Source organism: Haemaphysalis longicornis, unplaced genomic scaffold (genome assembly GCF_048455015.1).
Source record: "Haemaphysalis longicornis isolate Haplotype H1 unplaced genomic scaffold, Haemaphysalis longicornis Haplotype H1 scaffold_5, whole genome shotgun sequence".
NCBI lineage: Eukaryota > Metazoa > Arthropoda > Arachnida > Ixodida > Ixodidae > Haemaphysalis > Haemaphysalis longicornis.
In genome coordinates this window covers 84,508,580-84,652,758 of record NW_027526385.1, presented here as the reverse complement: position 1 = coordinate 84,652,758, position 144,179 = coordinate 84,508,580, and the positions used below count along the sequence as shown (strand labels likewise).

Sequence of the window (144,179 nt, the reverse complement as noted above, 5' to 3'; positions counted from 1 at the left end):
GCAGTAAACAATGTGACGTGTCCAGGCGAGCGTCGGCGAGTAGAATACTGCGGCATCTATTCTGCGAGAATTTACTTTTTGGCTGTTGACGTTAGATCGAAACGCTCGCCCTATCAAAGGACACTACACGTGCGGCATAAAAATTAAGAATGCAACAAGCGCTTCGTTGGCACTGAGGTAACACAGACCGGCGCAGCCGGGCGGTAAAAAAAACATAAACAAACAAACCCAATGTAAGATTCACGGCAACATGGATACATAAAAACAGCACTGCTAGTTAAATGATGAAATGTTCGTACCGCACTCAACACTGCTGGATGTTTTTCATAGCTGAGGCTTATTAAGTTGGTCAGTGTTTGCTGGCTCTCTCTATTAGAAATGTTACCCATAGCGGGAGTTCCTATATCTCTAAGCAGTTTAATCCAAGCAGTTTATCAATATTTAGCAACCCACGATAAGGCTTCGCCCAGCCTGCATATGGTTCTTTCATTCGCGACAACTGAAGTTTTTTTGTTGGTCCTTGAACTTGGCATGAGCATAGAAGTAACTCCTACTATGCCGACGTTTGAAGCATAGAAAAGCTAGCCTAAATTATAAAGGGAACGAATCCCCGCCTCCATTTGAGGTATTAAAACGAGTGCACTCGCCTGAGATTGTTCTTCGTGCAAACCGACAAACGCATTTTTAAAGTTATCGTTAAAGTTATAGAGATAAAGTTATCAAGAGCAAATTTAGCGTAGGCTAGGTCAAGATGTTTTCCCTTCCTAGGTGAACCACTTCATTAAATTTGTCTGCCGTGAGTTTGAGGTGAAGAATTTTGCTGCTACACCGTTGGAGATTCATGCGACTCTCCGTCTCTCAGCGTTCTCAGACCTGAAGTCCACGAAGTATGCCAAACTTGAGACGACAAAAAGTTTGCTTTTATTATTTTCGTAAGGGGCAGTGCGACCGCTTCGGTTAAAGCCACCGGACGTCTCGTGCACCCAATAATTATTTACCGACAAATTTTCTGCCACTTAAACCTGCCAAATTTACCCGCTTTTTCACGTACGCATCTACTGAAATACTTCACATCCTGAATTGACGTTTCGCTACTCATCCCCACAATAGGTTCTGTCATATTGCCATGTCTCTCACGGGGCTTTTTTTAAAGGGGCCCTGAAAGGCACTTTGAGCACACTAAATGAACTAGCGCAATCGTTAGATTGGGTCGTCAACGCCATCTGTGCCAAGTATTACTCTTTTACGCGCAGTTGAAAGCTCACACTTTTGTTGCAAAGTTTGTCGCTTTTTTGTCACCCTTCCCCTCGTGTTTTTGGACGCCGCCATCTTCACATGTCTGCATCATCGATGTTAGATGTTCGTCATGAGCTAGACATCCTGCTATTGGGCGGCTTTTTCACGCACTTCCGGCAAAGAGATGAGTCGTCTGCACAGCGTCGGCTCGCCGGCTGATCTAGCTGATCTGCCAGCGGAGTGCCGAAGTGCTTGGACATTTTACGACAAACGAAAAAAGTGGAAACAAACGCTTAACCGTTTGTATTGAATGCAACACGGCCATAGCACGACATGAATATTCTCTTACCTGAGTACGTTCCATAAAGAAAGCGTTGAAGCCCCGTGGCCCTTCTATCGTGCAATCGCAGAGAACGCCCTCAGCCGAATGCCCGGGTTTGACGCATACATTTTATTCAAGTTCAAAACAATCCAGAGATGCGTTTCGAAAGGACACAACGTCACAACATGTGCTGCAAGTCTGAACCGCGATTGACAGATGATGGGTTGCCTCCTCCTGCCCGTCGTAAATTCGTCACTCACCTCGCGCGCGGTTTGCGGTGACGAACAGCAAGTCACTTACCTCTGGCGCTCAAGCCGAGATGGCTTCTAGCCACGCACACTGCACATACCCCATGCGAGGTTGAGTCGTAGGTCGCTCGAGAACGATAATCCATACCATAGGAAGCACTATCCACCAGCAGAAGCACAACGTTGCATTTCATCGCGAAACAAAGGCGTCCACAACACACACACCATTGCTTCCTGTAATGCCAAACGCATCTCGCACTTCCCAATGGCAGTGAGTGGTACGGCTGCAGTGCCCACATGTCGCGAGGTGGGTCCCGAAGCTGAACCGGGATCACGCTGAACCGGGATTCTGAATTCGGGATTCGGGATCACGCTGAACCGGGAAGCTGAACCGGGATTCCCTAGCTACTTGGTGCTCTCAAAAGACAAAAGCACTGAAAGAGAAAATAGCAGTCCTGGGCGTCGCAGGCGTGTCTTCAGAAGGCTTGCGCAATTGTTGTTGTCCCTCGTTTAATTTCGCATACACATGGCGGGGACTGTCCAGAAATCGAAAAATTTGAGATGCTATTGCACACGAACCTATTAAAACTTATAAAGAACAACAAACTAAAAAAAAAAGGCACGCACACGGAAACGAAAAAACAAAGCGCACCAAAAACTACGCTGAGAAAAAAAACACAAATAAGCAGAAGACAAACACAAGTTACTGCGAACAGTACACCAAGAAAACATATTTCCCGTTGAGCAAACTGCCACCAGCCCTATACACATTCCAAGCCGCGAGACAAGGTGTAGGAGCGAATTTCAGTTTGGTAAAGTCATTGTGTGACCCTATATGTATTACATAAGCCCATCATGAAGCTTGATAAGAAAAGAATGAATGTACCCACCAGGGAATTTATAGACTCCATTAAAACAATTTGTTGAGAAAGTTCGTGCATTATGATAAAAAATTGGAGCGCGAGTCAGGCAACCACCCACGGAAGAATGATGGGAAAAGCACTCGTTGAGCGCTTGTGCCATCGTTCTTCCGCCTGTCGTTGTATGAGTCGCGCTCTAATTTTTCGTCATTTGTAGACCAGTTGGTTTCCACAAATGGCACAATATCTTTTCTTGATAACAAGCAGCCCGCCTCCTATTAAACTTCGCAGGCCATTTTCATTTGGGTAATATGCAAACTGAATAGGGGACGGGGTGCTTGTCACAAAAAAACATATACCACCATCTGTGGAAATCAGCTCAAATACAGAAGGCTGGCAAGAGCTAAAAAATTCGGGCCCGACGCAGACTAAGATACGCAGAACCACGACGGGAGGAGCGCTCAAGACGTGTCTGTTCAATCGTTCTTCGGTGTGTTGTCTCGGTGGCGCCCGAATTTTTCATCTAATAGAACAACTTGCGGAACAGCTTGTTTATGAAGTGTACAAATGCACCGGTGGGTACATTCATTCTTGTAATATCAAGCGGCATGACAGGCTTACATAATCTAGGGTGCTGCAGACTTTACCCAAAAGAAATTCGACCTACACATGAGTATGTGCGCGGAATCTGCCACAAGCCATTGTGCACCCTCTACAGAGCGTTTCTACAGGACGTTCTCTAAGCCGTAAGTGTCACAGGGAATCGGTGCAGACACAAGCATTTGGGGATTTCTGGATTGGTATTCCGGCTACGCACAAGAGTGAGTCTATGTCATACGAGGTGATCAGCTAGAGCCAGCTTCCATAGCTGACCTATATCCGACTGAACATGAGTAAGATGAAAGAGTACGCAGCATAAAAATAACTAACAGCTTCTACTTTCGTCAGTCCTCTTGTCAGTTCTTCGAGCGGTAGTTTGACACTTACCAATAACTTTACAAATGCTAGCTTCGCTTTTTAACGAGTCGCTACCACCGGCAGCTTCCTGTTCCGGTCCTGTTCCGGCAGCTTCCGGCAACTGTTCTCTCGAAAAGAACAGTTTGAACACCGCCGGTGCGGGTCTGCTTGAAGACAAGCAGCCTCATGACTGCTTCTCATTTATTGCACCAGAAGTCATAAAAGTTTCACAAAGACAGTATTTCAAAGCATTTGCATTCCACGTTTGACACCAAGATGCCTACCTGAATCCGCCAAAAAATTCCAAAACACACATATTAGTAGAACGCAGGCACTGATGTTTATGAGTTGACTGCAGTGTACTTTGAAGGAATGCATGATGCATGTTTTACTTCACGGTCAGATGTGAGGAGAATGCTATATTGTAGAACCACTTAAATTCATTCGGGAAGTCCTTCCGAAGTCAGCGCCTGCCGCAAAACAGTATAATAAACGTGCGTGTGACCAAAGAAGGGACTGACATTGTCTTTCAGTGTGTCCTCCGTGGTTGTGGCGCTATCGACAAATAAGCGCATATGTTCGAAACCTCAAATTGATGAAACTAAAGCTCATGACTTTGCTGCCCTGGAGGCGACAACTTCTAACTTCTCTAACAATTCACCTAAATGTAGCGTTTCAGCGCCTTTGAGACCACCTTTAACGCCCACTTTAACGAAGTCTGCCCCAGAATGGTGCAACACATTTTGTCCGTCTCTGGCTATGCGTCGCATTCACAAATGTAGCCTTGTGTTTGATCTAAATGGCGTCAAGTGACGGGTATGAATCTTCAGTCACTGAGACCACTATTCAGCACCTTTTGTTTTGGTGGTCACGTTTATCATCGGAAGGACAGCTTCTCGAGCCAACACTAGGCCCCAGGCTCTCCGTAAAACAGGTATAACGGCCCCATCAAACAACTTTGGCTATTCTTTGAGTAAATTTTACTCTCAAAAAGCGTCTCTCTCATCTTCCAGTAGCCGAGAAAGGCGCTCAAAAACTAATGGCAAACTGCACACAGTGCACGATGTTATAGCGTGATAGAATCGAGAGGCAACCAGGAAATTGAACCGTCTAGTTCCGATACACTGGGGACACCTTTATGCAGCGTGTTAGATATATCTTCCTTTTTCGGTTCCTCTCTTTGATGCCTAGTTGACCCTTTCCTCCTTGCAGGAAAGCAACCAAGGCCTCAAGCAGAGTAATATTCCCAGCTTTCTTTTGCGTCCACTGTTCCTTTATTCATTCCCAGGTTTTTAGAAACGCAACTTCCGCAGTTTCTCATCTATCATTGGTTTTCAAGGTGGGCTGGAGGTACCTGATTATTTTAAAGCAAATACCTCAAGCACCCCATTCTGCGTAATTGTGCCATCGCTGTTCTCCAGTAATAAAGAAGGTGGCCGCCATGAAGAGCAAACAAATATAAAATACTTTCGCGGTGTAATGGGATTTGCGCACTCGGTGTTCTACTAACATAGCTTCGTCAACATCTTAATGACGACGCTTGCCATTTTGCGTACAACATACCGCAGAGAGTTGAAAACATGGGTGGACGGAAAGTAACAACACCGCCAACACAAATGTAGCTTACATTGTCATTTTAAAATAGTTTTAATGTGGTCAATGGCTCCACACGACTCCCAAAAGGCCGTTCTTCGGCGCACACACACACACTTTGGTAGGCGCCGTCAAATGGTACTAAGGCACAAAGCAAATCACTACCACCAACACCACCAATCCGGCTAAAGAATAAAGCGTCCCGATTTATTAAATCAAATATTTCTCGTGTTAGTTAATCATGAGAAAGTGGGAAATGTCTCTGTCTTAATCTCTGGGGTGCCTTTATTGTAGTCTTTTTTCATGTTTTCTCTGTGTGTGACACAGCCCGCCTGAGCATGAATGCATACTGGGTTTGTTTCATTCCAAATAGTTGTTCATTGTCTGCATTTTTTTCAGTACCTTTACGGAAATGTTACGGGTGTGAAGATCCGACGCTCCGACTTACAGGTGCTTCGGAGTACTTCAAATATACTTTGAGACGCCCTGTTGTGAGTACACACGTGTATAAATTAGGCAATTGTGCTTCATGTAAATATGCTGTAACCTTTTACTCTACGTCGTTATTGCGTTTTATCTAGACATATTTAGATGATGAAGCATTCCAGGAAATTCTGGACCGAGTGGTGCACAAAGTCTCCAGCTCTGACGACTTTGAAGTGTTGCCCTATTTCTTGGGCGGAATGATAGAACGTTTTCAAAATTTGCAAGCATGTCCGGGTGAAGAAGACAATGCAGAGTATATCAAGAAGATTGGCGATACTTTATTCGAAATTGTAGAAAAGACAATGCTGAAGACAAAGATTTTAAAGGGTGTTCCCGAGGTAAGTCTGTGAAAAATATTTTACAAAATTTTTTGTTTTAGTATTAGGATCTGTGTATGGTTATTCTCTTTTGTGCTTTCTTTTTCAAAATTCAGGATCGGCGAGTTCGAACGGCTTCGTGTTTGTTCAGCATTGTCGAAGATTTTGCCCTGCAGAGGAACCTTTCCGCAAGCCGCTAGCAATATTATGCAGGACGGACCAACGAGCCATATATATCACTGGAGGAGGTCATTTGTAGAACATACATGTAAAAATGTGTGCCCAAAGCGAAGCGATATATGGCCAAGATGTAGCGTAGCGGAGTTCTTGCTCTTACAGGACTATGCCTTGATACAACCTCGCATGTTATCGATCTGGGAATAATAAAATGAATATAAATCATTTTGTGTAGCATATTTACCCTTTTTCAAATAGAAGGCCATAAATAAAAACACATTGAACTGGAGTGGCTTTTTGGTCGTGGTTCGGAAGGACAACGTTCGGAAGGACACTTTCTAAATGTATCGCCTTAACTATGATGCGTAGCGAATTCTGGAAACCATGGGAGTGAGCCACGCTGCAACATACTTTACATGATATAGAAAGAGGTAATATAACCTTTAGGTAGCTTAAACTAATCTAATACGAGGCTTTTTATCGTTGGAAGAAAATATTGAAGCACTCATAGAAAGTGAAACGAAGGTGCTCTCGTATGCACCATAGATTGATTGATTGCTAATGATATCCTTTTTGTGAGGCGATGATGACATGTAGCCTTAGCAAAGAAAAAAATCCTCTTTGATTGTTTCTAGGGCTGGTCTTGAAGCAGGCTCAAAATACTTTTTGTTACACGTGGAGGCTGTCCTAGGCGATATTGCCCTCTCTGCTTATCGTGCACCAGCATTCAAACCTGATTTTGGTCGCCTCTACAGCCTTGAAGTAACCTGCCTTTGTGGTATTCTTTGTAGGGGTTCTGGATTCTGAAGATTTCCCTCATGAAGATTTTTATAGATACACTCACATCCAAACACTATGAGCCGCATCATTATTATCATCACCACCCTACTCAAGTCCACTACAGGACAAACGTCTCTCCAATTTCCTTTCAAATGCTCCTGTCCTGAGCTTCTTGAATCCATTATTTACCTAGAATTTCTCTATTTCAGCCCACCGTCGTGTTAATGGCCATCCTTTCTGCTAGACCCATCTCTTGGTACGAAACCTGGTGCCCCAATTCTCAACTGGTTGTCAGTTTGTCTTACTACATTGCCAGCCCAAGTGCATTTCTTTTTATATAATTGAGCAACGATATCTTCTACTCTATTTTTGTTCTCTGATCCAGGTCGCTCCTTCATTGTAGCTTCGTGTTGTTCCTAACCTTATTCGTTTAACGGCCCGTTCAGCCGAGCTATTTTCGCTTGATGGTTGCTTAGTACGGTGCCAAGTTCCGGCTCCATATGTCATCACCAGCCGTTTGCACTACTCGTAGATTTTTTTTTTTCAGTGGCAGAGGAAGTTTATTTTTGAATTTTTGGGAGTGCTTGCCGAGTGCTACATTAAACTCCTCAGATCTAAAAGGAATTTGAAACTCTGGCCAGCTTGTTCTGTTTTTATTGGATTTCTTAGTTATGAAGACTTTCTTTCTTTCTTTCTTGAGATCAAGCGTTAGGTTGCCTCTAACCTGCATAAGATCGCAGCCTTTAATTTTACTTAAAACCTCTACGTCTTTCAAGATACCTCGGTTATTACTTAAAATGAAGTTCATTTGGGTTTTTTGTTGCACCATGTCGGCTTTCTTATGTCCATTTCCTATTCTTCTGTTTTTTGAAATATGTGTTCATCAACCTCAGGTTATTTCTCCTTGGAAATGCCAAAAGATTGTCTCCTGGACTGTTTGGATTGTTTATTCTGCAGTTGCTCACTGACCCTTCTCCTTTTTGCTTCTTACCTACCTTTTCGCAAAGTCTAGCATCACACAAGTGAACTGCATTGTTCCCGTCTTCATTGCTGATTCGACGTCCTCGTAGAAGCTGTCTACGGTTTCGTCATCACAGCTGGTTGTTAGTGCATAAGTCAGAACTATGTTAAACCATTTTCGCCTGTTTAGCTTGATCACAACACCCACGAATCTCTCGCTCAAGATGAAAAACTGTTCCAGGTGTTCTGTTATTTCTTTGTGGAGCAGCATTCCTGTCTAATGCTTTTTCTTACCTTAAGATCCACAGCAGAGAAGAATATGCCCCATAATTAGACCAATGAAGGCTTCTCCGGTCCGTCCAACTTCACTTAGCCATACAATATCCTACTTATTGCCTGAGAGGTCCTCTAGTATTACAGCTATGCTTCCCTCACTAGAGAATATGCATACATTGAACGTTGGCAGGGTTATGTTCCATTAACGGCTGGTCCTGACCCAGAGACATATAGCAAACTCTGCTGTATCGCTGCTCCGTCTGCTGCTGTCGAGAGGTTCTGTTCAGCTAATTTGGACTTAGGGGCAAGTTTAATTAGTTACTTATGTTCATACCTCGGCAAAGTTGGCGCGGCTCACTCAAACTCACTCACAATTTTTTTTCGCACTTTTTTCGAATCACCACTCACTCAAACTCTGACTGAATGTATTCAGAACACAAAATGTACTCAAACTCAAAATAAACTCGAAACTCAAAATGTACTCAGAACTCAAAATGTACTCAAATTCAAAATGTACTCAAAACTCAAAATGTACTCAAACTCAAAATGGACTCAACATGTACTCAGAACTAAAAATGTACTCAAATTCAAAATGTACTCAAAACTCAAAATGTACTCAAACTCAAAATGGACTCAAAACCCAAATGTACTCAAAACTGCAAAGGTACTCAAACTCAAAGTGCACTCAAACTAAAAATGGACTCAAATTGTACTCAAACTCAAAATGTACTCGAACTAAAAATGTACTCAAACTCAAAATGGACTCAAAACTCAAAATGTGCTCAAAACTCAAAACGTACTCAAACTCAAAGTGCACTCAAACTCAAAATGTACTCAAACTCAAAATGTACTCAAACTCAAAATGGACTCGGAACTCAAAATGGACTCCAAACTCAAAATGTCCTCAGAACTCAAAATGGGCTGAGAACTCAAAATGAATTCAGAACTCAAATGGCCTCACAACTCTCTCGTGCTAGGAATTTACTCGAGCTGAGATGGACTCTGATTTCCTTAGCATTCAGTGTTTTCAAGTTCACGCGTGTTAAAAATATTACGATTCCAAATTCGTGAGCTCAAACTATTTTATTCGGCACGACGTGACACCGTAGCTCCTGTGAGGTCGGAAACAATTTTCGCTGGAGATTTAATACAGCTATACATGGCGCCCATGATGACTAGCGCTGGTTGCAAGCAATCGTACGTATATATTAGATAGCGAACTCTTGATGTAGGCTCCGTGTTTGTGTTTATGACAGAGGGGGTCCAGACTCCATGGTGTGCTGGGTCCCTGGGTCGAAACAAGCAAGCTTGGGTGAAGGGACGTGCGCTCACTGCTCCTTTCATTTACGTCGAAGCTGTTAAGGGTTACGGTTCCGTGCATTCTTGCTCTCCATTCTAAAAAAACGCCTTGTGTCAAAGCGAACTGTCCCCGCGGATCTCTGAAGCGAGAGGCGTTCATAGATATGCCTTTGCTTTTTTAATCCGCAGCATTCTTTGCCGAGTACCCCCTCCCCCTTTCCCCGCCAGTATCGTGTAACTCCCTGCATTTACACAAAAATGTAGATGTCACGGAAGTTCAAGCTGTAATAATTATAAAAGCGCTACTGTAGACAATTGATCAAACTAAATGTAAAAAAAACTAAAAAAGAAATAACAAAAAAAATATCGAAAATGGCGAACCGTGTAACACGGGAGTCATGGATCGTCTCAGATTGGGTTAAAATTCAGAGAGATGTGGCGCTAAAGAGTGTGGGGTATCAACTTGAGGGTCTCGAGGAGGGAAATTACGTGGGACAAACAGAAAAGTGTCTGTTGTTTGCCTAGGTACTTGTATTAGTTTTTATTAGCATTTGCTTGGCGGGATGAGCTCTCGTAGCTCGGAAAAGCACCACGCTATCGTTGTAAGCAATTACCGCCACCATACTCAGCTGTTAGCTTCCAGCATGCACCCTTGTGCGTGTGCGAGTGCGAGTGCGTGTGCGCGTGCGTGTGTGCGTTCGTTTGCGTGTGTGTGTGTGTTGCGTTAGTCATCTGTTCTTTTATTGCGTTTGACATGTAGTCGTTGGAGAACTACAGAGCCCGAGTTAATTCTTTTCCTTTATATTGTTATCATATGCTCGTTTTGATATCTTGCCCTGATTTCTTATTGTAATAAAATCAGTTCGAGCACACACATAAACTGCGCTTGCTTAATTTTCTGAAGTGTTTTCCTTCTGTCGCAATGTCTGTTTATGTCTAGGTGGTTCTGTTGCCTCTATATCTCCTACACTCTAGCAAGGAGTTAATGTCTCACATGTAATTGGCCAATTCTGGATTCGAGTGCATGTTGGTGCACTGTGGGAAGGACATTACGCACACAAAACACGGCCGCAAGGTTTATTCATAAACAAATGTGCAATTCGCCTTTCTGATAAGCTCTGATGCCCCCTCTTACATATGGTCGTCAACACTTTCCACGACGCCATATGTGTCGAAGGATTTGCTTGTTTGTTGGGACAAGAAGAAATGGAGGAAGTAACGTTTGAATGGCAGTTAATAGCAGAGAGTTTTTGAGTCTGGTGATTTAAGTTCGAGAGCTTGGCATGGCTTTTGTTTTTACCGCATGCCATCCTGCCTCGATGATTCAGCAACAAGACGCAAATATTTTTATTACTATATACCGCATTGATGGATATCTCTGGACAAGCCCTCGCATGTATATAGCACAACTGCCTTACGTGTTGGCGAGGAATTTTGGTTAAAGGAACACTGAAGTGAATTTGTCAAGCTCCCAGGTTTGCTTGCACTGCGTAGACTGGCTCAAATTACCACACTTTTCATCGTTTATCCGGTTGATAAGTCGGTAATTATTTTATAAAGCGGGAAAGAAACAAGACTACCATGTGCGGTCTGTGGCGGCCGCCCCAACTAAAGGCTGTGACGTCGGGAGGAGGTGGCACCGTGATTGGACGATGTTCGAGGTTTGCATTCAAACAAGTTTTGGTTTCGGTTCTGTAAAACAACATGCTTGACATCCGACGGCAGTGTTGGATGGGCATTCCCGATATTTCAGTAATCGTCGTACTGCGCTTCTGCCATGTTGTCGGCTTTAATATGCCTCAGATAAGTCTCCCAGGGTGGCTTGGCCTCATAGAAATTTCCACGACGCCATATGTGGATGTAGGCCATATGTGGCCTACGCAGTGGATGAACGCCCTCCGCGTCACCGAAGACGCTCAAATGAGATGCGCTTTTCCCGCATATTCGGAGCTTGCCTCACTCATGCCTGTATCGTAAAAAGCGGGTTCGCACCAGGCCAAGGGTGTGCTGATTCTGGCCTGTGCTCACTGCCCGCAAGCATTCGATGCTTGTGGCAACAGCACGCCAACAAGAACTGGCTAGCTAATCAGTGTCAGTCTGCGCGCGTTCTGCGAACTCGCTCGTGGAGCAGTGAACGTTACGGCCGAAAAATCGTAAACTCAGGACAGAAAACATCGGCCGCAAACGAAAAAATCAACTTACAAAAGAAAAGCACGCACCCTCTGGGATTCGAACGTGCGACTCGCAAAGCAAAAACCCTAGCACTTCAGACCACTCGGCCACAAGCCAGCATCGCTGAAGTTGGATATATAAGGTATATAATGTACAACCAGTTTACACTTTTATTTAGTTTTAACATTTCAAGTACTTTAGGGGACTATTTGTTGTATAGCGCTCGTACAGTAAGCGCCACCCAAACTTTCACAATATCTCACGTCTAGCAATTGCATTTCTTAGATGGAAAAGCGTTCGCAGATGAGTGGTCGTGCTGCTGACCGCTGCGCTTGTTCACCCAGCGCAAAAAAGTGCTTCCGGCTCTCTAGTTTTGCGCTGTACGGTAAACGTTTCAGTTGATTTTATTTCCTTAGTACCTATATTGACTTCGCTGACTCTTCAACCCGCTTTCAAGTGGCATTAGATTTTCCTGCTAGCGTAAAGTCAGCCAAGCGTCGCATGTGCACTTGTGAAGCGCTTGGGTGGAGCGACCCGGACTCGGAGCTTGATACAGTGTACAAACTAACAAAGTAAAGAAGGGCACATTCTTGCATTTACAAACGTGTTGTGGCTTGTTTCAATTGAGCGAGCGAATTGCGACGACCCGTCGGCGGTCGGCGGACTAAACGTTGGGCCGACTGACTCGGTCGGAAGGTCGGCGAGCCGTGCAGTAGCGCAGCCAATTGCCAGCTCCTCTCCTGCTGAAGTGACACGAAAACGCCATGGGCGAGGGTGCAGACAGAAGGACAGCATTTTCGAATTGATTTCTCTACTAAATAAATTCGCGTAAACGCGCTCAGAGTGGTCGAAACATGGCGTATGGACTCCGGACTGCAAGTTGCGATAGTAATCCCGCAATGTTTACAAATCACTTCAGCGTGCTTTTAAATCCGACCTAGCAACTAAAGAAAGATACCTTTTGCTATATCCTCATAACTATAGCCAAAAAGCATTTTTATATTTGTTCGACGTGGTCCCCCTCGACGTGACCTTTAATATGATACCCCACACACCCTAGCAGAATAATATGGGATTCATACCAGTCAAACTGACCATGACTCTCATGACTGTAACCAGGACGCATTGTTTAAATGTCCGACGTGATTCCCCTAACTGAAACCTTCAATTTGACACCCCACATGCTTTAGCGGCCTCACCTTGAATTTACCTTAATCTATGACTCATAATGACTATCTCATGATTAGAACCACGAAGCCTGTTTTATTTGTAACATGTTATTCCCCTCGTCAAGACCGTAAGTTTGATACCCTACACGCCGTAGCCGGGTCAGTTCGAATTTTAACCCAATATAACACTCGCTATGATTATCCAATGGTTATAACCAGGAAGCATTTTTGTATTTCTCCCACGTATTTCCGCTCATCAAGACCATGAATTTGATACCCATCACATCCTAACGCAATCAATTTCAATGTTAAACCAATCAATGACTAACCATGAATATCTGATGATATAGCCATACCGCATTTTTCTCCCACGTGATGTCCCTCATCGGAACCATCAATTTGATGCCCCGAACACCCAGTGGCGTCATTGTGAATTTTAACCATATTTATGACCCACCTTGAGTATGTCATGATAATAATCAAGAAGAACGCGATTACCCTCATCGAGATCTTTTATTTGATACGCCACACACCCTAGCGTCATGAACTTGAATTTTAACCGAATATATGACTAACCATAACTACGTCACGATATAACCATAACTATTTTTGTCCCGAATGATTCCCCACATCGAGACCTTGAAGTTGATTACCCACATGACCTCGCATCGTCATTGTGAATTTTAACCCAATCTATGACTCATTATGACTGCCTGATGACTACAATCAGGAAGCATTTTTTTTATTTACCCCGCGTGATTCCGTTAATCGGGACCTTTCATTTGATACCTTACACGTCTGAGCGTCAACAGTTTTACTTTTCACCCAATCTGATGCGGTCATTATTCTGGTAAAGGGGCATTGCGCAGTCAATTCAGCTAATTCATTTGAAACAGCAGACGGGACAGCCCCCTCCCCCTTTTCTCCCCAGCTCTCACCTCTTCCTTTGTGACCCCTAGAATATCAAGCCGTTAACAGTAGCAGGCGAACAACCAGCAAGCAAACACCACAGTGTGCTTTCCCACCACCCTTTCCCACCCTCTGCATCCATCAGGAGGAAAAGTTAAGAGAACCCTTTTTTATGACATCACCAGTCTATTATCACTCACGCGCCCAGCCGCGAAAACGTGGTATACAGCAAGTGCTTAGGGTCATGAAAATTGAACAAGAAACTAAAAAAAAATCAGACACCTCCTTTCTCCCAACCGATCATGCGGACCGTACCCGTAGGTAACCTGAATTCGAGCCCACAGCGACGCATGAAACTTAACAGCCAACGATAGCTGCCTGCTAGGCTGATGCCTGTAATGTCATGGCTGATGCCTGGCTGATAGTCATGTACTCAAACTCAAAATCGACTCAAAACTCATATGTACTCAGAACTCAAAAAGTACTCAGAACTCATATGTACTCAGAACTCAAAAAGTACTCAAAACTCAATATGTACTCAAACTCAAAATGTACTCAAACTCAAAATGTACTCAGAACTCAAAATGGACTGAAACTCAAAATGTGCTCGGAACTAAAAATGGACTCAAACTCAAAATGTACTCAGAACTCAAAATAGACTGAAACTAAAAATGTACCCAGAACTCAAAATGGACTCAAACTCAAAAATTACACAGAACTCAAAATCGATTAAACTCAAATTGCACTCAGAACTCAAAATGGACTCAAACTTAAAATGTACTCAGAACTCAAAAAGGACTCAGAACTGAAGATGGACTCAAACTCGAAATCTACTTAGAACTCATCATCATCATCATCATCACCAGCCTATCTACGCCCACTGCAGGGCAAAGGCCTCTCCCATTATTCTCCAATTATCTCGGTCCTGTGCCAACTGTGACCAATTTATTCCCGCAAACTTCTTGATCTCATCTGCCCATCTAACTTTCTCCCGCCCCCTGCAACGCTTGCCTTCTCTAGGGATCCACTCTGTTACCCTTAATGACCAACGGTTATCTTGCCTTCGCAACATGCCCTGCCCACGTCCATTTCTTCTTCCTAATTTCTACTATGTCTTTAACACCAGTTTGCTCCCTGACCCACTCCGATCTCTTCTTGTCTTTTAATGTTACACCTATCATTTTCCGCTCCATTGCCCGCTGAGTCGTTCTCAATTTAAGTTGAACCCTCTTAGTGAGCCTCCAAGTTTCTGCCCCGTAGGTGAGTACCGGTAAGATGCAGCTGTCATACACTTTCTTCTTCAGTGACAATAGTAGGCTGCTATTCATTATCTGAGAATGTCTGCCATACGCACCCCACCCCATTCTGATCCTTCTAATTATCTCTGCCTCATGGTTGGGATCTGGGGTCACAACTTGGCCTAAGTAGATGTATTCGCTTACCACTTCCACTGCCTCGCCACCTATCTCAAACTGCTGTGCTGTCCCGAGGTTATTGATCATTACTTTAGTTTTTTGCATATTAATTTTCAGGCCCACGGTTCTACTCTGTTCGCCCAGTGCGGAAAGCATGCTTTGCAATTCGTCCCCCGAGTTACTTAGCACGGCAACGTCATCAGCAAATCTAAGGTTATTGAGGTATTCTCCATTAACCCTTACTCCCACCTGTTCCCAATCCAACGTTCTGAATACTTCTTCTAAGCATGCTGTGAATAACATTGGAGAGATTGTGTCTCCTTGTCTGACACCCTTCCTTATAGGTATTTTACTGCTCTCCCTATGGAGATTGATGGTAGCTGTAGACCCATTGTAGATATCCTCTAGTATTCTTACATAATGCTCATCTACCCCCTGGTTTCGTAATGCCTGAATGACTGCTAGGGTTTCGACCGAGTCAAATGCTTTCTCATAATCTATGAAGGCTATATATAGGGGTTCAGTATACTCAGCGCACTTTTCTATCACCTGATTGATCGAGTGAATATGGTCCATGGTTGAATAACCTTTACGGAACCCTGCTTGTTCTTTAGGTTGACTGAAATCTAAGGTTGCAGAGATTCGGTTAGCGATTACCTTGGTAAATACCTTGTAGACGACTGACAGTAAGCTGATCGGCCTATAATTTTTCAAGTCCTTCATGTCGCCTTTCTTACGGATTAGGATGATGTTCGCGTTCTTCCAAGATTCCGGTACCATTGCGGTCATTGCTCAGAACTCAAAATGGACTCAAACTCAAAATGTACTCAGAACTCAAAATGGACTCAAACTCAAAATGTACTCAGTACTCAAAATGTACTCCAACTCAAAATGCACTCAGAACTCGAAATGGACTCAGAATTCACTAGGTCTCAGGCGTACTCAAACTCAATCGGACTCAGACTAAGTCGGGCTCACTCGGCTCAAACTTACTCAAGCTGAAACTCACCATGCCACACTAGCCACGTGCTCACTCAAACTCAAACTCACGCGTGAGTTTGAGTCGAAATGAGTCTGAGTGAGTGGACTCATGAGTCAGTTCGCCGACCTCTGCTTATGTTAGGGAAGGTTTGTTTTTGCGGCGTGGTTTGTCCTGCTCACCCCCACCACTTCGTGTCATGTATACGTCCTATCGAGACTTATTTCTCGAGCATCCTGATCTTGCATGAAAAAAGCAGTGCACTGACCTTTGAATAGTCGTAGAAATTTTTCTATCTGATGTCCGTTTTCCTAAGCCTAGTAGTACACCTCTTACGACATTTTAGCTTCTATCGTTTCTGTCTGTTTATGCGTTTGTATCCTCTTGCTTCTTTTTTGGTTAGGTTGGCTTGCTTTGATTGTCCGCTGCACTTTTCGGATTTCATTGTTAGCATTCTCGTCTTGCTTTGCCACATCGTGTCCACGCTTTCCTTGCAATGGTACCACTAAACTTTAGCTGTACACCTACATGGATTTGTTGTTCGAAACCCTCCCAGAAACACCTTTTACTATGAGCTTCTCAAACTTCGAATGACGGTCAGCCCAGGTCTCCCTGCACTGCTACATTATTGTTTTACCTACCCCTCATAAGGCCAAACGGCTTATTCGTCTCTTATTCACTTCAACACATGATAGAACGTCTGATTTTAAGCGGAGTACTGCATTCGCAAATTGGGGGTGTGTAACAATTATTATTTTATATAACCCTACTACTACCTCGCAATTGTGATATCCTCACAGAGTTAAAGTTTCATTATAATTGCGTTTTGTTTTCCTTCATTCTTAAGTTGCTCCTTGTCAGTTGTTAATTGTCCTCTATGTTTATCAACACTCCCATTTATTTATATTCCTTCAGTTCTCCATGCTGAATTGAGAGTTTGTAAGTGCTAGTGTGATTGACAATCATTAATCCTGATTTTGTAGTGCCAACGTATTACCCGAGGAGTCTGTGTTACTGACCACTAATATTTTTGACCGTTGCATGTCGCTGTACCTGACCATATGTACCTAGAATTTGCAAGCACTTGGCGCGTGTTCTGCACCCCTACAGTGTACAGGTAGCGTACGTGGTAACATAAATTTTCGGTACTCCATTGGGAACGTGAAGGACAAGCTGACAGAGGAGGAAATCGCAGGCGTTATCTGCAGCATTCCCTGCGCAGTCTGCGACCGAATCTATGTCGGCGAGACAAGCAATTTTCAGCAAAGGGTCAAGCAGCACATTTACGACGTAAGAAAGAAAAACGTGTCTTATAACGCTCTCGCCGAACACGCAGAAGCAACTCACCATGAAATAGATTTGGTCGTTCAAAAAATAATTGAAAAAAAGAGGAATTGCAGCTCAAGGCTTTGTGTTGAATCCCTGACAATCCAGATCGCAGAGCACACACTTAATCGCAATGACGGCAACTTCCCAGACGTGTACGTACGTTGCCTACGTCACATCTTGAAGCAAACTTAACCGGATAACTTGCGCCCCCCCTTTTCATTGTGAACAAGGCACCCGTACGGGAGCCGAAACGTCTGTTTTGGATTTTAAACGTTCCTGGTTGGTCCCAGCTTTTATTGTTCTCATGCCGCTCTGGTTATCAGCTAAATAAAAACGTCACCTCCGTATAACAGTCCCTAAATAACCTGTTGTACCACATCGCCTAGCCACAAAAGCGTGGGGCTAAACTGGAAAGCATAAACAGTATTGGGCTCAACGGACACTCCTGTTGCAGTCCGCGATGGTTGTTGACGTGCTGTGTTCATTTTAGCCCTTCCAATGTTGGTACACTTTATTATCTTTATGATTGTTGTAAGGAACTCTATTACTCGTTATCTAAGCCCTGGAGATTCTGCACCCTCTACAGCAGTTCTCTGTTTACGCTCTCACATGCCCCCGTATTGTCCAAAAATGTCATTCATAAAGGTCTATTCTGAACTTTAGCAATTCCAATACAGTGAGTTATCCCGAACAAATTCTCTGTTCAGGTGCGTGTCTTCCCTAAATCGATTATACAGTTCCGCAAGTTTTTCATTTTCTTCAAGCCATGCTTGAATTTTAAGTTTATCGCCCGCATTACGAGTCTGTATCCCACTGACATTACTTTGGGTGGTCTGTATGAATCAATACTGGCTTCGTTGCCAGCGCCTTTATGTAATAAATTCATTCTACTTTCTACATAATTCTTTGGTATTCGTTAGGTTTGTACCACCTTGTCTATTGCGCTAAGAAAAGCTGGCTTACGTCTTCATCCAAGCATGTTATTAGCTGCATTAACATTCCGTCCGGCCCACTGCTCTTTAGGGGAAAACCCTGTGCTTTGATTTTTTCAATAAAGGTTGCTAAAATTTTTTGGCCTTTTCCCAAACTTCTGAGGCGCGGTTATCGGTGTAGGCTTCCCTTCCTCTATTTGAAGAACTTCTCACTAATCAATGTATGATTATCCACCAAATCCTTCTCCACTTTTAAATATCTTCCTTCCTCGTCAATGAAAAAGTTTTGATGTATATTGTTTTTTGAGCTTGGTGATTTTAGCCAGTTCCAAAACTTCTCAGACGCGCTTTTATCCTTTTGCCGTATTTCTGGCGTATACTGCTCACTTTCTTACACCCAAGCTGTATACCTCTACCCCCCACCGGTTTTGTTTCCGTGGGCAAAATGATTTCCGTGGGGAAAAAGGCCAAGACGCCTAGGAATAAGATGCCGAGCGCATGCCTCAGAGTATTCAGGCACATAGCATAGCAATCATTAAAACTGCATCATGAATGATAAAGCGCCCTTGCACAATGCGACCCTTACCACGTGGTCCAGGTTAAGAGTGTGTTTGCAGATTATCTCTGAAGGCTACTCATAACCTAGGTTACGTAAAAGAGCACTTCTTGCCCAAGAAGTGGATAGCATGAAGGCAGGATCCCGAATCTGCTGCCAGAGAAGCCGAGCGTAGTGTGAGAAGGTAACGTATTAAGTACCGCCACTGTGGCGCGCAATTCAGCAACGGAGATCATTGTAGTGTTCATCAGTTTTGCGAGATTAGCGCGTCTGCGGCCTCACCGTTCCATTCACAGGGTCATTCGTTAAGATGCATAAAACGGCAATTTCGGACACACTTACATTGCCTAAGTAATGTTACACGCATTATCTTTGATTCGCAAATGGAACCACGTCATTCGCGCGCTGCCTTTGAGTAAGCAGTAAAAGCTAAGCCTACCAGAGTTTCTGACTGAGGCGGATAAACACAAAATGCCGCCGCGCATGAACCGTAGTAGTGTAAACAATTCTTACCTAATGCGAGCTGGCCGGTGATCGGGGCAGTGGCATGGAACTGTAGAAGAAAAAAATGTGTCGATACCTGCTACATTTATTTGCTGACACTAGCCGATTGCAAACGAGAAGCCTACCATGACGAAAAAAAATATTTCATACCCACCTTCATCACCATTTTTAGGCCTTTACAACAGCTTTGATGGACATAAAATTTCGCAGGGCGAAATGACGACCAATTTTTTTGCTTGTTCTTCGCTTGCGCCTTTTTTTGCTATTCTAGTTTATTTTCCCGGTAGCTGTTAAATTTTTCTTTCAGTAAGTCTGATTGTATACCAGTTCGTTGTCCCTGTGCATGTTCTGTCGATGCATATTTTCGCTGGTTAATAGGGTCTTTCATTTTCTCGGCTTCTTCTTTACGTCGGTTTCGGTGCTTAGCTTCATCCATCGTACGATATATGAACTGGATCATTTCTCCCTAATACCAATATTTGAATGGGTACTTATTGTTTTCATCTTCTATTATATCAGCGATAACCTTTAATGGTTCGCTGTTAAAATAAGTTCCACGGGCTGTAGTGATTTCTAAATTTGTCGGGGTTGCGGCTCCAAAGTGCAATGAAACCGCTTAATGTTGGCTCCTAAGCTGACAGTACCGTTTCGTCTATCCTCTTTTCCTGCAATCTTTCGTATAGTGCCTCATATACAAAACTTGCCTATGCTGTATTGTCTGTTTTCGCTTTCCGACGTTATTTACCCATCGCACTTGTATTAGTTGTTTACTGCCAGTTTTCTTGACATAGATAACTAGAGAACCATTGAGATCAGTGTATCCATCCATATCTTCTATGTGGACATTTATATCGCCAATTAAGCTAATTTCACCTAAATATCATAACTTGTTTGTATCTATTCCCAGAAAGGTCACAATTTTCTCAATTTCCTACCTAGCTCCGCTTGCAGTCTACTGATACACAACTCCTAACCATGTGTTTTTTTCGTTATTATACTCTGAACCCATAGATGCTGTTTACAGTTTTCCTGCGCTCTCCGGAGGTGGGTTTCTTGTTTAATAAGGATGCCTAAGTTTCCCTATTTCCTTTTCCCTCCTGTCCTGTCGCATCCTCCCCAGACATCATTGCCTATGACATGTGGGGCTTTTAGGTATCGAAAGTGAGTCGCTGCTAAGGCGTATGTGTTTTTCACATCTCGTTAAAGTTGTTTTTTTTTTATTTTCACCCACTTTACAGGCTTTTTGCCACCCTGCATATCTATATAGCAGATCATTCATTCACTGTATTTGTTTTTTCCTTTCGCTGTGTACTTATGTAGAAAGTAAATATTTTGGTCTCTTACTAAGATTTTCACTTTATTCTTTCCACTTCAATCACCTTTGTCTAGGTTCTCAACTATTTCTATAGATTCTTCGGTTAGCTCTTAGGCCTGGCTGTCTTCAAGCGTTGAGTGTGCTCATATCCTTCGCTTCCCATTCATCGACAAGTTAGCCTTCCTTCGCTTCGCGACGCCTCTCAAGATGAATACCGCTCTACCGCCTATGCGCCGTCCTGCCTTGTTTTCTTGCCTGGGGTCTAAGCGAATCCTATCCCAATGAAAAGCTTGCTCGTGTCCAATGCTGCCTTATACTCTGTTTTCATCTGTAAGTTAAACCAAATTTTGCTCCCACGCCTCTCAATCTGGCTGCTAGGAGCGACTCCTGCCCGCTCGACGTGCGCGCCCTGCTTTGCAACCTCCGGCACTCTGCAGACTGCAATGTCCCGCTTTTAGATGCTACCTGGTGCCTACTTTTAAAATTCGCACAAAAGGTATAGTAAAATAAATGTAAAATTAAATTTAACGTAAATGTGAAAGTGGAATAAAGTAAAAGTGCGAAAGGAAAATATTTACGTCAATGTATTTGCAAATTCCTTGTGGTTACCCCACTGTATAAAACGCTCTCATTTGTATAAGCTAAAAGTCGTGGACCGAAATTAAGTAGTTGATGGCATAGTAAAGGCGTTATGGATGAGAGTATTTTTGTGGGTTTCGGGAAATGTTGTTTCGAAATATTGTTTCGACGAAATGGTGCATAGTTGCTGACGAAGTCATCTGTTTACACAGAGATTGGAGTGACGTAATAACAACAAAATTTGTTAGTGAAACATATGAGTGAAACATAGTGAAATATTGCGGCCGTCGCGCTGCTCAGGGTGGCTGCGAACACGCACAGATTTGTTGACAGAGACTGGAGCCACAGAGACATGTTAGACTGCTACCTTCTGCGTCATGTTGGAACCATACCGCTCAGGTGGATGACAAATATAAAAGCTGCAAGTTGTTTCTACATAATGTGTGCTGCACATGACCAACTCTAAAACAAAATCAAAAGTAAAAGAGAACAAAATTTATCACCTTTTCAATAAATATGCGACGACTCAGAGAGAGAGAGAGAGACAGACAAATGTTTCTTTCCGTGTTTATGTGTGATGTTTTCCGTCATTCAACAGAGCTTTGACGTGACGTTTCCTCCTCTGACGTAGCTTTTATGACGCAGCTAGCGCTGAAGACAACGGTGGCGCTATTGTGGGGTGGCATATAATGCTGCAGCCAATCAGCGGTTTCGGATTTAGGAGAAGCCACCGGTGGTATGGCAGCTCGGGCGGCGTCACGACAGCGACACTGGCACGGCGTATCTTTGTAGGGACGAATGTCTGTCATCGCCATCCGTCACACGAGCACGGCTGTTTTTGATAGAGCGTGTCGTTCAGGAGATATAATTATTGAATAACCCTGAAAAACACGGAGCGTCCTTTATAGGAAGAAACGCTACTCACGTGACCGCGAAAACCATTTACCTTCAAGTTAGGAATAGACCGTGCACGAATCGGCACACACAGCAGTAGTTAAAACTCGTCGCCACTTTCCACATCCGGGCTATTGCTGCAAATACGTTTACGAATGCGGGCAAGGATATGATAGAGGGGTGAAAGGGTGCTGGACATCGTCGTTGTTGCGGATATATAAAGCGGTGACGAAACTACTGCGACCCGTCTTTTGAGCGGCCCGGCCTCGGAGAGACCTTTTCGCCGCGACAGCACCCAATTGAAAGACGCAAGCGGAACGCTACTAAGTAGAAATCTGCAATTATTATCGTCAGAGAGCATGTTGTTTTTGGAGGCAACCTGTCTGGCGTTTCCCCTATGCTGAACTTACGTGCCATCGCTACCACGGCGGACGCAAAAAGCAGCGTGACGCAGCCAGTAGTAGGTGGAGCATGCATGCCGGCTGCTAAAAATAAAAAGCTGGACGAACCGCTTTGGCGAGGGCAATGGCTTCGCGTACCTCGAAGCACAAGCATCCTGACAAGTGTATCAAGGTTGTATAGCCCGAGCTTATCAGCTCCTAGCATACACAGCGCTTTCAGGAGTGAGGAAAGGGTGAAAGCTCCAGACCCTACAGCTTTCTCAATCCTATTGAGGGTGCCTTTAACGTGGCTTTTGTCAGTGTTTTGTTCGGGCTGTTCATATACTCAATGAAAATTGCCGGTAGCTTATGTATCTGCGTTTCCTCCGTGTGTAGCTGCCATGGTTCGTTCCAATATTGCCGCCGCAGGGATGCAAAGTTGGCGGCACCTGAAAGCATGCTTTGTGTTCCTTCCTTTTGTGTGGCAAAAGACGGGGGTGCTTAGCCAGAGTACTTATATTGTGTTGCTATGATGTCAGCTTGACCACACGGTCTCAAAGAAAGGCGAATGGGTGCACAGGAGTGAAAACAGTCTTGGCGCATTGTTCTCTCTCGGACAGCGCGCAGTCCGCTATTATGGCTTGCCGACGTTGAGAGGTGGTTCTGTCATTCGTCAGGTTGGACTGCTGGCTGTAGGGAAGCGAAAGGATTCCGTCTCTTAGCATAAAAAAGGCGCGAGGTGTAGTCTCTGAGGATTTTACGAAGCCGGCGTAGGAGCTGGTGGTTTATGGGTCATTAGCCTCGAGAATGCTCGCCAGGGTTTCAAAGAGCCTGTCCCGCCAGTCAGGCAGCGGGCAGCGGCATCCCTTAGTTTATTTCAGGGGATAGCTTACGACTCCCTTATTGTGCCAGCGCGCGCGGGGAGGAAAGCGAGGTGGGAAGCTGAGGACGCTTCAGGATGTTAGTCGCGCGAAGACCGCTTAAGCATTCGGCTCTGGGTGTGTGCAGGTTCCGCCCGCTTAACGTAATGATTTTACTATTCCGCGCAATTGATGAGTTTAGATGGCAAATGTCTTGTATTTGTTTACAGGTTGCAATAGCGTGCGTGGGAAATGTACTGTGAACTCCATGAGAAAGTGTGTTTGGTCATGTGACCACGGGGTGGGGACACGTTTAGGATTTGTAAGCTCTTGCGGCCAATCCATGGTCTATATAAATTACGTTGAAAAGAGTTTTTGTTAGTTTTTAAACGCCCCTTTGGAGGCGTGGTTTTTGGGATCGAAACAAGAGAGTTGGGTTTTTGTCTGGGGTCGGTCAAGAGGGATCCTATTCAGTATAGATCAGGCCCGAACAAGATGCTGCGGGCAAAGTAACAACGTAACCGTCCTTCTCTCCAGAAGAAAATACTTGTAAATTAACTTATTGTAAATAGTTAACCTAACCAATCATAAACGGGTCCCCACCCGTGGTCACATGACCAAACCCTCTTTCTCATAAAATTCATAGTACGTTTCCCGTGCACGTTGTTGCCACCGACAATCAAATACAAAACATCTGCCATCTAAAGTCATTCACGAAGCGGAATACACAAACCCTTAGTACGCGTTTAGCAAAAGCTAAAAGCTTAGAGCGGTCTTCGCACGGCTAACATCGTACTGTATCCTCAGCTTTCCCCCTCGCCTTTCTCCCCGCGCGCGCTGGCACAATAAGGGAGTCGTAAGCTAATCCCTGAAATGAACTGAGGGACGCCGCTGCCGCTGCCGCTGCCTGACTTGCGGTATAGGCTACTTGAAACCAAGGCGAGCATTCCCGATGCGAATTAGCATTCAACCAACAGCACCTACGCCGGCCCTCCAAGACCACACCGCGCGCTTTTTTGATGCTAAGAGAGGGCATTCCTTTGCTTCCCATCAGCAGTCAAACCTCACAAAGGACCGAACCACCTCCGAACCAATAGCGGCGTGCGCGCTGTCCGAGAGAGAACAATGCACGAAGACTTTAGACTCCTGTGCACCCATCCGCCCTTCTCTGAGACCGCGTGGTCGAGCTGACCGCATAGCAACACAACCAAACTACTCTGGGCTAAGCACCCCCATCTTTTGCCACACAAAAGGAAGGAACACAAAGCATGCTTTTAGCGGCCGCCGACTTTGCGTCCCTGGGGCTGCACATATGGAACGAACCATGGCAGCTACAAGCGGTGGAAACGCCGATAGTTTAGCTACCAGTGGCTTTGATTATTTAAATGAGGAGTCCGAAAATAAAACTAACTAATGCCAAGTGAAAGGGGCCCTCATTAGGATGGCGAATGCTATAAGGTCCGGGGCTTTCACCCTTTCCGCACGCCTGAGAGGGCTGTGGGTGCTACGGGCTGATGGGCTCGAGCTAAACAATCTAGGTACACTTGTCAGGATGCTTGTGCTCTGAGTACGCGCAACCATGGGCCTCGCGCAAGTGGTTCGTCCAGCTTTTTATTTTTAGAAGCGGCGTGCATGCTCCACCTACAAATCGCTGCGTAGCACTGATTTCGCGTCCGTCAGGCAAGCGATGGCACGAAGGTCTAGCATAGGGGAAACGACCGACAGGTTGACTCCAAAAACAACATGCTCTCTGATGATAGTAATTGATGATTTCCACTTTATTGGCGTTCCGCTTGCGTTTCTTCAATGGGGTGCTGTCACGGCGAATAGGTCTGCTCGAGGCAGGGCCGCTGAAGACTTAGCATTGCCGCAGTAATTCGGTCACCGCTTTATGATACAGCGATAACGACGAAACCCAGCACACTTTCACCCCACTATCATACCCTTTTACGCATTCGTAAACTGATTTTCAGCATTAACCGGGAAGTGGAAAGTGACGACGAGTTTTAACTGCTGCTGTGTGTGCCAATACGTGGACGGCTCATGCGTATCTTGAAGGCAGGTGGTTTTCGCAGGCATGTGAGTAGCGTTTCTTCCTGCAAAAGACGCTTCGGGCTTTTAAGGGTAATTTCTGTTTCATATCTCGTGAACGACACGCAATATCAAAAACCTCAGCAAAATCGTGTGATGGATGGCGATGACCCACATTCGTCCAAACTCAGATACGCCATGCCCGTGTCTCGATTGTGACGCCGCCCGAGCTGCCAATGCCATACATACATACATACATACATACATACATACATACACACATACGTACACACACATACATACATACATACATACACACATTCATACACACACATACATACATACATACACACTCATATACATACATACATACATACATACACATACACACATACATACATACATACATACATACATACATACATACATACATACATACATACATACATACATACATACGTACATACATACATACATACATACATACATACATACATAGATACATACATACACACATACATACATACATACATCATACATACGTACATACGTACATACATACATACATACATACATACATACATAGAACTTTATTTCACGATAAATTTCACTGTACATTTCGCCACCTGCGGCTTCCCCCAATGCCCAAAACGCTGATTGGCTGTAGCATTAGATGCCACCCGACAATAACACCACCGTTGTCTTCAGCGCTAGCTGCGGCACAAAGGCTACGTCAGAGGCATAAACGTTACGTCAAAGATCAGTTGAATTGCGGAAAGACATCACACGTAAACACGGAAAGAAAAGAACGTTTATGTAGGGATTGCGCGCTTCCAATAGCAACCCATTTAGGGCCGATTGAAGGCTAGTGAAGACAACAAGCCTAGAGGTTTCCTCAGTCGTCGCTAATCGCAATTCGAAATTGAGGAGAAAAGAAGCCATCATCGCCCGGGCTGACAAAGTAACCGGGTACCGTCCGCCCTCGGTCACCACCCCTGCCCCGAATAACCTCTTGCGGCTGTAAAATTTTGTCTCTGTCTCTCACTCAGTCGTCGCATCTGAATTGCGAAGGTGCTAAATTTTCTTTTCGTTTTCTTTCGATTTTATTTTAGAGTTGGTCTTGTCCAACACACATTATGCAGAAACGACTTGCATCTTCTGTATTTGTCTTCCACTTGCGCGGTATGGATGCAACATGATGCAGAAGGTAGCCATCCAACATGGCGCTGTGGTTCCAGTCAGTGTCGACAAAGCTGTGCGTGTTCGCCGCCACACGGGCAGCGTGATGACAGCAATATTGATACTGCAAATGTGTTTGACTATTAAATATTATTATTGTTATGTCGATGCAACCTCTGTGTGAACAAATCACTTCGCCAGCAACCATGCACCATTTCGTCTGTTACGACTTCTCGTAACAATATTTTTCTAAACACGCAGCAATACTCTCACCCTTGACGCCTTTAAAATGGCATCAACTACTTTATTTGAGTCCACGGCTTTGAGCTTAGACGAATCAGAGCTTTTTATACAGTGGGGCAACCACAAGGAATTTGCAATGACATTGACGAAAATAGTTTCATTTCGCACTTTCACTTTATTTCACTTACACTTTTACTAAAATTTTGCTTGTGTTTCACTGTTAAGTTTGTGCGAAATCTGAAAGTAGGCGCCAGGTCGCATCTAAATGCGAGACTTTGCAGCCTGAACCGTGCCGCTGGTTACAAAGCAGGACGTGCCCACCCAGCGGGCAGTACTAGCTCCTAACGGCGAGATTGAGAGACGTGGCAGGAAAGTTTTGTTTAAAGTTAAAGATGAAAACAGAGTATAAGGCAGCATTGGACACAAGCAAGCTTTTCACTGGGATGGGTTTCGCTTAGGCCCCAGGCGAGGAAACAAGGCAGGACGGTGCATTGGTGGGAGAGCGGTATTTATCTTGGGAGGCGTCGCGAAACAAAGGAAAACTAACTTGACGATGAATGGGAAGCGAAGGATGTGAGCACACTCAACGATTGAAGGTAGCCAGGCCAAAGATCTAACCGAAGAACGTGTTGAAATAGCTCAGAACCTAGACAAAGGAGATTGAAGTGGAAAGAATAGAGTGAAAATCTTAGTAAGAGACCAAAATATTTACTTTCTACGTAAGTACACAGCGAAAAGAAAAAAACAAATACAGAGAATGAATAATCTGCTACATAGATATGCAGGGTGGCAAAAAGCCTGTAAAGTGGGTGAAAAAAAAAACTTGAACGAGAAGAGAACAACTTGAACAGCGACTCACTTTCGATACCTAAAAGCCCCACCTGTCATAGGCAATGATGTATGGGGAGGATGCGACAGGACCGCAGGAAATAGGAAATAGGGAAGCTTAAGCATGTTTATTAAAGATGGAACCCACTGCAAGAGAGCGCATGAAAACTGTAAACAGCATCTGTGCGTTGAAACCATAATAGCCCAAAAAACACATGGTTAGGAGTTGTGTATCTCTGTACTGGAAGCGGAGCTAGGGTAGAAAATGAGGAAATTGTGAACTGAAATAAGTTAAGATATTTAGGTGAAATAACCCTTATTGGAGATATGAATGCATACATAGAAACAATGGATGGATACACTGATCTCAATGGTTCTCTAGTGATAGATCTATGCCACAAAAAACGGCAGTAAACAAGGAATACAAGTGCGATCGGCCGTGCCAAAAGGAGTGTCCTAAGAAGATTTCCTGAGTGTCGATGACAAAGCTGCCATCCCGGTAAGCACCCCGGACGCGGGCACGTCAGCACCACCGTCGTAATGCTGACTAAAAGCACAGAGGAGGTAGAGGATGTCGCGACTGAAAGCCGTCAGACGCTTAATGAAGTGGTTTCGGCAGTCGATGTCCTCCCCAGTATTTCTTCGATACGGAAGGTCACGGACTCAAACTAGTGCAAACAATATCTCGTGTAAAGAGTGCTGTGCTAGTTGACGCTGCCAAAACAAAAAGAAAAACAAAAATTACCGCTTTTTTAGGTAGTCAGTTAAGGTATTAAGGCAAAAAGTAGCTTTGTTATTTGTAATAGATCGATTGTTTTGTGTATGGTAATGACATACTTTATTTTGTTCCTTTGCGCATGCGGGGATGGCAAGGAAATTCCCGCATACTGCGAACTCGTAACAATAAACTCTTTATAGGTGGGTTCATCTATACCGAACTATTGAATATATCGAACTAATCGTGGCGCTTATTGCAGTTTCCTATAACCGGGTTTGAGTGTAGTCTCGTATATGAGGCACTATACCATCGGCTGCGGGAAAGCAGGAGAGATGAAACGGTACTGACAGCTTAGGAAGCCAACATAAGCGACTGACTTTTGCACTTTGGAGGCGCAACCCCGACAAATTTAGAAATCACTACAGCCAGGAGAACTAATTTTAGCAAAGAACCATCAACGGCTTCGCTGATATAATAGAAGACGAAATCAATAAGTACCCATCCAAATATGGGGAATATAAGAAATGACCAAGTTCATAAATCATGCGATGGATGAAGCCAACCACCAAAACCAATGTAAAAAAAAAGCCGAGCAAATAAAAGAGCCTATTGAACAGCGAAGACATAAAAGCAGCGAAAGGACGGGTAGAAAGAACAGGTATAGAACCACGCGTAGTGAAGGAGAAATGCGACAGCTGCCGGAAAAATAAACTAGAATAGTACAAAAAGGCCCAAGCAAAGATCAAGCAAAAAATTGGTCGTCATTTCGCCCTGCGAAATTCAAAGTCCATCAAAGCTGTTGTAAACCCCTACAAAATGTTATGGACGAGGGTATGAAATGTTACTCGTCGTCATGGTGGGCTTCTCGTTGTCCCTCGGTGAGTGTCACTAGATAAATGTAAACACATTTATGTGGATAAATGTAGATAAACAGTAGGTAAAGACATCTTCTCTCCTACAGTTCCATGCCACTGCCCTCATGACGGGTCAGTTCGGATTAGGTGACAATTGTTTACACTCCTACTGTTCATGCGCGGCGTCATTTTGTGTTTATCCGGCTTAGCCAGAAACTGCTAGGGTTGACTCTTACTCCTTACGCCCCGATCTAAAGGGAAAGCCATCATCATCTTCATCATCATCATCATCATCATTATGAAGAGACGCTCGTCTGGCCGATGGTGCCCGTGCTTCGAGTTGTAAATCAGCCTTCGTTGTCGCGTTTTCATGCCAGAAAACTCTCAATATGTGATATATGTGTTTTGAATCAACCATAAAACTACAAAATTGTTTAACTTGCGTTGTTTGACACCCACGATAGTCTTTGCACGCAGCTTTAGTGGTCGTTTGTTTGAAAGGCGAATGTCATAGCCCCTGGGTTTGGTCATGTCCGGCGGAGTGAATGCCAGCGTGATGAATTCTTTTTTCGTGGTTACAGCATTTTTGCGCGCTATCGCAAGGCGAGAATATCTTTTTTTTTCGCAAAAATATGGTATCCTTTATGTGCGCCCTGGCATGAGAGCGTGAGCGCGGGTGTGTGTGTGTGTGTGTGTGTGTGTGTGTGTGTGTGTGTGTGTGTGTGTGTGTGTGTGTGTGTGTGTGTGTGTGTGTGTGTGTGTGTGTGCTTGCGCACGTGCGTGAAAACAGCGTATTACCGATAGGCTCATGTATTTTTTACCGGCAGGGGACAACGATATTGAAATAATCTGTTAGGCTTCCACGGGTACGAATCAATCATTTTTTTGCCTTTTATTTTAATATGCGTAGGGATCTTGAGTACCCACTGCACGCTCGCTACCAAAGTATTTGCCGTGAGTGAAAAGGTCGCCGTTTTCCGCGATGCGTTTCACACTGCTATCGACTCTACCTGTGTGTTTTTTTGAAAGACTTTTTCGGAATTTCTTAATTCAAGGGGACAATTTTCTGCACATAATTTGTTGCCATGACATATCAAGGATATTATTTTTTTCGGTGAGCAGTTAAGGTGATAACTAATATCTGTATGCAGAACATGAGCCGTAAGCTCTTCGCGATATAAGTTAAAACACATCAAGTAGAGAAATAACAATCGTAACTCGGGTAAAGATTTTTATGACATTACTTAATGAGACCACGTCCATTCATGGTAGACTGGAAGTCTATTTGTATATGCAACCACGGATGCCAATAAACGGCTCCAGCGTGTTTACTTTCCCTACTGTGGAAGAAATACCGACAGTCATTTGGACAATGTACACTTCTGATGCTGAAGTATACCACGTCTCTGTATATAGTATCGCGGTAAAAGTGCCAAACGTTTCAAGTAATGTTGTCACGTTGTCTATTTTATCTGTCAAAGACCGCACGTTTAAAAGGAGAAAAAAGGAAACCACATAGGGGGTATTTTCGTGTTTACGATTGGTTGCATTTCGTTTGGTTGAATTCCCATAATGTACCAGATTTTGAGAAATAAAACCGGACAACGTGTCATTCTAGAACTATGGGTGACTACAAAAAAGAATACTGCTGCGTAACGGATTCACTGACGCGTCAACCCGGGCGTAGTCCACGTCGAAAATTCAAAGGCACCAGTAACTTTACAAATGGCGCCATTAACTACTTCTACCTTTCTCCTGCATTGGTGTGCGGTAACCTATTTTTATTAAGCGGCACACACAGGCTGCGAAGGCCGAGTTTTCGTCCTCTGCGCCCATCCGCGCCAGGGAAAGCTACCTTAGGCTACGGGCGCCGCGGTCCGTTTGAAAACACGGCCAGGTTCTCTTTTCAACTTACACTCTCTTCGGGGGATTGGGACAGCCGGAGCAACGGCGCGCCGCCGGTAGCCAATCGCGGAGACCATGGCGGGGTGACGCATAGGTGCATTCGTTGCACAGCAGTATTCCTTTTTGTAGTCACGAATGCTTCCAAAATAACGCGTTTTCCGGGTTTATTTCTGGAATTTTCGTACATGTTGTTTGGAATCGTTCCGTGCGTTCCGATCAAGAACCAGATTATGGTAATTCAACCGGCCAAACTCCAACCATTAGTAAACACCAAAACACCACCTACGTCATTTTCTTTTATCTCATGTAAGAGTGTGGTCTTTGACAAATAAAGTAAATTACATGGCAATACTACTTGAAACGTTTGGCACAAGTTTTACCGCGATACTATTTACATAAACGGGGTATACTTCAGCATCACAAGTGTATACTGTGCAAATGTCTATCAGTATTTCTTCCGCAATGAGCAGGGTAAACGTGCTGGTGCCGTTTATTGGCGTGCATGCTTGCATATACAAACGCACAAAGATACATCCAGTCCACCATAAATGGACGTGGTCTAAGTAATGTCAAACTATTTTCCCGAGTAACGATTGCGTGTTCTGTCCTTGGTGAGTTTATTACTAATATCCCGAACTACTTACTTACGGCCGATGTTGTGCATGCATAAATTAGTGATAACCTTAACTGCTCACCAAAAAATAATACTCTTGAAATGTCAAGCCAAAAATTATGAGCAGAATATTACGCCAGCAAATCTAGAAATTCAGAAACATTATTTCAAAAAAAAATACACGTGTGGAGACGATAGCGGTGTGAAAGGCATCGCGGAGAACGGTGATCTTTTCTCTCACGGCTAATAATTCAGTAGCGAGATTGCAGTGGGTACATGATACCTCTAAACATATTAAAATAATACGCAAAAAAAATCTCCAACCTCCCCTCGCGGGAACCCCTGTGTAGATGCGACGCATAGGGGGTTCACCTTGCAGCGTTGGACAGCGGACGAACGGCGCTGGAACGATGGAGCGGAGCGGCGCAGGCACCGCGTTTTTTAGCGCGAATAACGGTGAGGGGACGCACAGGCGCCAGTGCGTCTGCCGCGGCTATGACGCAACACAATCCAACACAATCCACTTTAATCCGATCCAATCCAAACGCAATCCAATCCAAGCCAAGCCAAGCCAAGCCAATCCAAGCCAATTCATTCGAATCCAATCCAATGCCCCTCGCGAGAGAGTGTTTGCTATCAGAGAGGACAGGGGGTGAGCGGCGCCGAGCGCAGCTCACGCGGCGAGGAGAATGGGGGAGGGGCGGACGCCGACAACAACGCCGACGCCGGATGCAGGGACAAGGCGAGTGAATGAGATGCAGTCGCATCTAAAAATGATTTATGCCTACTCGCTAAACCCCCTCCCTTTCCAATCCCCTGAGCAGTGGGAGCGCGAGCTGACCAGCTCACGGTGCGTGGAGCACGAACGCCTCATCGCTCGTGCCCTAGCAGCTGCGCTAGCTCGCGACTATCTGGAATAAGAAAGCCACGAACGTTTATGCTCAATACACGCTTTCCAATCCAATGCAATACGGGTGCGCACGCACGCACAAGCACACGCACACACACACGCACGCGCGCACTCACACGCGCATACACAGACGCGCGCACACGCACGCACACACACAACGGATACCCAGAGCGTTCTAAACAAATTAAAGGGCGAAAAAGCATATTTTCGCGCAGCGATAGCGTGCGGCAATGTTGTAACAGTGAAAAAAGGATTCAACGTGCTTGAATTCACTCCGCCCGACATGACAGGACCCTGGGTTATGACATTCGGCTTTCAAACAAACGACCACTAAAGCTGCATGTAAAGGCAATCGTAGATGTTCAAAACGTACGTTCAACAATATTGTTGTATGGCCGAGTCAAAACACACAGACCACATATTGAGAGTTTTCTGGCATGAGAACGCGACGACGAAGGCTGCTTTGCCACTCAAAGCACAGACAGTGTCGGCCGACGAGCGTCTCTTCAGCCTTAGGATCTCCAACCTCTTCTTTTTCCCACCACGCACAAAATAAAGTGGTTCTCTCTCTCTCTTCAGCCTTAGGTTAAGGCCACCACCTCACTGCGGTAATCGGAGTTAACAGAATTGCACCTCTCAGCCTGGCTCCGCGCTGAATGGGACGGCCGTAGGAACGGCGCGCCGCCGGTAGCCGATCGCGGAGGCCACGATGAAAAGTTTAAAGCCAATGGAACATTAATGGGCGTTCCTTAAGTTGGTCGCTGTGCTGTAGAGGTGTTTGGCTTTTATTCTTGAGATGATTTGCTTTCGTCAGGTGTTGTCAGAGGCATTTGTTCCGAGCACTCTCGTCGTACTGTCCCTCTTCCACGGCTCGCGTCACTGCGTGGTCCGACGCCCTATTGGAACCAATAAACCATTCAAAGCGTAAAAATCTTCCATGCACTTTTAACGCCCTCATTCAAGATGGCAACATGTTATAAGACACAACCAATATAGCTAATGATTGTACAGCAGGGCAAATTTCAATACGGCCGCAAAGAGCAAATGAAGAAGCGATGTCTTACCCTCAGGCGCTACACGAACTCAGTTCTGGCTCAATGCTGGCGATTAAAAATAACCTAGTTTTATTCAGCTCAGTTATCATGAGGCAGAGGAAAAAAATTCAACTTCTTGAGATTTCGCTGGCGGTGTTTTAGGTGTATATACTAAACCGTTCTCTTGCACCAAAGGGCAGGCTTTTATAGCTAGGCCGGCGTACCATCGACGGCCAGATTTATCATCCAATTTCAGACACCGGCACCAGCAAGCAAGCGCTTCAGTGTGGCTATATAGCGTGTTTCTGTAGTCTTCGCTGCTCTCAATTAAGTGGCAGGGTTTAAATTACCAATATTTACACTACCCCATATCCACATAGTTGGCTTGCGGAGAACCGTACGGTCAGGCGACATAGCCGCCGCTGTGTGATAAGGTGCAGATGAAGAAGCCCAGTTACCTTTGCGGTGTTACGTGGTTCAGCAGACGAAAATCTTCGATAGAGGAAAGCAACAAGAGCAAAAATCGCTTTTGCGCGCCGACGGCTGGAGGTCAAACCGAATCGATCAATGACCAAGATGTAGCATAGTGGAGTTCTCGCTGTAATGGGACTGCGTCTTTATGCAATCCCTCATGTTATCGATCCGGGTGTAATGAGCATGAAAATAACCCATTTTAGTAGCATATTTCTGCTTTCTCAAATGGAAGGTCATACATTCGAACACATTGAACTGGAGTGGTTTTCTGATGGGACAACACAACGTTCGGAAAGAAACTTTGTAAAGGCATCGGTCTTAACTGTTATGCGTAATGAATTCTGGAAGCAATCACAGTGATCCGTGCGGCAACATACTTTACGTGAGATGGAAAGAGGTATTAAAAATTTTTAGTGTGTAAACAGTAATATTAAGAGGACGTTCTCATAACTCTAAGAAAATATTGAATCACTAATAGAAATTACGAACAGTAGATTGATTGATTGCTAATGGTATCCTCTCTGTAACGGGATGATGACATGTCATCTTACCAAAGAAACTCATATTACTTTTTATGCTCTTTGTTTATTTGTAGCCGTCGTCTCAGGGTAGGATAAAAATACTTTTTTGTTACACGTGGTACCTGTCCTAGGCTATATTCTCTTCTCTGCATTTTGTCCACCAGAATAACAGTCTTATTTTAGTGACCTGGGCCGCCTTTAGGTTGACTGACTTTGTTATATCCTTTGTTCCTAGTCTACAGAGGTCCACTACAGCGCAAAGTATTTTCCCATTAGCTTACAACCGCGCCTGTCCTGAGATTCTCGAGTCTGTACTTTACCCAGAATTTCTCTATTTCAGCCCTCTATCGTCTTAATGGCCATCTCTTCTGCTGGACCCATCTCTTGGTACCAAATCTGTTGCCCTAATTTTTCACTCGTTGTTAATTTGTCTTATTACATCGCTCGCACAAGTGCATTTCTTTTTATTTATTTGAACAATGATATCTTCTTCTCTACTTTTGTTATGTTATCCAAGTATCCCGCTACTGGTAGCTGCGTGTTGTTCCTAACCGACCCGTTCAGCCGAAGTACTTTTGCTCGCTGGTTGTTTTGTAGGTGCCAAGTATCGGCTACGTATGCAATCACCACCAGTTTGCACTACTCGTAGATTTTTCTTTTCAGTGAGAGAGGGAGCCTATTTTGGCTTATTTGGCAGTGCTTGCCGAGTGGTACTTTAAACTCGTGAGATTTAAAATTTATTTCTATCAAACTCTTGCGATGTGGTTATGACTTCGTGGGAGTTCCTTAGTTATCAAGATATTCTGTCTTTCGCCTTTGAGCTTCAGCTTTAGGTTGCATCTCACCATCCTACGATTCCTGCCCGTAATTTCACTTAGCACCTCTACGTCTTACACAATTCCTGAGATGTAACTTAAAATGAAGGTAATTTGGTTTTTTTGTTGCACCATGCGGACTTTTTTATGTCCAATTCTAATTTTCTCGTTTGTAGATGGATGTGTTCATCAACCTCAGGTTATTTCTCTTTCAAAGTCCCAACAGAGTATCTCCTCGACTGTTTCAATTGTCTATTCCGAAGTCGTCGCCCACAGACATGTCTCCTATTCGCTTCTTACCTACCTTTACGTTAAAATCTCGCATCACACTAGTGAACGGCGTTGTTCCCTTCTTCAATGCTGATTCGACGTCCTCGCAGAAGCTGTCAACGATTTCGTCATCACAGCTGGTTTTTGGCGCATCGGCCTTACTATCTTTACCCAGTGTCGCTTGTTTAGCTTGATAGCAACAGCCACGACTCTGTCGCTAAAGCTTAAAACCTCTTCCAGGTTTGCTGCTATTTCTCTGTGGAGTAACATTCCCACCGAACGTTTTTTCTTACCTTAGGATCCACTGTAGCGCAGACTATGCCCATAGTTAGAGCCATGAAGCCTTCTCCTGTCCTTTCATCTTCACTTAGCCATAAAATATCCCACTTATTGCCTGAGAGGTCCTCTAGTAGTACAGCTATGCTACCCTCACTAGACAATGTGTGCGTTGAACATTGGCATCGTGAAGTTCCATTGGCGGCCTGTCCGCTGAATCGCTGTTCAGACCGCTGCCGTGGAGAGGTGCTCCTCAGCTACTGGTGACTTACGGTTGCGTTTACTTGGTTAGTTATGTTAGTCATTGCTTGTTTGCGCCGCATGGTTTGTTCCACACTGTTTCTTTTTTTACGCAGATCACGCGTACCACAATCATTTTATGTATACCTCTCTGCGAAGCTTTTAGTTCGCAAGCATCCTGATCTAGCACGAAAAAGCAGCGCACTATTGGATTATTGTGGAATTTTTTTCTTTCTGATGTCCAATTTTCTTGCCCTTGCAGTACAACTCCAACGACATTGCAGCGTCTATTGTTTTTCTCCGTTTATATGTTTTCATCGCCCTTTTTCATCGCTACTTTTTAAGTTACCCTGGCTTGCTTTCATTGTCCACTGTACTTTCAGTGTTTTATCGTTAGCATTCTCGTCTCCGTTTGCCACATCGTGTCCACGCTTGTCATACAAAGGTGCCGGAAAACTTTACCTCTACACCCACGTGGATCTATTGCGCTAACCCCCCCCCCCCAAACAAAAAAGCTTTTACACTGAGCTTCTTGAACTTCGAATGACGGCCAAGCCACGTCTACCTGCACTGATTCATTATTGTTTTTCCTTGCGCTCCTATTGCCAAACGGCCTATCGGTGTCTTCTTCACTTCAAGACACAGTAGAACGTATGATTTTAGGCGGATTACTGTATCCACAAATTTGGGGTGTGGTACCATTACTAATTTATATAACTAAACTACCACTAGATATTTGTTATACCCCCCGAGAGCTCTGTTTCAATATAGCTGCGTCTCGCTTCCCTATATTCTTAAGTTGTTCCTCGTGAGTTCCTAGTTAATTGTGGTTTACGTTATTACACTCTCCCAATTTTTATATTCCTTGAGTTTTCCATGCTGAATTGCGAGTTCGTCAGAGCTAGTGTGATTCGCAACCATTATTCCTGATTTATCAGCGCCAACTTTCAAACTGAGATTTGTGGGTTCCTACCCAGTAATATTTCTGACTTTTCAATGTCGCTCTGGTTTTCAGCAAAAACAACAACGTCATCTGCGCATAACAGTCCCGGAATATATCGTGTTGTACAACATCGCCTAGCCTGATAAGCGTGAGGCTAAAGTCTAATTGAGATTCAGTTTTTTCTATCACAACCATGTAAAGCATAAACAATATTGGGCTCAAAGGGCCCTCCTATTGCAGTCCTCGATGGATGTTGACCCGTTGTGCTCACTTGTGCCCTTGCCATGTTAGGTACGCTTTATTATCTTTCTAGATTGCTATAAGAAACTGTATTAGTCGTCATCTATGTCGTGCAGATTGAGCACCCTCTACACCAGTTTTCTGTTTACGCTGTCACATGCCCCCTTAATGCCCGAAAACGTAATTGATATAGGTCTATTCTGAGCTTTACCCTTACAAAAATGAATGTTGCGATCCTATTAAGCTTTTATAGAGTTCTTATAGAGTCTAAAGGAACTCATTAGAAACTCATGGCAGACTCATGACCTAACGAGTCATCTCTGTAAGATCTCTAAAGAATTTAAAAAAAGACTTCCCTATAAAAACTCGCTCTCCCCATCTCTATAAGATCTCTATAGAATTTCAGAAGAGACCACCCAATAAAAACTCACTCTCCTCATCTCTATAAGATCTCTTTAGAATTTCAAAAAAGACCTCCCTATAAGAACTCGCTCTCTCCTTCTCTATGAGATCTCTATAAAATTTCAAAAGAGACCTCCCCATAAAAACTCACTCTCCTCATCTCTATAAGATCTCTATAGAATTTCTAAAGAGACCTCCCTATAAAAACTCACTCTACTTATATCTACAAAATCTCTATGGAATTTTCAAAGAGACCTCCCTATAAAAACTCAATCTACTCAGGCTCGATAAAGATTCTATACACATTTTACTGAACTCGTTCAATAGCAGTTCTATAGAGTCTACTCTATGAAAGCTGTTCTGAATTTTTGTAGGGTCTTCACTATAGCAACTAACTTAATATAAGCTCACTAGAAATTCTATTGAAGTTTTAACGTGATAACTCAAGAAAGTTTCTGTTGGCTCACTTTGAAGTTTTTCATCCAAGTTTTTTCGATGGAGGCGGTGCACAGAAAATGAAAATGTCCGTTGCATATGCAGGTTAAAGGATGCATATACCGCGATCACCAAATTTGAATCTTAAAAAAATGATATAATTTGCTTCAATAGTTTGTGGAGGTCACTCCCAGCAATTTAGGCAGCTATATAGAGCGGGGCCGGAGATGCATGCCAAAAATCAATTTTAATTGCTCCGCCACGAGAGCCTGCGGATTGCCACGGCACTAGCAAAAAAGGCGAAAGATATTAATTCTCTGCTGGTTTTGCACGTACGGGTGATGTCAGATCTGAAATGCATTAAAGTGACTATGCTTGTTGGTTTAACATGATAGGGAAGTGCGCTGTAGTGCCCCATCACATCAGATCTAGCTACCCCGTTCCTGAATGGGAAGCGTTCTCAGGAGGTGTTGTTGTAAGTAAACTCGTTTCGCCAGGCTGTTTTGGTCACATATATGGCATCGTCAAATTTTGCAAAGCCAGAAAAAATGAACGCTGTATATACACGCTTTCAAAACCAATTGAAGACAGACATCATGAACAAACAGTGAACTCTGATGTGTTCCAATTAAAACTTAAATCCGGTAAATAACGCCTAATTACACGAATTTACAAAACATTTTTCGAATTATATTCGTATAAATTATATTTATATTCGAATTATATTTATATAAAAATATTTCGCTGCGGTCTCGAAATTATGTTTCGAGACCGCAGCGATAGGTCAGAGGTACAGCACTCGCATCGTATGCGGGAGGTACTGGGTTCGAATCCTGGGACCGCCGGGCACCCACCGGTTTCTTTAATGGGTACAGGCGTCCCTGGTCGAGTGCGGACCCTTGAGAGGGTAATCCACGCCTGGAAAGCTGTCTTTACCTTATCGAGGGGCCCCTGACCCTTGTCCATCTGGCGGAGCCCCCGGCCTTCATGCCGCGTTGCGCCATTGCTGGGGGTGAAAGAGTCTGGCGGCATGTCCTGCCACAGGCGGTTGCGAGTTGAGAGTTCACCGTGGCTGTGGAAGGCACCATGTGCATTCGTGTGCCTTGGTGGCGCCGGGCACCTACCGGTAAAATAGGTACAAGCGACTCCCCGGCCTGGTTCTCGGCCCTTGTGTGGGACTACAACGCTTGGGAAGTTCACCCGGCTTGCACGGGAAATCGCCCCTATGGAAAGGGGCGGCGGCAAAAACGCAGGATATTTTAACCGCAGCGATGGCTCAGAGGTACAACACTCGCCTCGTATGTGGGATATGCTGGGTTCGAATCCTGGTACCGCCGGGCACCCAGCGGTTTCTTTAATATTTGCAGGAGTCCCTGGTCGGGTGCGGACCCTTGGAAGGGGAATCCACGCCTGGAAATCGCCCCTATGGAAAGGGGCAGCTGCAAAAATGCAGCAACTTTTTTTTTTAAGTTTCAATTAGTACTCGATAGAAAAAGTCTTTTGAAACTCAAAAAAAGTTTTATGCATAATCATTTTAAACTCTGTAGGGAGCTTTAATAGAAATTTAATAGATCTAGTCTAGGAAGTCTCAATAAGTACTCGATAAAAAAACTCTATTGAACCTCTTCGTCCCATTTCAATAGGAACGCGGTGGCCAAATAACTTTTGAAACTCTATAGGCAGAGTCAATAGAAACTTAAAAAGAAATCATTAAGTTCTTTCGACAAAACTCAATAAACTTTCAAAACCAAGGCGATAAAAATTTTTGTAAGGGTAGCAATTTCAATACGCTGCTATACGGAACGAATTACTATTCAGGTGCGTGCCTTGCCTAAATCGATTCTGCAGTTCCCTATGTTTTTTATTTTCATTGAGCCATGCTTGAATTTTAATTTTATCTCCCGCAATACGAATCTGTACTCCCCTGACGTTACTTTGAGTGGTTTGTTTGAATCAATACTGGCTTTGTTCCCGTCGCCATTATTGTAATAAATTTATTGTACTTTCTATCCAATCCTTTGGTATTTGTTTGGTTTGTATCACATTATCTATTGCGCTCAGAAACGCTGCTTTACGTCTTCACCCACGCAGGTTTATTAGCTGCGTGGTCATTCCGTCCGGGTCCACTCCTCTTTGGGGAGAAATCCGTTGCTCTGATTTTTTCCAATCAAGGTGGCTCAAATGTATTTCTCTTTCCCCAGGCTTCTGTGGCGCGGTTATCGGTGTAGGCTTCCCTTTCTCTATTTAAAAAAAAAACTTCTCCCTATTGCCTTTACGATTATCCGCCGAATACTGTTCCCCTTCTAGATATTTTACCTCCTCATTAATCAGGAAGTTTTGGTAAATATTGTTTTTGAGCATGGTGATTGTAACCAGTTCCAAAACTTCTCGGCCTCGCTTTTGTCCTTCTTCCGGATTTCTGCATGTACAACTCGCCTTTTTACTCAAAGCTGTATACCTATACCCCCACAATGGTTTCATTGCCGCGGAAAAAACCATTTCCGCTGGCAAAAAGGCCAATACGCCAAGGAATAAGACGCAGAGCGCATGCCTCCGAGTATTTAGGCATACAGCATAGCAATCATTAAAACTGCATGATGAATGATAATGCCCCCTTGAACAATGCGACCCTTACCCTGTTGTCCAGGTTAATATTGTGTTTGAAGATTATCTCTGAAGGCTAAGCGCGACTTTGGTCACTAAAAAGAGCACTTCTTGCACAAGAAGTCGATCGCATGAAGGCAGGATCAAGAATCTGCCGCCAGAGAAGCGGAGCGTAGTGTCAGAAGATAACGTATTAGGTACCGCCACTGTGGCGCGCAAGTAAGCAACGGAGACCATTGTATTGTACATGAGTTTAGCGAGAGAACTGCGTCTGCGGCCTCATCGTTACCTTCGGAGTGTCGTTTGTTAGAATGCCTTCAAACGGCAATTTCGGACACACTTCCATTGCTTAAGTACTGATACATGAATTATATTTGATTCACAATTGGAACCACGTCATTCGCCTTCCATTTGTTTATTGCTTATTTGTATTCCCGCTGCCATAATTTACGAGCACAATTGGTGGTGCACGCGCTGCAAATCCGTGCTACTTTGACTGAGCAGTCCGATACCGTCTGCACATCTTAGGTGGCTGAGACATTCCCCACTAATTATTAACCCCATGTTCACCTAAGGTTTCTGAAAACATTCTCGGCAGGCTGTGAATAATTTCTGGGATATTGTTCTAGCCCATTTCCGGACACCCCTATGTGAAACTTAGAAGTTCTTTGATAGAGCTGCAAAGTTCCCGTGCACCCGCTGTATATGTCTTTGAAGAGCGCAATATACGGCTCGTCTACTTCGAGTTCAAGTAACGCCGTTAGTAGAGCTGCTGTGGTCACTGAGTCGAATGTTTTTTTCATAAACTATGAATGGCTTTAGAGAGTAGCATTATACTGAGAACACTTTGCGATTAGCTGGTTGATAGCGTAGATATGGTCAAATGTTGAGAACATTTCCTGAAACTGGCCTGTTCGCGTGTCGGTTGAAATACCAAAGTGGCAGTTATGCCATTCAGAATTACGTTAGTAAATAATTTCGTGGCAGCCCATGGCAGGCTGATTGACCGGTAAGTTTTAAGATCTTTGGTATCACATTTCTCATCGAGGAGAACCAAGTTCAATTCTTTTCATGCCTTTGGCACCATGTGAGACATCAAGCACTGCGAGAATAGGGCAGCAAGTTTTGATAGCACAACGTGCCCTCCGAGGCGTGATATATCAACCTAATGCCATCGTCTCCTGCAACTGTGCCATTCTTCATTGCTTGGAGCGCCGATGCGACCGTACTGGGAGTTGCTTTAGCAGCCACAAAATACGACCAGGTTCATATGCGAAAAAAAAAGGGGTAACCCATGTTTGGTATTCAGAGACACAGAAACCAATAAGACAATTTTTAGGATAAGTTTTAATATTGATGTTTATTTGCGTACTTGAAAACTTTTTTGTTAATTTCAGTTATTTGTTCTTATTTGCAACAGAAATTGGCATGTAATTTGATTCTAATAGGCCATCTGTTGCATACCACTGTTTGACCTTGGGGTCATTGCCAAAATCTGAGTGCTTCGTAAACGAGGCAACACGACGTGAGCTTCGGATCTGACACAGTGGCAATTTTGAATTCTGCAACAGTTTGAAGTGTATATATTTACACTTCCCATTCTGACAACGCTGCCCCATTTATCTTCTAAGATTCAGGGCTCAAAATTTTGCACGTATGTTCTACAGATGACCTCCTGCAGTGATTAATGGCACCTCTGGCGGTACGGTACAGTACTCGGAGCGGCTTATGGGAAGGTTCTTCCGCAGGGCGAAAGGTTTGAAAATTGGCACCCGGTGCGGTTCTGTAGATTAACGGTAGCGGCTTGAGGAAAGGTTCTTCTGCAGGGCAAAATCTTCGACAATGCTGAACAAGCACGAAGCCGTTCGAACTCGTTGATCCTGTTTTTTGAAACAAAATCATAAAAAGGGCATATAACCATACACAGATCCAAATACTAACAAAACAAAACAATTTTGTAAGAACTTTTTCACTGACTTACCTCGGGAACACCCTGTAATATTCTTGTGTTCAGCATTGTTTTTTCTACAATGTTGGCTAAAGTAGCGCCAATCTTCTGGTCTAGCAGCGTGTTCTCTTGACATGTTTGAAATTTATTATAACTTGCTACTATTCTTGCCAAGAAATATGGAAGTGCTTCAAAGTCGTCATAATTGGAGAGTTTTTCCACAGCTCCATTCAGATCATCCAGGATTGTATCCTCGAAGTAAACGTTCTAGATAAAACGCAGCAATGAAGTGCAAATGAAAGGTTACAGAATATTGAATATCAAGCACAATTTGTATTACTATACACGTTTGTACTCACACGATAATAATGACGAGTATAGCGGAAGTACTCCGACACAGCCGTAAGTCGGAACAACGGATTTTCACACCCGTAACATTTCTGTAAAGTTACTGAAAAAAATGCAGAGAGTGAAATACTATTTGCAATGAACCAACCCTGTATTCATTTGTACTGAGGCGGGCTGTGGCACACAAAAATAAATATAACGAATAAGAGTACACTAAACCAAGCCAAGATATTGAGACACAGATATTTTCCACTTTCTCATAGTAAATAAACAAGAGAATTTTTTGATTTTATAATATACGACGCTTTATTACTGAGCCGGTGTGCTACACGTCTTAGTACTCTTAGACAATGCCAAACAAAGTGTGTGTGTGTGCCCTGAAGAACGGAGAATATTTCTTATACTGTGGAGACGTGTGGAGCCATTCACTGCATAAAAACTATTTTAAAATGACAACGTAAGCTCTGGTTGAGATGGTGCCATTGTTACTTTTGGTCCACGCATGTTTTCAACTCTGTGTGGTATTTTGTATGGAAAATTGCAAGCCTCGTCCTGCAAATGTTGTGGAAGCTTAGATGGTAGAGCATCGATTGCGCGAATCCCATTAAACTGCAAAAGTATTTTATCTTTTTTACACTTCATGGCGGCCGCCGTTTTTTGCAGGAAAACAGAGATGTCACGTTTACACAGAATGAAGTGCTTAAGGTGTTTGCCTAAAAAAATTCGGGTACCTCCAGCCTACCTTGCGAATCAATGATACAACAGAAACCGTGGAAGTGGTATTTATAAAAAATGGGAATCAATGAAGGAAGAGTGGAGGCAAAAGAAAGCTATGATTGCTACTCTGCTTAAGGCCGGGGTTGCTTTCAGGCAAGGGGAAAGGGTCAACTAGGTATGAAAGAGAAGAACAGGAAAGGGAAGATGGAACTAGCACCGTGCATAAAGATATCCCCAGTGCATCGGAAGTATATGCTGGAATTCCTGGTTGCCTCACGCGTCTATCACACTATAACGTCTTGCACTGGTGTGCAGTTTGCCATTAGTTTTGGAGCGCCTTTATTGACTAGGGGAAGATGAGGGAGAAGCTTTTTTATGTAAAATCTACTCAGAGAATACACAACGTGGTTCGAGGGGGCCGTTATAACTGTTGAACGGAGAGCCTGTGCCCCAGTGTTGGCGCGAGAAGCTGTGCTTTCGATGATAAACGTGACCACCCACCTAAAAGGTGCTGAATAGTGTCCTCAGTGGTTGAAGGCTCACACCCGTCAGTCGCAGCCATTTTGATCAAATAGGAGCCTACATTATACAATGCCACACGCAGCCAGGGACAGACAATAATAGTTGCATCATTCTTGGGCCGGGTTTCTTAAAGTGGACATAAAGGTGGTCTCAAAGGCACCAGAACGTTAAATTTTGGTGAACGTTAAATTAAATTCCCCACAGGTTAGCATAGCCTTGTTGGAATTTGTCGTCTCCAGGTCACTATGTCGAGAGCTCTAGCTTCATCAAGTTCAGATTCAGAATTGTGTATAGTCCCGCTTTCTGAATGCCAAAGGAGTTGTAATATATGTGGTTTAATTCCCAATAGCGCCACAACCACCGAGAACACACTGAAAGACAATGTCACATCTTTTTTCGGTCACAAGGATGTAACGTATAGTGTTTTGCGGCTGGCGCTTACTTCGGAGGGACTTCCTAGAGGCATTTAGGCGGTTCTAAAGTGAAAAGTTCTCCCCACATGTAGACCGTGAAGGTTAACGTTATTAAGAAACCAATCAAAATTCACTGCGCCCAACTCATAAACATCAGTGCATAGATTCTACTAATCTGTTGTCTTGAAAGTTTTTAGCGCTTTTAAGTAGGCATCTCGGTCTCAAACGTTGAATGCCAATACGTTTCATTGATGGCTCGGTGAAACTTTTATGACTTATGGGGCATTAAACGGGGAAAAATTATAATGCGGCTTGTCTTCTGGCCGGCCTGCACCGGCGGTGTTCAAACTGTTCTTGTTTGTGGAAGCAGCCAGTGGTATCGACTTGTTAAAAAAGCGAAGCTAGCGTTTGTAAAGGTATTGCAAAGTGCCAAACTACCGTTTGAAGAGCTGGCAGCGGGACCCACCAAAGTAGAAGCCATTGTGAACTTTTATGCTGCGTACTCTTACCTTTTACCCGTCTTGAGTCGGGTATAAGTCTGCTATGGAAGCTGACTCGAGCTGATCTCCTCGTATGACATAGACTCACGCTTGTGTTTAGCCAAACTACCAATCTAGAAAAAGCTTTAAACGCCTGTGTCCGCTCCGATTCCATTTCACCATATCGGCATAGAAAAAGTCCTGCAGAAAGCTCTGAAGAGGGTGAATGAAAGAACGCTTGCTGCAGATCGCACCCGCACACTCCAAATGTGTAGGTCAAATTTCAGTTGGCAAACTCTGTGAGGGCCCTATACTATGTGAGCCCATCTTGCTGCTTGATATTAAAAGAATGAATGTCCGATCACATCATTTGTACACTTCAATAAAGCAAGCTGTCGGGCACGTTGGTGCATTACGATGAGAAATTCGAGCGCGACTCCGACAACGACTCACGAAAGAATGACGGGACAAGCATTCGTTGAGCGCTTGTCCCGTCCTTCTTCCGCGTTCTGATTCGTGCACTAAATCTTGAGCATTTGTAGACCTTCCGTATTTTAGCTGATATCCACAATATGGCGGAGTGTGTTTTTTGGGTGACAAGCACCCCGTCGCCTGTTTAACTTCGTACTTTTCCCACGTAAAAATGTTCAGTGAATTTCAATAGGAGACGGGGTCTTTGTCACCAAAAAAACAAAATTCGCCATTTCTGGAAACCAACTAAAATACAGTTCTACAAAGGCCCAAAAATTAAAGCGCGATTCAGACAACGACACGTGGAAGAACAATGGGACAAGCGTTCAACAAGTGCGTGTCCCTTTAGTTTTCAATGTGTCCTTGCCCGAGTCATGCTCTAATGTTTCATCATAATGCAACAACTTTCCCAACAGCTTGTTTTAAGGCCGTCTACAAATGCAATGCTGGGTGCATTCATTTTTTTATTATCAAGCTGCATGATGGACGTATATATTCTATGTCACGCAATGATGTGCCGAACTGAAATTCGCTGCTACTTATGGTCTCGTGGCCCAGAATGTGTGCATGGATGGTTGCAGTTTAGTCAACGGGAAAGATTGCGGAAGTGCGGAGCACTGATTCGCGATTGGTTTCCTTGTGTATTGTTCTGAGTGCCTTGTGTGGGTCGTCTGCTTATGTGTGCTTTGCTTTATTTCTCTATGATTTTTTTTGCTCGCTTTTTGTGTGTGGTACTTTTTTTTGTTTATTCGATTTATTAGGTTCCGGTGCAATAACATCTCAAATTTTGCGATTTCTGGCATGTCCCCGACATGGGTATACGCAATTATGCGAGAAACAACAATAACAGTCGCAGAAGGCTTCTGAAGACTAGCCTGCGAAGCCCAGGGCGGCTATTCACTCTTCCAGTGCATTTCTCTTTTGATGGCACAAATTCGCTGGGCAACTGCCTCAGAAATGTTTACCATGCCGTCCACTAAAACGTTGTAGAGGTGGCGTACCTGCCGTGCTAAAACTATTCTGGTAAACTTCCCTTCTTATTGGTTTTCCTTCTCATCTTCCCTTTTTTCCTCCTTAGTGAAAAAATCCTGTTTTCTGATCCCTTTTTTTTGTAGTTAGTTTCAAAGAAGAAAACGAATTCTTCTATTCTAATCTCCCTACGTGGCTATGTATGTTATATTTGGCGGGAGGCTCAATGACTTGGCACAGATGACATCGTAGACCCTAAAATGCCCCGCACATGAAATTCTCATTTATGTCTGGAATATAAAAGCGTCAACAGATACAGCTAGATGAGGTGGAGAGGCTGAGCCCAGAGCTCCCGCTTCCTTGGATCTTCACCCGCTGAGAATCAGCTCACCATTCACGGACACCGGCAACGACGGCTCAACCTGGGTGACACGCAGTTAAATTATCTTTTAGTCCTTCGCATTGAATGATTCTCCGACAGTTGGGAGCATTAGATGGAGTTTGACACCGCATACGGCTTCACAGGAGGGCCTGTCACGTTTCTGCACTACTTCCTTTTGCCAACCCCCATTACAGTCCCTTCGTCCCCAGCTCTGCCAATGGTTGCATATAAAGGAGAACAATACCTGTCTCCCAAGCCCCACTCTTCTCTAATTCCTCGCATCCCTTCCCTAAATACGCCAATTTGTCGAAGTCTTTGTAAACAAATAGTTTGTCCACTCCATGGCCCCGAAATGTGGCTAGTGTGTTACGCCTCTGCATCAATACCTACATGCCCTCAACACCAAATCATTACAAGATGGTACTCCTTTATATCGTTGCTTAATTCTCTCCCTCCCTTAATTCCGCTGCATCTATCTCGATCTCCACCCCCTCACCTGGTCTTACCCCAATGCGATACATCGCCCCACATGCAATACATCCCCTACACCATTTCGAGGATGGATTCTGGCGACTTCTGTATCCTTAGACTCTGCAAAACTCTCCATAGATATCATTCTCGCACGATTAGTCTAGAGGGGTGACTGCTTCCACGCTAACCCTGCACTGCCCCGTTCTGCTGACAAATCTCTTTGGTAACACACGCCCAGATCAGCGGTCTCCCAGCCACCCAGAAACTCTGTGTCTCACTCTACCCCCGCTGAGGATCTAAATCCGGGGCCATGGCACTGCTCAAAGGCCGTTAATACCACTCCTTTCTCCTATAGCTAAAGATGGTGATAGTGTGCCTCGCTGGACGTCTTCTTCTTTGGTCAACATCTTCCTTTCCGCTAAAATATATCTTGCGTAGGCATGCAGTGGACTCGCGTAGAACCCACCACAAAACTAAATGATGGCCAGATCAGCATTCTGCTTGTGATCCTATCATCTGGTCAATCCGAGGTAATCAGCCACTTACTTCTCCATCGGTGCTGTGTGGTGTGTTTCGCTTGCTACTCGCAGCTTCGTTGAACGTAAGTAACGAAGGGACATTAAAACTCCGTTCCCGCGTATCAGTTCAAAAGTGGGCTATCTTGGGTAGTGGTTCTTCGCAACGCCGGGCTGACTGGCCTTCCTCATCGTTTGGTTGCTGTATCGGTCCATTAAAGTTAACATGACTCCGCATCGCCCTCATTCAAGAGTATGCTGGCCCTCTTTGTTGAAATAGCTGCAGTTACGGTTACGCCTCAACTCGAGCAGTCATATGTGGTCCTCTACTGATGTGCCTGAGCTTCTGTGTCCTACACAATTTGACCTCCAGTCAACGAAGGCATTATTTCGACCCACAGGAGCCAAAATAAACTCGCCTGCTTTTCTTCCTGAAAAGTTTTATCTCTCGGGTAATCAGACAGACATCATTTGGCACAGCCCAACTGCCGAGTGTAGTAGTCCAGACAGAGTAAATGGAGACTCAAGCGGCTGTAAATCAACCACCGTTATGCTGTTGAACTGAATGTGTTATATGAATCTATCTGCCCTCCTTCTGCAAATTTCTTTCATCCTATTTCGGTAGCCTCTTCGGAAACCTTTTGCTGGCAGCAAGGTGTCCTGTATTTTGGCAGGCGACGCAAAACAACGTTGAGTCACATTCATTACCCTCAGTGTGCCTCCTGGCACAGTCTGTGCCCACACTGCGGGAAGGACACAATTCGACCATGTGTCACTGGTTATGACAGTTGAAACACACGATTCTCTTTAGACTTTACTCAGTCACTCGTACCCGCTCCATGTAATATTTGACAACTTTTCGAAGTGTAGTTTAGCTGAATGTAAGGATTTCCCGGTCGCGTTTACCTATTTTTTGTACAGCAAGTACGTCTGCCTGTTCGCATCTGATCCAGCTTAGGATTGTCACGTTGCTTTCGTTTTATCGACCTGAATAACACCTATAATTGTGTGTTTGTTTGATTGCTTGAGTTTAACGACAACTTCAATGGTTTTAAGAATTGCCATTTTGTCGAAAAGTGAGGTGGCCAATTTGAGTTACCTTCACAGCGTGATTTATATTATACAGTATATTTCCACTGTTCGCAGCATCATCAAAGGTTACAGCGGCCATTTCACCCGTATCGGCCCTAGAGGCTGTGAGGCAAATAGCACTGGCGAGTGCATGTCTACGTATCCTTCCAATTTGAAATTTTACGAGTAGTCTGAGTTGCTGTATATATCGTGCCCGACCCACCCTGTCAGATCTCGTGGGAGGCTTCTTTCTTGAAAACAGGACACGCTACTACACCTCAGAACAGGCGAGTTTGTTGTCGGGGTCGTTAATTTCATCAGTGACCGTTTCTGCTCTCGATGGAGGAATCGCTTCGCCGTTATGTGAGCCTTGTTGTAGCGTTTACATATCCATGCCATCTTGCCGTCCTTCTTCAAAAAGCGTACGCAAGTGGGCCGATCTAGCGCCCTCCGTCGCACGAAATCCTGTGGCCGCGGCAGCCGCATAAGCAGCCTCCCCCCACACCGGCAGCTGCGTTCTAAATAGGACGTGGCTCGAAGGGCGTTTGGTGGGATAGGTCTAACCGTCGATCTGGAGGTTGCAAGTTCGTTTTGCCATGCTGCGATGTCCCAACTGGCCTACCTTTCACTTACAGAGATCCAGCACATCCTCAAGATGATGAAGCGCTTTGAAAGGCGTTTGCGTCGCGTAATTGAGCAATCCCTAGCACTATTTCAGAGCGCACGCGACATCCGTCTTCACTAATCGGCACGTCTCTTACAAATTAAAAGCCTTTGTTTAGTGTTTACTGCCGCCATGGAGAGAGTGATGCTAAGCCGTGCACGGTGGTCCATGCGCAGGTTTCCGAACTCATGCGCGTGCCTCTCGGCATCCTCGTGCCTTCAAAAGTGCCACTTTGTTATGAGCGTCTCTACAATCTTCATCATTGTCCATATTGGCAGCAAATTAAAAATCCCCAACACCGTCTTCACCGCTCGGCCCATCTACGTATTCCCGCGAGCCATCAAGCCACGAGGGGTGTCTCATGGGCCTCTGCTCTTGGAAGGCGCAAAGGAAGTTTTTCAGAATAAAAAATGTAGCCTGCACTGAGCCTATCCTGGAAGGCCACCTATTATGCTTGAAAACGGTCAGCATAAAAAGGAGCTGCAGTAACATCAAACCGAGGTTCAGCTACTGCGTAGGAAACTCAGCTTCATAAGCAAATTCACCCATCTCAAATGGTCAATCTCTCCAGCCTCTCAACAGGAGTCTCATAGACGGAGCAGGTCGCATGCAAAAAAACTCCCACCTCCCCTCGCGGGAACCCCTGTGTAAATGCGACGCAAAAGGGGTTCACGTTGCAGCGTTGGAGAGCGGAGGAACGGCGCTGGAACGATGCAGCGGAGCGCCGCAGTCACCGCGTTTTATAGCGCGCATAACGGTGAGTTTACGCGGCTGCGCCAGTGCGTCTGCCACGGCTGTGACGCAACACAATCCAACACAATCCACTTTCATCCAATCGAATCCAAATCCAAACCAATTCAATCCAATCCAAGCCAAGCCAAACCAATATAACCCAACCCAACCCAACCCAATCCAACCCAATCCAATCCAAGCCAAGCCAAGCCAAGCCAAGCCAAGCCAATCCAATCGAATCCAATCCAATGGCCTTCGCGAGAGTGTTCGCTATCGGAGAGGAGAGGGGGTGAGCGCCGGAGAGCGCAGCTGGCGCGGCGAGGAGAATAAGGGAGGGGTGGACACCGACAACGGCGACAACGCCGGATGGATGCAGGGACAAGGCGAGTGAATGAGATGCGTTCGCATCTAAAAAGAACAAGTCTTCTAAACCCGAGAACGCCCGCTAGGGGGCCGAGACGTGCATATGCGCTTCAAGCCGGCTCTGTGTTTTTTTTTGTTTGTGAGAGCGGAAGTTCGCCTCCTGCGCCTATGTGAGTGGTACCAAAAGACTCGGCAAGGTGCAAGGATTCTCCAGACACCAGCTGCAGAGTTCTTCGACGATCGGATGCCCAAATATCGCTTCACAAAGACTGTGCCACGTTTCCCGGTGAGCTAGGCCTAACCAGGCATAGCACGCCACCGACCCACCCCGACGCCGGCACCGCCGGCCCGCCAGCTGCGGTTCGTCGGAACTGCCACGTAAGCCCGATGGAAACTACCGTCGAAGGCGAAGACATCGACCCGGCGGAGCTCGCCCGCCCAGGTTGGGCCGAAGTCCGCCGAAAGCAACAAGCTCTCAAGGCAGCGGAACAAGCTGCCCTTCAGGCAAGTGGAAAACACCACACCAATAATCCCCCACGCAAGAGTGCGCGTCGCACTGCAAAGCGCAAGCCTCCCGCTGAGCCTCTACCAGAAGATGACATTAAGATAATCCTGCGCCCGCATGGTGGCCTGGCACTCACGGCCATCTCTCTAGCCACGCTAGCAGACACTGTTCAAAAACAAGCGGGTCTTGATCCCTACAGCGCCGATCAGGTCCGTATTCAAGCTACATCGAATTTCATCGTCGTGAGCACACCCTCGGAAGCTCGCGCTCGACAATATGAAAAAATCACTTCTCTTGTGCTGAAAGGCCATCAGTACGAAATCTCCACGCACGTGTCGGCCCCAGCAAACACTGTGACGGGAGTGATTTTTAACATTCCCGAGGATGACACACCAGAACAAATCCTCATCAGTGTTTGTCAATACAACCCTGGCCTCCGAATACTGGACGCCAAGCGGCTCAATTCCTCTAATATTGCACAAATCCTTTTTGATGGAACCAAAGTTCCCTATTGGATCCGATACCGGGCTGCAACTTACCGTTGTAAGCCTTTCCGCAGGAAATCTGAAGCATGTACGGCATGCTGGCAACCTGGACATCGCCGGGACGTTTGCCCCAACGCACAAGCACCTCCAAGATGCCCCACCTGCGGACTGGTGACTGCTCCCGAGGACCACCCGTGTGTACCAAAGTGCATTGTCTGTGGAGGTCCCCATCTTACCGGAACTGTGGAATGCCCTAAACGGTACCAACCACGCCGCCACCCGAAGTCATACGCGCAGGCGGCGACCCAGAACACGACACCGACAAAAGAAGACTTCCCTCCCTTGCCGGACAACGAGCAGCAAGAGTCCTCAAACTCACCCCCCAACAAGAATATTCCTTCCAAGAGCATGCCACAACGCGGCAAGCCCAGAAAAGAAGACCCAGTCGGAAACCAGGTGAGCTGCCCAAGCGCGCCATCCAGTAGCTCGCCTCAATCCCCGAACCACCCTTCTTTGACATCTACCCCTCACCTTGATGTTTTTAAAGAACTACAAGCTATCCGTGCTGAAATCACTATGTTACGTCAGGAGAACGCGGCGTTGAAACGCGAAAATAATGCCTTAAGACAGCAGATGAACTCTCGACCTGTGGAACCTTCACAAAATAGCCCTGATACTGAAAATAATAACGGAACTCCCCTCGAACCACCGCCAAAACGAAAAGCAGTCTCGGCCGACGCCACTCCTACAACTATTTCCCCCATTTCGGAAGAACGACTTGCATCCATCGAAAATGCATGCAGAAATGCACTGGCTGAACAAAAAGAGGAATATATTAATCTTCATCAAATCCTCTTAACTAACCAATCCACTATGCAAGCTAACATTGAAGCGCTACGTGCTGAAATGCATAACTTCATACAAGGACTGGTAGCCAGCAATACTGCCCCAATCCTTGCGCAAAATATTCCCATCCCACCTTTCAATCCCGCCAATGGACAAGCGTCATAAGCCAATTAAAGTCTGGCAGTGGAATTGCAGGGGCTTTATCCGAAAACGCCCCAACCTGGAGATGCTTCTTTCAACGGAATCAGAAACACCTTCAATTATAGCCTTACAGGAACCTGGCCTCAAGGTAAAACTCACAGGGTACCAAACATTTCAGTCTAGCAATAATCCGTATACAGCTACGCTAGTGCAACGAAACATCCCCGCGGAACGTCAGCAATTCGATAGCATCGACATACCTCATGATTTTGTCGTATTATATCCTCCAAAACGCGCTGCCTCCCGACTTTATATACTGAATGTGTATAGCAGCCCTCGAGAACACGCCCACAGCTTTACTCAACTATTCGCTCTTGCCTCACGAGCCGCGCAACAGCACCCACTAGTTGTGCTAGGTGATTTCAATGCCCCTCACACGGCGTGGGGCTACAGCCAATCCACACGAAAAGGCCGCCTCTTATGGGAATTGGTACAATCTCAACGGCTCACTGTTGAGTCAGATCCTTCAATCCCCACGCGGATAGGTAATAGTGCACAAAAGGACACTTCGCCAGACCTCTCTTTTACACGCCGGATAGATGTGGCAAAATGGAGCTGCACGACCCACACTTTGGGCAGCGACCACTTTATCATTCAACTTGACATTCAGTTTGCTTCCACGTTAACACCACGCCTTCGACAACAATATCTCACCGATTGGGACGCCTTCAGACGTGCTTGCGAGCAGAACTCTCCCCCCGAGGTCAATGCCGCTACACTTCAGGAGTGGGTTAACGAACTGATAGACACAAAACGGCAGTACGATCAGCTAATAGACCCAGATATTCCCGCTGAAACGGTGGACACTCGCCTACAGCACCTGTGGGACGCGTACAAAAGCTTACAGCGCAGATGGAGGCACCAGAAACATAATAGACGCCTTCGCCTTAAGCTAGCAAACGTTGGTAAAGCAATAGAAGCATACACAGCCGAGTTGACCCGCGCACAATGGGGGCAGTTTTGTGACCAGATGAAAGGCAACCTTGGCATGCGTCGCACTTGGGCCATATTGCGCCATATGCTCGATCCCGGTCACTCCCGAACAGCCAACAACCATCGCCTCACAAAAATAATCCAGACATTCCCTGGAACTAACCAAGAACTTCTAGAACGCCTCCAAGCACTATACATAGCCCAGGGGAGCACGATATCGCTTCCGCCTTATCAAGGAACGGACAACGAGGAGCTCGATAAAGATATAACCGAAGCCGAGGTCAGAGCGGCACTCCTTACCATCCGGCCTGGGTCAGCACCAGGTCTGGATGGCGTAACAAACAAACTGCTACGCAACCTTGATGACAACTCCATCACAGTATTGACCCAATACTATAATTACTACTGGACCAATGGAATCCTACCTCCTACGTGGAAACACGCCAAAATTTCCCTAATACCTAAGCCTGGAAAACCGCTCAGCCTTGAACACCTTCGTCCAATTTCTATTACGTCATGTATGGGAAAAGTCTTGGAGCACGTTGTCCACGCGCGTCTGGTAAAATATATTGATCGAACCGGGGCATTTCCGCATACTATGATAGGATTCCGGCATGGGTTATCTACCCAAGACATACTTCTACAACTACAACACGAGGTCATCACACCTCCCTCCAAAGTGGACGCGGCAGCCATTCTTGCACTTGATCTCAAAAAAGCTTTCGACCGAGTATCCCATACAACCATACTCCAAAATTTAGAATCAATAGCTCCAGGCCAACGCACGTACAACTATGTAAAGAACTTCTTAACCGCCCGCACTGCAGTGCTACAAATTGGGGATATTGTAACCGACACCATACCCCTTCCTTCAATAGGCACTCCTCAAGGGGCTGTACTCTCCCCCCTGCTTTTTAACTTGGCCCTGCTCAATCTTCCTCAGCAGCTTGCTCGGATTCCTCATCTTCAGCATAGTATTTATGCTGATGACATAACCCTTTGGACGTCGGGAGGCAGCGACGCACCAATAGAAGATGTTCTTCAAACCGGGGCTGACATAGTAATTGCAGAAGCCACTAAGGCAGGCCTTGAATGCTCCCCAGAAAAGTCCGAACTTCTTGTACTTTCAGCGAAACGAACTTCTCCGTCAAATACCTCAATAAAAATCCATATGAGCCACACAAACGTACCGTCAGTACCGAGCATAAAAATCCTAGGGCTCACTATACAGAGTAACCGAGCCAACACTCGTTACATAGCACAACTAACTTCTCAGGTCAACCAAACGATAGGCCTCATACGCCGCATTACTGTCCGCAACAAGGGGCTAAAAGAGACCGAGCGAATACAGCTAATTCAAGCTTTTGTAATTAGCCGCATTACTTACTCCTTGCCATATCTTAATCCCTCTCCATGTGAATTATCTAAAATCAATTGTCTGCTTCGGAAAATTTATAAAACTGCTCTCCAGATACCTCAAAGTACTTCCACTGCCCGACTGGAACAGCTCGGCGTCTATAATACCGCGGAAGAGCTAATCGAAGCTCACCTGCTTAGCCAGTACTCTCGCCTGTCGGAAACACCTACCGGCCGACACATTATGAACAGGATAGGCATCAAAGCCCCAATAATAAGTGACGCGCGTGTCCCCATTCCCCAAGAAATTCATGGATTTCTACGTGTGCGCCCACTCCCGCGCAATATGCACCCAGTGCACAATCAGAAGCGGAGAGAACAGCGTGCACGGGCATTGGCTAAAAAGTACCCCATCAGGCCAAATACGGTATATGTAGACGCTGCTAGTTACAGACATCACGAAGCATATGCAGTGACGGCTATATATGACCCCATGGCACCCCCCCTCAATTCTCTCACCATACGTACGCGCCACGCGTCATCGGCGGAAGAGGCGGCTATTGCGCTGGCTATATCACATCGGCCGACCCCGGCAATTATAATTTCTGATTCGAAAACGGCCATCAAAAATTTTGCCAAGGGGAATATTTCTCCCCTGGCGCTCAAAATTCTCCTTCAAAATCCTCCAACCTCCCAGGTGGAGCTGATCTGGACTCCTGCCCACACAGGGCTGGGGGGCAATGAAGCGGTCCACACAGCAGCTCGAGAGCTTACCATCCGAGCAGGACCTACTCTTGTCCCCCTCCATGGAGCCCAGTCGGCTCGCGACAGCCTATTGAGCTTCCACGATGTCACTGCGCATTACCGCCTCACCCGCCGTCGATACCCGCCTGCTCACCCGGAACTGACTAACGCCGAGGAGCGACTCTGGCGCCTCATGCAAACTAACACTTTGTCATGTCGAGCCAGGCTGAATTTAATTTACCCTACTGTGTACCCCTCACCCAATTGCCCTGCATGTGGTGCACACGAGACCATCACACATCTTATGTGGAATTGCCCCAAAGACCCTTTTCCCTTAATACCCACTGGCGAGCACTGGGAGGAGGCGCTGGGCAGCTCAGATCTGCAGGTTCAGAAGAATCTAACGGAACGAGCGGCCGAGGTCACCGGCAAGATACAGCTGTCGGTCACCACACCTCAGTAACCCAGAATGTATAAAATAAAGTTTTCTCTCTCTCTCTCTCTCTCTAAACCCCAGTTTTCAGGGGCCTGCTCACAACCAATAACGGAACGGCTCGTCCAACGTGACGACAAAATCAAATTTGAGAATAAAAAAAATAACAGAAAGCCTTTAGTGGCATCAGCGAATTACAAGAACAGTTTAACTGCTTGAGAAATGACTTGGAGCAGGTAGCCAAACAAATGCGCCATTTGCTCGGAATGGTCAGACCGGAGGTTGTTAACGAAAGAACAAGCAGAACCGCTAAATGATATCTTTCGTTGCTTCCCATTGCCAATCGGTTGATCATACAGTAGAATTGCCGCAGAACCATCTAAAATAGACGTCTTCTTAAGTATCCCGTGTCTACGACCCGGCTTGTTGCTTTACTGTTACAAGAAATCAACCTAACCAAAAACCCAATACGAAAACCAAAAACCGCCATTTTACAAGCTGCGGTACTGGTTCATAAGTCTTGCCATGCCGTTCAACATAGGTGGCATGCAGCTAGCAACTCTTATAGTGAGGTTATAGTCGTTCGAAACCAACCGCCGGGAGGCAAACCAATGCTATTGAATCTCCATTAATTCCAGGCAACAATGCAATTGTAATACTACAGACACGAATGAATAGCCCACCTGTTTTCGCTTTAGGTTTCTGGTTCAGTAATTATTGGAGGAGACTTTAAGGCAAAAAGTAGCCCATCGGGATTCTCTCATTCTGATCAACAAGTATAACTCTTAGCACAAGCCCTCCAACTCAGCTCCCTCCAGCTGAGAAATGAACATTCCTACAGATCTGAGTTAAACTTCACACTCCTCAGCGGGACACCACGCCGGACCTCGTGACAACTACACCCGGTATAATCAAGCAATGGCAAATTCAAGACTCCACTTGAGGTAGCGACCATTTCCCCATCTTGCTTCAACAGTAAGATGCTTCGCTCTAAACATGCGTATATCGTAACAAACTGAAATCTCCTTCGATCCCGCTTTCAAATTATTGCCCGACCGGACCTTCCGTAGTTCATACATGCCGTCTCCGATGATCGTACAACAGCTGCGGAATCAGTCATCGGCACTGTTGAGGCTGACAACCCAGACAGCTATATGCATAGGTTCCTTTAACGGCTCAATGTCTCACCAGGAAGTATCGAGAAAGTGGCAAACTTTCACCCTGACATCATGAAATGGAAACGAAAATATAAGAAAATCAGCGATTACCAAAAGACATTACAAAGTGAAAACTGGTGTAATATCTTTGCCATCGGGTCGGGTAAGAGGGAGGCCTTTCTCACCTATGGCGCATCTTTCGCAGCCTTTGTGGTAAAGGAAAGACAAAGCTTACTATCATTGGCGAAATAAGAATGCAGTCTGGCAATTGCAACGTAGGAAAAACTATTATCGATGCCCTGTTTCCACATGATATGAAGGATAAAATGGCAATAAAATCTCTTGCAGACATCTGCATGCCGCACCCTCTAGTCGAACTCGACACTTTTACCCTGGGAGAATTTCACGTGGCGCTAGCCCAAGCCAAATTACGATCATCAGATCCGCTCCGGGAAATGATAAAACCACTTCGCAAGATATCCACAATCTCTCAACGCACGGCCATGAAGCCCTCCTGAGTATTGTCTACGAAATAATGGGAAGCGGGACAAGTCCACGAGCACTTGAAGCCTACCATCGTTCATCCCATCCCGGAAGCCTGGTAAAAAAACCCGAAGGCCGGAAAATTTGTGACCCATTGCACTAACTCATATCAGGTGCGAGGCGATTGAGCGGTTAGTTAACCGACTTGAGATCGATTTCGAGCGCACAGGTTGGTTTCATCCATCGCTAACCGGCTTCAGACATAATCCTAGTACACACGACTACATTTGGCTTCACCTAAGCGTCGTGAATCGTACATTCCGAAAGCAACTCCCTGATTTCATTCTGGCGCTTGGTATGCACAAAGCATTTGATAACATCCGCCCATAAGGGATCGTACACGAGCTCGCCGTGGCTTTCCCAAGTAAAAAAACACAAGTTTCGATCCGCATTTTTCTTCAGCATCGACCAATCAGGTTATATCCGCGATATGAATCACCCATGAGGTAATATCTTGATATTGGAGTTCCGCATGGGTCTATTCTTGGTCCGCTCTTCTTCCACTAAGATATGAATAGAGTCGCCCGCAAAGTGGAGTGGACTCAGCCACTAGCTTTGTATTATGCTGACGGTATGGTCATATGGACTAAAGCAGCGTATTATGACAACAAAGACCTTATGCAACCTCAGCTACAAGACGCAGTCTTCAGCCTTGAAGCATCCCTTTGGAACTTCAACTTCAATCTTTCTCTAAATAAGACTGAGTTTCTGAGCATTGATGGCACAAACTCAAAAAATTCAATGCAAGTCATCCAACTCCTAAATTGCAACAAAACTATCGACTGAATGCTATCATTAGACTGTTTGGCCTGCAAGTGAGCAATTGTACTAGCCCTTAACGCGTGGATATGACCCCGACGCACCTCATGGAGATCCACCATCCGTTTAATATCAAGAATATGTAACAAGTTCTCAGTAAATCTTTGGTCTCATTTTAGCCCGTGCTATAGTCCACGACAAGATGACATATTGTTTCCGCATCTACGAGCTCAAGTCAAGACAAGTCCAAGACTCAGCATTCTTATCTTGACACTAATCAGGATAGTTACTGGACTTCCAAGGCATGCAAGAACGGACATCTTTAAGCAAGCTGTCTCTATACCAGCTGTTACTACTTGGTCGCAGAAACACAACTCTTATTTTGAAAAGATCTCGAGCATGCTTGTAAGTTACGCGCGATACAAAGGCGGGATCTTCTAAAGAGTTTATTTAATCCCGAGACTGTCCAGAACACGCTTCCACAATAGGAAAGACTTTTCCTAGGCATCATTCGTTGGCGCCCCAGTTCTCGGTGACAACCGGAAGCCAGGTAACAATATCTGAAAAAGCTGCCAAAAACAGCTGCAGCCATCGCGTGGAAATGTCCAGAACGTCGTCAGCTTGATGGGTCTCTCATCATCACTAACACCTGTTGACTGACCAACGAAGCAGAACGTTTTGGAATACTAGTCGCTCTACAAGGCATTCAGAATCACTCAGAACCACTACAAAAAACGAAATTCAGATTCGTAACGGACTCTTGCGTGGCTTTCCGGAAAGCCTTCACGAAACGTTTTACTGTGAATTTTATGCAAACCAAAGAACTGAGTTTTTAGAGAATGAAAGTCCCATGGCTTGAACACTAGCACATTCACCAGGAGCGCAGGGCAATAACTGGCACATAATGCTCCCTGGGAGTGCGGACGAAACCCTCCCTTGGTCATCACGTCATCACTGAGGGGGGCACCAAGCAGACGTACGCCCAAACAGACGTGCCCACTACCAACTGGCAACACAAGTACCCACGATTGAAACGACCCAGCAGACAACGATAGGCCGAAGCTTCTCCGCCTTTAAAGATGATACAGAGACAAGAAGTATTCCCCAACAAGGTGTATCCTAAGGCGGCTTACACACCGGTCATCATTTCTAAATGCACAAGAAATCAGGAGTTGGCATCCAAATGTACCTTTTGTGCGGCACAGACTATCCCCAATCTCGTTCATCTAATTTCGCCTTGTTCAGCATTCATAAGGGGCCAAAGAGTACTCCTAGAGTCTCAGGCAGCCCCACATACACTAATACCGCACTTGCAGCCTATTAGAAGCGATCTACCACTCTTGAAAGGGTAGCAAGCTTTGCTGTACAAAGTTGTCTGTACTGAGTTGTATAGTAGCTGACTAACTCCGACCTTTTTTTTCAAGTGTTCGTACCCGCGACTGTACTCCTGTGGACCTTCCTCACAGTGCTCCACATACCAACGACCAGTGCTTATGTGAGCACTAAAAGCGTGCCTGCAGCTAACCGGAACAGAAACACCAAACGACTACAACGTCATGCGATCACTATTTCTAACACGGGTCTTCCTCTTCCATTCTTCCCCTAACCCACACTAGGGCCTCGGACCTCTTCTAATGTGGATGTCATTGATTCATTCATATGTCTTTCTTGACCTTCCAGCGCAGCACCATGGGTGACGCAGCAGCGAAAACTACTCTGTAATAAACTTCGTCCTGTCATCCCCAACTACGTGGACACACTTGGGTGTGCAACGAAAGGTTCTTTTCGGAGCCTGCTCGAGAAATATTTTCCCTGCCACAGGCTTCCGCACTTTAGTCACTCCGTCTCACCAGAACTGAGGTGAACCGCTCCCTCTCACTCCATCAGTGCATTTTTTGTGATCGGCAACCACCTACCAGCTGATTCGCCGTGATAGGCCAGCGCAACTTGTTGGCAGAAGGATTGTGCTGATCATTATGTTAAATATGCGGCTCGCACGGGCACCGGAGCCAGGGCCAGGTCGCCCCTCGCACTCGGGGCAGTTGCTCGGGATCAGCCCACCGAACGGGCGACCGGCTTTGTGGCTCCCTTTGTGAGTCGCTTTTTGAAACACCCTTTCTCTCCAAATGACCCCAGAGCCTTCCATCCCAATCGAAGCGCTCCTAATTTCCCTCTTTTGGTTTCCAGAGGACTTTGAATTCACTGCAAAAGCGGTATATGTTGAACCTCTAAGTTTTATTTCCGGTAAAAGCGGTTTACTCGGCGACACTCTGGGATCCACTTCCCACCATCGAGCACTCTTTCGCTGGTTTATTCCTTTTGCCACCATTTATGTATTTTATAAGTTGCTCAGTCGGCTGAAAACGCTTGTTGCGCAGTTATCAGATGACTGTGGAGAATGAACCGAAGAGCATATTGGCCTAAAAATATCCGAAAGTCAATGCTGCTGCTGCTTCAAATTCCACCGAATCGAGTGGCTGCAAATACCTTCCCATAAAAGACCAACTTGCCTGGTTGCAACACCGGAGTGAGCCCATATTCCATCTTCAGCTTCACAATAAGGCTCGACGCGTCGCTAGAGTGCAAGCTATCTGCTCTAAATACGGTAATATCCCAATTGCACGATACACTGACGCGGCCACATATCCGCATCGGCAAGCCCATGCTGTGTGTGTAACAAATGCAGCAGGGCATGAAATGACCGCTCTCACAGTCCACCCAACATCTGCAGAGGCTGCCGAGGAGGTTGCAATTGCCCTAGCCGCCACGACGGGTGACGACGTCATCACAGTGCTGACAGACTCCCAGGCAGCTTGCCGTAATTACCTATGGGGACGGATTTCCAACACTGCGCTTAACATCCTCAAGAGCATCCCCCGACTCCCCGAGGTACACCTCGTCTGGGTACCTGGTCATGAATTCCTCCAAGGTAATGAGGCGGCACATGCCGCTGCCCGCGCGCATATACACCGGGCCATTACCGAAGAGGGAACTACTTCGCTTTTTGCCCCCAAAATGGACCCGCTCACGAATTGCGCCGAAATTTTAGCCCACTACCGTTTCGACCGAAGAAAATGCCCGGAACCGCACCCAAGACTATCCAGAGATGAAGCCACCACCCTGAGAAGACTTCAGACAAATACATATCACCACAGCACCCTTCTTCACGCCATTTACCCAACTCAATACCCCGCCACCTGTAATTTCTGTCCTTCTCTTGGCACCCTATATCATCAGGTATGGGAGTGTCAAAGAACCCCGCACCTCCCTCCCAACCCCACCCCATCCTATGAGCAGTGGATGGCTTGCCTGACTAGCCCGGACCTCAGGTTCCAGCAAGACCTGGTGACGAGGGCCCGGACAGCCAGCCGCAGCCAGGGTATCCTGGACTAAGGATGCCCTCCACCAGGTGGGCGCCCTAACATCTGCGCCTCAGGCTCGCAAATAAAGATTTATCAATCAATCAATCATCTTCAGCTTACAAGGCTTTCCAAAAGACATATTCACTGCTGTATTCTGCGCCTCAGTCTGTGCGCATTATCGGTTGCCGGTTTATGTGCGCGCGGTTGAAAGTGGAAGCTGGGGGGCTTGCACCACAACTGTGCCTAATGCCGCTACTGATAACATATCCGTTGTGCTCATGGGAGATTTAAACCTGGAAGGCTCGTGAATTTACGTGCCCTGTCAACTATGCTTCGTAATCAAGTGGTTTGGGTGTGGGTTTGTGCGTTACTCCTGCAGTAGGATGCCTCGGTTTGTAGAGGCAAGTGTACCGCCAGTTACCACGGACCTAGCTCGTTGTGGTGCGTTCCACATTTGGAGAACTGTGAGAGCCGGCGTACAAAACGATCCCGGCCCGATAGTCATGCATGAGGAAGACGACGAATTAGATCGATATGATGATGACTAGTACTAACGCAGTAAAAAAAGATGGCGCAACACATAAGAACAAATCTCAAACCTAATCCAATGCGTGCTGGTTTCGTCCTTCAGTACTCATATCGCAAGATATACTCCAGCTTCGCTATGCTTCAAGCCTTCCACGACGTAGAGCTAGCTTCTCAAATCTTTTTACTATCCCATGTACAGTAGTGGTCGGAGAAATAAACAACGCAGCACAAGGAGCAAACGCTGCAAAATGCGTGTTGTGTTATGTTTTATGACATATAAGCAACTAAGGCTATCGTGCGCCAAACGAAAGGTTTGGTGTTTTTGTGGGTAAGAACCAATTGCTTTATTTTGTTATAGCTTGTTTACAAGTCCAGCTTTTTTTAAAAAACTAAAGACAGGAAATTTTAACAGCAGTATCCTCTCCTATGAGTAGGCTGTGGTGAAATGGAATTTGCTCACTGTAGAACAGCTTAAAATGTTTTTTCCTCAAGTCCTCAAGTTGCCCACATGATAGTAAGATGTCATTTACTGTTAGTTCTTGGTTACAATCTTCACATCTCGGTTTGTCTTGTTTCATAAAAACAAAGCTATGTGTAAAATGTGTGTGTCGGATGCGGAGACGACGGAAAATCACTTCTTTGAGGCGTTTTCATGTCTGCTTGATTCCCACTCTGCTATCGTTGGTTTACTAGGTGGAGTTTGTTGTCGGTTTCCTTATCCCATGAGGACTGCATGGTTTGTCTCAGTTTGCTCTGTATAAATTTTATGCAGTCGCTGTAAGGAATCTGTACTTTCTCTATTGTTCCGTTACATGCTTGTGCGGCACACGCATCGGCTCTCTCATTTCCCCTAATTCCAACATGGCTAGGGACATAGGACAACTTTATTTCCTGTCCTTGTGTTGTGGCGGTTACTAAATTGTGTATTATGTCTCATATTAGAGGTTGAGCTGCATTTGTGTAATGTACTGCTGTGACTGCACTTAGAGAACCTGTATATATAATACAGTGTTTGTTTTATCCTTCACTATCGTTTTTACTGCCACAGCAATGGCATAACATTCCGCTGCGTCAACCGAACCGAAGTCGAGTAGCCTGATCACGTTTTCCCATTTCCCTTCACTACTGCCCTCCCAACATAGCATGATGTTTTGCAACCGCTTGTGTAAAATGAGGTGTAGTGTGTCTTTTTCATTTAGTGCAAAAAGTCCGGTAAAATATGTTGTCGCGGTGTCTACTTTTTTTGAAGGCGTGTCAGTGTGAAATCACATGTTGTAGGAAAGCTATAACAAGGGGGTAGTCGGTTCTGTTTATGGGCAATTTTAGGTAGTGTGTCCAGTGTACTGAGTTCTCGGCATCTCTTTCAAACCGGAAAAGCAATGGTCTTATATCTTAGGGTTTATTTTTAAACAGTGTCCTAAACGGGCACTTTGTAACAATGGGATAGAACAGATGTTTCGGCAGTGAACGGATCTTTAGTATGTATGAGCATGTCAGCATGGTTCTTCTATGCGTGAGTGGTGGTTCATTTGTTTCGACATAGAGGATGTTTATGGGTGTTGTTTTTATATGCCCCCGAGGAGCGACGTAAACCTAAAGTGTGAATTGGGTCCAATCGTTTAAAATAGGACTGTCTCGCGGAGCCATACACAATGCTACCATTGTCTAAGCATAGGCGTACAACAGAACGATAAATTTGTAAAAGGGAGGCCCTGTCGGAACTGCAGTGTTTGCGTGACAGGACATTAAGTGTATTTAAAGCTCGCAAAGCTTTCTTTATAAGCACATTGATGTGTGGCAGGAAAGTGAGTTTTTTGTCGCACATTATGCCTAGAAATCTCTGTTCGTTTTGTATGGGTAAGTCGATTTTTTCGAGGTGTAGGGACGGATTGGGCTGTAAGCCTCGTTTGAGAGAGAAGAGAATAGCCACTGTTTGCGTGCGGAAAAGTGGAACCCATTTCTGAACTCTGCAAAATAATGACCACGCTTACCGATTCTGTACCAACTCCAACTACTAGAACTAGCTAGTGTATTTTATTCTTTGTACGGCTCTTTCTAAAGTACATTCAAACACGTTGTTTTAGGTCTTTGTCTGGGAATGGTTTTAAACTTTTACACCAGCCACGGACGTCAATAGGATTTCCTGCCGGCTACGCAATCGGTCGCTCATATCCCTGACCGATACTCACCTTTATATCTCGCAGTATGAACTCCCAACTACGAATCCCTAACTATGACGCCGATTCAACCTTTACCGCCAATAAAATGCTCTCATGAAATTCTCATACCCGCAGTTGTCGTTCCGATTATGTCACTCTCATTGAAAGCTCTACGTCAATTTATTTTTGAGTATATCTACACTTCCAAAAATATTCCCCAGCAGCATTTCTTTGCTTCACAGAGAATGCCATTTTGCCATCAAAAGCTGCTGTATACGTGTTCATATCATCCAGTCCACTAGTTTCTGAATGTGCCAATGTCGTCTCACCTACTATGTACGTTCTGCTTGCAGCAAAACGTTACTCTGTACAACATCATCATTAGTATTGCCCAAAACCAGACCTGCTTTTTGTTCACCTAATTTAGTTCATCACCTCAACTTCATCCCACGGCAGTGTAGCTCGCACGCTGTCCCCTTTTGCACGCACGAAGTTTCTGCCACGAAAGTTAGCAGAAGTATTCTAATTCAAAAGCAATGTGTGTCACCGAGAAGAATAGGAAAAGGTCATAACAGAGCCACCCTTTCTATGGCACGATGTCGCCACTTTTTATTGTTTTTAGAATGCCTTCCATATTTTTCTATAGATGGTGTTAATTCCTGATCTCCTTTTTCATTCCTCTAGTGTATATATGGGGACACAAGGAGGAAACCCGCCTGCAGAACTCTCACAAATGGTGTCTTGTACAACATTTTCTTGAGTATGTATATCACTGGGGCCATCAAACCTCATATTGTACTCAGCAAGTAAACGGGTCCTTTCCGCGGAGTGACGGTAGATTACGAACAAAGCTTGTAGCACACAATATACAGGTGACACTAAAAAATATAGCTGAAAGTTATGAGCAAAATTCTATTTTTTGGCCGGTGACGACGGTCATGCGTACTTACAGAAAGACAACTTTAAATTGGCTTCAAAGGTCTAAAAGAAGCTTTATAAACTCAATATACATGCACGATTGATGAAACGCAAAAGCGTCAGGTCTAAGTTAGGTGTAATCTTTAAAGGTGGCTAAAATTTTAGAATGGACCCTAATAAATCCTGTAATATGGCGCAGACACGAGCAATAACAGCACTGGTATGAATAAGCACGAGCAGTCTTGTGATAACCCCTTAAGACGAGGATTCGAGTGAACTGCGATCAATACTTTTTGCGGCCTCCCTTCGCAATCCTGAACGACGCAGGGTGCTATTCGTACAACGCGCGCTCAAAGGCGGGTAAACGGTGCGGTAACTATCACATTGAGTTTTGTGATGGCGCAGCACACCGCACACATTACGGCCAGCAACTGTTAAAACAAAGCGCCGTGAAATACAAGGCAATAAGACAAAACTTCTTGTGGGGATGAGCAGCGACGCGTGAATTCAGGAAGCTAAGCATTTCAGTAGATATATACGTGAAAAAATGGTTCAATTTTGCAGGTTGAAGTAGCAGAAAAGCGGTTGGAAAATACCTATTGACTGCATGACACGACTGGTGGCTGTAACAAAAGCTGACACAATGGCATAAACGAAAACATGTAAGCTCATTTTTCTGTCGTGTCGAGTTAGGCGATCTTCTAGGACTTCGGGTCTGTTAACGGCGAGAAACGCACTTGTACGAACCTCCAAAAGTGTAGCAGCGAAACTCTTTGCCTCAACTCGCGCAAGAAAAATTTAGTTATGTGGTTCACCCCGAAAAGGAAAATACTTTAGCCTAGCACAGTAAAATATAGCTTTGGATAATTTCATCTCTCAAACCTGCTAAGCAGCACAGAATCTAGATTGGCCATTGGGTTTCCCGGTTTGTGTGAAAAACAATGGCAGGCGAGTGTACTCGTTTGAGAAACCTGAAATTGAGGCGGGAATTTGTTCCCCTTTACAAATTTGGCTAGCTTTTGTATGCTTCTAACCTCGGAATAGTACGATTTCCCTCAATGCCTGTGCGAAGTTTGAGGACCAACAGAAAAACATTTGTGGCCAGACTGAGAGTACAACACCATATGCAGGCTGGGAAATGCTTTATCCTAGGTCGCTCAATGTTGATAGACTGCCAGCATTAAACTACTTAAATTTTTATGAATGCTCTCCGAGAGTAAAATTGCCAATAGAGCATGCCAGGAAACACTGACCAATTTATGAAACTGCGCTAGGAAAAACATGAAACAGCGTTGGGTGCGAGACTCAAACATTTCATCATTTAACGATCAGTGCTGGTTTTATGTATCCTAATGGTAGAGTACGGTATGTTACATCAGCCGTGTTGTCCGGTCAACCACCAGATTTCATGTTCTTGGCAGTCTGGGAACGCGCTCGATATTCCTACTACCCAACAATTTCTGTGGCTGAAAAGGGCAGCAGAATTAAAGTATGTAACATGAACTACCATTTGACGCAACTTGAGTTGTTCTTAAAGAATTAGTAGGCTACCCCTCCGGCAGGTGATCCGCAATATGCTCCTATATTATATAAGCGCTGGCTTCATATTCAAATACACGCCACCCAAATACAACAGCTGTGAGAGATAAGGAAGAGGAGAGACCGTTTAAGCGAGTCACCTGTAGTCGTTGTAGTTTCCTGCTTGCTGTCACCTGTAATAAAATATAATGTCTGCTTTTAGCATAGCATGAGGTTGACAGACAGTCATAGAAACACTTATCAAGACTTTTGCCATATTCCTCAGCTACTGGCGAATACTACACTATATTTATTTTATATCAGTCGTGATTTTACGCCTGCCTGTGTAACCAAGCTGCTATTCTGCCAATTCAGGAAGAGTGTAATTACTTCTCAGTTTAAAGCGGTACGATGTAAAGAGCAGCCTGTAAGCCGCTATGAATATACAACAGATCGATGACCCCTTTTCGCATACGGACTCCAAAAAATCGCATTTGTTGTAGAACGACTTCACTTGACTTGACATGCATTCTCCGAGCTAAACACTTGCCTGTGAGCCACAAACAAAATACCTGCCTTTTTTTGCGCTAGTCATTCCGGCACACGTTCACACGCATTGTAAGTTTAAGGAGCCGTGAAGACAAAAGACAAGTTTGGTTTAATACACAGATTGCTTCGTTAGATTCATACTTACAGCACTGTTAACGTAAACTTCATTTACTAAATCTATATACATGGTAAAAAAGGAATGGCCGAGGGACTCATTAGCTCCTTTCTCACACTCGCACAGAGTATGCTATCTGCACAACCGTGTGATTGGCTAAGAGCGACAAATGGAAACGCAATGTAGGAATAGCTTTTAAGCTTGCATAATGAGCCATTCTGTCTTAGGCGTAGTGCATTTTCATTTTATAGAAGTAGGAATGGCAGTGTAAACTATGGAAGTTACGAACGTAGACGTAAATATAGAAGTACCAGTTCATGCTGCGGTTGATGCTGTGCGCACTGTGCTTCTGATAGCTGCGGAGCAGTAAGGCGGATTTGGGTTGTCTCCTACGACACTGCTCGACTGGCGTAAGCGACAGTTTTTTTAAGTGACCCTGTTTGTCGAAGATACACCATGTATACCGAAACAATTACTACCTACCAAAACACAATATATATATACGCGTGCGCGCATGCCCATACACGCCATCACGCACGCAAGAGCGCGCGGTGCGTGGGCGCGTGCACGTGTGCGTGCGCGTGTGCGTATGCTTCTGCGTGGGCGTGTGCGTGTGCGTCTGCTTACGCGTGCGCGTGCTAAGAAATTCTTGGGAGACAGGGAACTGAAGCACAATAGAAGAGTATTTTTTGCTGTTTTCAGCGAAGTTTACGCATTGATGTTCCCAACGTTTCTTTTAGGGTAAGTATAAGCATCACATTTTTTGCCTTGCTTACTTGTGCAAACACCGTAATGCTTGAGTAAGCAGTCAGCGTCTTCCTGGACAATGCCACTTTTACAAGAAGCCGCATACGCGGTAATACCTCTGAAAAAAATAAACACGAGGAGTTATTAGAAGGCTAACGATGAAATACGGAAAGAACAGTGGAGAATCCAAAATAGCCAAGGTAACCAAAAAAGAGGCAAAGCAGATTGAAACGAATAAATGGAGGAAAAAAAATGGAGCTAAAACGTCGTTAGAGATGCGCAGGGCTGAGAAATTGAACATTGGAAAGGAAAATTTCTACGACAATTCCCAGGGCAGTGCTTTGCTTTTTGGGGCTAGAGCAAGTTGCCTGCAAACTAAGAGTTTTGTGGGAAGTATTCACAAAATGACGAGGTATGCGTTGTCTGCGGAAAAGAAACAGAAACTATGCGGCACATAGTGTTGGAATGTTAGGGTATTTATCCATATCTACATGAAGGGAATATCGGGCTTCCAGAACCCCAAGGATTTAGGGTATCACAGAGAAAGTTAACTTCAAGGCTGTCGAGGGGACCAAAAGGAGATTAGAATACTGGTGGACGAAAAGCAGAGAGGGGAATATTGCCTAGCACAGTTACCACCTGTAACAGGGAAAAAAAGTTTTTCGTGCCTAGTAAGCTTTAGTGCCTACCCTAAGCAAGCGCTAGCATTAAACCAAGAGTGTAAACCATGGTTACATTAGTCCTTTTCAGTAAGATGACATGTCATCACCCCGCTTCAAAGGGGAAACCAATAGCAATCATCATCATCTACTTCCAGCAGAAAATGCAAACTAATTGTCTAAAAGAAACAAACAAGCATCAGGCGTAAAGAGTAAACGACGACTTATGCTGAGCTGAAAGGTACATGCATGAAATTCATTTGTGTATATGTAATAATAAAAAGAACAATATAACTTTTCTATCGACCTAACTGGCAGATAAGTTTTTGGCTATCAGTTGAGAGCTGTACAACGCACCTGCTTTAACGGCCATTCGTCCAAGAGATTGGCAAGCAATACGCCTGCATACTGGGAACACTTTCTTGCAAAATCAATGCCCACTTTATATGTGAATAAGGTAGTAAGTACTATACTAAAAAAACAGTTCAGCAATTTTCTCAGTAATGTAGAATCAGCTGCTCATCTGGATGCCAGTCTGATAGTTCCAGCTGGTCTTCAAAGCAGGTATACTCGTTTAAAAGTTAGACGCAAAATAAAAAACCAGGTCGCCAGGTTTTCTGTGAACTACATTAGATTTGGGAAGAAAACATATTCTAGCCAGATTTTTTCTTAAGGTAACCTCACTGTTGCTTGAAATAGGGACCAATTTAAGGCTCCTTTTCGGAGATGTAATACGTAGTGAAATGGCACCTAAGCCACATTACAGTTCCTTACATTGCTAGTTGATACTGCTAACCTTGGTCGCATGAGTTGTTTGGTACCTACAGGATCTGAGGGACCAAGGACGTCTAATCCTCTGGTCGTTTTCTGCTGAAAGTTGCGCTTCAAACCTCTGATAATGACGCACCAGTTAGCTTACGATAGAAAGTAAGGCAGAACCCAAAGAACCAGTAAATCACACCTCCCTGCTCTTTTTATTTTACACGCATGTGCTACAAAAAACCATGGTCCTATCAAACGGGTTCAGTTTTTCTCCTGTTGCGGTATATTAAGAGGTATGCTCATACAAAACTTAGGTTACAAATCACAACACTGGTTGAGTGACGGGTATTAGAATGTGAACACGTAAGCACGCAAAAGGCACCAAAAAATTTGCTCGAGCCCACAAGCCTGCATCCATGCTTTCAACACGCAGGCATGGCCATAATAATTAACACATTGATTGCTGTAACATTGTCTTTTGCATCGCTCTCCTCGGGCTTGTGTTATTGTTTTTCGCGCAAGCTGCACCAACCATCCTACTGTCTGCTTTACTGCGTGTACTATTCTCTTTTAGCTGACATTTCTTTGTCTTAAACCGCAAAGTAAGACAGCTAGGAGTTTGGCACCAACTACTAGACCTCCCCATCTATCTCAGTTCGGCGCCGCCGGTTTGCACCTAATCTACTCATGATACACCATGTTCACAAGTAACACTACATGCATTGTTCCACAACTTGTACATTTCAAATGCATAGTTTTAGGCGTGCCTCAGAGCTCCCGATTCCTGGCCATTCCGGCAAGTTTGTATGTCACAAAAAAAGGCACAAGAAAGAAACCAACTATTGTTTTGCTACTCGTAGAGAGCTCAGAAAACACATAATTGGCAACAAAATATCTGGGAGTTCCTCTGGAGATATATCAGAAGAACCCAAGTACTGCAGCTACGAGACGGAAAAGTTGGGGGAAAAAAGCAGGAACTGGCAAAGACAGTTTTTTTGGGTCCCCTCGCAACCTTTGCAATCTAATATTTGTTAGTCAGCGGGCAATACGTACTATATTTGTTGTGTATGACTCGAGCAAATGTATAAAAAATAAACAAAGTATTTGTAGAGTTTATGTCGTCTTCGAGCTGAGAAAAAAAGCAGTTGTTTTGGATGCAACGCATCGCATGCTTGCCCCTCTGTCCTTCCTGCGTCTGTCCGGCGTTGTCCGCACAGGTGCGCCTCTACTCCTCTCTTCTCTCCGATAGCGAACACTCTCTCCCAAACAGCTGCGGGTTGTCGCTGCGCGCTCTCACTCCGTTGCTAGGTGCCGGTGGGCGGCGCTGCGCATGTGCAGTACTCTCTCTCTCTCTCCGCGATCTCCCCTCCTTCGGGCGCTGTGAATATAAAGCGGCATGCCGCGCTCCGACGGTCTCAGTCGACGGTCGTCCGCGTTAGGCTTGCACTCTCTAGCAGTAGTCGATGATTGCGTGATGCAATCGTCGAGCCCATAACTGTGCACTTTAGTGACCACAAGGCACTCATTCTCGTCTGCAATAAAGACCGTACCTGAGCATGCGTGTACTGCATGTGCATTGCATGGTGAAAATGGAAAATTACGTCCACCTCCCCTTCGCGTGAGAATCCCTGCTATAAGTGTAATTAATACGATGGAAAACGCCAATGGAACCCTCCATGAGATGCGTTGCATCACACCAGGGTTCACGCGAGGGGAGGTGGGCGTAATTTTTAATATCACTACGGCTCGAACCGGCGCAGGCCGTGATAGCAACAGGTTGTCGCCACTCTTCTAATCAATCTGATCGCGAAAAAGAAGTTCCACATGCGAGAAAGTAGCTGTTAGTGTGTTGAAAAATTGTGGTAGGGGTTGTTAATATTTTTGGCTCTCTCGTTCATTTTTACAAGTGGTCATTTTTTACATTGACTTCGACGATGTTTGTTCTCCGGTGACAATGAATACGCCGTTATTCGGTACAGGTACTGAAAATGACGTTTCGACGAGTGTAAGGTCTTCGTGGATGTTCGTTTTCCGGTGACAATGCATTGGCTGTTATTTGGCACAGGTACTGGTATAGACGTTTTGAGGAGGGTGGAAAGAAGGCAGGTAGAACCAACAAATAAGTCCTTTTTTTAAACTACATGCGATATTCTTTCAGTAAATACCTGGTTAGCAGAGCAAGGCATTTTTCTGCCGTCGACAACAGAAAATAGCCCCTTCATTAGTCTGCTGAGCACGAGGTCGCGGGTTCATTCCCGGCCGCGGCGGCCGCTTTTCTGATGGAGGCGAAAAGCAAACACGCCCGTGTGTACGAGATTTCGGCGCACGTTAAAGATCCCCAGGTGGTCGAAATTAATCCGGAGCCCTCCACTACGGCACGCCTCATCGCCTGCGTTGCGTCGGCGCGTTAAACCCTACAATCAATCAATCAAATCAACCCTTCATTAGTCGGGAAACTATTCTTCATGTCTTTATAAACCACTCGGACCCAGTGTTCCGATGTGACATCCTGACCAGTGCGTTAATGAATAACTTGACAATTACCCCGCAAGTATTTCAGTTCCCTCCTGTGAAAAATGAAGGCCTTGTGCCGTAGTATTTATTCATAACCGTCAGTCCTCATAGCACATAGAAGACGAGAATGGCAGCGGGCAATGAGGACATTAGCGCCTGGCCTGGCCTAGACGTTAACTTTATTCGTAACGTAAAGTGTATACGGGGACGGCTTCTTGTAGTTGAATATCTCCCTGAGATGTTGCCTGCACTTGATGAAATAGTGAACCTTGGGAAGTTTCAGTCCCTATATGAACAAAATCGGGTCAATGTGGTTTGAAAGCATGTAGGGACATGCCATATGCCTAAAGAATTTCTAAGGCAGCAAAAAAAAAACAGAGATAGCACAGTTGGTATACCCCTGGTCTACTGCTGTGCCGATCTTGCTTCAAATCTTATCGGGTAATGTATGAGTCTTTTTTATCTCTTCACTATTCATTGCGGCAGCTATTTTAGATGCGACGCATCTCTTTAACTCGCCTTGTCCCGCGTCATTGTCGCGGCGTAGTCCGCATCCTCGGCGCGGCAGGTGTGCGCTCCGCCGCTCTCACCGCAGCGCCATCTGTGTGTCAGCGCGGTCAGCTCGCTCCCGTCGGCGTGCCAGCTGTGCGTTAGCGTGCAGCTTGCGCTAGCGCTTGCGCTCGGTTAACACTTGCACATGCGCTGCTATGCACTGCTATGCCCTGCTCTCTCTCATTACGCTGCATATAAACGCGGTAAGTGCGCCGCTCCGCTCAGTCGTTCCGCCGCCGGCGCTCCGATGACATCGTCGGATGATTTGAATAACGCAACGGCTACCCCCGAAGCGTCGCATCTACCCTATGGTTCCCCTCGCGGGAAGATGCTGTAAATTTTTTGCCAGTACAGTACCACGGGCGGTTTTTTGGCACAAAAGGGTTCTTAGGCCTTTCGCACTGAAAAAACAATAGCAGTGGCACCTGTGACAGGTACTTCATTGATTTAATAATTTATGGATAGATTGATTGCTCATTGATTGACTGATTGAAAGAAAGGGTGATTGATTGATTGATTGATTGATTGATTGATTGATTGATTGATTGATTGATTGATTGATTGATTGATTGATTGATTGAACCATTCATCCACTCATTGACAATAGTATGCCCACATTGGGGGGCTCTCATCAAAGAATCTAATATCCAAGTTACGCTACTCAATTTTTCACCGCTCTCGGAAGCAAGCTGAGTGGAAATTTCGTAGTTTACAAGTGGTAGGTGCCTTAGGCTATATTTTTTAGTTAGCAATAGCAATATTTTTATTACAATATATTAACAATATTAGCAATAACAATATATTAGCAATATTTTTTAACTTACATCTACAGCATCCTACTCTACTTTCTCTCTAATGTGATTGGGTATAGGGCGTCAGGAAGACGAATACTTTTGGAAAATGAACATCAATATATCAACCACGTTTTAGTAAAACGTGCCGCATAGTGTCATTTTTCTTTTGCCTAAGCCACGCATGCCCCATTGGCCCGTATTTAGTTAAACACAATGCTCTTAGCTTTGAGAAGGCAAAGCAGTGCAATCGCAGTTATCAAAAAGAAAAATTAACTTTTCTATGCCCCTCAATTATATCAACGTTCTTGATTTAATTTCTTCATCAACTTATCCGTTTCCGTATACTTTGCCTTATTTTGAGTTATTACAATCACTCATCGTTGGCCGTCTAATTTTCCTATCCATACAGAATCTACGCCTTTTGTGTAGAGGTATCTAAGCACTGCACGTGGACGCTTAGGTGGAGTTGTTCGTACTTAACTCTTCTAAAACCAAGCTGCATTCGAAGCTTCAAAAATTTCAAGAAGCGTCGGGCTCCGCAGGATGGCGGTACTTGTCCATGCTAAGCACGACTGTAAAACACATGTCTGTTCCACGTTACAAACTCTATTGCACTGAACGCAAAGTATTGCCTCGAGTTCAATGTGAGTGCAAATAATAACATCTCTGTTGACGCCACCGTTTAGAATCGGATTGGAACGGAGCAGATGACGCACGCAGGTGTTTTTTTTTTCTTCGGCGTGCGGCCGCGTTGTCCCAAGCCGTGCCGTGTCTGTGGCGCATCGGCCATGTCTGTGGCCGTTTGCAGCGTTGCCAAGCGAAGAAATTGACCGCTAAACTTTTCAACGAATACCGCCTATAGCTGCCAAGACACAGCTGTTTTTTGAAATGTTCTAAATGTTCTACTTGCTTACGGACATTCCCATAACGAGTTGTTTAGAACGTTTAAAAACAAAACGCGAAAGAACCACAACACTGCATGTTACGCTAAAAGCTGCACGGCAGTCATCCCGTAAGCGCCGCGGAAAAGCGGCAGCAGGCGGCGCAGTGATCGCGAAGCTCGAGGCGAATATGGCCTGTATCGGCGGAAGCCTCACTTTGATTTCTGAAGCCTGTCTAACGCATGTGAGCACCCGAACCCATGCGTAAGTCTTCGCATTCCCCAGGGGCTTGTGTATGGCGTGTAGAATGCTCTAGCGAACCTAGCCCGGGTTCTCTGCTATCCCGTACGCTAGCCCAAATTGGTGACCAACCAAGGTTTTTTTGCGAGGGCAGGTCGCCCCCCCCTCTCGCTTCTCGTTGCTTGATACCAAAGTTCAGGGCTGGTTGAGGGACGAGATTCCTCGTGGTAACGGCTTGCGGGACGCCACTGTTGACCAGCTGCTGTCTGCCACCGCGCTTACGCCAGAGCTTTGTCGAGGCGGTTCCGATCTCGCTGAGACCCGACGCGCCACGCACGAGAGTTACGGCAGCCATCCCACTTCTGCCGGTGCGAGGCAGTCCCACAGTTCGAGGGATGATTACCTGATCCCGCACCTGTCGGCCGCCACCACTACGACCACGCCCCTCTGGTGCCCAAGCATCGCTATCCTAGGAGGCAACCAAAGCGCTGGGGGGAATATTCACGGGAGTTATCATCCCAATCCTTCCTGCGTGCCGTGCGGGGCCGGCAGGCGGAACGCTTCTTGCGACCACCTGCCGTTACCACGGGCTGCAATGAGATCATGCACTCCAGGCCTTGGCCATAGCAACCCAGCGGATATGTTTGTAAAGGACGAGCTGTGCCGCAGCTCTAGCGTACCCTACCCCGCCGTGTACGACGAGCATCACAGCTCTAGTGGTGCGGCCGTCTTGTCCGCCGGCGCGTCTGTGCCACGCATGTACCCACCACGCAGACGTCGCAAGCGGTTACGGCTGGGGCGTACGTCGCCTGTCTTACGCCAGCGTTGTGTCGCAACGAACCACCCCTTCCTTCGCAGCAGGCGATCTAGTACAAGCCCTGATCAACGCGGTGCACGCACAACCGACTGCCAGGCCTAACAGCTGGCTCGGTAACCTCAGAATACCCGATTAGTGTGGTTACGCTGACCGCATGAGTGCTACGGAGTACCTGGAGGCGCTGCACCGCTATCAGGAGGCGTCGGGTATGGACGACAGTGGGATTATAGAACGTGTTCTGCCTGTATCGCTGACCGCCCAAGCTGCACGGTGCTAGCGGCTGGTGGGACCCGGCGCCCGTACGATGGGCGAATTTGAAGCGGTCTTTCGTAGCGAATTCCTGCCCCAGATTACGAGCTACGCATGTTGAACGAGCTGGCGATGCACACTCAACACTGAGATGACTCCTTGCTCGACTACGTCAGGGCAATGCAGGAGTTGTTTTGACTTGCCGAGCCCATCGCGTTTGAGGCGAAAAAGGTTCAAAGGGTGAGGAGACAAACCCACGCAACTTTTGCAGCGTACCTTCAAGGCAGTCAGTTTTCCAACCTCAGTGAATTGGCCAGCGAAGGAAAACGGATCGAAGGCGATATTCTTGCTGCTCGTAGTTATCACCCGCCTCCCCCAGTCCACGCTGTGGTGGAGCCAAGGTGCGCATGGCAGAGTGCGTCCTCATCGCACATGCCACGCGCCGCGGTAACAGCAGCCTACGCGGACAGAACCGAAATAAAACCGCGCGATGTATCGGTGCGTGCGCTCGACTAGTACTCCGCCATGCGGCCGCGTTCTGACGCCCAGCAAGGCATGCCGCGGCACGGCTTCGGCTGCAGATAAACCGCGTGTAAGGAACCCAATTGCTGCGCCCGTGTGGAAAGCTCGAGGGGACCCAACTCGCATCACGACAGTCAGGGAGTAGCAGCGCACTGTAAACGCAACCACTACGCTCGTGTGACAAACCAGGGGAACCCAGCATTGTTACGCTGACAGCGGCCTCAGGCTGCGGAGTCGGATCGCGGAAATTTCTGCTACAAGTGCCGCGCAACGGGTCACTATGCCCGCGCGTGCACCGCTCCCTTCCCGGCGTCGGGAAGGCGGCGCAATTTGGAACCGTCAACTGCTGTAGGTGAGCATTTTGTCGCCGATGGCTATGGCTGTATTAGCTGGTGAGCCAGAGCCCATAATCCCGATGGCGTGCATGGTGAAACGCCCCAACCCACCAGCGCCTTTCATTGCCCTAACTATCGCAAGTGGAACGTTTGCGGTGTTGCTGGGCAGCGGAGCTTCTGCTACGCTGTTCGGAGATGATGTCCTCGCTCATTTGCACCGGAGAGCTACACATTCGGTGGCGACCTTGCGTCGTCACTTTCCTCCTCGCGAGCCGGAAACCCAACTGGGTCTGCTCGGCGAGGCTGGTGGTCTGATGGGAGAAAAAAGTGCGACGCCACAGATTCGATCATCTCCTGGTCCTGACAGTGCCTGTAATTCTCTGCCCCTATTTTCTGGCTCGTACAGGTATTGCGATTGATATTGCAAACGGCAGGTATAGGGAAGGCGTTCATGCAGCCCTGCTACCGTTTGCAAAAACTTGCCGATGTAATGGAAGCACCCCCCGCTTAGAATACCCCGCGCGCGCGCGGCAACAGCGCAACGCTTTTGGAGACGCTTTGCAATTCGGGAACGGCACCACTGGGCAGGGAAGCCATGCATCGCAACCGCGCAGCCGCCGCCGCGACGGCAGTCCGACAATCGCTTCCGCGAAAACGCGCGAGTTCTGACCGCATCTTGCGGTGCTACGCGCACTCCGCGAGCGGCGCCGTGCGTGCAGCCTCGACCCAAAAGGGACGTTAGGTCGCCGGACCCCACGCCGTCCGGCGGCCCCATGCTGCCCTACGAAGCCGGGGCCAAGCTCTCGAACGCTTGAGTAGTGGAAGCGATTATGAACAACCCGATGATTGCTACGCTTCTGGCGACACGAACCACAGTTTGCCGCCCGTGTCGGCCGATCTGTCGGAACGCGAGCCAGCGTGCATATCGGCGTTGTTGAATCGGTTCAGCACCACGTTCACCGAGAAACCGGGCTGTACGGATTTAGTACAGCGTCTGACGTATACTGGTGATGCGCTTCCCTGGAAATGCAATCCTCGGCAGGTCAGTGAGGCCACAAGAAGAGCAATCGAACTTGCCGTGAATGAGTTTCTTCGGACTGGAGCAATCGAGTGATGCGACAGTCCATCGCGGTTCGCAGTCATGCAGGTTGAAAAGAAAAATGGCACCTTTCGTCTTTGTGTCGACTATCACCGGCTGAATGAGCTTATTAGGAAGGACGCCTATCCCACGACGAATGTTGACTCTATCGTGACTGCCTATGTGGTTCTCGTTACTTTAACATCCTACACGCTTGTCGCGGGTACCTGCAAGTACAGATGAGTGCACGTGACGTAGCCAAAACTGCGTTCTGTTGCCGCCATGGGCTATTTCAGTTCACTCGAATGCCTCTCGGTTGTTCTGGAGCAGAAGCTACCTTTCAGAGGTCGATGGATCGTGTTCTCAAGGAGGAAAAGTGGCGACATGCCATGGCGCGTATCTCGACGACATTGTCGTGTATCCCGCACCTTTGAGGAAGCCATTCGAGATCTGGGAGATGTTCTCACTAGATTGCAGGGTTGCAGGATGCGCATACAGTCGAACACGGATATATCGAACTCCAAAGGGATCGCGAAATAGTTCGATATATGAAAAATTCGATATATAAAATATGGGCTGTGAGACCTCACCTGTGGCGGACGACCACGTACTGATCTGCGCATTCAAGAATGACAACTAATTCCGCACTAACGACGCAACAGAATGCTTTATTTGCGTGAAAAGAAATAGCTGATCTTGGCCTGCTTCTTCGTCCTGTACATGGAATTAAAGACGCTGGTCTCGATCTTCTCGAGGCTATCCAGGTGTGACAGCCCAGTTCCTCCCATGTCGCCGCAACTACGTAGAATCAAGCTGAACGCAGCCGTCAGTTCACCGGCGGAGTACCATCGTGTAGCCGCCTCCTCGTCCGGACGATCTTCGCCACTCGAGCTATCAGCCTGGGTTCCTGCAACCGCAGCTACGATATCTTCGTCACCGACTCTCGCAACAGCCTAAACATTGCTGTCAGCGTTCACGAAGTCGTCGGCAGACAGTCTGGCTGGAACAGCAGCCGGGAAAAGGGACGACAGCTCGCGAAACGTGTCGTCCGCGCCTTGTTCGTCGTTGTCGCCGTCTTCGCAAGCTTCCGAAAGTTCGGCCGTCACGAAGCCTGCCTTCCGGAAGCAGTCCACTCTCTGCTTTACGCTGTTCCAGGCCCCCGTCAGCATGTGTATGGCCCCCAGCTGGTCAACTTTAAGCTCGGTGCCCACGCGGAGGTTTATCAAAAGCCTATCGAGGAATCACCTCCTGTACCCAACCTTGAACGACTTAGTCTAGCGGTCGAGCGGCTGCAGCCTGGCTGTTGTGTTCGGAGGCAGAAACTTGAGCTCGATGTTGTCGAGCTCGCAGGTGGTTTGGTTGGCCGAGCAGTTTTCCATGAGAAGGCAAGCATGACGCTCCGACACCCCGGCTTCTGTCCCTGTCGGGTTTCGGCGAAGGCACTATGCGACCGCGGAAATCGGGGATGCAGCGACCACCGAAGAGCACCTTCCAGCTCGTGTGGTGTTCGATATACCCAATGTCGGGAAAAATACCGTTCGATATAAGCGTACAAATTCCTATACTTTTACACAGAATTTTCAAGGGGATAATTCATGACTTCGATATAGACAATAATTTGATATACCCGTGTTCGATATATCCGTGCTCGACTGTATTTTCTCAATCTAAATAAAGCACAGATTGCGGAGGCACGCGTCTCTTTGGTGGGCTTCACCATCGACAGTGGTCGCGTCTTGCCGTGCGAGGAAAAGGTGCTAACTTTGCTGGAGTATGCCTCGCCGAAATACATCAAGGCGTTGAGACGTTTTTTGCCATGGTTAACTACTACAGGAAATTTATACCCAATTGTACGGCCCTTCAGGCATCTTTGACTGCATGGTTGAGGAAAAATGCTCGCTGGAGCTTGGGTCAGGAACAGGAGGAGGCCGTTCGCACCCTCATTGAAGCTCTCGTTGACACAGCTGAACAGCTGATGCCAACCTGAATGAAGAGTTCGGGATTGAGTCTGATGCTAGCGATGTACTGAAGTAGGATGGCAAGTTAGGCTAGTTGGTGCAGATTAAGATTCGTGGTGGAAAAACAGCGCAAGGAATACGGGGACAAAAAGAAGAGTGGACGACGCACAGCGCTGTGCGTCATCCACTCTTCTTTTTGTACCTGTGTTCCTTGCGCTGTTTGTTCACCATGATGCTGGCGATCTCGGTTTGGGCGCGCTGCTGCTGCAGGAGCATGAAGGTGTTCTTCGGCCGGTCGCGTCTGTCAGCCGGTCATTGACACCCCCACGAAAAGTGTCTCACGAAAGGTTTTGCTCTGCGCAAGTTCGAATTGTTCGTCGACGGCGTTACGTTGGTGGTGGAGACGGACCACAGGGGGCTAACCTGACTGAAGCGCCTGGGTGAGCCGTCCGGGCGCCTGGCGCGCTCGGCTCTGAGATGCAGCGCTACAGCTTCACTGTGCGCTACCAGAAGGGAAGCACGAACGTGGCGGCGGACGCTCTGTCACGAGCACCCATTTCTGCTCCACATACTTCCGAAGCAACACACGCGTATCAGCACGGAGATTTTGACGCCGACCTGTGAAATGAAACAACCCCCGAAGGGGCGGCTGCTGTTTTGCTGCAAGACCCGGGCGTTTGCTGTTTTGCTGCAAGACCCGGACAGGGGCTGCAAGAATACCTGGAAGCCCCTGTCAACTCATGCAGTATTGCATTCAGCAGAGAAGAGCTCCTCGAAGCTCAGCAGAGCGATCCATTTTGTCGGCCAATCATTGACGGGCTCATGTGAAGAGCCGTGCTCTGAGCTAGAACAACCTCGCGAGGCCACCGGGAGTCCGGTAACAGCCGGTATGGCTTTCGGCACCGAGCACAACGCAGCTGGTACTGCTGCTGGTGCATTGGATGCGTATGTGCTTGATGCGGAGCGACTCCTACCGCAATACACCCCATCGGAGGAATCCTCTGACCCCTTCAAGGTGGTTATCACCCGCAGTCTGCGAACAGCGACTCTGAACTTTTTTCATGACTCGCGCATGGCCGGTCACGCGTGCAGCCCTTATTTAACTGCGTGACTTGGCTTGGCTTGGCTTGGCCCCGTGGCTTATGCAACTCCGTGACCTGGCCAGGCATGAAACGGGACGCTCCCCACTTTTCCCGCTCATGCCACGCGTGTCAAAGTGTGAAGTCCAGGGGTGACAAACCCGCAGGCGCCATGCAGGTGATCAACAGCCAGCCACACTGGCACAACGTGGCCTGTGATGTGATGGGCCCATTTTCCAAGGTCCAGCACATGTCATATGTATCTCTTAGCCGTCACAGACCAATTTACGAAATGGGGCGAGTTTTTTCCCCTGCGTTAGGGAACACCACGCGCCGTATGGCACAAGTTGTTGGAAGTATTCCCTCGGTTTGGCTACTCCGCCGAGTTGATACTGACAACGCGTCCTATTTCGCGGCTAATGTGTTCGTCACCTTGAAGCGAGCAGCACCGGTACTAGGCTGCCCATCTACCCGAGCTGAGCTTCCCTTTGCGTACAACCGTTAGCCGCTCGACTGGGTTCACGCCCACATTTCTTACTTTCGGGAGAGGGCTGTCCAACCCACTGGACACCATTCTGCGAGCTGGTGGGTTGGGGCTGCCGCTTCGTTGGCCCCGAGTGAGTGCGCGGTGCAATTGTGCTCTAGGATGGAGCAGGCGATTTCGCTAGCCCGCAGAAACCTAGGCAAAGTGCGCGCTGGAAAGAAGGCCCAGTAGGACAAGGCGCACAGGCAGGTGCGCTACAAAGGGGGTGACCTAGTTCTCAGGCGCAACCATGTCTTGAGCGAAGCCACCAAGGGCATCTCTACTTTCCGGTCGGCAAAGTGGTAGGGCCCGTACGGAGTCGGAGATGCGCTTGTCCCGCTCGTGTATCAGCTGGTAGATCCGAAATGAAAACCAGTTGGCGGTCCAGTCAACTTCGCAGATCTTAATCCTTTCTTTGCGCGCAGCAATGATCGGCATGATGAGGAGGCAGCTCTTAGTCTCTGGAAGCAGCCGAAGTGCGCGACGGCGGAGCAACGTCCGAACACACATCGCTACCGGTTGCGCAAGTGCGAGTAATCACTCCCGTAGCCCTCCCAAGGTAAGCAGAATGCTCTGCCTCTGGCGCCTTCACCGCGAGAGGCAGCGTGGGTAGTTAGTTTTTCCTTGAATCTCGTGCGGTGCCGCGGAGGACCCCTTTTCATCCATAGGCCTGCCGAAGTGAGAACGCGGCGTCGGGAGAGAGGGCACAGAGGAGGGTGTGACCAATCCAGCACGGTCACCCGGGTACGTTGCCCTTCCCTCATCGCAACAACGAAGCGAAACATCTGGTTTCTCTTCTCGCGACGATAACCTTGGATGTAGTGTAAGCCCGGTGGCTTCCTAGTGCTCCGAGCACATGAAACTACGGGTTATTTACCCATTTCTTTTTCCTTTTTGGCCCTAGGCTAGCACGAGCACTCTGTTTCGCTTTCCCACATGGAGAGCTGCAGCAGGGAATTTGGGCATTGTTTTGTTGTTGGCCCCAAATTTTTTTCAGCACATGCCCTTACTTTTGTCCCTTGTCCAATCCTGTCTTTCGTGAGTGCTGCGGGTGGTGCTGGTAGCGTCCTCCTGTCGTGCCTGTAATAAGTGGTTCTTTCCCTGTAGGTAAGCAATGGATGGTTTTTGCCTCTACTGCGGGCGTGGCACGGTAAGTCAGTGCTCGGGCCTGCTGGTGGGCAAACTCGTTACCCTCCACCGCAGAATGGGCCGGTACCCACACTAATTCTACGTTCCATACCGGCAAATGCAGACAGAGGCCTTTCTGCACCCCCATCTACTCAACAGCATGTTCCCAATCCAATTCGAAGAAGCTTTCCCAGGCTGCAAAAAACTAGGCACTCTGCAGCAAATAATAGGGGAGTGTAAGTTTAGCCCATGCACCCGCGCCCCTTACTCGAGTCTCGCCCCACCTACCCCACTCTACCCTTTAACGAGAAGTGGAGGATCTTGCTGACCAGCCCCGCCCTGGAGGATCAGCTGCTACTGGTCACCAGGGGCCAGGCGGAGAGAACAGCATATGGATTCCCTTGAACAGGGAACCACCTCCGTCCAGTGTGGAGTTCGCAACGAACGACTCTTAAATAAAGTTTTTTCTCTCTCTCTCCAATCATTTCTCTCTCTCTCCGATCGTGACCTCTTCAGGACTCCATGCGACACGCCGAACAGGCTCGCCGCGAATGTTTGCGCGAGGGCGGCGGAGGGAGGACCAGCCTGTCGCCCTCATTTACTCCACCCACTCACCGACCAGGGAAAGACCTCTTCCCCACCGGAGCTGACATGCGGGATGGACGAGCGTTTCCTCGGGAGTGGAATTGGCAATTTGGTGGGAATTGGTTGGCTCGGCAGTGCCTACTCCGAATGCCTCAATGATGGTGGACCCAGTTGGCTCCAAGGGACTCTGCTGAGAGAGTCTTACCTGACCGGTCGCAAGGGGTGCTCCCCTGCTCCCTCGACCGTGATACATATGAATGTCCGAGTCCCGCAGCTTGAGCGAGCGAACGGAGCCGCTGTTTCCCCGCAAGCAATAGTCTCGTTGTCTGGTATCCGCCATGTATCTGCCAAACAATAAAGCCTTATTTTGGATTGCCGGAGCCTATCTACCGCATGTGAGCACCGAAACTCTCGCGTGAGTCTTCGGATTCCGCAGGGGCTAGTGTACCACATGCAGCATTCTCTAGCGAAGCTAGCCGGGATCCTCTCCTATCCCATACGTCAGCACACAAGCTAAAAAAACAAAACAAATGTGTTTAAGTCCGCCTTCATGCCAAGCCTACCTCCGCTTTTCTTTCCTGGGCAGCTCTTTTATGGGTTTATTCTTTCCTATCCCTCGCCCTCGGTCGAGAACCATGTAGTTGACTGTAAATGCCAGCAAAGCTGCCTGGTTTTTCAGTAAAAAAATTACGCCCACCTCCCCTCGCGTGAACCCTGGTGTGATGCGACGCTGAGGGGGTTGAAGCGCAAGCGGAGAGCAACCGTCGACCGAAAGTCCGCCGGAGAACGGCACACCGGTTATATGCGCTGCGCGCCCGAAGGAGAGGAGACCGCGGAGAGAGAGAGTGCCGCGGCTAGGACGCAACGCAATCCAACACAATCCACTTTATTCCAATCCAAGCCAAATCGAAGTCCAATCCAATCCAACCCAAGTCAATCCAAGCCAAGCCAAGCCAAGCCAATCCAATCGAATCCAATCCAATGCCCCTCGCGAGAGAGTGTTCGCTATTGGAGAGGAGAGGGGGAGAGTGGCTGCAGACAACAACGCACGTACGCAGGAAGGACAGGGCCGCGGACAAAAGATGCTCTGAGCGTCGCATCTAAAAGCCTTGTCCTGTTCGTTTATTCACACTCCAGTATACTTCCATTCTTTCCCTCCACTGAGTGGGGGTGGGGGAGGGTGAAAGAAGACATTTATAGCGAGTATTCATCTTGTTCTTGCATAAGTGGTTCCCCCAGAAATCGAAGAGCTGCCTTAGCGTCCACTGCTCTACCGGTGAGCAGGAGATTTTAGAGAAGCAGGGGCTGGAGCGCAGTGTCTCGCACCGGTTTTAAGAATGTGGTAGCTCGGAAGGGGTGGCAGGTGCTTGTCTTCCTACAGTGTATTACATTATGTCTTCGGCAACCTGGGTGCTGACCGTACGTGCATTCGTGTGGATGTTGGGAGGGATATCTTCCGTTTGCGTTAGTTGGATACGGGGACGTGCCTGTAGAAGTCTGAGGGTTGTTTCTTTCAACTTCGTGAGGTTCGGGTGACGTAGCCGGATAGTCCACCTTCTACCCTTGTATTCTTTAGTCTTTTTACTTAAAAGTGGGGTAGGTTTGGTCACGTCCTCCGAGGCCTGGTCGGAAAGTTCTCTGGCATTGTGGTGGGCAAATTTTTGCCCTCAATAGGAGAGTGTGCAGGCACGCTCACAATTCTTATTTTAGTATCGGTGCTTCTTTGGGAGCGTGAGATGCGCTCGGGTACCACCCAAACGGACCTGAGGCTTCGGCCCGCCTCCTTTAACTTAGTTACCTTCGCCATGACACGCGATGGCACAAGGGCGAGCACCACAACCAGCTCATCCGCTTCTTTGCTCGATGAGGTTACTTGGGGTGGCACTGACCAGGAGCGCTTTTTTGTGGTGGCTGCCATTGCATTTGCTCTTCTTCCACGGATTACGGCTGCATCCGTGTAGACCAAATCCGAGAGGGTGCGGCACAGCCTCTTTAAGGCTTCGGCTCAAGCTCCACGCCCACTGGAGCGGTGTACCGGCTGCACGTGTGTTATAGTGCCGCCACTGCTTAGAAAGCAAGATTTGAATTCTTGACATCCGGGTAGTTCAATGTGGTTTGGTTTAACAGTTTTTGAACAATTTTTGTAGTTGGAAGCAGGGCTCTCTGCCTTGATAGGTGAGTGTCTACCGCGTTGTTGAAAGCCATACGAAGGAGCCTGCCGGTGGAGGCGCTTTTGAAGATCCCGAGACTTGCTTCGTGCCTTTACAAAATCGAATTTGTTTTCTGTATCTTTCTTGACTAGTGTCATGTATGGCCCTGCCTATTTCAACATAGAAAGAACAACGCCTGCAGAAGACGGATGTTATCGTATTATTTCATGCCCCGGTGCCAATTTCTGGCTCTACGAATCCTGCTTACAGCTTGATTGTACGTTACACTGGGGTGGCTCTGCGCCAGTACTTGTGCGACTCAGCAACCCCATTTCAGACATTTCAGCAACAAAAATCTTCCTACGGAGATATTAGCAAGCAGTTGGGTGTGTCCCCTGGTATACGCTGAAGGATTGATGAAGCCTCCACGTTACCCTAGCCTCTAAGCTCTGTGTTCTGTTTCTATCGGTTTGGATGTTTGAATTGCTCATCTGTGTTTTATTACTCTAAACGCTTCGTCGTACTTTCACATTTTACTCACAAACTATTAATTTTGTGTTCTCTAATATCACCGACAGCGTTAAACTTTTCATTAATGAAGTTAGTTGACTGACTCTTCATGTATATGTCAGAGTTTAAACTGGTGGCCCCTCCCAGGTCCTTTGAAGTGTACTTTATTTACAGTCACTTCCTAGATTCTCTGTTCTGTTTCGTTTCCAGCTATCGCACTTCTCCGGAACATCTACAGTCCTTAATATGAGATAACACGATGCGCGAGTGTCTGTTTCAGATTTACAAAGTTATTTCTTTGCCACTTTCCTTCTCTGTTTGTCATAAGCCCATTTTCAAGTCATAAATGGTGATGGTTCATGGTTGGATGTTTATGGCGCAAGCACGAATAGGAAAAAGAGCGCCAGAATGCTTTTCCTTCAGACATAAGTCTAGCACAAAGGAGCCATTGTAGCCAGTGTATCTATCCCAGTATACTGCGTGAGCATTTTTACCCCAAAAAATACTATTTACCCTGAGGTATTAAACTTGTTAATGTCTTTTTTATGACTATTTAGTTTCCTAAATTTTATCATTCAATCCAACACCATCTGGATGGTTAGCAACCCCTCATCAAGAGCTTCTATCGGCTATTGGGGCTTCGACACATATGTGGTTCTTAGGTCTTTCATGCCCTTTCAAACCGTTTTTGCTTTGTTTAGAAACGAGAAAAAGCCTCGTCGTGTCCTCTTACGCACGTTCCACACACAATATCGTATGAAAAGGGGCTTCTAAGTCCCCCAGGAGAATCTCCACAAAAGGTATATAATTTCTCTCTTTCAAATTTTATTTGTATTTCTCTAGCTTTATTCCCCCATCCATAGGTATGAAGCTATACAACTAGTTTATGTGTTTTGTTTTTCTTTTTTTGCTTTCTGCTTACGTTCGCTATATTTACCCTGCTTATTTTGGTGCTTAGAGAAAAGCTCCTTTCAGTGTTTCCGGTTATATCGCCTATTTCCATGTTTTCAGCTAGGTAATTGTACTTCCCTTGGTTGCTTCTGTGCCTGGCTGGTTTTTATCCTTGAATGTTCATAAGCTTTTCTGCATGCGCTTGTCGCCTAGTGTACACTAATATTTTGAACTCCCATTCACGTAACCAGTCAAACCTGGTCTCTTCCTCTTTGCTTGTAACTAAGCAGGAAGCTACGCTACAAGTGAAACAATGAAACTTGAACAATCACATCATTATTACGTTAAACACTGAATCTTACCTTCCTGATGGTACAACCCAAAAGGTCTTGTCGCTGTGTTGCTTCAATAAAAGCTTCTCCTCCTCGCCGGACAAATATTGCTGGGATAGTACAGTCATGTTGCGTTTTTTGCAAAAGTTGACGGTGTCATTGTAGGTGAACTCCTGTTGGCTAATGCAGATTCGTTGCCGGGTAATGCTAAAATTCCATCCAGGTGCTGTCGTACGAAGTGACAATACAAACAAGAGTACACACGTCGTGCATGGTCATATTAGTACCAAGTTCAAGCTAGGAAAAAAGAAAGCTTAAAGGGAGTACTTGCCAATGGAATTGTTGGCTGTTTTATTCGGGTCGGTACAAGGTGGAAGCCTTCGTTTCCGACCTGCAACATGACGGAAGAACTTAAAAGGTACCCAAGGAGTAGAATATTTTTATTTATGGTACCTTCTAAGCTCAATGAGAGCATTGAATAATGGGGGTAGAAATTTCAAATAGTAATAGGGCAGTCATCAACAACAAGGAACACATAGAAAAGAACACAATATCGTGACAAAACATGAGTAGTAACCGACACTCACAAAATTTAATAACGCGAAGATTTGCTGATATGCAGAAAGGTTGGGTAACAAGAAACTCAGGGTACATAAAAGAAACACATTCAAAACTTTCGGAAGGCCAAGGTATAGAATTCAAGTGAGCAGCAACGGCAGTGCGACTGAGCGGTAAAAACTTGAGAACAATTACTTAGGTACATCAGAGGTAAAGCACCGTAAAAAAATCGGAAGGTCCAGGTGTACAACATACACACGCATTATCCAAAAACACATACTGCCAGTCGTACGAAGGAACGTACCAACAAATTGCAAGACAATGGTGAGTAACACAAAAAACCAAGTCAACCAAAGAGAAGCGTGAAACTATGCATGTTGGCACAGCTGAAGCTGCAAACATCATTGAAGCTAAAAAGACATTACTGCGATAAAAAATGTTTACACAGATGTTCGCGAAGTGAAACCGGATCGCTTATAGAGGCCATGCAGTCGGGAAGATCGTTCCATAATGATATGGCCATTGGAAGCGCTGATAAGTTGAATGACTTTGTTTTGCCATAGATGAGAGTGAAGCTAAGGTGATTGTGCAGGCTTTTGGACATGCGCAATGGTGCTGTTGGGGGTAGCGTAGACAGGGTGGTGCTGTGAATATATTTATGTAGCAAGCATAACAGTGCAACTGAGTGGCGAACGTGCAATGGCGATATTGAATGTTCTTGTTTTAACGCTGTTACGCTGTATTGAGGGATATAATTGCGAGATATAAACCGCGCTGCTCTGTTTTGTATGAACTCTATTATTGTGGTTAGGTATTCTTGGTAAGGGGACCATACTGAAGATGCAAATTCCAGCAGGGGGCGTACATATTTGAAATAGGCCTCTTTACGGATGCTTGTTGGAGAGTTTCATAGATTCCTTCGGAGATAACCTAATGTTTTGGAGGCTTTCGCGCAAATAACACTAATGTGTACCGACCATGAAAGATTTCGTGTTAGATTGATGCCTAAGTATTTGTAAGAAGAGCACTGAACTATTGTGTCATTTTTGTAGAGTAGTAATAATTGGAGTTATTGTGTTTACGACTGAAGGTCATAGCACGGCACTTGGAATCGTTAAGAGACATCTGCCACACGTAAAAATAGTCGCTAATTAGGTTAAGGTCTGTTTGAAGGGTAAGGTGGTCGCCATCATTGTTAATAGCTCGATATATTATTTCGAGCTATTATTATTATTAATAGCTCGAAAATGGTACCGGAATCTTGGAAGAACGCGAACATCATCCTAATCCATAAGAAAGGCGACATGAAGGACTTGAAAAATTACAGGCCGATCAGCTTACTGTCAGTCGTCTACAAGGTATTTACCAAGGTAATCGCTAACCGAATCTCTGCAACCTTAGATTTCAGTCAACCTAAAGAACAAGCAGGGTTCCGTAAAGGTTATTCAACAATGGACCATATTCACACGATCAATCAGGTGATAGAGAAGTGCGCTGAGTATACTGAACCCCTATATATAGCCTTCAAAGGTTCTGAGAAAGCGTTTGACTCGGTCGAAACCCTAGCAGTCATTCAGGCATTACGGAACCAGGGGGTAGATGCGCATTATGTAAGAATACTAGAGGATATCTACAGTGGGTCTACAGCTACCATCATCCCCCGTAGGGAGAGCAGTGAAATACCTATAAGGAAGGGTGTCAGACAAAGAGACACAATCTCTCCAATGTTATTCACAGCATGCTTACAAGAAGTATTTAGAACGTTGGATTGCGAACAGGTGGGAGTAAGGGTTAATGGAGAATACCTCAGTAACCTGAGATTTGCTGATGACATTGCCCTGCTAAGTAACTCGGGGGACGAATTGCAAAGCATGCTTTCCGCACTGGGCGAACAGAGTAGAACCGTGGGCCTGAAAATTAATATGCAGAAAACTAAAGCAATGATCAATAACCTCGGGACAGCACAGCAGTTTGAGATAGGTGGCGAGGCAGTGGAAGTGGTAAGCGAATATATCTACTTAGGCCAAGTTGTGACCCCAGATCCCAACCATGAGGCAGAGATAATTAGAAGGATCAGAATGGGGTGGGGTGCATATGGCAGACATTCTCAGATAATGAATAGCAGCCTACCATTGTCGCTGAAGAAGAAAGTGTATGACAGCTGCATCTTACCGGTACTCACTTACGGGGCAGAAACTTGGAGGCTCACTAAGAGGGTTCAACTTAAATTGAGAACGACTCAGCGGGCAATGGAGCGGAAAATGATAGGTGTAACATTAAGGGACAAGAAGAGAGCGGAGTGGGTCAGAGAGCAAACTGGTGTTAAAGACATATTAGTAGAAATTAAGAAGAAGAAATGGACGTGGGCAGGGCATGTAATGCGAAGGCAAGATAACCGCTGGTCATCAAGGGTAACAGAGTGGATCCCTAGAGAAGGCAAGCGTTGCAGGGGGCGGCAGAAAGTTAGATGGGCAGATGAGATCAAGAAGTTTGCGGGGATAAATTGGTCACACTTGGCACAGGACCGAGGTAATTGGAGAATAATGGGAGAGGCCTTTGCCCTGCAGTGGGCGTAGATAGGCTGGTGATGATGATGATGATGATGATATTATACAATCGTCAGCGAATAGTCTTATATTGGAAGATATGCTATTTAGCAAATCATTTACGATGAGAAATACTAGAGGTCCGAGAACACTACCTTGTGGAAAACCCGAGATGACATCGAAGGGAGTGGAGGCGTAGTTATTAACCGTAGTGAATTGTTTGCGGAAGAAAAAAAAATTGCGGATCCAAGCATGGGTTTGCAACCGACACTTTGCAAGGAGTAAAGTTTTTCCTCCAGGAAGTGAACGGTGGTTAATGATGGGGGTTGAATATAAATAGACAGCCATTTTTTGTTTTATGGGTTTGTTGTTGACAGAAGCTGGCGTTCGTGTCGAGACAGGTAACGACAGCTTTTTTTTTTCAAGCGATGCTTGTATTGGTTCAATCGTGTCACCGACTATGTTGCGTGGGCATCAGACTCCACAAGGCCTGTTTGTTTTCTTTCTGGCAGACACCTGGCGTGCGGAAAGCCCTGCTCGAACGCAGCTGGCGGCGGGGAAATACCCTCTCCCACAAATAGTACGCAAGATCACGGCCTATTACAGCCAGTCGTGGGTATTCCCTCACTCTGGAGAAAAAACACAGCAGTTTTCGCCCTCTGCAGTGCCATTTCTTGCCAGTTTAAGCCCATCTGCGGCATCGGTACGCAACAATTGGTCCACTCGGGTAAAGTAAATCTGCCCAGGAAGTAGGATTACGGCAGCGAACTCCGGAACTTGCGCAAGAACGGGTTGGAAACCCTACGTTTTGGCGGACAAGGCTGACAACGCTGACCCGTTAAAGGAGCCATGAAGAGAAAACAAAAGTTTGTTTTATTCGAAAGATTAGGTGTTTCATAGTACCTCAAGCGCTTTCCCGGAAGCAAATGATGCTTTATTCACTGAGAAATAAGGCAATTTATGCCAAAATTTTAAGTCTCCCGATAAAATTGCACATTTCGTCACGTGAACAATGGCGTCATACGAACCGGTCCATGAAACAGATACTTAGTATGTCGACTCCATATAGCACCCACACGCGGTAGTCGACCGAGACGGCGGCCATTTTAAAAATACTAGTACAACCTAGAGCCCCCGCAGCCCTAGTCATGGAATCGCCTGATCAGGAGAACAAAACTCTCGCCGAGGAGCTCGGGCTTGCATTTAACAACCTCACACCACTTGCACGCTCAATGCTTCTAAGTGCACGAGCGGCAAGAGTTGTGGTATACGCGGTGGACGGGAAAGCGACCATTCCGCGATAGCCACAACAGACGAACGCCCAGCCGTCGGCACCGCTGCCTCGTTAGCCCCGTCGCGACGGACGAATACAGACTGGTACGTATGTGCCATATTTTCAATTTCAGTAGCAGTGTCGCTTATGCCAGTTGGCCGGAGTCGTATATGGAAAGCCGTTCGCTCGAGCTCTCTGCTCCGACCAGAAAGATTCGAGCGTCAATGCGCGGTGTGTACGGCAATTTTTTCCCCCAAGGTCAGAGCGCTTTGATGGCGATTGGGCGAAGTCGGCGACGAGCGCCAGCATGTCCGGGTCCCTGGCGTAATCACTTCGTCGGAAATGAAGCGAGCACAGTCGTACTTCCTTTAGCTCTCTTTCTCCTCCGTTTGCAATGTTCGCAAAACGTAGCCACTTTCTTCGCCGAGGTTCGTCGTTGGGCAGCACATGAAAGGAGAACTCACCGGCGGGGATGTCGCACTCTCTCGACGATTTGCCCGTACTACATGGGCATTTCAATACACAGCAACGAAATTTCATTGTAAAGTACTCGAACAAACTGAAGTTTTCAGTGGTTGTATACTGTAAACGAGCTCGTAACGACAGCAGCAAGCCAACACGACCTCCATACCGAAACCTGTGCGACGAGTGGACCAATCTCGTTGCTGCTCTGTGTTCCTTACTCCCCTTGTTTCAGTTTTTACCTTTGCTGGTTGGTGATATGACAGCCAACCTCCTGTGAAGAGATTACGATACCAAGCAAGGTCGCGGCTGTGCGTGCTGGGACGGTTCGTTGGCCCTGAAGAGTCTTGAACCCGAAAATTCGTCTGCGCGACGGTGGCGACGGCGAGATGTCGAGTTCGGCTGGCAGTAGTTTCGTACGCATTGGCATACACACTTGCGTGTTCGTTCGGAACTTCAACCGTTTACTCCACCGTTCTTTGTCATAAAAAGAATGTGCAGTATGTTTCACGGGCATTTAGCTCGCTATGCAAACTGTAAGTCCTGCCTAACATGCGTTAGCTTTTGCCGGCCTCCGCCAATCGCAGAGCATTCTCGAGTGACATCATAGGTTCTGTTGCGGAAAATGAGCTGGTGGGTCGCATGGTCATTTCCTTTTTTCCTAATTATGTAGCTTATTTGAGCGAAGTTTGCGTTATATGTGGTATCGTTATGGTTCTAACGAGGCAATCTTTCGAATGAACCAAACCTGTGTTTTCTCTTCATGGCTCCGTTACGGGCTTCGGGAAGCACGGGTTTGGCATTAGTTTTGACATGGATTTCCCAAGGAGATTGTTTACGATTTCACAGGATTGTATCAGCTTCACCTGCACCCCTGTCCCTGATTGGCAGTTATTTAAAGCGGTGGTTTTCGGCGGCTAAGCCTTACGAAAGTTTCACCTTTGTTCCATGCTCCAGCGAGATCAGGTTTGTTCACCGCAAACAAAAACGGTTCATGGTATACAACAAAATTCTAAAAACTGTAAAAGGTCTGAAGACCTTCTTGTTTAGCTATAAGATGGCTAATATTTCCCTTACAACGTGTCTTCCCAGAGAAGCCTCCAAGTTCTTAGTTAAAGCCTATTGTTAGAAATTTGTGAAGTCTGCGTCTTTGAAAGCTGGCTTTCCCACAGTGTGTTTTGCGAGGAGGAGCATGGCTATTTACACCGAGAGTACGATTGCACCAAACGGCTCTCGCTGTTGTGATATCAAAAATACCACAAAACTGATTGTGAGAATTAGCTGCTAAGACGGCTATACAATTACACCAAGTGTGATTAACTTGTCGTGATAGGTTAATTGTGAAGTTCGAAACGATACAGAAACACTCCTCTTTTTTATTACATGACCACCTACTGATGAAGCATGCATACAGAAAACGGCCGTAACTTGTTTTACACGAATAATTCGGAAACAAATTGTATGACATCCATTAAGACAACTATTATATGGCGCACCAAAAAAAGCCCGTAAATAAAGGAATAATCGTAAAAATACAGACAGCTCTGCGGTTTCAGCAGATATAACCAAGGTGGCAATGTGTTTATTTTTGCAATGTTAGACATTAGAGTATTTAAGCAAAAGACGGACCGTGTAATGCGCTGCTTTTGCAATTGCATCGAAGCCATCGACCCGGTAGAAATATCCGACCCGAGATGGCGGTGGTTCACCGAAAATAACTGGCCTTAAAGGGCGTCAAGCAAATGGCCATCACGCAGGAGCTCAATCGGTGCATTCTCAAGGACTCTCCACCAAAGAAAGGAAAGGGCGCGCAAAAGCACAAGCTTTCGGCTATTCTTCTTACAATAATACTGCGAAAAACAATGTTGCACTATATTGACGGTGATAAATGTAGAAGAGGCCAAGCTCGTTCTCACCTTCGTGCACTGCACTATGTTACTTCATCCCATTTTATGACTGCCTATTTAAAACCAAGTGTCATTTTCAATTTGCGATAACATTATAGCCTTGTCAATGACAAAGCCTGAATGTTAATTTAGTTGCGGTGTTTGAAGGTGAGCTTAGCTACACTTGGGATATGACACATTTGGTTAAACATAATTGCCAGCATCCTAGCAAACACGGATTTCGTCAGGTTTTTCATGCTCAACGCAGATTGTTGAGTTGCGCACGAATTCGCTCTAGCAATAGATGAGCATAATGTAGTTGGCTGTATATTCTTGGACTGCAAAAAAGCAATTTACGGTGTTTTGTATGAGCTTCTTATTTGTACATTGCGGTCTATAACTGAATGATTCAGTTATTGCATGGATATCCCAGTATTTCTCTCTAAGACAGCAGTCGGTCGCCCTCAATGGTTGTTCATCTGGATATTTTCCCGTGACCTCCGGAATTCCTAAAGGCTCAGTTGCGAGCCCTCTTTTGTTTCGGTATACATAAATGATATTCTATTGGCCTCAAATGTTTGTTAAAAATGGTGGCGAATGACGGTGTAGTTTACGGAACTGTAGCGAATGAACGCGATTCCGAATACCTAAAGCATGATTCGAATTTAATAACATCCCTGTGTGTTGATTCAGAAAAGTCATTTTATGTTAAAAAGTGTGTTAACGCCAGTTTTACAAGAAAACCTTCATTCCAATCGAATACGTACACACTAAATTACGCTGCTTTAATAACGGCCGGGAAATATAAAAAACTAGGTGTGAATTTAACGAAAGGTTAGAGGTTAAAAAGGCACGTTCACAACATAAAGGTTACGGCTGGACGTGTTTCCGTCTTTCTGAGACAAAATTTCAGCGAACCTTCATTTTACTCAAAAGAACAACTGTATTTCACTCATGTGCGCTCAATGTTGGAGTACGCATGTGCTTGCTGGTATCCCTACTCCAAAGAGCTGGTTATTATGCTCGGAAGCATACGGAATAGGGCAGTGCTATTCGAATTAGGTAATTGGCACCGTCAACTTAGCATGAGAGAACGTAAAAGTAAACTTAAATGGTAAGACGTGAAAGATCACAGACGAAACCTCAGGTTGAAGTTTTTTCGTAATTATCTATCATTACTAAACTGGAATCGAAGGGGAGAAGTATATCCAAGCGCAATCTACACATCCCTAAGTGGGACCGCAATTTTATTTTAAAGGTGACGTCTTCGCGATTTATTTTATCTTAGATCAATACGAGAGTGTAATTATCTTCCATGTATGATTTTATCCACGGTTTATAATGATGATTTTCACCACGCTTTGTAGAAATATTTTGTTATTTGGTCTCAAATTTATTGCTTAGTGTTATGTATCTCCCTGCTATAATGCATGCAAAGGCGAAGGCGGTATGAAGTAAATAAATAAATAAATAAATAAATAAATAAATAAATAAATAAATAAATAAATAAATAAATAAATAAATAAATAAATAAATAAATAAATAAATAAATAAATAAATAAATAAATAAATAAAAATAAATACATAAATATATAAACTGCGTATCGCAAGTTCGCCCTCGACGGATTCAAACTCAACCAATGAAATATTTATGGTTTCATTCGTTGCAGTATGCAATGTTTGCTGTACGCATACTACCATTGCTATGTTATGGGTTTGAAAGAAATTATGAAACTCTAGTCTTACGCCTTTCCTTGCGTGAACACAGAGGGATACAACTGCAGCCACCAGAAGCTGGGCGTCATTCGCAACGCGTCTAGAATTTTTTTAACGTATTACGACAATAAAGGAAACTTAATTTCTTTTGGACTATTAAGTGGTGTGAACGTAACTCTTGAAAAGAATACCAAAAATAGATTGAAAATGAAAGTACTCGTTCGATCTCTCCTAGGATCAGCCCTGTGAAAGATCATCAGAAAGGTTGATCGAGTAGAAAATTTCTTTGCAAGAAAAATGGTCGAAAACTAGACATAATTTTTGTGTGAGAGAAATATATTTGAATGCTCTTGAGTGTTTGTGGAGTCTCAAAACGCTCCGTAAAAGCATTCGCGCCGGTTTTATATCCAACTGGTGAAGCAACTGTTGTAAAAAAAAAAGTAGCCCCATCTTCCCGAAGGGAACGCTGAGTAGATGCGGGGCATCGCGGGGTTCTGTTGTGTTTCCGATGTGTTCGTAGTCGAATTTGGGGGAAATACCAACCCACTAACTGACAGGACTGTTGCTTCCATCACAGTTCATCGGAAGAACGCAGTGGAGTCAACCGCAGCAAGTGCTGAACTGGACGCGCGCAGTGCGCTACCCGATTTACATTCAAGGTTGAAGGAGAGGAGACGAGAGGAGGAGTGATGCGCAAGCGCCGAGCATGCGCCGCGAAAGCAGAAGCGAGAACGCGGCAGAAGCGAAAGCGAAGTGCACGCAGCTGGTACGAGAGAAGTGGTGGGAGTATCGCGCAGCTGTGGAAGAAAGGGAAGGAGCAGAGTTGCGTATGCGCAGTGTAAGTGCGGACGCCGACGCGGGACATGCCAAGACTATAAGATGTTCCGCATCTTAAATAGTTGATTTAGTAAGAGCATGGGAGTGTTGAGGAAGATTGTCCTAAGAAAAATTGGCTAAAAGCGACACTTTCATCTTTGTGAAATTCAACCCACTAAAGTATGCGCCTACCGCGCCCCTCCTCCTTCCCCGTTTATAACAGGTAATCCGCCCCACAGAAGATATCACGTCCTGAACAATACAACTATTCCAGCTCTGCAGAGAAGTGAACATTTTCTGCATTCGACAGTAAAAGAAGCACAGCAAATAAAGGAGCGACCATTTGTGAGCACTGTAAAATAAATAAATTTTACTGTCAACTGACGCTGATATTTAAGAAAGGCTGCGCTGAAGGCTGGACGGCTGGTGTGGCGTGCGGGCTCACTTTGATGTGGGCACAGTGGACCCAAAATGGGGGGTTCGTGCTGCTTTACAGCGCGACTGGGTCATCTGCTTGCGCCGCATGCAGTAGTCGTCCACCGGCGCGAGTACAGTTAACGTACTATGGCTGAACTCCAATGCCCGTTGCATGGCCGAACTTCCGGCAGCTTTAGCCCGGCTGGAGTCCGACGACCGCATCTCGGCTGTCCTCCGGTGGCCGTACTTCGGCCGCACAAGGGTGGCTTTTGAATGGCCGGAGCCCTTCGGCTGGAATCTGGCTGTATGAACGTAAGCCGGTCGATTGGCCGATGAACACTGGCTGTTGGATAGCCATGGAGTACGGCCGCATAAGGCCAAAAGGCCCACATTTGGACACGGCCCGAAGACGTCTGCCAGAAAAAGGCCGGACGGAAAATCACCGGCCAAAGTACACCGGCTTGAGTTAGGCCATGCAGTCTTGTGCTGCATTGGCCCGCACAGATCGGTGGTGCCATCTTTCGGGGGACCCGGACGAACCATCGGAGCGCCGGACCGGTTTCAGCGCACAAGTTTCTCCCGAAGCGCGCACCGGCTCGGGAACGCGAGTCGCGGTTCTCCGCGATTCCCACAACACTAACTGAACAAGGCAGATGTAGTACCGTCGAATAGGTCGCAGCCTAACACTTCTTGAAAGGACTCGATAGTAGATAGGTCACTGTCAGAGTCCATGTCGTCTCCCCCAGATTTATTATAATAGGTTGAACATGCGCACTTACTCCACCGTCTCCTCTGAACTTTGTTTCAATGCTGATCACATGCTGAACAGTGGTTGCCCAGTGCTGAGCTGTTAATTTTGCAACTTCTTCCTTCAGGAGCACCTCTACATCTGCGAGCTTAAATATGCAATTTTTTGCTGTGACGCCTGGCTTCATCTGTGCCCATATGCGCTCAATGGGACTAATCTCACAATGGTATGGCTCCCCAATACATCCTGTCCTTTCAGCTGCACCATCAATACGATACCTGATGTAAAGCGTCTTAACGGAGGCCGCAAGGCTGAGGAGCTCCTTTTACAGCGCTTTTTTTTCATTTCAAGCAAGTCCTTCGGACGTCACCAAGTCCTCAACCACAATTTGGCGCGAAGTCGTCGTAGGCACTGCTTCTTCCAGCCACGAGGGGTACGAGACATTGTCCTTGACAATTACACTACTGTGTGGCAGTTGTGGCAAAACGGCCCCGCACCACCTTTCAAAGCCTGTTTCGTCCATCTCCTTATGTAGTCGCCTGTCTTAGTACCCCGAAAGATGTCCAGGCACCCACCAACGAAGCCTCCCTCGCTGTTGATGTGCGTTACAATCAGGCGCTATCCTTTCCCTCAAGGCTACTTCAAACCTGTCGTCACACCACACTTGGAGGTGTCGTGGTGGGAAGCAACCATCGTGTCCGTCAAACAGTACAGATTGTGTGTCCCGCATTCACTCAGGTTTCATCAAAGTGGAATATTTCTCGATTTTCAATCCTGTACTTGGCTATGTCATAGAATTACTTCTGCTGCCACGCGACAATGTCGTGCCGCTCGATCAAAAACGAGTTCCGGCCCCTCTTCTGATATCTGAACCCGGTGTCATCCAGCAGGCGGCTCACAGTCCATGGCTTGAGAGGAGTAAAACCGCCTCTAGTGTTGACATCCGCAGCAATTGCCTTCACTGTCGGGATCTTATTGCGGCAAAAAAGGCGATGCACGGACCACCGCAATGCGCACTTCGTGAGTCGGCGTACACGTCTGTGCGGCGCCTCTTTCTACCGCTTCGCGAGAGCTTTGAGGAGGGCGTAGCAAGATTGCCTTCGTTATTTTTTCTCTTTCTTCACATCCTACACCAACCACACACGGATTCCAAGAAGATCGCTCATTGTCGCGACAGTTTCTTCAACGCTGGGCTGTGGGTGTAGATGGCGCAATCCAACGCACACGTTCCGGATCATCTCCCGCCCGCAGCTGCAGATGACATGGCCGCTTTTGTTTTCTTGTACCATCCCCGTGGCGTGGATGGCACCGCATTGCTCAGTCGAGAACGATAACGCACACTAAGAAGAGACTTTTCGGGCTCCAAACTGGAAAAGGGAACAGGCAATGCATAAAAACAGAAGCAAGCGGTTGAGAGAAAACACGGAAGAGCAAAAATTTACCATCAGCAATAAAATTGAAACTCACTACTCCGGCTGATGAATAACTTCTTTCACGCGTTGAATTATAAGGGCGAATAAATAATTTTTAGCTGAGGTTTTCATCTCGGCTCAAAATTATGCCGTCCTGAAGAACTACGTTTCGGCTCGGACTCACTCAGACAAGCTTGACTCCGAGCACTGCGTGCAGGTGCAAGGCGGTCGGCCGCGACCTCGCGTTGATGGAGCGACACCATTGGCTGGAAAGGGGTACTGGAAGGGGTGGATTGGGCGGCGTCCTTTTTTCTTGACTTGTATCCGAGTATAGACTTTTTTACTTGTAGGTGTTACGCACTGTTAGGCAACACTGTCTTTTTTTTTCTAATTGGTTCCCCATTTTATTCTTCTCCGCTTCTGCTAACCCCGGACCCTTTGGGCTCTTGCGGTAGCCCCGTGCTAATGTTTCCGGTTTCTCTGGGTGAAGGTCCCAAATTTGATTCTCAGTACCTTCCTAACCACGTTTTTTAAGCTTCGAGTTTTCTCCGTGCGATGGTCGCGGAGCAGTCGGGGTACGCAGCAGTGGTGTAAAAAAATTTCCAAAAAAAGCCCACAAAATCACCTATATGCATACTAAACATCTCCAATGAAAAGACGAAAGCGTAACAGAAAAAAATCGATAAAAAAATGTTATACGTACGCACGCAAATCTGGTGATCGTGGAAAAACCCTGCAATACACATATCATCCGCGAAAAAAATGCATAATTGAGAATTTAAAGAGCACTTAAACGCTGAAATGGTGTAAGTTAACAACATTGGCAGAATTAAACCACAGGAAACTCAAACACGGCTAATAAGCCAACATATTTTGTGTTCTGATATTCAAAGGAGGATATAAAATCACACAACGCCGGCAACTTTTCTAAAAATGCTAGCCATATTCTATGATTTTCTACAAATTTTTTGTCGCGAAGTTGTGGGGGTCAGAATAAATGAGCCGTGAGTTTGCCCTTGTTCAAACGCGGATGTGCGGAATAATATTTCATATCGTGAATATCACTTCCAGTTAGAACGATGCCCATGTTATGCGCCTCCAGAAAAAAAGATCGACATAGCAGTCCGTGTGGCTAGCTGCTGCTGCTTTAAGCGCCGCTGTCGCAGCCTCAATATTTGGGGCGCCACCTGGTTGCCGCGGTTTTTATTCATCGCCACCAGCGAGCAATTCCCTCCCGCCAGATAGGAATGACATTTTAAAAGAGGGCTTTGAGAAGTTACATTTTCGGCCACTTTTGAGACATGCATTTTTAGCACTGACATTGCTGCTTCGAACAGATACGTTTAGCGGTACCAATTACAAAATTACAAGAATACAACAATGCCCTACATTATAGAAATCATATTAGTAAAACATAACTTTAACGATAGCTGTGGAAAAACACCTGCACATTTACAATGATATTGCCTTAACCAGTGTCACTCGACAAAGTGTCAGTGTACCACCACTTAAGAAAGAAAGTTGTCAACGGCAGCAATCTTGATGTTTATCATTGTGGCGAATCGCCGTTTCTACTGTCTCGCCGCTACCTTCGACTGTGTCATTTGTTTACAACACTGCCGAAGATGCAGGATAACGGCATCTTCGGAAACAGTTTTGCTGCTGAAGTGATCCTATACGTTTTATATTTCATTCCGGTGCGGAACGACTTCAGGTGTGCGCAGCCAGAGAGCAGAGAGGACAAGCAAGATTACTAGCCTTGACCGACTAAAACGCACAAACCACAGAATGGCGGCGACCATGAACCGACGGAGTATAACCGAACATCACGCGATGCGAACTGCGCATAATGGCAGTGACGGGGATGAAAAGTTGAAAAGAGTGCCGATATCCAAAATCTCCTGTAGTTAAAGTAGTTTCAACTTGGAAGAGTTAGAGAGGTGGCAGTACCGGGGAAAGGGAATTGTTAGAGTGGTACGCACACTCTAACAGCTTATAGTATTTTACCTGTCGGTAGTGTGACAGGCTTGAGATGCCTTTACCCTTCAAGCGATTGGCACATTCATGAAACAGTTCATGTGACCTTTTTCAATGTTTGTGACGCAGGCTAACCTTGTATCTCCTGCAAGCGCGGTTGCGAGGCTACTGCCTATTCGCACTACGAAAGCCACCCGCAACTCCAATTTGCCCTCCAATAAAGTTTTTCTCTAGCACTTAAAATCCTCCAGCTAATATTAAAATGCTATTAAATGCATTTAATTAGTTCGTCTACTTAGTGTTTATTATTAGCACATTTTTATTGTTAATATGTACGCTAATGACGCATAGAAATCATGGTACATCGTAGTATCCTTTCTGTTGGTGTATTGAAGCGATTCACTGTGGGTGAACATTTGTTTATTTTGCTATAGCATATCACACTCCAATAAAGAGTTCTTACACTTACGTATTGTATAGTTTACTGGCCCTTATCTATATTTGGATAGTATTGCCCTAAGGGAATATTAGAACCTTTTAAAAGCAGCGCAATGCATTGAACAAAATCCTTCCAGTGTAGTGCTACTTGGGGTAACCAATAACTGGCAGGGTGCCAATACAAATTCCACGGATGCCATTTTTTTTAGATCGGGCCCAGATGAACGTACCCATTCAATTTTCTCGTCGAGGCTTCGCGTGCGAGGTTTTTGAGCAACCGCAGCATACAACAGGGCTACTGTAACTTTGCTGCGACACTTCGGACAAAGAAGGCACGTAAAGGGGCTTCCGTGTAGAATAACGCATGAATTTCTTTCCACAACTCTCCTCTTATTTTTATTTTATGCCTCCGCGTCACGGATCTTGTTTATTTCGGTACAACAGATCCCCACCACCTCATTTTTTTTATATTCTTGCGAAGCATAGCTGAATTGTTGATACATAACTGTTTTTTAGGGGCGAAGCTCCTTAAGTTATGGGTCTGTCCATCCCTTGTGTCTCGTGGTACGTGACCGCCGCATGCTTTCGGAGATGTCGCAAAGTGGGCCGCCTTGCACGCGCTAGAACCGGCTGCAACCGGCAGCGCAAACTCGGCACCGGGAGCGCGAGCTTGTCTGTGTCCGCCAACGGAGGCGCGAGCGCACGTGCACTGCGAGGGGGAGATCACGCAAGAGATCACGCCACGAACGCAGGCAGTCGTTCTCGGAGATCGAACGAGACGCAAGGACCTTTGCTCGTTTCCTCTCGTGTTGTTTGGGCACAAGTTCACCCTAAATAAAAGTTCTTTCTTTACCGTTGTGTCCCATCCTACGTGACAAATTGTGGTGGAGGTGCGGGGTAGTCCTCGATGGCGCGGGGTCTTTCACCAGGTCTGGGCCTGGGAGCATTGACTCCGAAAATAAAAGTTGATTTGTACAATGTACGCACACAGTCTTACGTTTTTCTTAATGATGTAATGGGCGAACTTTCATGGGAGAGTTACGGTTACTGATGATCTCCCCCTCTCGAACTTCGCCCCGCTTATCATCATTCATTCCCTGGATATGGCTTGATTTTTTTTTACTTTAAGCTGACGAGTAGTATAGTAAAGTACTCCTTCTGGCAAAATGATACCTGTATGTTAGTTTTTGTGGGGTCGCCAACGTATCTGTTCTTTGTTGTAAAGACCAAGGTGCGACGCCTCACGCAAAGCTGATCGACAGGTGGCCCTCCAAATGTTCCGTGGGAAAAAACCTTAATTTTTTGCGAGGCACCGAACATTTTAAAGCAACATCTGCTTTATTCACAAGAAGATTTTTGGTAGGGTTAAAATGACCTAGGATACAAAGGGAAGAGGGGGACTTCACACGCAATCGGTTCTTGCAACAATATTTTTCCAGTTCACAAACACGGAACCTGAAGCGCCTGCCATGATTCTCTCTTGTGGTCTTATTCTTAAGGGTTCTGCAGCCATTCCCCGTCTCCTCCAATGAGGCTACACTAAATCTACGTGTTCTCCAATGACTTACAGATATATCCAAGTTGATGAGAGCACGGGAGACTCTGTGTTTCCGGTGTCGTTTTGTTCAGGTTAGTAGCAGTGCAATATCCCGGGTTCTTCTTCCTAAAAATGCCGAATAACGAGGAGAGGTACAAAGCGTGAGCTGCCGTTTTTTAACCATGCATTACATAGGGCAGTACAACTTAACTTTCAAAAGCAACACAATTAGCTCTACATAAATTCTTGCATCATTGGCGGGGGGAAAGGTTTTGAGAATGTCCAAAAATCTACAAACAGGTTGTTGCGGAGCGACCACCTCGTTGCGGTTGAGCCGCCAGGAAACAGAGTCGTGCGACCCCGATTGAACCTCTTTATTGGCGATGAAAGACTCACAATGACAATCATGGTGTGGAAGCATGTGACAGTGGCTACGTTGCGTTCTTCTACAATTCCGAATCAAGGCATTTTTGCTTGGACAAGCATCGGACAAAGGAGCCCTCACCGGAACACTATCTGCCTTCCAGGCTCATTGTAGTGGAAGTCATTAAGCTTCACTTCTTGCTGCATTGCTCACTTGCCTGTCTGAATACGATGAGAGGGATTGTGAGGGATATTCAGTAACATCCGTTACCCACTTTGTAGCCTGCCTCTTTATTTATATCTCAAAAAGAAGGCACCCATGTTACGGAAGGTTTCAGCCGAAAACTACATTTGGGCGACATATTACTGACGTCTAAAACTACACTGGTTTGTTCAATATACCCACATATGAATAGCTAGATTACCCTTCCGGGTAACCAATGACATTAGAGATAGCTCTACAACCCTCTGTCTCGCAAGTCATTCATCGCGTCACAATGACTCTGAGTCGCGGGATTTCACGTGGGGCAAGTGTGAGACATCACGTAGCCTAACTTTTGGTCGAGTGGGGTCACAGCTGCGTTCACTCGGATGTTTGCCAATGCGGTACCACGTCACCATGTGGAGTTTTAGGGCTGTTTGACCGACCCATTGTCGATCTGTCTCGTCTTGGATGCCGTCTCGTGTAGGCCCTTCTTGTATGCGCGCTTCAGGGCAGGCGACAAGATCAACATGGTCATCCAGTAACCTAAACTTCATAGGACACACTGTTTGAAGTGTTTGGTAAACAAACCAAACATACCTTTTCTTTTCATAGCTACGTTTACACGTGTTAAACCTCACATTCCTAATTCTACTTCCAGGCCCTAATCCAGACGTGGAGGATGTGTAAAGCACAATTACATGTGTTATTGCTGGCGATTGTGGAAGGTTCTCTTACGTGTGTTTTGTCTTTTCCTTCTTTTTCCTGTGTTAAAGTTAACTGGAATTATGAGTTCATTGGTCAGACTGAGCGGGCAGCCCTTTCCCTACCATCTCCCCTAATCTCAATACCTTGGGGAAACAAACAACTTGACCGTCCAGCTTCGTTACCACATGAAGGGCCCTTTTTTTCAGTTACGCTTAAGTAAAATCCCTGTTTCAATCTCAACAGTATTGTGGTGTGCCATTGAGATACGCCAGTAGTCTCAAATGACAACTTCTAGCCTTTTCTCGCCAGTGCTGCGCAGTCGATGTGCAGCCGATGGAAGCAGATTGGGCGCGTACAACTTCCATGTACGAAAGGTTCGGTCCGGAACTCTCGCACGGAAGTTCCCAAGGTGCTGCCGGAACTTTTCAACCACCTATAGCAGCCTGTGCTATTCCCCAACTAAAGCAAGTGCCGACCTTTCCACCCACTCTTCATTAGCCTTCTAGTATTCAGCCCATGGCTCAAAGAGTGCCACTGGAGTAACTTAGGCATGTGCATAGCCCACGGCTTACTATTCGCGAACAGAAACCTACGCATATCTACACCTCGAAACAATATTTTAGGGAGTTTTTTTTTAGGGATAGTTTCTGCTCAATATATGCTTTGCTCCACTCGTGATACTGTACGCCCAGTTGCGTGGCCGCTATAGTACAAAAGCAGCGCACACTCTTGACGAAACATAGCAGCAGCCGCACATGACAATTCTGAACACCACCTTTTCACGATTATGTACGTCCCTTCGGTAAATTCACTACCACAATCGTCTTGGCGTTTTATATTTCCAGGTGCTTGCAAAGTACTATTAACTCTAACTTTGTTTTCAGAAACACTACACAACGTAAGCCATCAGGATTTATCCATATGAACATACCTCAGTAGAGCTAGGTATGAATATACGTTTGGAATAAACGTATATTTTTGCTGGAATATACGTTTTTGCAATCTCAGAAAATCTACTATGCTACTTCCAGATCCAAAAGTTGCCATCGTAAGCAACGTTACTATCACATGATGTCACAAAAGGGGAAAGGTAGATGAGAGGATTTGTGGCTTCAGTGTCGGCACGTGCCCATTAAATGAGTATGTACCAGTTTTTCGATGCTATAGAAGACCGAACGCGTGGCCTTAAGTCGTTCTTCCGGCAGAGAACAAAAAGAGGGCATGCTTACCCTTCCTTATCGAAGCCTGCTTCCCAGACAAGATACCCATCATTGTCACGCAGGTCCACCGGCAAAACAGGATTGTACAGGTTGCGAGGTTCCCTCAGGTTACTGCCTCGGAAAAGTTCCAGACCAAGGAAATCGCAGATTAGCCGGCCTTCAGACATCCCCTTTCTGCCCTTGGCAATGCAGTAACTGAAGTTCCCGGATCTTCCGAAGACTGAAAGAAATGCGACAAGTAGGTGCCATCAACTGCAAGGTAATTTAGCAATTTTTCTTTTCGGCATGGTGTTCTGGTGTGTGCTGCATCAAATAAGATCACGCAACTAAATCATCATCGTCGTCACCAACCTCTTCAGGCATAAGGAAGAAGAAGAACTCCCCCGTAGAACTCCATCCACTCAATCCTGTGCTGCCCGAGTGCATTACTTTCCTCCGAAATAGAACGTAATCAAAAAAGGCAATATAGGCTTTTTATAACCGAGCCTCCTGATAACACATCAGTATTTGTAATGTCACGTGTATTTTAGCTGTTAAATATTCCCTTGTACTAAATGAGTACGGGCGCAATTCTTGTTCTAACCTTGAGTCAACGGTTGCGCTGAAAGGTCGTATTGAAGAGAAGCCGAGTCATTGACTATTTTAGCGAACATTGTATAGCGACGTTCCACGCATTTTTATGTCCAAGAACAAAACCTCCCAAAGCTTCCCGTACCCTTGAAGTGTTGAGCATTGCCCTAGTTGTTGGACAACGAATATCCCTGTGTGTACTATTATTATATGGTCACAACCAAAGCTACACACCATTCCAAACATTATATTCACGTCCAGATTAAACGGTCCATGAAGAGAAAACCCACCTTTGCTCAATTTGATAGAGCTAGCCTTTGGCAACTCACTCTGCTTCATTGGAGCCATAAAACACATTTCTTAACAGAAAAAGATTCTGTAATTCGAAAAACTTCCAATTTTGAGGTAAAGTGGTTCACCGAAGAAAGTAGTGAAATCACTTGTACCGGCACTAAAACACAGTCGTCAGTTTGGGAACGACGCGTTAGAATGAAGCTAATACAGTAACACAAAACCAGAGTTTTTGTTACAGTTTGGAAATCATATTTCTTTGCGGTGGCTTTCGTCGTTTGCCTGCAGTTAAAGAAACAACACTATATGCGTCATCCAACCAAATTTAGGAAAGCGCATAGGGCGTGCCTCTGCTGGACAAGCTTTTTTTTAAATTTCTCGATGATGTGTATAAAGGCAGAAGTAAAGTTGGTGTTCTTTTTGTGAGAGAAATCTCTGTTTTTTTTAAGAACCCAGCATCTATTTTTGTTCATGCCGCATTTGCTACGTCTTATCACTTGGCTATGCATCGGTGGTATACAAGTTATCAGCAAGCACAATTTTCAAAACCAGTAACCTCGAAATGAATGTGCGCGCGTGTTTATGTGTCTTCTTCAGAGATGACCGTTAAGGCTGAAAATGGGGTGGGGTAATAAACTTTATTTTCACGATATTTAGGCACTCTGAGGTAATCAATCAGCCCTTATAACGCGGAATCTACAGCTCGGCCACCTTCGTGGTTGCCAGCCACACGACAGGGAATGATAAAGCAATCCCAAGAAAGCAAATATTTCAGAAATATGTGCACAACGATAAAAAAGTGCCATTAGAATGTAGGATTAGGCATGACAGTGGTAACCCCGTTCGATTGCGGCTATTCTAAATTATTCTGAGCAATGGATTTCTCCCACAAGTATTCGGGAATTACTCGCAATTTCATTAGCAGCACGGTTCTAGATCCATGATGAGTCTTTGTTTCATTACTACGTTTTCCTTTTTTTTAATTGCACTGGTGCCAATTTTTGCCTGCAGAACCGGGGTCTGACATACTCAAGCCAATGCATTATCCCAAATCACAGCATGCTCACTCAATCTATTTGAAAACTTGCGAATTGAAATTTGGTCAGGTTGGGTCATTTTTATTTTTTGCTTTCCTCTCAGGTTCCTCTATCAGTTGTAAAACGTTCGTGTTCACTGAGGAGGTTATTTACCTAAATAGGTAGAGCGAGAAATAGACGCCATAAGAGAACTTCTTGTGGACGTTCCCGAGTTACTTCTTCACTGGTGGAAGTTTAGGTATTGTGTTAGCGTGGGGGGTTGCACGTGGCACTGTAACCCTACTCCCACATGCATGTGCGCAGGTGTGGTACGTTCAGTTTTTTTATGAACAGCCTGAGTTGAATGCTTCACGTTACGTGATTTGTGATTTCCCGAACAATGGCACAAACTTAACATAGATTGTGGGGTGTGCCTTCGCACTTCGCACAAATATCATCGAAAGCCGACACCTATCCCCCTCTTTCTCTACTCAGTCGCTCCTCTTATCAAGAATACCATGGAGATTTGCTACAGCCGATTCCATTTTCTAACGTTTTACTGCTGACGCGTTCACCATTGGGACTTTTTGCTACTATTGGACTGGAATTCCAAAAAAGTGTATGTATTCTCACCTGCAATTTTTGTTTTTTGATAGTAGAACTTTCATTTCAGCATGCTTCATCAGTTGGCTGTCGTAAATATATGGTTCCTGCCTCCTATTCGTATAAGAACTCTGACCTGTAGATTCATGTGCATAAGTGTTGCCTCAAATCGGTACTGTTTTTTTTCCTCAAAACTCTCTGCAAATACAGGTTTGCATCAGATTGCGTAGTCTACTTCTTCCACATTTCAGTGAACTTTTGGCCTAACGGTTGAATTCAGCGACTCAGACATGGAGACAGACCTACCATTTTACGTTTGAGTATCCCAAGACAGTCTGTAGTCTTTAAACCTCGCCTGAAGGTGGTTAGTTAATCTTTGGATATGGGTTACCATCGCATCCGCCTTTTTGGCGAGCTTGAGGACCATCCCAATACACTTGTTTTGTGCCGACGTTAGAAGTGTGCAACACAGTATTTTGCATCACGACTTGCAGATCGGTTTAACATCCTTCCCTCCGAAGTTGTCACGTTTGATCACTTCACCAGCGCATTGGGTGCTTTCTACATTTCGTTGTTGAGCAGTCGCGCCATTCAGCAGCCATCCGATATATTTTATTCTGAATTTGCCGCTATTTGCCCTTGTGCTCGCTTTACACTCTCTTTTACGTTCCGCATGAATTCGTACAACCGGCAGTGCGACGCGTCCCAACATGGTAGTGAACAATCTCCTCGAAATCAGTGAGCCGACGCAACCTCGGGCTGATTGTTTCATGAGCAAATACTCCTCGAGTAGCGCAAATCCTGTACCACAACCACTAACATCGCTGCCGGATGAGTTCCTCCAATAATGCCTCACTTTTCTTCATGCGAAGGATTGGCTATCTTTCTGTAGTAGGCGATGTATGGCAAATATATTCACTCAAAGGGCCCATCTATTGCCAACAAGCTGACTCGCATGTTCGAGCTGTTAACGCTCTTTATGATCCAGGCAACTGGCTGTCATTGAAATGGGCAGGGGCTTATCACAATTATACGCTATACGAAAGCATTCGCTGTTTCTTTGCACTGCCACTAACGTGTAGTGAAAGCTCCATGGTAGCGGAAATGTTTTCGCGGTATTTGATTAATCAGTTGGTGACATTGGGTTCACTAGACGAAAGAGGAGAAAGCAGTGGCGCGGAGCGCCAGGGGCATCTACACTGACGATGGCAAATTACTGGGCAGCACGTACAAATCGGTTGACCTGTTGTGACCGAGTTTGAACTAAATCATAAACAACGGCCTTGGCGGGTGTCCTGTGTCCTGCCTCGGTGTAACATACCTGGTCGAGTTTGCGATGTCGTTATTCTTATCCTGGCTCTCAGACTCCTTTTTTCTCGTCGTAAACGCAGAGAGACGTTGAGAGGGAGGAAGAGCAGAGTAAAACTTTTACTTAGTGTGTTTGTGCATAGGGATAGTTGCTCAGACCAGAAGTTAGAACGCCGTCTTCGAACATTCTATTCTATCTGTCAGCGCGACATATATTAGGCAGGGTGTGCCATGGACATTAAAATCTCCCACCGTTCAAGTTTGTAGTTAGAGAAACTGGTGCTTAGATGACTGGTTCGACTTCATTTCAATGCAGTGTAGGCACAGTAGTTCACGTTAGGGGAGCAACGTTCGGCACCCAAGCTCAGCGCAGCCCACAAAAATACAACGTCTACTGCCCAGTCTACCCGGCCAGTGCTCCGCCCATCATTCCAAGTCAAGTTTAGCTGATAATGCCTTGTCGGCCCCAGTTAAATTCACCATCCACAAGCCCTCTTGTGCCATGACGTTCCAAGCACCCCCATCCGTTCTTCATGGCCTTGCACGGCCGTTGTTCTGGGGTGCGGATTCTCCAAGCCATCATTGTCAGAAGGTGACGTTTTGCGTCGCTATCAACCCAAAGAAGCTGTCGGCCTTGTTTGTAGCAGCCAAGACCACGGCTATTTGCGTCCCGGCATGCTCCACAAACGACCTATTGACAGAAGGACGATAAAAACGCGGCTAAGTGCGTTCGTTCCCTCTATATAAACGGCGGAACAGTTTTAGTTGGCCCCTTCACGTGGCTTGGTCTTTCCTGGCTCCAGTTGTATATGGCATGTAATGCATCATGATCGGTGGTTTCCGTTCGTCGTAATCCTCCGTTCACGCCAAGATGATTCCCATGGCTTCAGTTGTGATGTGGGGCAAGGTGAATATGTGAGTCAAAAATATGTAACCATGCTTGATCGGTGCGGCACAGTACATCAGATAAAGTGATTGTTTAACATCTCCCAGTTTTATTTACAGCCATGCCTTTGTGAGATGGCGTTTTTGCGCATCGTTTAAGAATGCAGGCTTGTGGTGTCTGCGGGACATTTTCAGTGACTCTAAGCATAATGCCAGTCACAGCCAATACTGCCTTTTGGGCACGAAGTATGATTTAGCGCCGGTTACAAATCCTTTTTATAAAAGCGGCGGTTTTACGAGCCATATTATAAGCTCCATTTTATGGAAGCTCTGTGCCGTGAAGTCTGAGTAATGGATGTCCGCGTGTAGTTGCTCCTTGGCACACACGGCCTACTATTGCTAATGGGTATGCCGACTTCATTCCCCTAACCTAAACCACTGTGCTAGTGTAGTCGCCGAAAAATGGGACTACAACAGAAACGATTACAGGAGTTTCTTTTCGAAGTGAGCCAAATCCACAAACCGAAACTAAGTGAGGTAAAACTGCAGTGGAAAAAAAAAGTTGTCAACGTGCCCCTACAAAAAAGATGGCAAGAAAATACGTTACATAACGGTCTTCCTACGTGCACGAATGTCGTAGCGCGTATCAGAAATAAGCCAGATTCTGGTGTGGCACCGCTCCCATATATTTATGGAATGAGAGTTTGTTTTGGCTTAACTATTTGGACTGTTTCATGGGTGTTTTCAGACATTTTTTGTCTGCTTCATGGAGCTGGCTGATTGTGATTTCAGGTTGCAATTAGGATATCGGCGAAAGAGTTGTTCAAAGACGTCGACGCCAAAGTGAACGGAACAAGAACTGAACGAAATGAAACTGGGAAATGTAAAACAATCATTCCGTCTCATCTCCCCTGCTGCACGGACTAAATATGGTTATATCTATTTTTTACTCAGGTATTTACTTTCTTAATACTACCTTAGTAATTAATACAAGCCCGGGAAACTCTCTTGCGCGCCCCCCTGCGGATAGGAGCCCTTTTTTTGAGGCAAGGAAGATGTAAGCAGCCTTTCTTTAAAGTGTTTTGGAGATTTATAGCAAGGCAATGAAGAGTTTTTTTTACTTCGTGATTGTCTTCAAGTGTGCCAAAAAATAATCCTACGGAAGTTTTCCAAACGTGCTGCTAATTATCTAAGAGGAGTCACCCACTCCGTGTGAATACTTCTACTTTTGTGAAGCACTGTCACATTATTAATGCCTTTTCGTCCATGCCTCTGTCGCTACATTTTTGAAACTGAATTTAAATAATGTTTTCATGACAATGTGGCATCAACTTAAGTGTTGCAATACGAGCCAGATCTGTGCTTATAAGCCCAATACAGCTGAAACTCAAGGGGTAATTTTTACTTACTCGTGGCCTTAAGCCTCCCCTAGCTGACATGCAATGAACACCCTAACATACCTTTTACAGTGCTAAATTAAGGTACTGCAATAGACTTCCGCTTTTTTCTAAGTCACTTTAGGTAGTTTTGGTTCATTAAAAACCTCTCACTTGCTCTCAAACGAGACTATGTTTTAACCCTGCGGCATAACTACTCTCTATCTGCAATTTTCTTCGACATGAGACAAGTTCATCTGCAGTAGTCACCAGAACTTCTCACCAAGCATATGAGGAATTGCGTCAGACACGCTGACAGGAAACCACGACTGCGGCGTTCACCCGTTTGAAACTGGAGGCGGATGCAGCGGAAACATGGGTATAGAAAGGAAGAAGAAAGCAGGTAGCCTACGCCGAAGAAGACACAAATGATATAAAATTAGGGCCACTGCTGCGCCTGCAAAGTGGCGTCTGTTCTTCCGCTATAGTTGTTTCCACCGATATGTCATGGTTTTCGTGGGCACTGGTGTTAGCAGGTAGCACTGATGTTGAGGGCTGAGATGTTGAGCTTTTTACCACATCATTGTGGCGTCAGGCGCCCTTCAGACGCTATTTCCAACAGTCTTGTACGCCATGCCAGGCACATATTAGGTAGCGTATCGAGACATTACCAGTCGTTTCTCTGGCAGATCTCGCTGAGGAAATGTTGCACGTACAACGACTTTTCTACAGTGCCAACTGCCTTCTAAACTGTTGTCACTACTCTCGATCCTTTTTAAGTGTTCTTTAGTGTTTTGAGGGCATGGCTGCTGTATAGAGCAACTAGGTTCGAAAATGAGGCCTCGACGATTAATTATTGCAACCTAGGCCCACATCTCAAGACCTTATAAGAAACGTCATCTCCAGGTTGTTAGGATACGTAAATATTCTTATAAAAATACCTGGAAATATTACAATGGAGCAGTATCATCCTTTAAAAGTAGAAGCATTGTTGCATTAGTTTGCCTAAACATTGTCAGTTGGTTGGTTTCCACAGCAAGTGGACTCAGGCCGGAGGATCCCCATAGCTTTGTAACATGAAGCCATCACGACCCAATTCGCTATTACTCAACAAATAAGAGAATACTTACCACACCCAACATAGTCCCCCTTCTTGGTTTGGTTGTCTGCAAGATAAGTACATCCGAATATTAGAAAATGCTGGCAAGTAAAATGTTTAGATTTCCTCAAGAAATGTTTAATGGGGCTGAAAGGGAAGCCGAAAAGTATCGGTTCATCTTCATTCCCCCAAAGCTTGTTGTTTTGCCCAGGTATGTTTAAAAAAGTGTGTCAATTTGTGTGGCTTTTACAGATGCATAAAAATGAGCCGTTTTCTGACTTCTTTCTTGCAACTGACGTCAGAAAGATACCAGCCGTTGTGGCTCGGTGGCTGAGGAGCCCCTGCACGCGGGTCCAATCCCTGCCGCTGTGGCTGTAGGAAGAATTCTGCAGAAATTCAGAGAACTATCTACTAATGCGTAGCAGTCTTATACCACCTGTCTTGAGCGTGATTTTTTTCTACCCAAATTATTGTTTTTTTTAACAATGCCATCGGCAAATTATCTCCAATTTCGCTAGTATAACGATTACAGGTGAAACGTTTGGGACACCTTCAAGATTGTGCAAATGCCATTCGGTATATGTTTTGACATTTTCTGTAACTCTTTACATATTTTTTTCATTTTTTATGCTTTTCAAATTGTTTCGGAGCAATTATCTCCGTTTACGTTATTATAACGATTACATTTTGAACTTTTAAGAACTTTTCAATGTTGTGGAAATGCAGGTTATTACACGGTTCGCCATTTCCCATAATTATATTTTATTTTTTCACACTTTTATAGTTTTTCAAAATTTCATTGGACCAATTATCTCGATTTACGCAATTATGACGATTACAGGTGAAACTCTCGCGAAAACTACATTATTGCAGAAATGCCATGCGGTATATGGTTTGACATTTTCCATAATTTGTTTTGTTATTTTAGTTTTTTAGAAATTTGTTCGACGAATTATCTACATTTACGTTATTGTAACGATCAGATTTGGAACTTTTCCGAAGTCAGCTATATTGTGGAGATGCAGGGCGTTGCACGGTTCACCATTTCCCGTAATTATTTGGTAGCTACTATATTTATAGTTTTTCAAATTTTGTTTGACCATTTATCCCCATTTGCGCTATTATAACGATTACAGATTGAGCTTTCCCGAAATCTGCTATATTGTGGAAATGCCATGCGGTATACGTTTGGACACCGCATTTTTTTTGGTTTTGTTATTATTTTGTTAAGAATATCGTTCCACCAATTATCTCCATTTACGTTATTTCATTTATTACATTCGTAACTTTCGCAAAAACTTCAATATTTTGCAACTGCACGGCATCACACGGTTTGCCATTTCTCGTAACTCTTTTATTTCTGGTTTAGATTTTTTAGTAGTTCAAAATTTTGGTCAACCAATTCTCTCCATTTACGCTATTATAACGATTACGTGTGAAACTCTCGCGAGAAATGCCATGTGGTATACGTTTTTACATTTTCCGTATATTGCTATATTTTAGTTATTTTTTAGTTTTTCAAAATTTTGTTCCACCCATTATCTCAATTTACTTTATTCTACTGATTACCTTCAGACCTCTCGCGAAATCTGCATTTTTACGGAAGTAAAAATGCAAAATCTGCATTTTTACGCTATTTCCTGGGGCGGTACTTGGCAAAGAATGCTTCGCAATGAAAACAGCGAACACCCGTGGTTAATATTCCGCGCGGGTTAGAGAACTCCTATTGGTCAGAATAATCCAGAGTGTTTATCACAGGTGCCCCGTTTCAAGGTCCAGAGTATTTACGGCATGCAAAGCGTCCGGAATTCTCATTTTATTAGAGTGCACCCTTCTAGCCATCTTTAATGCGGATGTAAATGATTTTCTCGCCCACAGTCGGAAAGAAAAATAGGGTTCAGCTTTCTACGCAAGTATTGAAAAGAACATAGCTAAGTGCACCATGATGAAATCTTTATCATGTAGAACTAAAGCGTGACGATTTGAAGAAAGCACGAAGATAAAGCGTAAAGCATTTCACTCCTTGATGCCAAATAAGGTTAATTGCGTCCATGCGGTGATTGCCTGCTCAAAAAAAACATCCGTCACAAAAGGGTGCTTGCCGTGCTATACCGTGTACTTGTTGAACGGCTTGCGTCTGCCGTCAATTGCGTTTTTATGCAGAAATTCATTATAGTCGGGGGTTGTCGTGCGTCCCTTGGCCGGCGTGCGCAGCGCGTCTGATGATGATTGTGGTATGATGCCCCTAGGGATTGGCCAACCAAACAATCCATCACGAGATAGCTTCGCGTTCAACCACCATCGTCATTTTCCCGTAGGGGAACCGCTGAAGAAGAAGAAGGAGAAGAAGAGAAAGCTGCGAAGAGGAGGGCTTCGTGAGTTTTGGCTACCGTTATCCTCCTCGGCCGGCGCATCTTCCCGATCTGAAGCCGGTCGAAGAGCGGCTCATCGCGCCTCGACTCCCCTTCATGAGCACAGGCGGCTGAATCGAGGCAACGGGCAGTTTGGAATCAAGGGACAGGCGGTGAACGTGCCCATCGACGTATCGAAGGTTGTACGGTGCCTTCCTCGCATGTTATCCAACGACGTTGCGTTCGACGTTCACATCAAGCGGAGGCTGATGAGTCCGGCAACGTACAAGCGCGGGTTGGTGAAGCGCGGCAACATCCTGGCTTGGCTCAAGCACCTGGAACACACCCCGCTGTATCGCGCCATCAACGTTCGGGTCGATTGGAGTCGGCTCCATCACTTCGATGACGGCGGCGAACGAGAGGAACCGCAGGAAGACGACGTCGAGGAGACGAAGACGATGTCGATGACGGTGAGGTCGAAACGATTCCCGACGACTTTGACGTGAACGATCCTCTGCAGTTGGCGGTTGCGCTCAACGCGGTCTCGAAGACGCTTCTCTATAACGAAGCAAAAATGACGGGTGTGGGAAAAGAAAAAGATAAATGATTACGCTCACACTCTCGCCTCTCTCTTCGCCATTAATCGGATCACACTCATCGGTGCACCCAATGCATTTCTGCATCCTCACAATCCCCCTCGGGGAGGGGCGGGGAATTTTTGGTGGGACAAAGTTGCAGCATCAGGAAATGGCTATATGTGAAAAACAAGAACTGTGAGCAGCAGCATCTGAGTTAGGGAAGCTCGATTCCAAACCCGCAGTGTTTAGATAAGTCATTTCTAGGCGCCTCACTAGTCCGCGCGAAAATCTGCCGATTGAAGCTTACCGGTTATCTCCTGGCTCTGCTCGCAGATGACTTTGTGATATTCATCGCAGTCCCGTTCGAACAACTCAGGCCTGGTGGGGCCGAACCGCACAGTATAGCATCCTCCGCAACAGCCTTTGTATTTCTGTGAAAAGAGGCCCGTCAGGTTCCTGCATAAAAATTGACAGACGGTTTGGCCTTGGCAATCGCGACACATTATATGAGTACAGAACACATTGTGACTTTAGAGCATTGTTCTTCACATTCTGTGTTTATCTTACGCTTTGGTAGGCTTCTAATTACACGCGCAGGATCTAGGGTGTTGGAAAGATTTCTTGTGCTTAACCGTCTAAGTTATTTGGCTGTGCAGTAATAATAAAAAATAATAACAATATATTACAACTAGTAATAATAACTCCTTACTCAATATTTAGGTACATGCTATATTTACTGCCACACATAAGCACAGAGTGCTTGTGAGTGGCCAGTCAGATCAGAGGTGCAGTGATCGTGCGAGAACGCAAGTAAAAGGAAAAAAAGTGGAATACAAAGTACACCTAAGTATGCACCCAACCACATTTATTCCTTTCAAAACATGGCGAGTATAACAAAAACCACAAAAAACTCTAATGCCTAAACAGATTAAACAACACCACTTTCCCAAGAACAACATATAGAGGCAAAAGGCACAACACAATTCAATGCATGCTGTACAAAGAGCAGAAAACATAGCGCCATTGCTGCAAGCAAACACCGTAGAAGATGTTTTTGTATAAAAAATAAACTAGAAAGGAAGGAAAGGGTAGCCAACAATTTCAGATAATATGTGAGAGAAAGAGAAAAAAATACAGGTAATTGCCACAATGCAAAATATTGCCGCAAAAATAGAGATGTACATCACAATTAGTCTAACCCAACCGCGACAACCACAAGGAATTTAGGGGGTCTGTAAAGTGCATTTTTTAAAATATTTAGACTTCAAAATCGAGACATGAGATTTTTCATAGCGTTTTTTTGCTTAAGTTAAACTCCTTAAAATAAGTTCTGTGGGGACTGAGTTTATATTATTGCATAATAATATTGCTTATAATATTATTGCTTATAGTATAATATTGCCTATTACTGTTCTCATAATTCGTTAAATTCTAGGTAGGTGGAACCATTCTGTCGGCTTTAACATTATGGCTTTGGTTACAGTCACTTTCACTTCCTCGACATAGTAAATCGTAGTAACTATTGCATAACAAAACAAGTGACCAAAATTTAACATTACCATTTCATACATATGGCCGCGAAGCACGTATGGGTTTGTTTATTTGTTGTTTGTTTTTACTGCCCGGCCACGCCCGGCTCTGTTATCTGTGTCCCAAGCAAAGCGCGTCTTTAATTCTTTGTTTTATATGCCGCAAGGCTATCATTCAGATAAGCAGACTCTTTTATCCCAACGTCACTAGCGCAGAATAATCTTCTCTGGTCTACAATGTTCTGGATGTATATCGACGGTTCCAGAAACAAACGCACAGAAAGATAAAAGCCTGCAGCAGAGCAGACGTCGTGGCCTTCCTTTCGACGATCCTCGCCTGCGCAAGCCAATTTGTTAACCGCGGCTTCGCTGCCTCTGTATTCCTTTCAGTTGTTGGGGGAGCACAAGTTCACTTCAATAAAATTGTTTCCCTTAAAGACAACTGCGTCGTCTTTGGCCACGTGACAATATGTCCGTTGTTTTGTTTTCATGCAGGACTGAAGCGTATGCAATATTCCGGACGATTCTGTGAACAAGTTATTTATCGTTTCTTGCTTAGTTATTGGGAAGCTTCCGCATGCAGTCATGCCTAAGCGAAGACTGCCTTCCGCAAGTAACTGGTGAATATGCTATCTTTTCTGTACAGTGCCATCTCGTAATATACACATGTAGGCAGATATTGTGGTCAGTTTTTTTAAAAACTTGAATTATGTGTTTTTCCCATTTTAAAGTGGTCTACACACAAACCCACACATTTTACACTTGGGCTGTACTTTAAAGTTAAACAAGAAAACACAATACATGTTTCTAAGTGTACATATCTTTTTCTGTTTAATTGAATTTGTTGGAGGAGGCTTCTAAAAAATAGAAGTTGTGCTTTGTTTTTGTTAACGTGTATGTATTTAATAAATAATTGATTTCTTGGTGCATGCCTTTGCGCGGATAACTTTTAGCTTCGCAGTGCAAGGTGGCACGTACACACCACCCTTACCTCTGAGCACATTGTTCTTCCCTTTAGAATTAGAAAATACAGCAGCCTTCCCAACGATGCTTCAGCCAGTGCACGAATTGCCCCACACGAAGTGCACCGGTGTAGCCTAAAAGTGCTTGCGAAATAAAAAATCAGATGGATCCATAAAGGGCTCCTAAGTGGTTGTGAAGAATGTTTACTCAATAGCTTACAGGTACTTGCGTGAGTGGTGTTTCGTATAGTTTGGGAAGAGGAGCGCATATGTTCTCAGTACTTTGATTTTTTTTGCGAGCTTTATCTTGCGTCGAGGCTTCCCTTAACCAAAAAAAACGAAGGCGCACGGGGAAGAATAGAGAGTACTTTTGCAAAATGACCGGACTCAGGCGACCCAAACCGCCAACTGAGTCGTTAGTATCTAAGGAATTTAGCCAGGAGGCTTAAAGTTGACCTTCGGGGGTCATGCTGATGAAGCGCGTGAGTTTTTTTTTTAAAGCGCATGCTGAACTACTGTGCCTTCTCGCCTTCGTATAGCACGAACGCAAACTGTGCACTTACACGTAATGCGGCACACAGCGATATCGTCAGTGTGGTAAAGGCTGCATTTATCACCACGCAAAATGAATGAAATAATGAACGAATGAATCAATGAATGAATGAATCACTGATTCAATGAGTTACCTATTAAGGGACGGCAACCTCGTCCCCTGGAGTAAGAGGGGAAGAAGTTAAGTCTTCGTGCTGGACAAAGTTCATATCGTATTGGAGAAGTGAGCCTTCTCACAAAGGACCGCAGTCCATGTAGCATGTGGTGGTATGGTTGTATACGTAGGGTCAATCTCGCTGAGATATGAAGCAAGAGGCCTATTGTGGCTTGTTCAGATCTTTTAAACCGCACTACAACAAAACCAAAGCAGGTAATTAAATTTCGTGTGGTTTCGTTCGCTATGCAAGCACAGTAAGTGGCCTGGTGAAACGTTTTGTGTTCTTCTGTGGTTGTTAGTGTTGCCAGTGACCTAGGATGTCTTCTGTAAGGACGAAACCATTGTGGGCCCAGGGATTCAGCCTGGTGTCGGCTGCAGTAGCTCGGTAATAGTTGATCTTCGTCCCTTTCCGCGTTGTTTATGAAGCGCTTTCTTGCGTTTTTCTAGGAGTATACAGCAAACAAGGAGCTGGATATTCTGAAGGGTTTCGGTCTTTTTCCTCCCTTGCGGGCATATGGGCCTCCTTATTCGTAGGGTTACCGTTATGGCCAGGCATTCTTTTTACTCTGGTATTTATGTTATGGTCTTGCTGTTTGGATTCAAAGGGCTCTTTTATTCAATGAGGCGTAATGGTTCGTCGTGGTTAAATGCATCATGTTTCGATGGCTTCTACGCTATCCGTGAAGATAATAGCGCGTGTGGTATTGTGAGCTGTAACGTCTGGGATCAATTGAGCACCCAGTACGATGACTTGCAGTTAGAGTTCCGTTGTGGAAATGCGTCCACCAATAAACACTCCGTCCTCTTTAAGCTTAGGCAAGCTAGAACTATAGCTATGAGGAAAACAAATTTTGCATAGTTGGAACGTGTTGAAAAGATTATAAGCACGCGAACAACGCGTGGGAGTGAATTGAAACAGACATGCTTGGTGATGGTACTTTTAATGTCTCTCCGTTTAATGCGGCCACTACATTGGTGGGGTAAACTAAAGGTACAATGGGGGGTGATGTGGCCAACTAGATGGCCAACTAAACCTACAAGATGTTCCCCGATGGTGATTCCGGCACATCACGACAACGCACGCGGCCCTAATTCCTCCACGGGGTACGCCTAATACATAACTGCGGAAGATGATGGACATTTTTTGTTGTTGTTTGTTCGGACTGTCATTTTATTTTAGCATCGCGTCGCTGCACCGTTAGACGGGTGGGGGGTAATGTCGCGAGCCATGCGATGGGTTTGTTTATTTATGGCTTGTTTTCGCTGCGCGGCTGCGCCGGGCTTTTTTATCTGTGTCCCAAGTGAACCGCATGTTCCATCCTTTATTTTTACGCCACACAGAATATCTCACTCGAATAAGGAGAGCGTTCCGCCTTAATGTAACTGGCCTGGAATAATCTTCTTTGATGTACAATTTTCTGGATGTATATCGACCGTTGGAGAACACTCGCACTGAAAAAAAGGCGCTTGCAGTGCAAACGCCGCGGTATTTCGACTCACCGACGCTCGCTTTCGTTGACTGCTGCATCACGCCTGTGTATTCTTTGAGTTTTTAGGGAAGCCCACCTCCCTCCAAAAAACATGTTTTCCTTTAGGGCAATTTTGTAGTCTTTGGCTTCGTGACAATATATATGCAACAGCAAGCGGGAAAAACAAAAATGACTACCGCAAAAGGTTGGGCACGTTTTTGCCGACTGCTGCATTTAGCGATTGCGTTTGTACTTTGCTAATCTTTTCTCTGGTGGCAGCACCTCCGTGGACTGATTACGACGTTCCTCAGAACGCACACCTGGAAAGCGTGGCTTTATTGCTCGTTTGTGTGCCACACCTCACAACCGCGGGAAAAGCAACTCCTTTTGAATTGGCTTTCAATTTTTGTAACATAAAAGAAAGGCAACGCAAACAGGTGTTAAGAAGCTTGTGACGATGAAGTAGAGTTGTTGATAGGACCACAGCTTTCCGCGAAAACCTTGGGACGTGCCCCATAAACATCGCCTAGGATTGGCAGGGAAACGATCCGCACACAAGAATTGTTTAATTTTCATTTCTCAAAAATTCATTTCGGAACCCAATACCAACATTTTTGCCCCTCACTGAAAACATACCATCACTAGTCGTGGAGAAAAAAACAACAAAACACATTTTAAAAATTTGAGAGGGCTTGAAAAAAATGCTTTCCCATCCACGGTGTGAACGTGGTTGGAAAGCGAAGCTGTAAACAAGACCATGAACAAGACCGTCACTACAATTCACGGACGTGGCTCTACAAAAGTTAAATCTACGTAAACGTAAATTTACTTACCCACACCCTTTATTGCTTCAAAATGATTTTTTTTGCTATTGTGAAATCAATGCATGTTCTATGAATAGTGGTTTGTTGAGTTGTATTCGTGAAGCACATCAGTGGAAGTTCCTGTTTTAGAGAATGAAAGGAAGCTGAAACCTGGTGTTAGACGGTCTGACTTATCCGTCTATGCCGCCGCCGACGGAGGTGACGAGATCGGCAGCAGAGATGGAGAAGTGGGATGGCATGTGTTGGGTGAGCTTTTTACTAACTGCAGCCGCATGCGTAGTGCACGCATGCGGCCGCTACCTTCCTCGCTGGCGGTGCGCACAGCGGGGTGAGAGGAGGGAGACTGATGCTGTCACGTGGCATTCAGCGAGAACACCGGGGGTAAGCTCGCAAATGTGCTCGGTGAGTGTGTGTGCCTTGGTTATCCCCCGTTTTCGCGTGAACTCTTAGTGCCAATCGGTAAGACAACGGACTCTAACTCCGTTTCTCCATTCGTTCTAAGCTCGATTTCTATCGGTGCCAGTAACTTCTTTTATTTGTTCGGAGGACCTTTCTGTTGATACGAACGGTTGCGACGGACCCTTGGAAATCAGAGGAACGAAGTTTCACTTTAAAGGTATTCATTGTTGTTTATTATCAAAATTTATTCAGCTTTTCATTTACTTTTAACCCGCGAGGAGTCAAAGTCAGATTCACCTCAAAGCGCACTTTTGAAAATGGCTATAGTTGGAAGAGGACATACGAGTGCGTCCGTGACCTACTTTGGTGGTTGCTGGTAATGTCTTTGATTAAGCATGCCTTAATGAATCACAAGCAGAAATCGCAATCTTTGTGAAATTCTTCCGGGTCTCAGCGTAGTGAATGCAGCAAGTATTCTTTTCAAGGCAATGGTCATCCGGGGGCTACATAACAAAAAAAATTTCTGTCTGCCTGTTTGCCGGTTCGAAACCTCAGTTGAAACAAATCATGAAAACACGTTCCAGCGTTCCGTTTGGACGTTTTCATTTATTTTGCTTACGATTCCTGCACTGTGCTCACGGCTTGGAAAGACGGTGGAAGAAACGGCGTGGCAGCTATACACTTCCACATAACGAAAGATCACGCGAAAAGAGAGGGGCCCTGTCACTGCGCGTTCGAATTGACGATATGTGATGCATATTGTAGTCTAAAATATGTGAACGAATGACTAGAGTCACTTCAAAATTAGTTAGGCTTAGCAGGTACATGCGGTCCGAACGGACGTCGGTTTGTATATTGCTTAATTGACCGCTCGTTCACGCCAATGTCGAGGTTGGTCGTCGTGTGCTAACGCCATGCACGCGTGTACGCAGGGCAGTTGTAGTATTATTCTATTTTGTTTTTCCGGTAGGTACGAAATATTTATAACGGTAACAAAAAACAGCCGACCGTTGCACTGTATGCCACGTTGACGTTTTCCAGAGTGCGTCATGCATTCCATTCTCCCTCTCTTTCTTCCAGTCAAACTTCAACGGGAGAAGCCCACGACATCAGCTTCATTATTGAAATCCCCTTTTTCCTATGGTGAGAGCAAAGTAGCCGCATGTGACCTAGGACAGAAACGACAGCTACCGGCTTTGCAGGATCCTCTGAGAAGGTATGTGCCTGGGCATATGATAGACCCTAAGTGCGATTTCCGGCATCCGTGCCATGTGCGCAAGCGCACTCAAGTCGTGCTACACCGGCTGCGACTTAAGCTTGCATACCACTGCAGCTGCCTGTTTAGGCTGGGCTGGGTATAGTCGCCATTGTGTGCAGTTTGCTCTAGTACCGAAAACAGGCACATTTTAAGCCGCTGCCCGCGATATTGTAGTCAACAGGCAAAAGCACTGAAGCAACTTGTGCACTCCGACGTGGAGGCCCTGTAGAACTCTCACACTTCCCTGGACCCTGGTGAAATCATAATGAGGCAGTGCTGGGAAAAAAACTGATCTTACTCTTCTGGCGGAAGCAGGGTTAGAAGAGGTCCTGTGAACACTCTGAACATTAACATTTTATATCTGTGTACGTCGTTCCCCATCCTCCACCACTTTGTTTTCCTTTTCTGTTTCTGTTTCCCCTGTCGTCTCACTGTGTTCGCCCCCATCAGAGTAGGAATCCCTACCATTGCTGGGGCTGACCTTTTCAGCTTTCAATAAAGGTGTTCTCGCTCTCTCTCTCTTTCTCTCTCTCTCTCTCTCTCTCTCTATCTCTCTCGGTATTTAAAAACTACTAGACCAGAACACCGTAACACATTAGGCACAGTCTAGGAAGGGTAGTTCACGCCAGTCTGAGTTTTTGGGCTCTGTGCGCCAGCCTAAGTGCTCGACCACATATGAATGCACAATAGAATTATTCGACCCTCGGTGTTTCGTTTGATGGTCTGGAGCCTCTTTTATCTCCATAAAGGCTGTCATTATTTTTTACGTACTCGTTGCTGCCAGTCGCGGTATGCAGAGGGTTCAGTTCCGGATATCCTCCCCCCCCAATCCTACCTCTTGTCTTGTTTAAGTGGATGGGAGGAAACTATGTTTACTCTCTAAACACACACACTTGTCTTTTTTTAAATACACATATATCAGTACGTCGTTAACTTAAATTACAATTGTCTTTTATATACAAAACGCAAGTTCCAAACTGATGAATTCATGCCCATCACTTAAACGATGCATTGACGTTCGATACGGCAGATCCATGGTTCAACTAAAATGTTTTATTTTTGATTCGCGATTACAATCTGGAAACCTTGCCAGTCACAAGACAGAAACAACGCCACTCTGCTGGGATTTTAACCCGCGAATTTTATTGAGCTTGAGGCTTCAGTGTAGCACGCTACGTCCCAACGGGAGAAACCATGTAAATACCCTATATACAACATCGCGACCCATCCCTTGTATCATACTCATGTTTTGTTTCTGATTTCAATAATTCCGGCCTAATTAACTGAACATTTGTTGAATAACAGATGGGAAGTAAGGTTTTATGAAGCTGATCTCGAACAGCACTGTTTCGGCTGCGATTGTGATTACGCTTTGCGGGAATACTGCTCGCCGGGCTTTTGTTTAGCGCTTTACGCTATCGACATTTGTCAATATTTATTCTTTATTAAATATTACGCTTTCCGTAACTCCTCTTCTTCCCTTATCTCAGCTGATATTTTGTACAAGTATTGCACGTCGCCAATGAATATGCAGTTTACAAATCCGGCAAAAAAAAAATTGTAGCCAAAACAAACGGCCTAAGATTAGTAAACCCAGATAAGCCTAGCGTTAGCACAACTATTAGGATGGATGAACTTCATGGATTTTACTATGTGTATTGCACTCTAGAAACTAACAGAACAGATCCCCATTTATTACGGCACAAATATAGTCGTGGCGCAGCTTGTTTCGCTTCTGGATCGATTCAAAACGACGGTTAGGTAAAAACGGTATAATACGCGTCTTCCGTCAGCGATCCAGTCCCACCACGCGGGCTTTCGATCGGCTGACTCGCCCCTGTAGACGTCGGTGTCGTGTGACAGGGTGCTCTGTGTACTCGGAAGTCGGCGTCGCTGTCACATCATCGTCGTGTCTGCCAAGCCAACGCGCCTGAATGAGAAGCGTAGTGATAGAGTAAAAAATATAACTTTGGAGGAACGCGAGAGCATTCAAAGTGCTGCAGGAAGTGCTAATTAACTATAGGCGCCGCCACCACCGGTCGACGCGGAGCAGACGATACTTCGCTTTGCCAGAAGTGCGAGAAAAGCCGCCCGATAGCAAGATTTCATCTTCGTTACAATCGTGGTAGAATCAATATGTTAATGGGGGGAGATGGCAGATTCTCATAACACACTGGAAAGGCTGCGAATGCGCCGACAAACTTTGTAACAAAAGAGTTAGCTTCCGCTGTAGGTAACGACGTTATATTTAGGACAGATGAGCTTGACCACCCATCCTAACTATTGAGCTAGTTTGTTTAGTGTGCTCAAAACGTCTTTTTGGACCCCTTTACCAAAAGTTGTTGCGTGTATCATATTTCAAGAAAGAAACTAACAAATATGCTGTGAAAAATATGATCTCAACCCATCCCAAAAAGGGCTTCCACACAAACTCAGGAATCGGGCAGAAAGCAAGAATACGTTCAAATTGAGGCTGAACGAGAAGTGCGCCGCGCGAAAAATACACTGACTGTAGCAAAATTCCAGTGTGTGTATCTTTGGAACAGTCAGACGGGGTGGAAACCGAGAGATAATTTGGAGTGGAGGGAACAGAGGAATGGCCACAGAAGAATATCATTTTTCCAAGATATTTTCAGCGAATTGAGCCGATTCGTGGCGTACTGCTCTGATGAGCTGCTTCTATAAGGCGTGATTAGACTCCCTTTCACAACTTTGAATATCAATATTTCTGGCGCCCTGTGTCTAACTATGCCCTGCAAAACATTTTTTTAACTTGTTTCAAGTCTGAAATGCTTTTAAAACGTTCTCAGAAATCGCGCCAAACACTTAGATTAGGTTGTCGCGAAGAACCAAAGACTAGCATTGCTCCTCTACGCCCCCCAAACAAGTCGGGCACCTCGTTAATTTTTTTGTTCTTCTCTCGGCCAGGTTCTCGTTTGGTCACTTGGTTGCCGTCACTCACAAAATATCCTTCCTGTTCTCGCAATAAACGCGCGTGGAATAGCCGCTGAAACGTACATTCACCAAGGCATCAATGTAGAAATCAATAGCGGATTGTATCCGGGAAGACAATCGCCCCCTGGTATTCGGTCAGGCGATAACCACAGGTTTACGCGTGCTTTCAACCGCGATGAAGAGAGTGAGATCGTTTACCAGCTGTGTAACCAGGCAACTTGCATTTGGCATTGTGTCTTATTACTTCTACTGAGAGTTACACACGCATAAAAGAAGATTTCACTGCTCGATATCGGTGACATGGTGTTTGTTGTGCCGGAAAGGTGACCCAGGAAGCATGCTGTGCTACGTCCTCAGTATCAGAACGTTTACTTCGCGACAATATTAATAGCGCTACAAAAGTCAGTGCAGCGCCAACTTACTTGATATCTTCATCTGTCATATAAATCCAAAACTCCAGGTTAGCTCGCACCAAGTTGTGGGCGGACACCAGCATCTCTGTTCCATTCAGTAGTGAAGCGTCCAATAAACTTGAGGATCGCGCTGCGCACTTTTCCATGCTCTCGGCTGCCTGGAGACGTTTCTCGTAGAAGCAGTACTCGAATTCATCGGAACCCTCCTGAAATATGACTTCAGGTTTCAAAGAAACGACAGATGGTATGAGGCTCAGTTTTTATTAAATTTTACACTTATTGACTGGTTCAGAAATTTACAAAATTTTACAATAAAATACATTTCAAGAACACCAGCACCGGCAATGTGGGGTCGGGGATACTTCGTTATAGTGACTATATTGTGTCAAAACAACTATTTCACCTGCTCAAACACCTGGTCGACTAATTTAACCTCGAATTTATTAGCAAAACTATTGAGAAATTTATTAAAGCTGTTTGAACAAACAAAACTTTGTTATCGATAGTTTCTTATAGTTAAAAAGATTTTAATTTCATGAAATGAAAAACAATAATAAAAGTGAACGCTATAATTTAGGTAGGAAAGGTAAACTTTTTTCAGTGCTATATTCAGTCACGTAGGCATTGTGTGTCGGTGAACACAAAGGTGTCAGACGCCTTTCCAACAGCCCATGGGACCGCAGAGGGCTCCTTAGTTCGATATGTTTTATTTTCACTGTACATAAATGACCTACAAACTTGTATTAGTAATGGGAAAACAATAATGTACGTTCACAACACACCGTTACTCATTTCATACATGGAATGCTTTCTTTATAAACTGCTCGGGAAATAAGGTACTCAAGTAACATTGCAGAACGGTTGTGTGACCATAGACTTGGATAACAAGTACCCAAACGAAAGTACAATACATTCCTACCCAGAATAAAAGCAATACGTAAATTAGCGTGCAATTGTCAATATGTACAATATCATATCTAGGTTACCACTGTTAGTTTAGTGAAACGTTGGTAAAAAGAACGCGTTTTAACGTCCATATTGCCGCGAACCATGCATTGGGTTTGTTTATTTATGTTTTGCTTTTACCGCCCGGCTGTGCCGGTCTGTGTTATCTCTGTGCCAAGGGAAGCGCGTGCTGCATTCTGTCTTTCTGTGCCGCATATGTTATCTCTTCTGATATGGAGAACATTAAGATGTAACGTGAACAGCCTAGAAATATCTTCTTAGACCTACAATGTTCTAGATGTGAATCGACTGTTCCAGAACCACGCTCACCGAGAGATAAAAAGCCTACAGAGCAAACGCCGGGGTATTCGACTCTCGACGCTCGACTACGCACGTCACGTTCTTGACTGCTGTTTCGCCGCCTGTGTATTCTTTGAGTTGTTAGGGAAGCACAAGTTCTCTCGAATAAATTTATTTTCTTGAACACAATTGCGTCGTCTTTGGCTTCGTGATATCAGGTGGAGGTGCTGCGTACGCACCCTCCATGCTCTCAACGATATCTGGAAGCAACCAAGCGAGTTCAACTAGAGCCAGCCGCCGACTGCAAGGTCTCCCACCGGCGTTTGGTCTCCCATTGGCATTAGGGGCTAAGCTTTATATATATATATATATATATATATATATATATATATATATATATATATAGAGAGAGAGAGAGAGAGAGAGAGAGAGAGAAAGATAGGTCGGTAGTCTACAACGCCAAAGGAGGCATAGGGGTGTGGTTAGGCTCTTTTTTTACTACGGTTAATGAAGTTAATATTTTTTTTAAATATACGGAAGAAAGAAAGAAAGAAAAACACGCGCCCAGAGTGGGGACCGAACCCACGCCTTTCGATTAGATCTCGAATGCCTTACCAATTCGGCTATCTGGGCGACTGTGTTCTCCTTCCCTTTCTGGGCTATTTATATTTACTAGAAGTGTATCTGACGCTTGAGGGTGGTAGCCAGCGCCACTCAGACTACACGGGGAGAAGGGGACCTTCTTTTCAACCCCCGGGGCGTGACTAGAACGTCTACAGCCTGTCATGAGCGGGTAACTGGCGGGAAGCCCTCTTATGCTACCTAGGCATCAAGGCTGCCAGAATCGAGACCCTCGCTAGGCTTTCGCAGAATAATATAGTAAGGAAATGAGGGGCTCGTTGGGGAAATACAGAAAGATAGGTCGGCAGTCTACAACGCCAAAGGAGGCATAGGGGTGTGGTTAGGCTCTTTTTCTTTACTACGGTTGTTGAAGTTAATATTTTTTTAAATATATGGAAGAAAGAAAGAAAGAAAAACACGCGCCCAGAGTGGGGACCGAACCCACGCCTTTTGATTAGATCTCGAATGCCTTACCAATTCGGGTATCTGCACGACTGTGTTCTCCTTCACTTTATGGGCTATTTATATTTACTAGAAGTGTATCTGACGCTTGAGGGTGGTAGCCAGCGCCACTCAGACTACGAGGGGAGAAGGGGACCTTCTATATATATATATATATATATATATATATATATATATATATATATATATATATATACATATATATATATATATATATATATATATATATATATATATATATATATATATATATATATATATATATATATATATATATATATATATATATATATATATATATATATATATATATATATATATATATATATATATATATATATATATATATATATATGTGTGTGTGTGTGTGTGCATGCGTGCGTGCGTGCATTAGCTTGTGTGTTCGCGTGCGCACGCGTGTGTATACAAATGTACCAACCGTACAACAGCAAAAAAATTGATTTCATTTTAACAGACCACCCGGTATGTGCGGGACCTAGTGGTGCTCAGTAAAATTTCAAGCAGTGATCTAGGATGGTTAGAAGATAGGTAAGGCTGAATCTACAACGAGTAAAAAGGAAACTTGTGAAAAGTAAGAAACCCAGCATGGATTCAGTCAGAGCCCGTATGGAGGAACTTAAAACAACTCTTCAAAACAAACTTGCACTTCTCAACAAGCAGAACGTGGATGTAACAGACACGCGAAAGAACCTACACCGGCAATCACAGAATCTGCAGAAGCCGTGCGAGAAGAAGTATGTAGCAACCGAACTGGAAAACTGAGAAAACGAAGTAAATAATTGCGAGACCTGTGAACATGAACATGTCAAATACGGTGTATCACGTTAAGTTAGCTGAGCTGTCTAAATTGAATAACAGGAGTAAAACAAACGACATTCGTGTATATAACATAGCAGTGATAAAGAAAACGCTGAAAATAAGAGGAAGCTTGAAATCAACTTGAGGAAGCTAGCTAGCGGCAAACTCACAATGTAGGTACTCAGAGACGAGAAGGCTAACATACCCGGGAATCAACGAGATAATTATGTTTGCGGAACAAGTTTAAATCGAGCCACACGTCAGCGACGTTATACTTGATCAGACTAGTCAGGATGCAAGATTATAATGCCATTTCTTAGTAGTAACTAAATAGAAAGTAAAAAGGGCTGTCAAATGCATAGCTGCAGGTTAGGTCGGGATGACCTCAGATCTTTACAACAAAGTAGAACAAATTGTATTGAAAATATCGGTTCTCTATATTCAAAATGCTTAGAAGCAAAAAGTGTCCATAGGCCGGAAACCCAAATTTAAATTCGATTTTAAAGAAGTAAGTCACCAATGAACTTTAACTTAGATATATCAGCCTGCTCTCGCTTCTTTACTAGATGTTTACCAAAGTAATCGTAAAACCGTATAGGTGGCAGCCATTTATACCCACAACCAAGAGAGTAAATTGGGTTTCTGATAAGGTGCTCAACAATACTTTAACAACCATGTCGTTTTCAGCTAATAGAAATATCTGCAGATTGCACCAAATCCCATTTACAAAGCAAATACAGATTGTGGGATTACCTTTGTGTGAGTACCCATCACAGCCATGCTTGAATAAATACATGACCAGGAAAAACATAACCCTAAATGCACCTTCCAGACCAAATTTAAATAAATAAAAATAAATATCCACCCTTGTACCTTTATATAATATGAGAAGTCAATTACAAATGCGGATTTGGAGGACGTAACAATATACCTGTATTCCCCAATGTACGTCAACTTTGTTATCCTAGGTTAGGCTCGGTATGGTGGGCCATCGGTGGACGATTCATTAGCTGATATAGTGTAATACATGAAGAAGTGTACATGATGTGCTCCAATTTTCAACCCCGGATTTCCAAGTTTGTCGCAGTAGCTGCACTCGTCTCGGTGATCCCAGCAGCCTCTTCTCCCGCCAAAAACTGACTACTACAATTATTGCCTAGCTGTTTGTTGTACGAACACTCTGTTAGGGACAATGGTAATCAATATTATAGTTTGTAAAATTAAACGCCGCACCGCGGAACGTCCGGTTAGCACATAATTATGTAAAAATCGCCGCATTACACCTGTAATTACAATTTAGGAAAGCCACCTCTGACTGCATCTCGGCGACAAGTGATCAGCTTGAATTAAGCATAGCCTAAAGTATTCTCGAAGAAGTAATTGCAAAAGTACCACTATTCCTTGCTTACTCTGGGTGATTCAGGCTACCATTAGTAATATGTTTGCAAGGATTGTGCATATTTTATTATCTACTTGCATGGTGTCGCATCCAGATAGGTATTGCGAATCTTCATACCCAGAATGACCAAGAAAATAGAACAAGTACCTGGAGTGGTACATGAGCAGAAACAGGCGCGTATACGTTTCGTGACAATATATATATTTTTAAATACGTAAGTTTTCTATGGTGATGGGAGAGTTAAACTTCTTGCACCGTGGTGTGTTATATTTTGAACGTAAACTTTGTTATTATGATACAAGACATATGCCGATACGTACCACAGGTTTGGTGGTCCGAATAGTAGAATGGGGCTGTAATAAGTAAAACACTTGGTAAATTCAACGGCAGAAACTTAGGCATTCAAGTTATGAAAAACCACAAATGTTACAAGTTTTAAATGGAATAGTACGGTGCCCACAAAAGCCTATTGTAGTCGGCCTCATTTACAGAAGATAAAACAGCAATGAAACTTTGGTTTACAATAAATCAAAAAGCAAAAAAAACATGGCTAATCTCGCTGCTGCAGCGCGCAAACATTAGAAGAGCATGCCTAGATTAGTCATAATGTTTCGCAATCGCTAGTTCTTGTTCTGCTGCGAACAGGGTCGCTAGAGTTAAACAGCTTTGCGGGGGTACTTTAACACGAAAGAAATCAAAAGCACCCAGAGCAACGATTTTCTTCAGAGCAAAGCTGTTCTTTCTTGAGGCTTTCATGCGACAAAGCGTGGTAGCGTGAGTGCTGCGATATGGAGAGGGCATAGCCTGATGAGGGCGACAGCATGTGCCAAGCTCATGCCCAGCATCTAACAGAAATTTAAATGAGGCTTTTATATAGGCAAAGCATTTCTGACTTCTTAATCGGGCTACAATGTTTATACTTGTCAAAATTGTTGAGCAAAAAAAAACAAACATTCGGCAGTTTTTGGCAAGAAATCAGTAAAAAACAGATAGTTGCATTGATATTTTATTTTAAAATACATGGCTGTTGGATTTCGCAATATAAAAATACGCATTCCAACAGGATTCCGCCTGAAAGTACAAAAACGCTTGCGGCGTTCCACGGGAAGTCTCGCCTTTTTAAGGAAGCAGAACGTTCCTTTACATCGCTCGCCGTGGAACTCCGCGAAATTGAATCCTTGCGAACGGGAATACATGTTCCACCTTTGAAAAGTTCTATGGACCTTAGAGAACTCCAGGCAGCTTCACTGCTTACATCAGCATTGGCGACGGGAAGTCAGAAACCGGGGTATATTTTTCCTAGATTTTTATAAACCAGTCTTCGAAGTGAATATTAACCGTTCACCTCGCCATCCTTATCCTCTAGACACAATATAGCATAACCCGACGTGTCCCAAGAATGCTTCATGAATCTGGAGTTTAGTTAGTTTCGCCTCTTTGAATGTTTTGCTTCAACCCGAGATGCCCTTTGACAGCGCATTTGCTCCTCCAATGCGGATGTGGTTTTTATGTAAATTTAAACATCTGCTTGACTACACCAATTCCAATGGCCTAGGCTATTTGTCGGGCCTACGTATCGTTCTACGTCAACTTAATACAGCGGACTTTTAAAGAGGAATTCTAAGTTCTGTAGGGTACAGTGTACAAGCACCCAATACAATAAACATCTAACCGGTTTTTCATTTCTAGATGAACCCCAATCTGTGGCGCCAAGAGGGAAATAATACAATTGATTTCCTTTTGAATTCTTGGAGTAATACACCTAAACATGTCTCACGAAAAAACTGGGCCTTATTTTTCTTCACCGGCATCTACAGCACCGCACACAAAGCAAATATGATTTGCCTAATTTCTTTCTAAATTTTTTTCCTCGTTTGCTGGTGTCAGAAACATTGGAATCACAGGCTTTCACAACTGAATTGTTGAAAAGGTCTAAGCATCCCCTGTGGATTTTCTCTTTCACAGTGCAGCTGTTGCCTGTAAATCCTGTGCGTCCATCTACTGAAGACAGTGTGCCACACAGGATTGAGAGAAACTTCCCAGACCCTCAGCCGGCCTCGTATAAATTGATTCCCGTATTCACCGATAAAGGGTGCAGTGGTTTCGCAACAGCAGGTTGCTCTCTCTCCCCTAGAAGAGAGAACGAGGAGAAATTCCTCCTCCGCTGCCATTGACTGCTAGTTAGTCTGCGCAAACCACACAAACTGCAGGGTGACGGCACCACCTATCTCGCAAGAAGGCTTACTGACCTTCTGTCTAAGACAAGAGGAACGCAGCCGCACTGTGAGAGGAGATTACACACTGGATAAAACCGCGTTTATTTTTTCGCCTCGGTCGGAAAAGCAGACGCCGTGGCCGGGATCAAACCCGAGACGCTGGTACCATCAGCCCAACTTCTAAGCCTCCATGGCGGCTCTACGCTAGTTCACAGTTGCAACTGGACCAGACTAACGGCAAATTTATTCGTTATATTGATGGGTGTAAAAATTACAACAATAAAAGTTCAGCAAATCTGACATGTCTGTGTCAAGACATCGTAAAAGGGCTTTGCGGATCGACTACGTCCCGCGTAAATATAGAAAAGGCGCGAATATGAGACCATTGCAATGGATGTGCAAATCAAAGCATCGGAGAATTTATTTCAATCTTCTAGACGTGGGTGGGAACTCAGAGTTATATTTCGAGGGGAAGGGGCGAAAATAAAAAAACGGCAGCACAAAGATAATTGAAAATAAAGAACTACAAAGGAAAAGTAGTAACAAGCCCAAAACAACAAACATACTCGAAAAAATGCAAAGACCCAAGTAAGACGTTCTTCACGGAACATTCCGACTTGTTTGTTCAGTTTCTGCCCCACTGACAATCGATAATTGCTGATATTTGTGTTGAGAATATAAAACAAAGCCTTAAGTTACTGGTTCGTGGCGTATTGACGAAAAACAAGAAGCAGTGGTCATTTTTTGACCGGCAGATATTTTTTATCTTGCGTTCTCCCTTTAGAGATTGAAACTCTTTTGCTGGGTGGAAGTTTCTATGAAGGGAAATTGCTTGGTATTCTTAGTTCCCTGCAAAAAGCTGCGGGAGCAGCAATCCCAAATGCAGCTCATGGTTCCCCGCACATTCGGATCATCACCGGCTCCTAGCGGCTCCCAACACCCATAATGGAGTTGCAACTCGAATTATTTCACAACTTAAAACACTTCCCGAACATGTTTCGATATTAGATTGGTTTTGAAACATGGCCATTCCACCTTGGGTGTTGGGAATCAAGAGGCACCTGACGCTGCCCAGGAGAGTCTTCAGACTTCTCCAACAACACTGACCCACACTCGCACGATACGAAACATTTTGATATCGGCACGAACAGCGGCACCAACTCCATAACCAGACCCATAGTCAACTCCACGACGCCTCTCCGCCTGGCGTTTAATGGCTCATGAGCGGACTGTGAAAATTAGCTGAAATTTTTGCAATGAATCCTATGCAAACGACGCCTACACCCCATCTTTCCTTAGAAAATGCACTTTCCTAACTTCACCAGGCCTACCTTACGCTCGTTTTGTGACACAGACTACATTCCAAATATGTGTCGCCTTATCTGGGCACGCTTCGCGTTCTCTAAAGGACGTGACCCCATAATAAATAATGTTACAACACCGTTTTCAGAGCAAGGCCCCATCGACCTAGTGAAATTGAACGCTTCCGCTCTTGAATATGTAGCTAACTACGCGATTGTGAGTGGCCTGTTTAGAGCAATTTGATGTGTGCTCCGACGGTGGGCCTCGACACTGATTCCAGACGACCTGAGACTTACAGATATATAAGATGTAAGACGCCTAAAAATTATTTTGTTTTTTTCTTACCCTTGATGCAATCGCGAACCAGCGCCTCAGGCATCCTTGTCAAAAAAGCGTTCTATTCGTTCCGCTCCCTTGACCCTCTACCACCCCGCGCACACCAAAAGCTCAGAGAAAACCCAGGCCAGATGGTCGCAGAAACGCCAAAAGAAAGTATCTGTAGACGCTGTTTCCGTGCGTGGCCCAGACAATTTCGTAAAAAATGTACCTTCACACGGCTTCAGTAAATGAAAGCCAGCATACAAAACTCTCCAACCTGTTACAGCAGAGATTTAGTGCAATGGTAGCTAAATCAGAATTTGCTCGAGTACCAGCTTCAAACTGTCCACATCTGTGTGTATATGCGAAGCGTGATGCACGGCTTCCTTGGTTCTCTATGCCATGCGGTGCAATATCACGCCGTGACTTACCTTCGCATACGACACCAATTTCCTGTGAGGTTATATCCCTTCGCCGATAAGGTAGCCGAAACCCGCACGGATCACTTGTGAGCAGGTGCGGCTTGTTCAGCCTGCAACAATCAACCAAAACAAAAAAAGTGATATCCTTACAAATCGCACCGTACTTCAAAAAAGTTTGAACACAGATGTATTCATTTAGCCATTGAATAAACAAAGACATTCCGAGGATTTTAGAGTAGGCATTGTTAACATACCTTCAAGAATGTGAAAAGTAAGTTTGCTCAGTGACTGTAAATATTTGTATGGTTTAAATATGAAAATGCTTGGGGTATTACAAGCATTACTTCATTTTAAGTGCTCTGACCGGACTCCTCTGTTAGAGGCCTTCAGGATGCGAAGGCGCTCCGAATTCCGAGTGTCAGTAGCCCGAACCTAAACTCAAACCGAAAGGGGGCAGTGGTGGCTTAGAGGTAGAGCATCCACCTCGCGTGCAAAAGGACTGTGGTTGGAATCCCGCTGCAGAGCGTTCCTTGTGGTAAAAACAATTCGCTTGTTGATGGAATTGCTCAAGGAGGCTTGCGGTGAGGCCTGGCTCCGGCGACCATTGCTGGTAATGCACTCCCTCACCACAGCCGGATTGGCCACCCTGTTGTAGTAGTAGCCTCAACCTCCCATAAATACGCCAGTTAACCTTCGGATCGTGTCCTCAGCGGCTTCGAAGCAACTGACCACTGCGGCGGTCAGACCTGTGATGCAGTAGAGGGTGCTAAGAATCTCTGGCCCCAGACATGCAGTCATTAGAAGCTGAACCTGAAAACAATTACAGTCGAGTGCACTTATAACGATACCGTTTATAACAATATATCACATATAACGATAAAAAGCTATGGCCCCGTCAACTTTTGTATTCTCTCTATGGTAAAATAAACCACTTATTACAATGCTCCAGTGCAACGATATCCGATATAACGATTGAATTCGGTTATATTGTGCACCAAAAGTGCAACCGTGATGACTCTAATGACGCGGTTGCGCAGCCTACTCAGGTAGTGTAGGAGGCCCAATGCGCGACTCAGTCCCTCGGGGACTCTGTTTCCACCAAGGACAGCTAGGCGAAGCACCTAAGATGCTCTTGGAACAGATTAGCGCTAGCTTCACACGCGGCAAACCAAGGTGACCGACTGTGGCTTCTTTTCCGAAAATTAGTAGTAACACGACCTTGCTAGCATGCGAATAATATGTTTTTAAACCCTGTTCCGCCTTTTTATTTCGCAACCCGCTTATAACAACTATCGGTCATAACGATAGGGTTTCCCTGGCACTCGTATATTGTTATAAGTGGGCTATACTACTACGAAAGCTTTATCAACCGGTACAAGCCGGGAGGTGTTGTTCAAGGAACTAGAGTACAATAAATGAGATGTAATAGGGCTTTGGGAGGTTAGGTGGGCAGGTAAAAGCCATTACAGTCCTGAAAAATGCACACGTCCTGTTTTTCAATGGTCTAGCGGACAGAAGAGAACTTTGAGTGTGATTTCTATTCAATAAAAGGATACTGACAACGTATAAGAATAATATAGCATTAATGAAAGGGTAGCTGTCTTGTAATTAGGCTTAATAAGAGGTAGAAACTAAAGGTGGTACAGGGTTACGTGCCTACATCGAGCCACGACGACCAACCATCGGAAGGGTTAGGTGTAGGGAAAACCATATGGTATGATCTGGAATTAGGCTAGATTTGACCAGGAACCGTAACAACCCAGTAAGGAAGAAGCCGATCAATGAGCTAACAGTAAGATGGAAAGTTGAAGGATTCAGGATCGCGCTGCCGAATCAATAGTTACCCCTAACAGAGGAAGCAGAGTTAATGGCACGTAAAGACAGCGACTATCTTACACGCATCTCCAAAAGTGCAGTAGAAGTCGAAGGTTTGAAAGCTGGAGAGGATACTTGTTAACCCTCCCAGGAGACGAAAGATTTAATTAGATAAAGGCAAAGCATGGCAGTCTCCAACCCAGCTGAGAAAATAGAACTAGCGCAGCTTTCGATGTTTACAAATAAGCGTAAGACAGCTGATATATGAAAGTATAATACGGAGACGATCGAATATGCTCTAAAGAATGGAGGCAACCTGAAAACGTCCACTAGGCGTTTTCAGGTTGCCTCCATGGGAAAAAATCAGATGTATGCACTTATCGACGAGCAAGGAAATCTTGTGACAAATAGGGATAAAATAGTTATAGTAGCCTAGGAGTTCCATAGAGATCTGTACAGTACCCGAGACATCTGGGATAATAACGCACGAGGATGTACGTCATAGGAGGTTGACACCCCACCAGTAGCGACAGAAATAAAGAAGGTTTTGAAAGATATGCATGGGTGCGAAGCACCTGGTGTGGATCAGATAAGACGCGACCTCTTGAAAAATGGCGGCCCAATTGTTATACAAAAACTGGCAGACTTGTATATGCAATGCCTAATGACCGCGAGTGTACCGGTGTCTTGGAAGAACGCGAACATCGTCCTAATCCTTAATAAAGGGGACATGAAGGACTTGAGAAATTACAGGCCAATCACCGTACTGTCAGTAGTCAAAGTACTTAACAAGCTAATCGCTAAAAACTTTGGATACCTTAGGTTTGAGTGTAATAATGAAATAAGCATAGTTTCGCGAAATCTATTCAGAAAAGAGCCATGTTCAATTTATCCATCAGGTGAAAGAGAAATGCGCAGAGTATGCGCAACCCTTATATATATATATCATTCTTAGATTATGAGAAAGCATTTGACTCGGTCGAAACATCCGCAATCATTAATGCATTGCGGAATCAGGGTGCAGACGAGCATTATAAAGGAATACTGGAGGATATTTACATTAGGTCCTCAGCTAACATCATCCGCCAGAAGGAGAGCAGTAAAATACCTATAAGGAAGCGCGTTAGGCAAGGAGACACAATCTCTCCAAAGTTATTCACAGCATGTTTACAAGAAGTATTCAGAACGTTCTATTGGGAACAAGTGTGAGTAAGGGTTAATGAAGAGTACCTCAGTAAGCTCAGACTTGCTGATGACGTTGCCTTGCTAAGTAACTCGGGAGACAAATCGCAAAGCATGCTTACTGCACTGTTCAGAGTAGAAACGTGGTCCCAAAAATTGATATGCTGAAAACTAACGTAATGATCAATAACTTCGGGACACCAAAGCGGTTTGAGATAGGTTCCGAAGCAGTGGAAGTGGTAAGGGAACATATATACTTCGGCCAAGTTTTGACCCCGGATCCCAACCATCAGGCAGAGATAACCAGAAGAATAAGATTGCGGAGGAGTGCTTTTGCAGGCATCCTCTGATAATGAATAACAGCCTACCATTGTCCCTGAAAAAGATAGTGTATGACAGCTACATCTTACCGGTACTCACCTACGGGGCAGAAAGATGGAGGCTCACTAAAAGGGGTCAACTTAAATTGAGGAAGACTCATCGAGCAATGGAACGGAAGAAGATAGGCTTAACATTAAGGGAGAAGAAGAACGTGGAGTGGGTCAGACAACAAATGTGTGCTAAGGACATATTAGTAGAAATTAAGAAGAAAAAAATGAGGGTGGGCCAGCAATGTAATGTGAAGGCAAGATAGCCGTTGGTCAATAAGTGTAACAGAGTGGATCCCTAGAAAACGCAAGCGTGGCGGGGGCGGCAGAAAGTTAGATGGGCACATGGCAGGAAGAAGTTTGCAGGGATAAATTGGTCGCTATTAGCACTGAACCAGGGTAATCGGAGAAGTGTGCGAGAGGCCTCTGCCCTGCAGTGAGCGCAAAGAGGCTAATGATGATGACGATGATGATTTACCGTGGCAGTACGATGAGGTTACACCCCAAATTATGGCGAGAGAACGCTGTAAAAATGCGCCAATTTAGAGGTTTTACACACAATGTCTGCTGGCGTACAGACATTTCTTCGATGGTCAATGAACAGAAACATCTAAACCGATAAAAGGTAATTTGCGGTTTTTTCCTCACTATGACGAATTACTTCCCTTACATGGCAAAGAGTACTGCATATTACAGTGTATAAAACATTGAAATAATATTGCGAATTTTTTTAAGTTCTACAGGAATTTAACAACCCTGAAAATAGCTCCCAATCTACGTCATTTCGCTGCGGTCGGCCTTTTTTTGAAATGCGGCCTTTTTGCAAATATCCTCCTTCTGTAGGTACCAGCCCATTGATACAGCTGCTGGGTTTTTCATCAATTGGCCATCCTCAAAAAAGTAATTATTTTAACTATGGCGTGTAAAGGCTGCGCATTGATTTAATTTGTTGCTTTGTGTTTTATGCCTCCACTGTTGTTGGTTTGCGTGACGGATGTAAGTTTACTGTTCTGAAGTGCTCACACCGTAGCGCAACGAAACACCGCTCCGTGTGTTTATCGGAAGCAGATATTTGGATATTTTCCTAGCATCAGCTATAAATATTTAGGAGAGAGTTTCTTGGGCATCAAGAGAAAGGCAGTTTTGTGGGTGTGTAATCTCTTGCCAAAGAAGGTCTTAACTGCGGGTCTCAACAGTGGGTTTCGGTTTCCTCGGGAATTTACGTACTTGCCAAGGGAGTGGAAAGAGCTGCTCACGCATTCCTAAAGATTTTCCACTGGACCTCACATAATTTATTGGTCTGAGTTAACTGTATTTTTGCACCACCTAGTGATGCTCATAGTCTGCTATATATATAGTTCTTGAATGTGTTCAGGTGGTACGTTTGGATCGCTTAAGTAGCCCGAGAAAACAGAATGCAGTTATCAAACATCTAATTTAGCTTAACACTTGAGTTAAAACAAGTGACAGCTAATAGGGATTGCAGCATGATAGCAATGCACAAAACCCTGCAAACGATGTTGCTTCGTTGGTGCATATGTATTCTAAGTGCGGAGTGTACGCCATTCTTGTTGCAGGGCAAGTACTGCCGTCAACCGAAACCAGTGGCACATAGGTTAAGAAGTCGAAGCTAAAGGAGCATTTCGTGTCACCGAAGGTGGCATCTGTTATTGGTGCTCAATACAAAATCTAAATGTTCTTTAGCAAGAGTCGCTACCCCCTTTTCCTGAGCAGCAAGATAGATGTGTAAAACGGCAGTGCCTCGCACCAACGTGCTGCATCCTTGGATATTCTGCTCTTACATATATTTACCTTGAAATGTTTTCAGCTTTTTGTGATTTCAGTAAGGCGAAGAACAAGTTATGTTCATCAACACCGAACACCTCTTTTCTCATTCTTGATTACTTTGTTACTTGCGTTACGTTGTTGCTTCTTATGGCTTCTAGACGGCAGAAAAAAATTCCGAATTTAGGTTAACATAAGTTCTTTATGTGGAAGTAAAGAAATGCGTTCCTAGTCCTATCGGAGTTCTCACTCATTTGTGACACATCCTTGGTCACTGTACTGTAGTAGAACAAGATGTGAACATTTTGTCACATAATGTCACGAAAGGAAAAAATATGCTTACTTAACGCCACTTATTTTCGCCAGAGGTCGCATCGTTGATCACTGTTCTTGCTACAATGGTAAGTACTGTAAATAGTTTGGGTTACCGCAGTACCGTGTTTTTGTGTATTACTGAAAGCGAGAAAGATGCGATATCGCTAGTTTAACGGTACTCCTGTCACCAAAAATCTCTTTTTTGTCACTGTGCCCGAATATCATGAAATGTGATTTTGTTTTCCCAGTCATAGGCCCTTATACTTGATTGATATTGTTTATATTAGTTTGAAACTGAGTTATTCATTTTTAGTAGCAATAGCCGTAAGTTACGCTATAAAATAGATAATCTCACGCATCCTTTTCTCTTGCCCTGTGCTGTGCCTGAGGGGTCAGTTTATGCCCAAAGTAATCCGTACAAGTATTTGTGATGGCAGTTTCAAACAATACTAGGCGTTCATTCAGGATGATGTTTGTTTTTAAGGTACTAATAACCGCAGTCATAATACATGAAGTCCCAAGGTCAACTGAAATACAATCCATACTATAAAACGTTACAGAAAACATAAAAGACCGTGGGCGAATTAGTGTCAAGTGGGTGAAAACTTTGTCAATGACGTATTTGGCCGGAAGTGATGTTTTTACATTAGACTTGTTAAATGAAAAATAAACCATTGTGCCAGAATACAGAAACAAGACACCGTAGGTAAATATCATTGTGGTAAGGAAAACCATGTAAAGCACAACACGAATACTGCGTAAAAAGAGAACAAAAACAAAAGGTTCATTGATTTGTTGTTGAGAAAAACCACCTAACACAAAGAACCATGTTAAAAAAAAGCAATAAACTAAGAACTGAAGACAGGAAGTTAACAAATACTTTCTGTAGTCAAAATAAAAAAAGTGTTGTAAAAAAGAGAAACCTAAGCAGCAGGATACATAACTTTACAGAGGACTTCTGGCAGGACTTCAACAAGAAAATACATTTCTTTTATAGAAATTGATTCTGCTATAAAGAATACCCATGAACTGGTGAGAAACCAGCGAATTATGCTGAATAAAAGAAGTTAAGAGATGTGGTTGATAAAATGAATTTATCTGGACGTCTACAGACCTAATGCAAAAACTGGCGCCCTCTTGGGGGAGTTCCCGATCTCCGGATACCGCAGTAGGCCTGATATCTCGGGGTTAGTGGCGTCACATGTGATAGTTATCTTCGTCCAAGATACCCGAATACTGCTGTGTACAATCCTGCACACAAGGATGATCAAAGGACGACCACAGAAATAGTGACTGTGGGCTACCTTTTTACATATTTTTGTATTTCTCAAGGAAAGCTTGATTCGAATTCAGCCGGAATTCACTTGGACGTGTCGGCTTCCCTTCGCCCAGTAGTATTATAACTAGATCTCACGCATAGTCCCAAAATTGAATAACATGAACAGGACAAAAAAGACCCAAGGGAGCTATTTTCTTGCCCCGTATTTGCCGCAGAGCACGCCTGCCAGCTGGTAGTTAGGGCGCACTGCATCGCATGGCTGGCACTAAGTGATGCGAAATCAGTTGTGGCTCTGCCTTCGCATTTTGGCGCCGGCGTTTTGTTTTTATGTTGGGAGTTCGGTGCGCTTTTAATAAATTACTACGCATTGTTTCGTTTGCCATACGGTACAGCAAATAAGGGATCCGTGCGAGTTAAAACCTTGGCGTAGCGCCATGAGTAGCGCAAGTAACGTACCCACTAACCAGCGTATCGTTCATTTCCAGCTCGTTGCCTGTAGTTAGACCTTAGCATATTTTCTAAAGCTGCCATTTTTCGAGCGGCATTTTCTAAGTGATAGTGTACAGCCACTCTCCAGCAACGTCAAAACGGTTGGGCAGTCACTCGGCCGAACACCCGCTTCTGCGCACGACACAAGCACGAGTAGCAAGAATGGTGATCAGTTGGCTATCACCAGGGGTGTTATACTCTGTGTAAATGAGAGAACATTCAATAATGTGCTGATGATCGGCGAAATATTCAACTGAGTTAATAAAACGAAATTTTTCTTACTTGGACCAATGGTATTGTGGGAAAAAAGTAATGAATTTCCCCTTAATCCCTTAGGTCTACCGGAAAGCTCTGGTAACATCTCTGGACACTCGGGGCATGCGAGGCACCGGGCTTCTATTGGGTCAAAACGGCTACTTAAAAATCGCGAAAAAAAACACTTCTAGATAGGATAATACACGCACAGATCATGAAGAACGAGTACGATAGCACAGCTCTTCCTCATAAATCACGTATCAATGCACATTTTGATCGTAAAGAGGTACCCTAACCTCTGTTCATGAAAAATAATTGGATAGGTTCGTTCTTAAATTGTGATTTTGGTCTTTGAATGTGTAACGATCGATTGGACGCACTTTTAGGAAACATGGATGCACTTTTACCTTCTGCACTTCTGTCAAGTTTCTTCAGAAAGGGAGGGTAGCTTTTTCAGATACTTAGCCTCACTGTAGAGCATGGAACGCGGGGGCAACTTGCAGTTGTGGGCTAAACATGAGCTGCGACGAAATTCTAACTGGAATACGTTTTAGTCCAAAGGTAATCCGGTTCAGGCGTGCAAACTATACAATAAGATGCGACGCGAAGCATTACGTATGCCTCGATAAGCGTTTTGACAAAGAGTTGGTGTGTTTACAACGTATGCTTTCCAGACACCAATGTTGAGTCAAGAGAGCAAAACTAGCGGCAACGATTTTTGTTCACCGTGGCACCGGAAGGACAGAGGCAATTTGTGCTCGTGTAGCCGGAGTAACCAACGTGAAAAGTTGCGTCTGAGGGGTATTGCTCCATAATGCGACAGTTCCACTGTTTCAAAGCTTTATTCTCAAGCGTCGTCACCAGCCTGAACGTTTTGGCATTTCTTTCTAAGCGGAAGGGGGGCAATGAGAAGTCTTTGATCGTGTAAGATGGGGTCGGAGTTCCGTAAAAGGAGGTAAACAAATGGTAAGGAACTCATTGGTCGAGTCCGAATTGCAAGTCCCCAGACGCAGCGGCTTTTTGCCTGGCTCTCTCTGATTAAGCTCAGGTTGATACAGTGACGGGATATTCAAGTACGCGTCTCATGTTTCGACGAGAGTGGAACATGTTATCTTTGACTAGAAATCGGTGTGCATACAGTTATATATAAAAAGCTTTCGCTGAAAAAATTGGAAACTTTACTTTACATAGCAGTTCTAGAGTATTGTCAGGAACTGCCTTCAAAACATCATCGCCAACCGAGATTTCTCGATATTAATATTGGTTCGTATCCGGCGACGAGCTTGTTATTTTTCGACGATAACATCCTATTTGCAGCGAGGAAGGATGATGCGTGTACTCATGGTTTTTGTCGGCTGCGGCGTACTCTTCCACCCTCTCATGTCGACGTGTCAAAGCGATGTGAACTGTCGTCATTGTAGATGGCACAATTGTTTTCATGCGTTTGAGTATGCTGCCTGCAGGAACAGTCCAAATAGTCTTTTTAGAATGA

General features: G+C 45.2%; 2 protein-coding genes and 2 long non-coding RNA genes across 4 annotated transcripts in view; 1 reads left to right on the top strand and 3 right to left on the bottom strand.

Annotated features, from left to right (window-relative positions):
• LOC144139314 (uncharacterized) overlaps positions 1 to 6,450 on the top strand; it is a 26,347-nt gene extending 19,897 nt beyond the window's left edge. The window contains exons 4-6 of the long non-coding RNA XR_013316144.1: positions 5,616 to 5,707; positions 5,798 to 6,040; positions 6,136 to 6,450. This is a non-coding gene — a long non-coding RNA (uncharacterized LOC144139314). The remainder of the gene's footprint in view (positions 1 to 5,615; positions 5,708 to 5,797; positions 6,041 to 6,135) is intronic.
• Positions 6,451 to 42,424: 35,974 nt separating this feature from the next.
• On the bottom strand, positions 42,425 to 87,733 carry LOC144139313 (uncharacterized). The gene is made up of 6 exons (XM_077671700.1): positions 87,552 to 87,733; positions 68,992 to 69,080; positions 67,713 to 67,745; positions 43,347 to 43,438; positions 43,021 to 43,254; positions 42,425 to 42,919 (listed from the first exon to the last, which is right to left on the bottom strand). Exons 1-6 carry the CDS (start codon positions 87,647 to 87,649, stop codon positions 42,830 to 42,832), a joined length of 636 nt encoding a protein of 211 aa, XP_077527826.1. The 5' UTR covers positions 87,650 to 87,733; the 3' UTR covers positions 42,425 to 42,829.
• Positions 87,734 to 87,849: 116 nt separating this feature from the next.
• On the bottom strand, positions 87,850 to 106,015 carry LOC144139312 (uncharacterized). The gene is made up of 3 exons (XR_013316143.1): positions 105,810 to 106,015; positions 103,339 to 103,433; positions 87,850 to 87,912 (listed from the first exon to the last, which is right to left on the bottom strand). It is a non-coding gene; the product is annotated as an uncharacterized LOC144139312 (long non-coding RNA).
• Positions 106,016 to 116,149: 10,134 nt separating this feature from the next.
• Positions 116,150 to 135,303, bottom strand: LOC144139803 (uncharacterized). The gene is made up of 4 exons (XM_077672056.1): positions 135,209 to 135,303; positions 131,262 to 131,294; positions 126,405 to 126,612; positions 116,150 to 116,333 (listed from the first exon to the last, which is right to left on the bottom strand). Exons 3-4 carry the CDS (start codon positions 126,539 to 126,541, stop codon positions 116,150 to 116,152), a joined length of 321 nt encoding a protein of 106 aa, XP_077528182.1. The 5' UTR covers positions 126,542 to 126,612; positions 131,262 to 131,294; positions 135,209 to 135,303.
• Positions 135,304 to 144,179: the final 8,876 nt, after the last annotated feature.

What these genes read in the sequence shown, in the direction of transcription:
- LOC144139313 (XM_077671700.1), bottom strand. Translation starts at nt 87,649, where the DNA reads ATGACTGTACTATCCCAGCAATATTTGTCCGGCGAGGAGGAGAAGCTT. An exon ending in TGGGTTGTACCATCAGGAAG is followed by an intron (nt 69,081 to 87,551) that starts GTAAGATTCAGT and finishes TATTTTTTTCAG; the next exon opens with AGGTATTACCGCGTATGCGG. An exon ending in GGAAACTACAACGACTACAG is followed by an intron (nt 43,439 to 67,712) that starts GTGACTCGCTTA and finishes CATTTTTTTCAG; the next exon opens with TAACTTTACAGAAATGTTAC.
- LOC144139803 (XM_077672056.1), bottom strand. Translation starts at nt 126,541, where the DNA reads ATGGAAAAGTGCGCAGCGCGATCCTCAAGTTTATTGGACGCTTCACTA. An exon ending in ATGACAGATGAAGATATCAA is followed by an intron (nt 116,334 to 126,404) that starts GTAAGTTGGCGC and finishes ATTTTTATGCAG; the next exon opens with GAACCTGACGGGCCTCTTTT.